A 104,133-nucleotide genomic window follows, 5' to 3' on the forward strand; every position below is an offset into this window, starting at 1 on the left:
TTGACGGTGGGCCCCTAGGATTAGAGACGGGGGTGAGATCTCACCCCTTTCACCCCCCCTGGCTGCGCCACTGTTTGTTACTCCAATGCCCAAATGACATTCACAAGTCAGAGTAGCATTTCGATCGTAATATGAATGTGACAATAGCCGTTTTCACGACGGGCTATCCGGCGAGTGCACCTAATTTGACCACATCTGCACCTAATCTCTTTTACAGCAAATATCTTTATTTTATGAATTCATTTCGGTGTTTTAATCGATAATGCACTCTGATAATATAACAAAGCAGACATATAAGCAATTAGTGCAACCCTAGCTGATAGCTACTAAGAGACACACTGAACCTAATTTGACCAAATCTGCACCTAATCTGCACCAGATGTGCACCAAATGTGTGCCAGATGGCCGTCGTGAAAACGGCTGTGACCTTACTCGATATTTTAAGCATCCGACCTTGACACTGCAGCCCGACATGACATGACTTCCCCCTTTGGTTACCATATTTCCCTATTGAGGAACTATGACAGCTGAGCCCGTCACGGTCACAATGTGTGTGTGTGACACATCATCACGCGTGTGTCCGTAGTCTGGTATATAATGAACGGGCGACGAGGAGGAAGCATCATTCCCACCTCATTCAGTCAACTGAACGTCCCATTCTACACTCAACATGAAGGTGGGCTCAGAGCAGAGAGCCATCAGTTTTAAACGCTTATACGAAGCACTTGTCAAAGATATACGTAGGTTATTTAATATTTTTCCTTCTTTTGAAAAGTAAATTGTAAATTTGCGATAAGAGAACAGTTTGAGAAGCACGTAGTCATGAGGTCTTCTTAAAATAATGGTCCTGTCCCTACCATCAACAATCAACATACGACATGGATGCAGCTCACTGCTTGAAGGTCACGAACGACACTGAATGGTATTTTGCCATTTAAGTGGCACACTCCCCGTGCCCGGTCACTGAGTCCCCCCGTTTTTAGGTGCTGCTGCTGGCCGCCGCGCTGTGTCTGGCTGCTGCCGATGACGACTTCTCCGCACCGCCCGTGAGGCGGCCCACGGCTCCAGTCGCCGTGCACGCGCCGACCTCGTCCTACACGGCGTACCCAACTGCGCGTCGACCGGCGGCCCGCTACGGCGTGCCCCAGAGGCCCCACTACGACGGGCCGAGCCACGCGCAGCGCGGCTACGCCTCCGAGTACCAGCAACCGCGCTTCTACCAGCCGAGGCCGTACTCGTTCGCGTACGGCGTCGACGACCGCTACGACTCTGGCACGGTGTTCTCGCGCAGTGAGGAGAGCGACGGCGTCACCACGCGCGGCCGCTACTCGGTCAACCTGCCCGACGGCTGTGTGCAGACGGTCACCTACTGGGCCGACCACACCGGCTACCACCCCACGGTCAAGTACGAGTGTGCCCAGAAGCGGCGGCCGGCGCCGGTCGACTATTACGGCTACGGAACGCCCGTGTACCGGGCGGCCGGCGTCCCGCAGACCCGCCAGAGTCTGAGCGACGACCGCGACGACTAATCAGAAACCAGACACAAATGTCATGTCATAGACGATTGTTCGACGATTTTATACTTCTTCATATTAGTTGTGATGTGACCCAACAGCAATATAACAACATTTAGGCACGAATTGGTGAGTGCAATTGAGTGTGCTGGCTGTGAGCTCGAGTGTATTTCTGTGCTATTTAATTAACCCGGCAGTTGCTGGGGTATTTCGCCACCCACCGTTTGCTGGGGGGGGGGGGGCGTTAAACGCCCCCAGCCGATAACTCGAGAACCAATAGGCGCAGCGAAACGCACGAGGCGGCAAACGATAGAACGCGACGAGACGCTTCAGATGAGTACTTTAAAGTTGAATTTTGAGGTCACAGGTCGGGTCAAGGTCAGGTCAAACACCTGAAATCGGGCTTTCAGTAGCATGGACTTCAGCACTTCGCAATGGGCGCCTCTCGTCATAAACTCTGTCAAAACGGTGCACAATCCATCATATAAGGCCTACAAGAGTGTCAGCTCCATGTAGGGGTCAGTCAAGCATAGGTCAGGGTCAAGGTCAGGTCAACCGGGCAGGCACATATCCCCGAAAATCAAAACTGACATTCGCATCATGTGACACATGTTTTATGGGTAATTTGGGGCGTAGAACACGATGGTGGCATTCATTTTATCATATGTGTACTTGTTTGGCTTAAAAAGTTCAATTTAAGAAAAACATGTATCATGGTCGTGAAGAAGTCACGAGAAAGTGCCAAGATTCAGTTCAAGATTTTGGAAAATGCGGAACGATAATCAATAATCGAAGATAGCCATTTGATAGTTCATGGTATTGGCAGTCTAATGGCGTTTACGGCATGTCTGTATGTCTATTCTGTGATTTTATATGATTTTTTGAACATATGCCGTTTTTGGTCGAAAACTCAGAAATCATGACGTCACTAAAACCTCGATATCTCAAAAATTTTCCGACCGATTTTTTTGAAACTTTGTCACAATAAACTTTAATCAATTCCCTACAGGTACCCAAAATTTGGCGCGCCTGCGGCGCGCCGTTTTTATGCTATGGCCCGGCGAAAAAAGTGGGGGCGTTTAACGCCCCCCCCCCAGCAACTCGCGGGTTAAGAATGTTTCAAACATGTGCGTGTGCGTGTGCATGCTGGATCGTTGACATCTAAAGATTGGTAATGGTATGCGGAGATGCAATTGTACGTTCAAATTACCACCATCGCGCAAATAAAATAAAGCAGCCATCGGGTTGAAAAAATGATGTTCCTTCGACTTACATAAATGCACCTCAACTCGACCATTGATATAAAGACTCGACCCTATAAATGATCAAATTTGAAAAACATGGCTAAGCAAATGATAGACACCCCAGTAAACATGCCGACGTCGGGGTGACGTCGGCAGCTCGGCATCGGCATGCCGACGTCGGCCCGACGTCGGTCCAACCTCGGCACGACGTCGGCTGGATATCGGATATGCCCGCATGTACCGACGTCCAGCCGAGGTACAGCCGACGTCGGGCCGACGTCGGACCGAGATCAATTGCTGAGGTCCAGCCGACGTCGGGCCGACGTCGGGGCGACGTCGGACCGACATCGGCCGCTGTTTTGACCGTTAAAATAATATAAAATACATGTTTCATGTTTCTTAACCCTCGCATGTGTAGGGGGGGGGGGTCGGATGGACCCCCCCCCATGGTTTTTCGCGAATAACTCGCGTAAAAAGCGGCCGATCGCGACGAAACTTTCAGTACCCTCACATTGATCAATTTTACACCTACCCTGAAAATTTCATGACCCTGACCCAAATGACCTTTGACCTGTGACCTCTTTTCCGAGACCATGTTTGGCCGGAATCGCGATTCTGCGTATATCGGCTCGCATTAGCCGCGCGTTTGCAAGCTTTTCGTGGTTTCAAGCGTTCAAACATGTGATTTGATGTTGCTTCCATGCATTAGGGTGGGTTTCAAGGTCACCTGAAGGTCAGGTCAGGTCATTGACCTTTGGTGACCTCGGGTGACCTCGGTTCACTTTTTCGAGCTGTACATGTTTCTAGGCTAGTTTTTGGAGCTGAATTCGAATTTAGCAACCATTTGAACATTTACGAAGTAGTTTTGGTGCCTTCGTAACATGTTACGAAGCTGTCGGAGGCGGTTGACACGTACTACGAATATCCGTCACGACGCCTACTGGTTGACCTGACATGACCTGACCTGACCTGGTCTAAATGCTTAAAGACATCACCTGTGATCAAAACTAACACGATATTCGTGATCAGCACCCCGAAAAACCCCTTAGCAGCCACCCTTTACGACTTTCTAACAGGTCCCGATTTTCCCGACTTTGGGTCATTGAACTGACCTGGAAGGTCAACCAATGACCTAGGACCTTAAAATTGGATATCATCGGCTTCCTCTCGTCACGGGCAACACGCTCGTTTTTTCCGCGAAGCTCTAGCTCGATCAGGGGCCAAACGGCAAGGGGGGGGTCCAACCGACCCCCCCCCCCTACACATTAGAAGCTGGCAAACGCCGCACACATGCGAGGGTTAAAGAGCTTCTGTATTCAAAATATCCTCAGGAAACTCAAATCTTTCTCCACGCCGCAACCCCCTGATCCGGACTTGACGGGAAACTTTATCCCATTTGGGATTGCCCGTAAGCCGAGCTCGCCCGTAGCCGGGTGCGGTGAGTGCTTGGGGGCTGCTCGGCCCAAGCTCGGCCTATCCTTTGGTCAGGCTCAGCCCCGGCAACTCACCAGGGCCGGGCCCAGTTCATATAGAAAGGCCAGTCGGCAAGTGTCACTTTGCCAAAGTGCCACTTATCAAAGGGACAATTTGGGAAACGTTGGTGCAGGTGTGTAAGAGTGGCTATATGAATCCATTGTGGGGTCGCCCTTTCCAATAAGTGTCACGTAACAGCAATGGGACTCTATATGAACTGGACCCAGGGTGCTCGCCTCGCCAAGAAGACCAATGTCCATCCTATCATCCTTCCGGCTCTGAAATGGTCTTGTCAGACCGAAAGGGCATAACCCAACAAAACAAACATAATTATATGGCTGCGTGGTGTAGTGGTTAGCGCACTAACCTCGCGTTCAAATGACACGGGGTTCGATTCCCATCGCCGGCTGATGCTTTTGGCGTGTTGTCCCAGTAAACGTGCCGACGTCGGCGACTGGGGGGCTCGAATCCCGCCGCCGGTTGATATTTTTGGCGCGTTGTCCCAATAAACATGCCGACGTCGGCCCCGTCGGTCCAACGACAAACGATCTCGTCAACCTCGGCAAACGACCTCGGCCCGATGTCGGCTGGACTTCGGCTGGACGTCGGAACATGCGGGCATATCCGACGTCCAGCCGATGTCGGGCCGAGGTTGAACCGACGTTGGGCCGACGTCGGCATGTTTACTGGGACACCATGAGGCAGGCATTCAGTAGACTGTGGTAGCGCCCACGTAACGTAAGCTCTTGAACTTGAAGGCGGAAATTGAACAGTAATATCTTTCGTGTAACCAAAACCGCCCACAAATCGCTTATCGCTGTCACCTATCAGTTTCACAGCCCTGAGCGTTCGCACAGTCCGCCTATCATTTTCGTGCGTCATTTGACCGGCTGTCTGGAAATGGAGCACGCGTGGACGATGATCTGCTAGACCGGTTCGGTGACGCCGGCAGCGATCAGACGCACAGCGACATTGAAGTTTTACCGCCCCAAAGCCGGTTATCCACTTCCCGACACATAAAACTCAGCTTTTTAATACGGAAATGAGGAACGAGGTAGGTATGTACGGTGAGTATGCAGGAGCATTCCTATTATCTATTGACTGATGTACTGAAAAGATCGCTAATTAAAGATGCTTTCGTTAATCTATTTTATCCATATTCGCGGTATTCCTCATCCAGGTTAAAAGGGAATTAAAATGGCTGGGGTCGGTCCTGGGGCAACAGGCTGGGGTTGAGATTAAAGCCGATTGCTCAGCTGGGGCTGATGTGGCTGGAGCTGGAGCTAGCGGCCTAGGGCTGACGCTAGCAATGGAGCTGGATCTAGAAAAGAAACAACGGGGCTGGAGCTGGAGCTATGGCTGAAGCTGGCGTTGGAGCTGGACCTAGAGATGACACCATAAGTTCGGTCAACCTAGGTATGTTCATCTCGATTTAAGGAGACATTTAAAAATTCAAAGTTCATTCAATAAAGCCACAGAAGTGCGGGTCCAGCTGGCTTGATCCGTGTCATGTCGTACTTATGAAGAACGTTGCCATAGGCGTGTCAGCTAAATCTCATTGGCTAGGTCAATTATAACAGGTCACTCACAAAACACTGTTCCAATTTTATCATAAATTTGCCTCAGGGAATGCATAAACATCCGAGCCCCGCCAAAGATCGAAATGTCAACACGTCAAGTCTTCATTAGCTAAGCCACTCATCAGAAATCGTGTGGTATCATCACAAAACAAACCGGTACATAATGATGATGTGGGACCTAATAAGCCAAACAAACATTCACGAAACATCAGAAATGTAACACAGGTATGGCATCAAGATATACATACAAAATGCGAAAATCTTCCAAACCCGCTTACCATGTGCAGGCGGTCTATTTGAAATGTTCTGTTGTGGTCCAAATGAAACGTGGCTGCTTCTACAGAACAGAACAAGAATGGTTCAACCCACCAATGACGAATGGCGGGGCAAAGCCAAATCACCCTTCCAATAGCAGAGCCAGCAGTTAGGATGAGAAGCTAGCCATAAGTTAGATGATGTTCTTGATACCACCGATACCACAGCCTGTCCGGGACACACTGCCAACCACTGCCACAGGACAGCCTCTCCTCCACGAAGCGGCCGCGTCTCACGGGTGCAGCAGTCGCGGTTGGATGAGCTCCGACCAGCAGCGCTCCTCGATACCCGACTCCTCCTCGAGATCCACCACCTCGTCATCATCGGGAGAAGTTATCTCAAACCGTCCCCGCCGCCGGCCGCGGGGCCGGTATTCTGTAACAGGGTAACACGGTCAGTGACGAGTGACTAGAGATCCTCGGACAAAGGAAGCTACGCAAATGTTCGTACGTTTAAGTACGTAAGCCAGTAAGTACATAAAGACAAAGGTAAAGTACCTAAGGACAAAGGTACATATCGCTAAAAAAAACTGACCTGACCTAACCTAGCCCAACCTAACCTGAACCGCCTCAACCAAAAGCTAGCCCACGTCCTAACCTAGTCGTCTGTCCTATACTTTTGTATCTACGTATTTTATGCCCTACAAACATTTGCGACACGTGCTAATTTGTCCGCGACCCGTGACGACAGGCGACACAGTTAACAGAGCAATCACAGCCGGCGATAATGTCCACTGTCCAGTGCAGCCACTTCGAGACAAACCGGATAAAGGAGAGAGAGACGATGAAAGCATGTAGCGAATGTGTTCGGTGACGTTGGTGCAGATTTCGATTTCCCGAAGTCCATTCTTATCGCTGTGCTTGACGCACGTTGCGACTATATAAATTAGACAACCACGGATGAAGAACATATTTCTGCGGAAAGCTTATCCTCGGTGATATTGTTAATTATGCTAGGGTCTAATGGGTCATCAGAATACGTCAATAGAAAGTAGAAATGGAAAGGCGCCGTGAAAATCTACAGAAAAAAAAACATTGCACGAATATGCTGTTTCACGTAACCAAGTGGACCAAATGTGAGTAAGTTTGACGAGATAAATGCGATCAGCACGACACCTGAGCACCTCTGACCCATCCAAAGACAGGCGTCATTATAGCACTTCTACTACCAGCGGAAGCCCCAGGGCCGCTAGTTGAAGACCCGCTAGCCCTGTATATTGTATAACGCTGTTTCCCGTGTCTCACCAAGCAGCTGCAGCGTCACGCGGCCTCCGTCGCCCGTCTCCATCACCGTGGCCTCGCGGTACTCGCTGACGAACGGCGAGTAGTCAGCCGCCATATCCCAGCACTGCGGCCGCACGGGGGTTGGTCAGAACCACGTCATAGCATGTGACGGTGTGATGGACAGGACAGGAGGGTAAACGTCATATACCTACTCCTTGTCAGACAGGCAAACTCTTGGCGAAGCGCTGCAGAGCATCCATCAAAATTATTTCAACTGGGTGACCGACGTCTAAAAACGGTGTGGGAACAGGAACAGATTAGTGACATCTCGTGTTGGAATTACCTAGAATTAGCTTCTGAATAATGACAAAAAGTATGAAGATTGTAATTCGCATAAGTAAACAATAGAGTGGTGATTGTACTGCCCTAAAAAAAATCCAGGACACATTATTGGATAGTGCGATTCTAATTTTGGATGACATGATTGAAAATTGAAAATTGATTGAAAAAAGGGTTTATAAAAAGCTCCAATAAATTCACCTTATAACACGTGATAGACTCACCTTGAAGGCGATCAGGTCACCCTTGTGGGCGACCTCCTTCATCAGCGGGAACTGCGCGTAGAACCGTTCATCCTTGACGCCATCTGCCGGGGCGCGGTTCTCCTTGCCGCCACCAGGTGGCAGGCCGCGCGCTCGCTGTTTCTCCAGACGGCGATTCTGACCCACGGCGTTGACCACGTTGCAGTTGGTGATGCTATCCACCGAGGCATTTCCGCGCTGCACATTGGATGCGTCTGGAAGCTCCTCCACAGAATCTCCCTCATCTTCAGAATCCTTCGCATCGTCAGCGTCTTCCTCCGAGTCATCAGAGTATACAGATACCTCTTCGGACTCTCCAGAATCGTCAGCACGAGGAGACAGCTGCTCCAGGGGTGGTCCCGGCAGGATCACGGACACGTTGCGGTACACGTCTCCTGACGGCGAACCAGTGGCATCCGTGGTGTCATCCTCTACATCACCGTCGCTGTCCGGTGCTGCAGCTGCACCATCCTCACGACGTCCGCTTCCTCCACGATCATCCCGATCACACTTCTTCTTTCCCTGCCCACCAGACTCTTTGGAGTTTTTGCTGCTGGGTACCGATCTCAGGCTTATATTCGCGTCTGGCTTCTTGCGTTGCACAACGTCGCCCGTCTCCTTACGCGACGTCCGACTCTCATGTTTCGTCACTTCTCTGTACGGAGTCCGGCCGGGAAGTGGTCGGTCCTGCCTCACCACGACCAGGGGACGTCGTTCGGTACTGGTAGCCAAGTGGCGCAGGTCACGGCCAGCGCTGCCTTCGGCCGGCCGGCCGCGGCCGTCCAGTACCACTGTAGTGTGGGAAGGAGGAGCAGGGGAAGATGTAGCAGCCGGCGTGGCTCGACCTACGGATGACACTGGAGCTAGGGATGGGGCTGAAGCTGGAGCTGAAGATATGATTGGCGTTACATCGGCAGCTGCAGGGTTAGCGGAAGTGGAAACAGGAGTCCCGCCAACCAGCGCGGAAGAACACTTTTCTTTGGAGGCAGGAGTCTGCGGATCAGCCGGGGATGGTTCAGTGCTCGCTCTTTGGTCACGCGGAGCACCACAGATACGGCTAGCATCCGATGATACATGGACATCTGAGCCACTGCCCCCACGACTAGACTGTGCAGCGCATCCATCTTCACTGTTCGACGTTGTCTTCGTATCAGGAAGGGCTGTTCTACCAGCAGCTGCTGCTTCACGACTTGCTATCAAATAACTGGGCTGCAGCAGTCTATCCGAGCCTGCAGGTGATGCGCTGGATCGAAAAAAGCCACCTCTACGCACATCAGATGTTCCTCTCGGCATGGTTGTCGTCTCAGTCGGCTTTCCTAGCACTTCCGAGCGTCGAGGCGGGTCAACGCAGCGGCGTGGCCTCATGAAGGCTCGCGGAAGAAGACCGGCGCCAAGCGAACCACCCCTGCGGCTGCCGCCTCCGCCAAGCGCCGGTTGCCCTGCCCGAGCAGCATATGAGCTTGAGGGAGTGTCCCTCGCCAAGTTCGAAGGTTCTCGCATTTGCGTATCCTCAGCCTTTTCAGCTGGCTGAGTGGATCCCGACTTGGTGACAGCCTCACTGGTGGTGGACTTAGCTTGTGTTTCTAGTCGGCTGTCGGACGCAGAAGATGGCGCAGGATCGGACTCTCTGCGAGGCGCTTCACTCGTGGTCTCCACCACTTCTGGTGGTCTTGCAGAATCAGACACTGGCTTTGAGACATTGTCAGAGCGATCGTCTGGTTGCGAACTGTCGAGGTTCATCGGTCTGTCCGCAGGTTGGAGAGACTCGCAACGTGCCGCAGGGTCGTCTCCATCCGTCCGTAGCTCCTGATTACGACCCTGAGACCAGGCCCACTGTCCGTTGCCCTGCGTCGTCACTGCTGTGGCACGCCACTCTCTTCCAGCAGACTCTGTCCCCGCCTGAGGTGAAGGCTCAGCGCCGTATGGCACCGGGTTCCCATCATCATCGAACACCACCCGCCGGTTCTTCGGTCTCGTCTGCCAACCAATGGACACTGAGGCAGCGCGCTTGTAGCGGTCGATTTCACCGCGAGGAAGGCCATGTCTCTGAGCGTAGTCGGCTCCACGGGACTGCAGCTGCGGCTGAGGTGGCGGAGGAGGAAGTTCAGGGGGTGCTTCAGGGGTTCGGCGCTTCCGACCACGACGACGTCGGGTCCGCGTCCTTTTCTTCTTTTCTGTCGATGCCCCTTCGCTGGTGTTAGTAGTGGTGGTGTTGGTATCAGCGACTGGCTTCTTGACAGGTGTTGACTTGTTTGGAGTGTCTTCCTCTGAGGCTGAAGACGCCCCCGAAGAATCACGGCTAGAAGATCGCGCCCGCTTCACGCCACCTACTGGTGCGCGCGAGTTCTTGCGACAAACGGTTTCCACGCTTGACCCAATTTTCGAGTCCTCACATTCGTTACCATTCTCTGATGATAAAGTACCACCCTTGACTGTGGTTACTGCTTCTTGTTCTTCCGGGGATGTTCGCACGTCCCACTCTGATGCATTAGGACGCTCAGTATCCACTGACGCACCAGCTGCAGGGGATACTGTCTTTTCATCAGCACCTGCTTTGACTTCAGCCTGACTTCTAGCACCTTTTCGGCAGACTACGATTATCTTTGGTCTCATTTTTGCCACATTCGGGCCCGGACCAACCCGGGCGCTGCTGACTTCACTCACCCGTCCAGATTGCTCTGACGACCGTTCGGCGTTCCTTGATGGTAGAGGTACAATGTGTGTAGGCAAAGGTACTCTAGCAGGTTTGTCATGTGTCTCTTTTTCTTCATTCTCAGGATCAATGAACTGCTCATAATCCACCTCATCAACGACCACTACCTTTCCTTCCCTTAACATGACTTTCCGTATCTTAGGCTTCGTCCCTGCAGTTCCTTTCACACCGGCGCCACCAAATTTAGCAGTCTCATCATCCGTCTCCTCGACACCCTTAGTTGATCTGCGAGTAAGTCTCTCCACTTCCCTAGACCCCTTCACGCCATGCCTCTCCCCCGTTGGTTCCCGCACAGCCCGCGGCTCCGCTGTCGCCGACCTGTTCACCTTTGAACCACTTGGCGCTTCTGTGCGCATTTCAGAAGTTTTGACCGAGGCCTCCAGCTGTTTGACCGGCTTCAGCATCGCCTCTGGCAAATCTGATGTCGATTTGGACATCGCTGGTTTCGTTGCAGCAGCAGCGCCTACACCACTGGGAGTGGCAGTGGTGCTGGCAGACGTGGCGCTGGTGCCAGGAGTGGTGCTAGTGCCGTCAGGAGTGGTACCCACGCCCGCTGAGGTGGAGGTAGACAGCAGATCATTGGCGGCGTCGTACCTACGCCGCAGTTCCCGGCTGACCTCGGTCAGCGTCAGGTGTTCAGAGTCCAGGTTGTGCTTTTTCGCCGCACACGGTGGAGGTGGCGTGGCCTGATCGACCATCTTCTGCGACAGGCGCACCACCTGTCGGGAAGAGGGGTAATCAATAGAGAAATATCAAGACAGCCACGGACAAGAAACGTAGGAGCAATCAGTGTTGGGAAGTGAAAAACTACTCTATTGCGTAATAAAGCACATTAAGAATATCTGCACGACAGAGACCAAAAACGAATGTCATATCGGCAAAAAAAAAACTTGTATTTAGCTTTGCTTGATATGTATTCGATTAGCCCGCGCCCCGGTGGGCCTCTCAGCAAACTTCGCCATGGCGGGGGGGGGGGAGCAAACCAGGTTATTTGGCCACACCAGGTCATCTGGGAAAGTAAGAAAGCTCGAGAGACGCAGCGGGAAAAAACAACAGATAGCTCGCTATTAGATCTTTAAAAATCACTCGGGTCATTTTTTCGATCATCTCATCGCTGAGGTCACTGAAGGCCACCAAAGGTAAAATTATCACTATTTCTCCAGACTGATATTTTTCACAAAACGGCGCATAAGTCGGGAACCAATAGAGCTACAGCACCGCAGAATAGCGCATTCGATAGCTCTTTCAAAGCTCTTTCTGAATGCTATTCTCAGATTTGATCCAGGGTCAACGGTTTAGCCTTCAGAGGGCAAAAACGCAAAATTTGACTTTTTTGCGGAGCACATTTGTTTTGCAATTAGTTTTCACACCAAGCTTGTATTACGTTCATTTTACCGGCATCGCGTTTCCCTCGCCAAGACGCTTCGAATGAATTGTACGTTAGCCTGAAAAGCCAACTTTTAAATTTGACCTCAGGTCAAGGTTCCGGAAAAGGTCATGTTGCATATCAGTCGATTTGCACTCAGTTGAGCTGAACGCATCTAATGTATTTTTATCGCTCTAGCGTGTTTCTAACTAAAGTTATTGACAAAAACTGTTTGAGACGTTGCATGACTTAAGATGAACTCAAGGGCATAAAGGGGTTCACGGGTGACGTTTTCGGATTCCGTGTGTCATGTTTACCTGTATCCCGATCTTTGAGTGTTTCCGTCTAAAAGGAGAGCAGCTAAATTTCCTCCAACTGACTTATATTGGAGAGATCGGAAATTAACCTGAACTTAGGTCACCGAACTCATAATTTCGAGGCATGCAAATTGTTTGCACTGATTCACTCCTGCATTAGCTGAGTTTCAAACTTGTAGGGTATAAACTGTAGACGTGTAGCTATGACTAAATCAATGTTCATTATTCCCTATCCAGCCTAATCAAACCCTACCAACATGAATGCACTGATGACCTACCTCTTTCCGTGACGTCAGCTGGCTCGCCAGGTCGCGCACGTCATCCTCGTCAGTACTCTCGTCAGTGCTTCCCGACTCAGCAGCCATCATCTCCGCCACCTGGCAGCACATCAGAGGTATCAACACACTCGGAAATGGCTAACGTGGAGCACGAGAAGCATTATCTCCAAACCATCAGAGTTGTTGACCGTAGCCATAGCTCGTAGCCATGATCCACTCAGTGGAATCTCCACTGTCTCAGTACCTACCTTGACGAGTCGGTCCCGCTCCAGCCGCTCAGAGTCTTCGGGGCCCCCTCCGTTCTGGAGACGGCGCAGCACGTGGGCCACCGACTCCACCAGGGTTACCGGACTGGCCGTCAGAGGCGCCACGATCGAGCGGACCGCGCTCGCGGACGGGGTGAGGGCGCTGGTGGCCGGCCCGGGCCGCACCCGGACACTGGAAACAGGCCGTCAGGTAGTCAGAGGACGGCGTACCTTGCGGTCATACAAAATAGGGAGATGCTGGATGCAATACAGGATCAAATGAATGTAGTAGCATGATAAAATCAATAAGAACCTCACGCCATAGGTATGAGGTGAGTTAGTTATAGGAGAAATTTCGGGCCTTGGTAACAACTGGATTTCCATTACGTCATGGGTGATGATGTCACACCACGGGTGACGTTTCACTGCTGCTGCTGCTGTCCACGGAGGGCAGCGTTTGTGAGTGGAAAACAGTTGCAAAATTGTAAATGAAGGCAGTATTGGCGCTTATGCTACATATGAAATTTATAACAACATATTGATATTAGTGAATGTTTATTTTTGTTACTTTTCATAAACCCTCCAGTTTCCAGGGTCTGCATGCAAAAGTTCTGTTATTTTAGAGTCTAGCTATTGTACTAAGGGATTTATTTTGGCAATTTAGTCATGTGTTAGGTTATAAGGCTGCAGAAACTTTTAGTTGATGTTGATAAATGGTATCCACTATCCAGTTGCAGCTATAATTGTGTCATATTTTGTATCATTTTCTGAACATGTTAACACCTACCTATATGAATTCAAATATTGTGATTGTAGAAAAGCAGTTACCCTCACATTGCAGCGGGGATTAGAACAATTAACCACACTTGTTATACAAAAAGCCTGTTTGCCATCATTTTTGGGAATTCAAATTGGGTATTGGTAAGGTAGACGTAGCACAAGCTGCCCTATGCACGAGAATGGGTCTTTCTAACCAAACCTTACCTAACCTGACCCACAACCTATAGCCTTAAACCTAAAATTTACAACCTACGACCTAGTCCTACGGTAAGGCATATCACGACAGCTTGTGCTACGTCTGCTACCATGACCCAACTTTGTTCCAACTCATACCAACTTGGGATGACAGTCACTGCAGATGTGTGCTGACCATGCAGGTCTTTGTTACAATTGCAATTCTATTGTGTTACAGGTTCGGCGTTCTACAGCTGCGACCCGCCATGGCTGGGCCACCGCGGCGGCATCACCTTCAGGGTGGACCTGCCCGTGGCCACCCGCCGGTCGGACCCGCCTGCAGTCCGCAGGGAAGCTGCCCTGCGAGCCATTGCAGAGCTCCCGCACCCGGACGTCACTATCTGGTCGGACGGCTCGGCTCGCGGCGGGACGGAACAGGGCGGCGCAGGCGCGCTGATCCAGTTCCACCACCTCAACAGAGAAGAGACCGTGCGCGCTCCTGCAGGGGCGGTCTGCTCCAGCCTAAGAGCAGAACTGACCGCCATGCGCGAGGCGTTCGCGGCTGTGGCCGGCCTGGAGGACGGGGAGTTGGCATCGACCAAGTCGGTCCGCCTCCTCACCGACTCGAGGTCTGGGCTCCAACTACTCGGCCGCGGCCCAGCTCACCAGACCATGGCCCTGGCCGCCGAGGTCTGGAGGCTGCTGAGCACCCTCGCCGAGAACGGCACCGAGACGGTGCTCCAGTGGGTGCCAGGCCATGCCGGGCTGGACGGCAACGAAACCACCGACCGCCTGGCTGGCGAGGCCACGGCGGGCGACCAAGACAGCGCACCGATCGACCTGTAGTGTGCGCGGGCCGCCGTCACGCGCCATGTCCGGGAGCTGTCGCGACAGAGGGCAACCGCTGCCCACCCGCACCCGGACCCCACGCCTGGCCACGACTCCCTGGCGCGCTGGGGGTCGGTGACGCTGTCCCAGCTGAGGACCGGCACATCACCGCTGACCCGTGACACGCTCCACAAGATTGGCCTGGCAGCCGACGACGAATGCCCCGCGTGCGGGGAGCCCGACAGCGCGGCGCACCTGCTGACCGATTGTCCGGCCTATGAGGCGGCCCGCCGCCGCCGCTGGGGTGTCGACCCTCGCCTGGTCGACGTGACGTCCTCGGCGACCCGGCGACGAAGGTCGTCACCTTCATCGAGGATGTTGGGCGGACCGAGCCGCCGCTCGACCCGCCTGCGCCGCCGCCCCCCTGAGCGGGTTGGCGGTGGGATGCAGAAGAAGAAGAAGAAGCAACTGCCAGCGCGCCACGGCGGCGAAGCAGAGTTCCGTCGCTGGACCGCCCGCGCAATGGCCAGCACAGACAAGCGACAACCGAATCACAGCACCTACAATTATGTTATTGTTATGGTATTGTTACAATTAACCCTGCTCTTTCGAGCGTGGATGCACGCTGAAATTGTCGGCCGCATAATTCCATGCAGCTTCCACCCTTCTGCAATACAAAGCTTGAATACAAAGTAGTCTTGCAATAGGTTTAGAACTTATGTGCAGATTGTCGATGCTGGTTGACTTGATGATTGGAATTGTGTTTATCTGTTTCATCTGTTTTGACTTAAATATATGGCCATGGACTATGGCCTACCTTGGGAAGTGTCTCTGATTTCAACAAAACATTTTTTCATCAGGGTACGCTGCAGGGTACATAGTACATACGTAGTGAAAATTTTGAGCATGTATGGGTGCGCATGTGGAGATGTAGACTGCGAATGAGACGGACTACGACGGTTTTTGAACCAATTAAATCTGATTGACAACATAATGTAGGACTAAAAACTGACTGTCAGACGAATATTCACAGAATATTCACTTCACCCGGTACAACGAAAAGGAAAAGTCAGGGAATTGAGGCAGGGTACATCTCGAAGATCAAATTGCAGGTGCCGATTGGTTATGGATCATTGCAGCTCAAGGTACTGCCTTGTGCTGCTTTATTGTTAACTGAAATTCCTTCCACCTTGTATTGAGAGAAGTCATTATGGAAGATTTTAAAAAGGTTCTTGAAAAATGTTTTATACTTTGAATTTATATTTCTGCAGAATTATACACCCGTATCATTCTTTACATGTCAATATTTGTATATTATCTAGTTTATAAGAAAATAAAGGCCTCAAGTTTCTAGGAAATATCTGATCTTGCTCTCTGGGACACCGCAGATCCCTAAAAAGTTAGGAGCCGTCTTCATTATTTAATGTATAAAGCCAAATAAATTATCACTGCTCAAAAAAGGAAGAAATGACAAATGAAAAAAGTTTTCCTACAGCGTTGCAATCCAGATTTTCAGATAGTGATGGGCGTACTAGAAGGCAAGTAAAAGGTATTGTAAAAGTACTTCACAAGGTAAAAGTAAGGAACAAGAATATCCTAATACTGTTTCAGAATTTGGTGACAAACATTTTTTATGTGTTTTAAATACCCGAACAAATCGATTCCAAAATCAGTCTTGATGATATTATATGGTTTTTGTATGGTGTTGGTGGTACTTGAATGACCAAAGTCAGTACATGTCCATCACCTTTCGATATTTCCGTGGTGCTCGCTCCCATTTCATAGCTGCTCACGGTGTTTTCTGCTGACGTCATATGGTGCTGCTCCACTAGCGCCACCATACGGCGTCAGCTGGCGAATTATCCAGTTAATACCAGAGCCCGAAATTTCAGCCAATTATGCTCCCATTTATTGCAGAAGAAAAGTACTTGAAATGGTAGCATAGGAAACAATTGTACTTTGTGAATGGTGCCCTTTCCCCAGCCTGAGGCTCAAACAAAGTGATAGCAAAAACATAATTAAATACCTATTGATTTAACAATTATCTTAATTCACTTTAAGTCATATATACTCAACCAATTCAAGCTTGTCAGTTGTCATGTGTAACATTATAGTAGTTGAGTAAATGCACAAAATTGAAAAAACAGCTCTATCCATTAAAGTTAATAAATCAAAGAAGCACCAACAATGGAAGTATTTTTTTTTCTGAAAAGATGCACCATTTAAAAGTACATTCAAATGGTATCCATGCTCATATAAGTTGTTAGGTGACCACACCAATGATTTTCATTTGAAGGTTAAGAACAATGAATGTGGCTGAAATTATCTCTTGATGACTGCAAACTATTTGAGTGGCAAACTATTAGAATTACCATAAGCACTAAATTAAATAGCCAATGATTACCGAAAATGAAAACATGGCATGCCACTCCCTTGGATTGCTAAAGTAAGCATCAAATTGACATTATGCCAAGATCATGAGGCATGATTCCTCCATAGAAATATTACCCAAGATCCAAAGACCCTCCCACCTTCAAAAAAGTTAATGAATTGGCATGAAAGTGATGTCGCTCGGTTCAGAAAGAGCAAAAACGAATATCTACCAAATTTCATCGAAAAATATTCACCGGTTTTCAAGATATTAGACTTTTACTTTTGTTTACTTTTTGGGATCTGTGCTGTTCCTAGCGACTTTATTTGAAAGTGCGGCATTTGTTGCGCGCAAAGCAGCATATACCATCGCGTGCTACAAAACGTTTTAGTCAAACATTTAACGGACGTTCGAAAGCCTGATGACGTCATCAGATTCCCGTAATGGTTAAGAGATAGGGACCACGCTGGTCCCACCCTGCAAGTAAAGGGAAGAAATTTCTTGAACACCATAAAGCTGCGGGGGTTGCGACCAGGATAAATGGTGGTTTGTGAGCCTGGCCGCAAACTTGGCTATCTCAACTCAAAACTAATGTTAAGGTGGGAGGGTCCCTTTAAGCAAAAGTATCATATTTACTAATATATATATATATATATATATATATATATATATATATATATATATATATATATATATATATATATATATATATATATATATATATATATATATATATATATATATATATATATATATATATATGATAGGAACTAAGGGAGCCCTTACAGCTTTGAAACAAATCAACGGCATCACGTTTGGTAACAACCTCAGTGGGTAGGTGAAAAGTTCAGAACAAGAACAATTAAGAGGTAGAAGAGTCAAAGATACATTGACATGTTTCTTAAAACAAAACACTTGAAGGAAAACTCTGGGTGATTACCTTATAATATCATTTTCTTTCAGAACTAATGTGCTTTCTCCGGGTGGCAGAAAGAAGCCATCAATCTCAAGAAAAATATCGTCATGACTCGAGCACTTTTCCTTGTAAAATAGGTACCAAATTCTCTGCATGACATTTCTCACAAATTTCTGTCGTATTACATTGATGAAAAAGTAGCATTTCTTCCTGTGATCATCATATTCTTCCAAGATCAGCCTCACACGAAAACCGCGTCTGCTATAAAAAGCTGCCGCCATTTCACAGTGCCTGGCATTAACTGTCTCCACAAACTACAAATCTTCAATTATTAGGTTGTATTCTTTGACAGAAGTAAGTGCACAAATGTTAAATTCTTCATAAACTCATCCAAAAATCTTATGTCTCGCGGCGTCCAATCAAAAATTGTGTCCTGCGCTTGAACGCCGACAGTGCGCCGTTTCCGCACACGCGGATTTCTGTTCAGACAGCAGCATTTGCTTTATCACGCATGTTTCCAAGGTAACCTCAAACCAGTTCATGTCTGTGAAATTCGTTCTGCTTACAGATTCAAATTTACCACCAAAATCAAAATATTCTAATAATTAAAAATACCTATGAAAGCAATCAGCAAAGCGTGAATCGTAGGAGATTTAGGTACCATATAAGGTATTTATTTCCAAACCCTGTCGACAGGAGGAAAACACACCAGTATGAACGAACGAACTAGGTAAATGATCAAAATGCCCGCATAAATAACAGTAGCTAGCGCTACATACGTAGCGCTAGGTACAGGGAATATCGTCTTTCGATTGGCGACTTATCTAGGCATCTATACCTAGATACAGGCTCCATCAAACACTGATAGGCTAGTAGAGCGGGTTAAGCTGTCTTACTATGTACATACCAGTATAAACGTTCATTGACAGTATAAAGACATGGTAGGTACTTGCCCCGCTATCAGCGTGAATATTCTCGATTCCACCAGGCACCATCGCTCAGATCAATACCCATCTCCCGTCCAATAGGTGCGCGATGAGTGCATAGCACGATGAGTCCCCTGAACAGGTACCCTGCCGCCATGGTAAGGAACCCCTGCAGGACCAGCCACATGCGGCAGCGTGTCTGGAGGTCGTGCAAACACCACACGAGGCCTGGTATACACGACCCTCGGCCGAGTATACACCACCCTCGGGCGAGAGTACACCACCCTCGGGCGAGAGTACACCACCCTCGGCCGAGTGTAGGTGACGCGTCGCTGCGTGCGGCTCCGACTGGTGCCCAGACCAGGAGTGATCTCCGACTCTTCGGCAGGGGAGGCGCGTACTACTGTCGGGAGCACGTGAAGCATCTCGGAGGGGAAGCGCATGATGCCGGGGACGACCTCCGAGTGGCCTGGCTGAGGAGGAAGGACGGCTGGCGGCGGCAGGTTGGCACGCACTGGGTGGTGTGTCTGTTTCGTCAGCACGGAGAGTACCGACTCCGAGCCGCGCTGGTCTTCAGACTGAGCCGGAGCGGCAGGTCTCTCCGGAGGCTGCTGACCTCTGCCTGCTGCGGGCTGACGCTGGCTGAAGAGCTGACCTCCGGAAGAGCCGCTTCTTCGCTCCTGCTGCTGCGATGACAGGGCGGTTTGCGTTTCTCTGGGTGGCCCCGATCGGCTGGCTGCATCGTGCGAAGCATGAGTCTGCGGAGGAAGATTAGCCACGGGCATTGGGTCCAGCCCTTCACCGTGGAACTTCTCTGCCGCGTAAAACTGCAGCAGAAAATCGATAACCTCGTACGTGTCATACTGGTCTCCGACGAAGCAGTACGGACACAGTTTCCTGTCGGGGAACTGGCGTTTGGGGTGCAGCGGGTCTTCCGTGACGTCTCCGGCGATACGGCCGTTCACTCTGTTGTGGGCACGCCACAGCCACAGGAGTGAGTCTTCCGTCGAAGAGACGTTGAACAGACCGTCTTCGGCGGCCATCTGCTGGAAATGCTGTAAAAGAAATGAACAGGGTCAGAGGGAGAATCAAGACTTAAGGCAAGAAGACAAGAAAGATTTCAGGACACAGTCGCTCTTCAAACGCGATAGGCGATGGGAGACAGCTATTCGGTCCCTATCCACAGCAACTCACCCTAGAGCAGTGCCTGCAGCTGAAGAAGTGTTTGACGTATCCGTGGACAGCGGGCAGCACTGTAGCATTCCTGCCCTCCGGAACATTGCGCAGCTCCTGCACAGTCAGCGAGTGGAATAGCGTCCAGAGGCCGCAGCTGTAGCCGCGATAGTTGGGCCGCGAGCCGCGACACGCCTGGTACGGCTGCAGCTCCGGCAGGCCGGGCCACCACGGCGAGGAGGACTTGAGGAGCCTCTCCAGCGCCTCCCCGGAGATCCGCTCCGGACCGGTGATGGAGCCGAGCACCTGCTGAAGCGAGCTCATCAGGTGACTCCGGCCCGGGAACAGGTCCAGCAGCATGCGCAAGAACCCTCGGAGCGCCTCCAGAGCCTCTCCTTCGATCACGTTGTGGCTAATGACCTCCTGCTTCAGCGCCACGACGATCGCGTTCTCCATGTCGACCATGAACACCTTGTCTGCCGGAGCGCGAGTTGGCGCAGGCGTCGGCGCCGGAGCAGCCGTCGAAGCGACAGTGGTCGAAGGGATATCCATGAGGCCGATGTTCCGACGGATCACAGCGCTGAACAGGGCCCTGGGGTCCTGGCCAGGTTTGGCGGTCACCAGCTCCTGGGAGCCGTCCGGACGCATGAGCACCAGCGCAGGTAGCGAGCTCGGTTTTTGGGTGAGGTCGGCCGGTAGGTGCGCGGTCCGAGAGACGCGCACAAGGTGCTGCTGCGAGCTGAGGTCCAACTGAACGGAGCGGCCCATCGAGCGACCGACCTCCTCCAGAATCAGAGCCTGCAGGGGCTCCGGGTTCCGCAGAAGCTGTCGCGCCGAGCCTCTGAGGGAACGAAGTCTCGGTCAGTGATTCGAAGATCAGTTAAGGCTAACTGGTGATGGCTGGGTTGCCTAAACATGTAAGAAAAAAAAACTATGCGGAACTTCATCATTCCATCGCAATAAATTAGACTGAGACCAACACGTAGGTAAAGTACCTACACACTGAACGAAATCTACAAAGTGAAGCATAAGCTCGTCTTTTTTCACAAAGCTATGAATATCGAGCAGCTCTGATTCCAGTACCTACACTAAGGACACACAGAAGGTGCAGACGGCGATGCCGCCTCAACACTTCTCGAAGCGCCACTCACCTGTGTTCGGTCAGGGTCGGCCAGCCCTCGGGCTGCTGCCGGCTCTGGATGGTGGTGACGAACTCGATCAGGACCCCCACCATCCGATCTGGATCGTGCTGGATCCCGGAGAGGCCGGGCATGCCGCGCCGCACCCGCGGCCCGAACAGCCGCACCTGTGGCACCCCGTGGATGCCGAACGTGCGGCAGATGGCGCTGTTGCGGCGACGCGCGCAGTTGATGGCGCCCACTTTGATCACGGTGCCCCAGTCTGGAAAATGGGACACGGTTAACCCGCGCCCTGGTGGGGTCTGTTTATAACGCGACCTGGTGGGGGGGGGAGGGCTATTTTTTGCCCCCCCTCGTATCTCCGAAACTACTGGACGGATCCGCAAAATTCAAACGGCGTTCGAAAGGCCTGTCAAATTTGTCGAGGAAATCCAAATTTCATTGACCTCGGGGTCACCGATGACGTCACAGGTCAGGTCAAAGATGAAATGTTTCACCGTTCACGGGTCTTCTAGGGAATGCGCTATAACACCGAGGAAAACGCATTTTGTCGAGAATCAGCCATAGGGCGTCAGTTGCCTAGTAGATATGTGGCTATTAGAGGTCACTGACAATACCAGGTCACGTCACAGGTCAGGTCACCAAGGGTCACAGGTCAGGTCACATGAGCCCAACTTTACTAAGGTTGTGTGATGCATGTTTTATGGCCAATTTTTCATTTCCAACTCAATGGTGTTGGTTATAAGACTACCAGGTCACTTTCTGGTGAAGTTCAGGTCAAGGTCAGGTCAAGGTCAGGCCAAAAAAGGTCAAATTTTAAAGTTGATAGTTTTGCATAAAATGGGTATTGATTCGATGCAGCTCGTCACGGGGAGTCTAATGGTGGTCTTTGTTTTGCGCTACGGGGTCTAGAATTGCTAAAAATTGAGTTTGAAAATTTGACGTCATCAATTTTGAACAGTTTTTTCGCTATAACTTCGCCAAAAAAAGAGGTACCAATCTCAAATTTGGTATGTACCTAGATAGAAGGCGTTAGGGACTATCACGTATGTTCCGGTTTTTTCGAAATTCAAAAAACTTTTTGGATTTTTTGGCTATTATATTTAAAAAATGTATTTTTTGATTTTTTGGAGTCAAATTCCAAAACATTCAAAAATCCGAGATAGCAGTTTTGTAGCCCTGTCAATTCTACAGCTTTTAAGACCTTATCATTTTTCTGTATTTGCAAAGCTATAGGCCTGACAGCTCTTCCCGCGAAACCCTTTTTTGGGTCGAAAACGGCAGAACATGACGTCACTCTGACGTCATTTCCGGCCAACCTATCATAGCCTTTGGAAAAATGTTTGGTCACCATGTGTAAAATTGATGTCCGGGAGGGTACTGAAAGTTTGGTGACGATCGGCGCAGCGGTTCTGGAGATATATCGAAAAGTCTGGAGGGGGGGGGGCAAAAAATAGCCCCCCCCCCCACCAGGTCGCGGGTTAAGAACCCAGACGATAGGGATCTCGGGTTCAGAGAACGATGGGGCAGCCTACTTGTACTTACTTGCATGGTTCTCAAAATGAAGGTCGAATGCTGAGATTTCAGTAAACGATTGTTAATAAGACTAGTCATGAAATACTTAAATTGCAAACTTAAATATTCACGTTTTCTGTTCGCGCATTTCTCGAATTCTCGAAACAGTGCTCGAATGTGTACATGGAATCAGTCCCGGACGATCGGACATTCGCCCACCTTTGGCCCGGCGTGCCACCTCGGACCAGATGGGTGCAAACCGCTGACAGTGACCGCACCAGTCCATATAGAACTCCATCGCCCAGGCGTGTGGCTTGTCCAGCAGCGCGCCATAGAACGTCACGTTGTCCAAGTGGACCACGTGGGGGTCCCCCTGGTAGAGGTCGACCCTCGCGGTGCTGATGCCACCTCCCTGGGTGAGGACTGGTGCCGCCAGGGCTGCCAGTCCGGCCAGCGTCAGTAGGGGGACGCTGAGCATGGTGAGACACCTGTGGAAAGAGATGGAGATGTTTGAGAGAGAGAGAGAGAGAGAGAGAGAGAGAGAGAGAGAGAGAGAGAGAGAGAGAGAGAGAGAGAGAGAGAGAGAGAGAGAGAGAGAGGGGAGAGAGAGAGAGAGAGAGAGAGAGAGAGAGAGAGAGAGAGAGAGAGAGAGAGAGAGAGAGAGAGAGACCCGAAGACCCGACCGTCGCCGTCTAGCCGTTAGGCTTTAAGCACAACTGTCGAATAACGATAGTATTGGCAAAGTAGCCCGAATTATGACCCTGCGAGAAGTAATAGGGATATGAAATATAGGTAAAATCTTTACCTGCAAGAACTTATTGACAACGTTGATAGCGAAGCTTTCTGTGGTGCTGAGTCGTTTAAAGGAAAAGGGCCACCTTTAACATGGGGATTGAAACTGAGATAGCCCGTGTCCGAAAACCTAACTGTCTACCTCCTTACGGCCGATTTCGGCCTCCATTCATAGTTATCGGCAATTTTAAAAGAAAATACGCTAGGAATGCGTCCTTATCCCAGGAATGCGTTCTTATCCGACAATACAGCCACCCGCGGCGAGGCTTTGGTTTTTTACCAATCAGCTCCAACCAGCTCAGCTTTAACCCGCGCCCCACTGGGGGGGGGGGCTATTTATAGCCCCCCTCCCGTTTTTCTGCAATAACTTCCAAACCGCTTGACGAATCGACGCCAAACTTTCAGTACCTTCGGCTGCATCAATTTGACACCTTGTGTCAAAATTTGAACTTCGTAGCTACTATAGGTCGGCCGGAAATGGCGTCAGAGTGACGTCATGTTCGTCCGATTTCGACGCAAAACATTGAACCACGGCAATCGCTCCCAAGAGCTCAGTTTTTAAGCTAGATCCAATTTCTTTGCATGAAAGAACTCAGAATTGACCGCGCTATCAAACTGCTATCTCGGATTTTCAAAATTTTGAAAATTTCGAAAATTTTATATAATAATATTCAAAATTTATTTTTTTATATTTTTTTCAAAAAGTTTTTGACTTTTCGAAAAAACCGGAATATATGTGACAGAACGCATGATTATGACTAATTCTAGCAAGTTTTAGCTAAATATCTTCAAAAATGGCCAAGTTATACGCATTATTGCAAAAAATTCACAATTATTAATTTTTCAAATTAATTTTTCAGTACGTATTTGGCATCGTACACCAATATAAATGGCATCATCGTGTTTCTGAGCTCAAACTGCATCCAATAGACACCTTTTTTGTTGAAAAATTTCAACTTCAAAATTTGACCTTTTTTGACCTGAAAGTGACCTGACCTAAGCTAATTTCGACTCAAAATGACCTTGAATGACACAGACGACATCAAATTCGAAATCTATGGCGTAAATGGACCATAAAACATGTGTCACGTGACCGACCCATGATATAATATTTTCGTGACCTGTGATGACCTGACCCTGACCTGAAAATCAAAGTACAAGTTTGGTACCCTCAAGGTATCTAGAGCATCTGTTCACGAGTGTGGAAACCAAAAATGAGCCTGATCTGACTTGTAAGACGGCGGCCAGAGCCCAAAATGTGAACAAGCCAAAGTGCTAATAATTTTTACTTTGACCTGACCTGTGACGTCATCGGTGACCTCGATGTCAATGAAATTAGGTTTCGCTCGACAGTTTTTCCGGGGCTATCAGACGCCGTTTGAATTTTGACGATCGGCCCAGTAGTTTCAGAGTTAGGAGGGGGGGCTATGAATAGCCCCCCCCCCCCCCCCAGTGCGTATTTACAAATTGCAACCGAGCTCCGCCGTGGGGTAAGGCGGGCAGGGGTTTTCGCACTACGGCTGCGGTTGAACTACCGTCTGTGGTAGAAACTTCAGGACGATGGCGCGTTTCATACGAAATCTGGCGCAATGTTTGTTTGCTTCTGAGTCATTGCTGTGAATTGTGGATTATTTGAGTTTCTTTATACAAACATAAAATAGTATTATGAAACATTGTGTGGAAACTGCAAATACTGATATGATCAATTACTTAGTTTGGGAATTGATACACATTTTGTAGAGATTTGTCTGGCAAATGGTGTAACAAACCCTCAAGCCTATCATGATCTGAAGCTGTTGTAACAAATCAAAATTGCTTTGATGTTACATAGTACCTTGTTGGAAAGACTGGAGCATGGTTCAAGATGATGTGTAAAAATTCAAGATTTGTGTGAAAGCTTGTGACTGAAGAACGAAAACGGTTCTATATGATGGCTCAATCAAACATAGAAATGGACGACAAAAGTAGAGTTTCAAAATTCCTGATTCCAGCATGTGAGAATAACTTAAGAAATTCATAGTTCTTGTAGTATTGCATTCTTCTGATGTACAGTTATAGGTTTTGTTAGGGTATTTGAAATTCATTGTGTCAGTTGAGATATAGATGGATTGAGGACAAATTGTAGAATCATTGCATGGTAGCTAGGTACTTGTTCAGTAAAAAGGTATGTGATGAATGCCATGAGAAGGTTTTTTATGATTTAATATATGGTCGTTGTACCTACAAAAATGCAAGCTTAGCAACTAGTTTCTGAATCAAATCGAAAGTATTTGCCATGAATGTAAATATGTACATGCAAGGTATGTCAATAAATTTGTGTGATGTTGACCAGAGAGCTTTATCATCTAGGCATTCATGTCGCTTCTTGCATTAGGTGTTAAGCATAGTAATTACGGATTAACTTTGTGCCAATATGTTGAGTAATAATAGACAAATATATATATATATATATATATATATATATATATATATATATATATATATATATATATATATATATATATATATATATATATATATATATATATATATATTGAGACCACCCAATCTATATATCAAATATAAATATATATATTGAGACCACCCAATCAATATATAATGAGTCCACCCAATGTGCTGTGTAACCCGTCTCAATATATATATTTGTGCCAATATCTTCAATGCACAATGTATGTAGCATGTCTACAACCCTCATTGATCCTGCTATAGCTATAGGCATTTGGCACCAGCAAGACCAAGGGCATGAACTTCACAGTTGCTCAATTCCTTTTGTCATGTACCACCAGTCACTTTTTTACTTAAGGTGCACATAGCAGTGCACACAACAATGTGGAGAGGGCCTACACAAAAACAACATGATTAGTGTGCACTATGCACAGCATTGTACCCTGATTATTTGAATATTTTGATCACTCAACAGTCAACAGTCAGGAGATAATTATTGAATATCACATTTATTATACATCACTCGTCAAACAAGAGCATGATGACACACATTTTGACAAGCAATCATGGTAGTGTTCCAATAAGTTTGACAGTCATCTCCCTGGGCGTCATTTTTCCAGGAAGGTACCTCTGCAGGTGTTGTGGTAGGCTAGGTTGAATTGGGTTAAGTTAGGCGAAGTAAGGTGGTTAGGACCCGGTCAGACCGTAGGGCCTGGTCAGGTTGATTTTAATCTTTCATTCTAATTTGACATATATACCTATTACCTATGTATGTTTTTGCTCCAGCCTGAATTTCATTAGGTAATGAGTTAATTTTGCTTTGTTTTTATCTGTCTTGTTTTGTGTTTTTGTCCCTTATATTTTGCCCCATAGGCAAGGGCTTTTCCAGGGAAGGTACGGTGGAGCATGATTGGAGGCGCTCAACCAGACGGCATATTAGGAGGGCATGGTTTCTGAACGCGCACTGATGCCTGATTCAAGCCAAGCTGTTTTCATGCGGGGCGGCGCGCTACTTAAAAGTCCCTAAAAGAACGGGAAGTGATGCCGATAGAACCTTCAATCATTCTGGGCTAACGCCTATGACTTGGAAAAAGTCGCGATCCCAATTCAATCGAAAACCTGGGCTCTTGTTCAGCAGGAGGTGTATGAAGAGCCACCCGCCATAAGCACTGCTCAACCGCAGGCACAGGTTTAGACGGCGTTGGTCCGCATCAAAGCCAGTGTGCTGGAGAATCCATTGGCTGAAATGCTCCAGAACATTCGCCAGTCGCCACTGTGTTTTTATGAAAGGTGGCTTCAAGCTCAGTTAAAAAAGTACCAGATTGTTTTACTTTTACAGCGGGAAGAAAGGTGTCCGGATAATTTCGTTACACCCCCTGTAATGTTCAAATGGTTGCTTAATTCGAAATCAGCTCCTAAAACTAGCCTAGAAACATGTAAAACTCGAAAAAGTGAACCGAGGTCATCAGAGGTCATTGAGCTGACCTGACCTTGACACCCACCCTAATGCATGGGACCAGCATCATATCACATGTTTCAACGCTTAAAACCACGTGAAGACTGCAACCGCGCGGCTAGTGCGAGCCGACATACGCCGAATCGCGATTCGGGCCAAACATGGTCTCGAGAAATAGGTCACAGCCAGGTCAAAGGTCATTTGGGTCAGGGTCATGAAATTTTCAGGGTAGGTGTAAAATTGATAAAATCGGGGGTATTGAAAGTTTCGTCGCGATCGGACGGTTTTTACGCGAGTTACTCACGAAAAACCGATAAAGCGCACCCAAAAGGCAGAAATATGCACATGCGATATCCTATACTGCGAAAAAAGGTGCATCATTTTTTAACGTAGCCGACAAATTGTAATTACCCTAGGCTCAGGCAGATGTATGGTAGAAAATCCCCCAAGTGAAATACACTACGGCGGAAATAAAATACCCTACGGCGGAGCTCGGTTGCAATTTGTAAATACGCCCCCCCAGTAGGGCGTGTTATACACAGACCCCAGTGGGGCGCGGGTTAACCAATCAGCTTATCTGACACAATCCGACGAGTCTGTCTTCTGAACGCTGATTGGCTTGAGTGTGACGTCATCGCTATGCCATCATACAGTAGGTGCCGTAGAGAGTATCAACATAGTACCAATATGTTAAATAGTTTTGAATACTTTTTCGCGAATTGTGCACTTCTGGCACCAGTTTTAAAAAGAAAATGAAAAATAATAATGTCAAAATGAAAAACAATGATATCTTCATATTTCACGAAGGTGGCCCTTTTCCTTTAAATTTTTTGCTTGTTTTGTTCAAAGATGATGGATTTGTGCGTCTAGGATGGCCGAATCGGGTCAGGTCAGATCGGGTCAGGTCAGCGTCAGCATTTGTTCGCTGCATAGAGATGTAACTATAACATCCTATTTCTCGGAAGTCAGCGGTGCTGCTGTGATGTCATCATTTAGATGACGTATCTGGTTTGATGGAACGCACACGGCCGGAGCAGACAGGGCGGTGACGTGTCTCTGTATTCACAGAATGTACATACTGTGACACGGCTTCTGCGCATGGCTCCGCTATGCCTCCCCTCCCACCATTACGAAGAAAGACCTCTCTACCTCCTCCCCGAACCCAGAAGCTAGCATAATATTGAACGATAGGGACCAGCCGTGCCAGTGTCTTGCCGTCACTGGCACTAATTCAGTTTTTAGAGCAATGTCCGGTAAGCTCTCCTCATAAATCGCAATGTAACGGAGACGTAAGGAAGGGAAAAGGAGAGACCAGCTACTGTAACTCGAGATGGGCGTTTTTCGTTGCAGGACCCAAGCGTCTGCCGTCTTTGGACATAAATAGAGCACACAATACGGTTTGACTGTTGAATACGGTTTGACTCCGATTTTGGCATTAGAGAAGCTACAGTTATATGCTTTTATTAATTCCTGTATTGTTGCCTGTCTTGAAGCACCACTATACAATTCATCATCGATGAACGACCGATTTAGAGGCACACAGCTTTTGTTTATGCGGGGTATTCAGTTTTTTAAAACAGAAGAACATTATTAAACCAACAGTGTTTTTATGTATTGAACACAAACCTTGGGTTCCTACAAGCACCAGTTGACCGTAAGAACGTTAAACCGTTAGCCCGACCGACCATTTATACCTATATGGGCCGTTTCATGCTCAAAATGCTGCATTTTTTTAACGAACTTCCACATTTTATAGTTCCTTACATGGCCGTGTTGATCTAAAGCATGCGGACCAGTCAATGAATAAGTGCAAGCAAGGCGATATTTCAGAATTTGCTTTTGTTCGATAGATAATGGTCTAGACAGTAAGCGTAAAAAACAGCCATAACTTGAAGCTGCATTTTTACTGGCTTGTGGGAGACGTGTTTACTGAGAAAACATCTGTCAGAATACGCTGTTGCTATGCGATATGATACAAAAAGTGCAAAAAGTTTGAACTTCTGTCCCTGGGCATGATTTGCCGACCTTTGTAAATACCACTCTAAGAGCATGCATATTGCATAACAAAAGTTCAAATAACAAACGGTTAGCAACACAGCGATTTCGGTTATCGAAGAAGCGTCTATGCTATTATCCTATTTTCAACCGCCTCTCATCCCGAAATACGCTGGATCACAAGTGTTATGTAACGATATGTAACAATTAGCTCTGATACTGACAAACGAACCGTCGCAGCCTGACTACAGAGAATTGGATATTTAGCAGTCGGACTTATGATGAACACCAGACCCTAGTGCCGTATACGGGGAGTGGAAACGGGAACCGAATGTTTGGGGTGTGTGCCGCAGTGCCAGACACGATGTCCGGCAAATGCAATACGATGCTCTCCGTGCATTTTAAAACCCTGTTTAGGTGTTTATGCATGCGTCAAGTAGTTTTAAACATGCCTGCACTGAAAACACTTTGGAAGAACGTTTAGAACGTACAGTGGTATTTAGACCCCTGTGGGGTAAAATGTTATGCCACCGTTTTTCAGAACCCCCATGGCTCTTCACGTAGACGGCTTTGCATTCTCATCAAAAGAATCCACACGATTCTTCCAAAGACTCTTATGAGGTTTAGGGTTTATAATAAGAGCGTTCTTAGCACCTAGATAAGAACCCCAAAGGATCTGTGAAGAAGTCCCTGAGGTTTATAGGGAAACCACCCTGTGTTCTGAATATCGGTTGTAGAACCCTTTCAGTTCTATTGCAATACCGCAAAATCCCCGTTCATTCGTCTATTGAACCTCCCATGCATGGCTATCGACCTGCGCCGTCACATCTGCTGCGCAAACACAGTACTTGATACACCTTAAAATGTATTACCTTCCTCTTTACTCTGAGCAATCAGCCTGCAAGTCTCCAGTCAGGAACAACCAGCCCGCAACCAGCCCATGCGATCAGCCCGCAACCAGCCCGCATTCAGCCCATGCGATCAGCCCGCAATCAGCCTGCAGGAACGCTTTCCATTCGGCCGTGTCACTTGCCTTACCCATCCAAGCCAAAGAACTCCAGAGTCCAGAGCCAAATATGAACACATTTTTAGCTTTAGCAAGTGGATGTTTTCCCAAACACAGTATGTATAGCGCTATCGCCCATGTCAGCAGCCGGGTGGCGATATCGCATTCTCCCAAATCACATACAGTTTCTCCTTCCACCACCAGCTTCAAGCCAGCGTTTTCGACGATGTCGACGTCTCCGCGCGCCAGGACGCTCTCCTCAGACTCCAGGGCCTCAATTAGAGCGGAGATGGCCTCGTCCCCTGGAATGAAGAGTCGGGCGGATGCGTTATTCAACAGACAGGAAGTAAAGAAACTTAGATTGACTTCAGAAACCATGAGCCTACTCCGAAAATAAAATAATGCACTTGACATATAAAGTGCAGCTAGATAAAATATTGCACTAATCAGCAAGAACATATGTTTATCAAAATCAGCCAAATTTATGCCTAAATCAATTGACCCCAAAATGGCAAGGTGATTCTATTCCTGAATTATCTTCATTTGGAAGATTTGTCTAAATACCACATGCATAATTTAAGCTATGGGGCATTTATACAACATATAAATACTTACTGCATTGATTGGTCTTGCATATGAATTGTCTTCATCCAATGCATTCATCCATGCATTTGAAGAGCGTTGTGATATTGCTTATTATTGTCAATCACAAGTAATATAGATAATACACAACACTTGACAAGCCAAAAATTAACCTTATTTCAGTTCTTCAATATTCGATTACTTGCCATTCACCCAATCTTGCACCAGCCGCTCGTCACTGCACAAAGCGTGATCCAACGCGATCGAAAAATGGCGATCGCTTCCGGTGGACGCTAGAACGTGGTACACTCGGGGGCAGATTGATGTTCCACAACTCTTTATCCACCGGGTTCCTATGGCTCAGCATTGGCAGCAGCCGCCTGGTACCGGTAGACTGTGCCGCTTCACTTACTTGTCAAGCGGCACAGCCTACCCACCTGTATGACACCGGTCTGGGTCGGTGGCTGGAAGGCGATAAGGGCCGCCTGTGACGTCAGCGCAGCGGTGAGGGCCGAGCCCGGAGGCATGGCTCGGGTCGGCGCGGCGCGGCGGCTGGCGAGGACTGGGGAGTGAGGTGGGGTGGGAGCACGGACATCGCGTGGCTGAGCGAGTGTAGTTAACTTTCGCATCTCAAGGCGCCAATTATTCTACCTAACAATTGTGCTAGAGCAGTTGTTAAAATGTCCTATCCCCAAGACAGCGTCTATCGTCATACTTGCAATGCACATTACGACACACTTAAGCGTGGCAATGGGACAGCCGATAGAACTTATGTCACTCGTGCATCGAGGTGCGGAGCTATATTTTGTATAACATATTAGTATTAAGGCCTTGATCGAGCAGATTGGTGTCTATTGTTTCGCACGGCAATCGTCCAGAGACGTGGGAACTGGGGGTTATGAGTAGTGCCGCAGCCAACGCTCCAATTTAAAGCGATTATTACTGTTGCTCTAATATGTGGTCGCAACCTCCAATAGCAAACCGTTCCAACTAGGAGCCAAAAAGTCGGCCACTCAGGGGGGTTCGAACCGGGCTTCTCCCACCGGCCAATTCACGACACGAGCGTTCATTCACTGAGCTACCGAGAATGGTCCTCGTCCGCACAAAACAAAATGACATTCACCCGCTGACCGCCAATGACAGTATTGTGACCTTTGATCGCGTTTGACCGCGGCGGGTGGTCGCTGGTTTCGGCAGCTCAGTGGATACACGCTAGCGTCGTGGGGTGACCGGTTGGAGAAACCCGGTTCGAACCGTCCCAGGTGCGCAACTTATTTGTTCCTAGATGGAACGGTTTGCTATTGGTGGCTGCGACCACACATTAGAGGAACATACGAGTTGCTTTGGGACGCCGCGCTATCCAAAAACCCCAGTTCCCACGTCTCTGGACGATTGCTGTGCGAAATAATAGACACCAATGAGCTCAATCAAGGCCTTAATGCTTTAGCACAATTGTTAGGTAGAATAAATAATTGGCGCCTTGAGACGCGAAAGTTAACTACACTCGCCCAGCCGCGCGATGGTCCGTGCTCCCACCCCACCTCACTCCCCAGCCCTCGCCAGCCGCCGCGCCGCGCCGACCCGAGCCATGCCTCCGGGCTCGGCCCTCACCGCTGCGCTGACGTCACAGGCGGTCCACATCGCCTTACAGCCACGACCCAGACCGGTGGCATACGGTGTGGGTAGGCTGTGCCGCTTGACAAGTAAGTGAAGCGGCACAGTCTACCGGTACCAGGCGGCTGCTGCCAATGCTGAGCCATAGGGACCCGGTGGATAAAGAGTTGTGGAACATCAATCTGCCCCCGAGTGTACCGCGGGCGTGGTCTTGATGAAAGCCATTACACTGATTAAACCACAACCCCTTCACTGAAAAAAACTTACACCTAGAGAGTTATTTTTGGAGTTTTTCCACTCCAGTTTGGCGAATAATCACGCACCAATGGCATATAATGATTATGTTTTGTAGCGTATTCTTACTCTCTGCATTGCATTAAGGGCGTTTTTGAAAGTTATTCTTAAACCTGGTACTATAATAATCTTTTTTGTGTTTTAGCAAGTGGTAATTTTATCTTCTAATTTTATCACGTGTCCTTTTTATTCTTTCGGGTTGTAAATTTATATCAGTCTCAAAGAGGCATGGGGTAATTTTAGCTTATTTCACAGTGATAAACAAGGTCATTGGAATATATTTGTGCTGAACTCCCATTAGATGGTAATAAAATTGACAGCTAGAGTACTTTTATCAAAACTGCATAAAAATAAACCGCTGTGGAGTAATTAGGGTAATTTTTATACTCCATTACGGCTGATAAATTGACGCGACAGAATAAAACTATTCTCATGTAGGTGTAAAAATTACTTCCTTCGTGATAAAACTATCATGTCCGGACAATAGTTTTATAACCATAGAGTAATATTATGTGGTAGCATTACTAACATTATTCTTCGGGAGTATTCGGGAGCGTATTTCAAGCAATACTGTATCACTTTCTTGATAATCCTATTCCGTTGTGACATAACTAATCTAAAAGTGATTAATCTATTCGTCCAGCACAGTATTATTCCAAGAATAATATTTTCGGAACGTCTCTTCAGTTCGCGACCATTCGCGACCGCCATTGTGCTCAAGTCGTCAGAACCAAGGCCTTCTGTCAGAGAACCGAGCAAGCGTCCCAGTCCTCGAAGGTAAGCTGAAATTACTGTATACTTTGTGTTTTGTTAGTATGACTTTCCAGTAATCCGTAGTATGACCATACAATCCAAGAAATGCGTTGACGTAGATTTGCGGACGAAGATTTCCGCGATGATGAAATTCTGGAAGACAAATTGTCAAAACAAATTGACAAATTGTTGTTACAAACAAACAAAACAAATTGTTAAAACGGTCATATCCGGACATCTACTTTTTGTTGTTTCTATCCTCCCAATATCACGATAGAAGAAAACACGTTAAATGAACGTATTTATATCTTGTTCAGTGTTCACTGCCTGATAAGCTGTCCATGAAATTAAAAAAAAACGGTTCTTTTCTTTCTCAAAGGTGACTCTGCGGAAGAACAGCTTCCGACAGAAACTTCGGAACAGATTCAAGAACTGTCGAAAGCCACTGAGCATTGAGCAACGCCGTCATCGACACGGAAAGACGAGCCAGGGGCATCGTTGTGAAAAAGCGTGCGGCAGCTGAAGAGGGGATGCCGGGGATGTTTCCCAAAACGAAGAAGTCGAAGCTAGACATCTGCACCGAAACCGCCAAGTTCAGTGCCAAGCTAAAGCACGCCGATGTCACTCACAAGACATCAGTTCTCAAAGATTCCTTCGAGGTTCGTCGGATATGCCTCACGAGCAACCGAAACCGGAAGACTGGCGAGGAGATGAAGGAGATATTCCCAGATATGTACAACGAAGCTGCCGTAAGTGTTGCTTTATTCGGTATTTAAAAGTCTTGTCTAATGTTATGTGTGATTGAACTCGAGATTCCTTTACTAACAGGGTAGTTCAGTAGAAAATTTGATCGCTACGGTGACGTCACAGTGGCTATGCGTAAGCGTGGTGTAGTTAAAATGTCACATTTGACATCTGTGCCTTTTAAGGGTGGATTATCGAGAAACGGGGCTTCAAACATTCATGTAAACGTGTTTTTTTATAAACTTCTCAATTATAAGCTCGCCAGTTGACCCAGATGATCACCATCTTCCTATGTATTATGAATGCGTGGGAACTTTTTCCCGCCAGCGCGGCAGCGTGATGTACCTAACGGTAAAGGAATTTTGAAACTTGTTAACGGGGGATGGTTGAACTGAACTAACTATATAATTAGTGGCACCATTTTATATCCGCGCTATCAGGGAACAACATTGGATAGGAAAACATCTGGAAAATTTGTATAATTTTTAACCCACTCCCTCTGGTTTTTCTACCGCCTGCTGGGAAGTCACCCCCCCCCCCTCCCATCTAACTTGGCGGGTCCTAAGCAACGTAACCGTAACGAAACGCTCAAGGCGGAGTTGGGAATCTTGTCACAAACCATGACGAAAGCATTCCAGTCATTTTTATCAGGTAAAAGATCACCAGAGGTTGACACTTGACGTGGCGCGCTTTCAAACTTTTTGTGAGCTGGAGTAACTTACCTGACCTGACCTTCCACAATGATATAATGTTCACTTGATGTTGCTTGATGTTAATTCCATTCATTAATGTGATTTTGCGGTGTTTCCAGGTGTGGACTGACTTGGGAATGATCATGGGGCTCGAGGAGGACGTGAAGGAGCATGTCCTGCACAAAATCAGACATACCGCGAAGAAGTATGCCCAGACGATGATAAACGTGGAGCCGGCCGACAAAGACGGTGAGTTTTGAACGGGCACAAGCACACCTTTTCGGATGAGGTGTTCCGCTAGCAACAATCGTGCCGGGGGGGGGGGGAGGATACTCTTCTTCTATATAACTGGGCTCGAGCCGATCATCGTAGACAATATATTCCTGGCCAGGGCTGGAATAATGTTTAGATCTGACTGATTTTTTTTTTAGCGAATGTAAAGCTAGGCCCGAGGTATTTTCGATAAATACGAGGTCAGGCCAAAACATTAGCCAAGACCAAGTGTAGGAAGGTATTTCCCACGCATGCTTCTTCCTGCACGATGGAGAAATGACGTTTCAAAATCCCAATGGCGTAATACATTAATAGCAGAGGGCAGGACAACTGTTTATTTTCTTGATGATTTTTTTTTGTTTGCTTAAAGGAAGACTGCCACCTTTTTTACACAAAACGGTTTTCACTAGACCTAACCCACCTATGACCTACCCTGAAGTCTGTTTCCCGAAATTCGGCCTAGTTTTCAAGATATCCGCAATTGGACTTCAGATTAAAGCCATCACAAATGTGTGGAATATGGGAATGTATCATTACCATGTTAAAATCCCATCTCCCACACTTTTTGTGATGGCATCAATGTGAAGTTCGAATGCGGATATCTCGAAAACTAGGACGAATTTCGGGAAACGGACTTCAGGGTAGGTCATAGGTGGGTCAGGTCTACTGAAACCCGTTTTAAACCGAAAACCGTAAAAGGTGGCACTTTAACGACGGGCGGGACAGCATGTTGTACCTCACCTTTGGACAGCCAATCGTCGTTGGTTTTGCTATTAGTCAAAAAGTGTTGTTTAACTCTAGTGATATTGAAAAGTCATGGTTGTCTGATGTCTCCATTCAGGTTGTCTCCATTCATGGTTGTCTTCATTGTCTCCAAATATACCATAGTTACATGCAGTTTGATACCTACTTGTACTCCATACTTAACCATGACAGCGGAACATCGGGTACTAATTTCTTATTTCACTGAAATATTTTAACGACGTATAATTATTTTGTAATTATGCACCACGTTTAGTTGTGCATAATTAGTGTATTAATAGTGTAATATGTAATAGTGTAATAGTGTAATAATAGTTAATGTGCATAAGAGTGTATCGTACTACGCAAACGTACTACGCATCGTACTACGATTTTGAGAGTGAAAAGAAATCAGCAAGAAGCGAAAAATCATCTCCAGATACTGTAGATGGCATAGCCAGCTACTGTACGAACGCGGTTCCTTGTTTCTCTCCTAGGTTTCCTTTACTTTTATTTGTACGATATGCATTGATGCCAACTGACTGCAATATTCTTTTTCACGGCAGACGACGAGCTGCTAGCTCTACTTGCCTATGGTTGTGGAACAACCATTGGCACCTTGGCGGATCCGAGAAACGGGGTTCGTCAGGCAGGTGAGGAACTATCGGTGGACGGTGTGGTGGTCTGCCAACTGCCGGCCACCAGGTTGGAGACCGTGGCCCTAATGACGGCCGCCCACGCTGTCTTCTACACAAAGTTCACGGGGCCCTGCAGGGCCCTGTTCGAGATTCTTTACCAGAGTGTGGGATTCGATGTAAACCTATCTGGCTTATCACAGAAGGTGTGGGAGGTTACCCAGGTAGTGTAGAACCAGCATCGGAGATGCCCACTTCGAATGACTGGCGACCTGTGGCTCACCTGTGGTTCAAGTGACTCGTGACTTGTGGCTCACCTGTGGCTCAAGTGACTCGCAACGTGTGGCTCACACTACTGGAGCCTATGTATTATGACTAATTCAGCTGCGGCGGTCTCAGTACGCCAATGAGTCTCAGCTTACGTCTTTCATAGCTCAGATCACGCTCGTTTTATATGCCATCCGTGGCGGTGGTTCTGTGCGCAGATGTTATTCGTTAGCCTCAGTGTTAACCATACACGCTCGTTTTATCTGCCATCCGTGGCGGTGGTTCTGTGCGCAGATGTTATTCGTTAGCCTCAGTGTTAACCATAACGCCCTTGTGAGTTGTGACCTTGAACGTCCTTCCAGTGATTTCGCATTGCGGCCGGCAGAGACGAAGTTTTGCCTCCCAGTTGAGACGCCGCTTCTCAACTAGGAAGCAAAATTACGTCCCTGTCGGCCGCAATGCGCCATCACTGGAAGTGCGTCCAAATTAAGATGTACCTGCTGATGCTCAGGTACCATTCGTTAATCAATTGTTGGTGTTTCAATACATTGTTTAAATGCATTCCTTATTTTACACTTGGTCATAATATTATCACATCACCCCGCATTATCAGGGGTGGTACTTTTACGCCGGGGCTTGATTTTACCGGGGAGTTACTCCGGGGTAAAATTATCGAGAAAAGGAGTGCTTTTTGGCATGGCAATATTATTCCCCGAATGGGAGTAATTTTAGTATTAAGTTAATAAAATTATCATCTGGGTGTAATTTTATCCAAAGATAGCATACTTTTATCCTCCGTCATAAAATTACTCCCTAGCGCGAATAATATAAGCGTTCGGATACTAAATATATTCTATATGCTAGTTTCATTCCCCAAAACTCCCCATTTTAGGCGCTTATGCCAGGTCATAAAATTATTCGATTGCAGGAGTGTTTTTTGGCATTCTAAAATAAGAAAATGGGGAGTAAGTTTTTTTCAGTGTTCTTCTTAAACCCGATGCTAGTTCGTGCAAAACCTCCAAAGGGTTTATCTTTCGCGCGCTTGGTGTGACGTAATATCACGTGACTAGGGAGAACGAAGAAGAACCGGTGTTGGTCGAGTTGAAGCCCCCTGGGGCCACTAAGACTGCACGCGAAGAAGCAGCACGTGTCTTCGGTCTATGTGAAACACTGTGTGTGTTCTTCATGAACCAGACGTTCTGCTTCGCCTCTAAGTCAGTTTACCCTAATACCCAAAAAACCTAAGTGTGGAATATTTTAAGATGCTTTTGCATAACGTTCTTTCAACTTGTTTTCAGTGTGCCATACGTCGCAGTAATTGCAGTTGTAGGCCTTCAATTAAATGCCTGATCATTCCAAATGCTGCTGAATGATACCAACGGATCACATTTCATTTCATTGGACATCAGTATTTTATCAAACCTCAGAAGTGAAGTTCTTAGCATCACAGAGCGTATTTAGAATTTCATCAGATTCAGCATTACCGAGTGCAGGTTATGCAATGATGTTTATGAAGGAAGTGCAGTGTGCCAGATAGAGGCAGCTATCCACATTCCATTGCACAATCAATGATGAGTGGACCACTCATATATGTCAGATGGTGATAAGCGGTCTTGAACCGCCTGCGAACGGTGCGCAGCGTGTGCAGAATTTCCCAATTCCCCCAGTTGCAAAATAAAATTATCGAAACCATTAACACTAAACCTAGCTAGAGAAGAACAGCAAGCTAAAGTAAAGTAATGTCGACGGCACTACATGCAATAATACCCATGCCGAAAAGGAAAATTGGTTATCTCAGTTGTTGTTTTACCCAGTTTTTTTTTGCGATGTTTTCCACTTATACCTAGATAAGTGACTTACAATGTCCGTCAAATATCTTCTTCTGTTTAGCCCTTGTATGTAACGATGTGTAATGTTTTATAGCTACCTATACCTAATATTTCATTCGGCAGCTTTGATCGGCAGCTTCTGTTGGCGGCCAACAGCTTATCATCGGTGACTTGAAAATCATGGATCACAGGTGGAATCCCCGTTGAAAAGCCGGGGCTGGAGTCTTCAGAGCCGTTGCAATTTGCCCGGAGCCAGTGCATTGGGCGGAGGAATCAGACCCGGAGTCAGAACCATTTAAACTTATAACTGCCTCGCATCTTTGCTACCGACTTAGATTATATTGAGTACCGTGAGCATTTTGAGTGCGGCGATGCCATAGAAAGGCCTGAGCATCGCACGCAGTTCGCTAATGCTCAGTTGGATACATTATCACTGATAACTGATAAGTGATATCCTCTAAAATTCAAGCGGGAAAGAATAACAGATCTCACCTGCGAAATAAAGTTTAGCTATACCCAAATCTTCCGGACGAGCGTATCAGGCACTTCTTTGCTCCACCTCACGGTGAACTCCGGCGCAGAGTAACCGTGCACTGCAGTGCAGAGTGCCCGTGTACTGCAGTGCAGCCGTTTACTGCAGCACAGAGCAGCAACCGCCGGCCGTCCCAGCAGCAGCGCGCCGCTGCCACCAGTCTGCAGGTCCGCCCTGTCCCGACTGACTGCCCTCGGCGCCTCCGGCTGGACACCCAGCTGGACGGGCGGTAGTGTATGCAGATCTGACCGTCTGCCGCGGCCTCACTGCACGTCCCCTCGCCGACGTATGGCTCTCCTCATAGCACCGGCATGCCCCGTTAGTTAGCTACCGGTTTGGTTTATCAGCCATCATGCGGTCAGTACGTCGGACTGATTTGGCGTTGCCATAGCTGGCTGATGACTTCGCGCACCGTTTTTAGGGATGGCTGGAACCGCCTCTGGTCACGCTACTGGGTTCGTACTGTTTATTTACAATATACCCCAGTCTTCAGCGGAGCTCTGGTGTCCTTTTGGGTGGATGAGACGTAAGAGACGTTTGGAGTGCCGTTCCAGAGGGCCATCAAACCCGAACGACCGCGTCCCGCTCGACAGTCTGACCTTGAAAACGTCCCAAATAATAACGAGAGGAAAGGAACACCACTGGATGCCTACGTGTGTGAAGGGAACACTCGTACAGTCAATACTCAAGCATCGTATCACACTTACCCACGCATGAAACTGACATATTGTATACATATGATGATGCATCTCCTTTCTACTGTTAAGGCTGAAACAGACTCTTTCCGCGTTCAGGAAATCGCATGCGAGAGCCTATTCAAATACATTGTAATTCTTCTCGCATCAATCGCTTGCGGGAGGTGCGTGCGATTGATGCGAGCGTGCTTCCATGTATTTGAATAGGCTCTCGCATGCGATTTCCTTACTGCGGAAAGAGTCTGTTTCAGGCTTTACCCAACCAAGGATGAGCGCGGCTAGTCGCTGCCCGCCCCGCGGCAGAACCACAGGTGAATGACCCTACCCTGAGATGAACGGGAGTGCGACTGGCGGCGCCGGTGGCCCGGACAGTCTCCGCGGGGCCGGCCGGCGTGTGGCACCATGAGTAGACTGTGTGACCTGACCTGCGGGTCGCCCTGTTACCTCCGGTGGCCTGTGGTGCGCATTGTGGTGCTATCAGTCGTAGGTGTCTTTATGTTTTCCCTGCTGACGAGAGTTCGGTCCAATGAACGGTGAGTTGACGGATCAATGCGATGGTGGGTTGCAGCAAGGTTTGAAAAGCTTGGAATTTCTGCTAGGTCGTGCATTATTGTGCATATTCTGTTCTCACACTGAGCAGCCTTCACGATGAGTGATCATATGTGTTTTAGATCGGGGTTCACCGTTAAATTATGTTTTATGTTTTAGATCTTTGGGAGGGAACGTTTGACTAGATGGTTTAGAATGTGGAGTTATTTTATTTGGATAATGATGTTTTGGATAATGAAGTTATTTAGTTCGGCTATTTGTCTTAGATAATAAAGTTATTTAGCTCTGCTATATCGACACCCTTTTTTAAACCCCACATTTGTTCTCCCGTGAATTTCAGACAAGTTGTTTAGAAAGCTTCAAAAAAGGTACAGTCACTCGATTTTTCTCAAGTTTGTCTGTCTTGGCAGATCAAGCAATGCCAGAGCAAGCTTACGAACACACAAATTTGATCAGGATCGGACGATTGGACACTTCTAAAAAGAGATCTTTCTTGCTTCCCGGAAATTCACCGGAGAACAGATGTGGGGTTTAAAAAAAGGTGTCGATATGTTTTAGGCAGGGCAGTTAAAGGGACCCTCCCACCTTCAAAAAAGTTGATGAATTGGCACGAACGTGATGTCGCTCGGTTCAGAAAGAGCAAAAACGAATATCTACCAAATTTCATCGAAAAATATTTACCGGTTTTCAAGATATTAGACTTACTTTTGTTTACTTTTTGGGATCTCCGCTGTTCCTAGCGACTTTATTTGAAAGTGCGGCATTTGTTGCGCGCAAAGCAGCATATACCACCGCGTGCTACAAAACGTTTTAGTCAAACATTTAACGGACGTTCGAAAGCCTGATGACGTCATCAGATTCCCGTAATGGTTAAGAGATAGGGACCACGCTGGTCCCACCCTGCAAGTAAAGGGAAGAAATTTCTTGAACACCATAAAGCTGCGGGGGTTGCGACCAGGATAAATGGTGGTTTCTGAGCCTGGCCGCAAACTTGGCTATCTCAACTCAAAACTAATGTTAAGGTGGGAGGGTCCCTTTAATAAGTTCGGCTACGTGTTATATATCGAGAATGACGGTTCGACTATTTTTCTTTATATCGGAAGTGACCGATCGGCTAAATGTTTATGATTGCTGAGTGACCGTTTGGCTATAGGCAGGCGCGGATACAAGGGGGGGGGCCATGGGGGCCATGGCCCCCCCCCCCTTGGCCGATTTTTTCAAAAATAAAATAAAAAGTTAAAAAGTTAAAAAGCTGAAAAGGGGGCCTCCTGAAAATAAAGTAGCCGAAATCCGATGAGTTTTTTTTTTTTAACCTACCCACTTAGTTATTTCTTAGAAGACTAGCTGAGAAGACTTCTTTGTTAGAAGATTGGTAAAGCTTTTCATAACTTGGAGGTCTCTTATACTCACAGAGATGACCACTTTTACAGGGCCTCCTAACCTGCACAGAGGGCCTCCAAGCCTGCACAGATGTTGAGATGTTGCCTGAACAGCTAGATAAGCTCAATAGACGCAGTTTTTTTTGGGGGGGGGGGCCCAACAAGTGGGAAGATGGGGCCTCCAACAGGTGGGATTATGGGGGGGGGGCCTCCTGGTTTCTAATGGCCCCTCCCTTGGAGATTTTCTGGATCCGCCCCTGGCTATAGGTACATACCTATGTCTGTTATTGGAGGTGATTATTCAGATATGTTTTAGAGCAGGCTCTCTGTCAGTAGTCGGTCAGTTTCTTACATGCTTGATGTTTTAGAGCTATGTTTAGAGCAAATTTAACATCAATCTGGCTGTGCTCAAATATTTCAGAACGCCGTGTGAGTGACCGTCCGTCTCCATGTTTCAGAACTCCCAGGCCAGTACCGTTGTCAGCGCCGCTGGGAGCAGAGACACTGGTCGGTGCCGTGAACTCTGTGGAGGCGATGAAGGCGCTCTACAATTACCTGGAGCACCCGCAGCATTGCTGCCGCGATCTGCGACCTTTCGGCGGAACCCCAGGTCACAGCGACGGCTCAAAGATGGTGTGTATGGACGCGGAGGTCGCACCGCCGCCCGGCTCCTGTCTCGCGTACTCCTTCGGTGTGGCCAACGATTGGAGTTTTGACCGAGCTATGTATGAGAACGGGTGCGAGGTGCATTCGTTTGACCCCAGTGTGAACCACACCGAGGGTCGCACGCCATTCGGGCCCGTCTTCCACCGCCAGGGTTTGTCGGGGGACGAGAACACCACCCGTGAGGATGGCTGGATCGTGATGACTCTGGGCGACACAATGGATAGCCTGGGTCACGGGGACCGCACGCTTCACTACCTCAAAGTGGACGTGGAGGGTGCTGAGTGGACCTGGCTGGACGCAGAGCACGAGGAGGTACTGAACCGCGTCCGTCAGCTGGCCATGGAGGTTCATTTCCTCGAGCTGCAGCTGTTTGAGACTGAGGAAGATCTGTTTGAGGTCCTGGATGCGTACATTACGTCGTTCGAGCTGTTGCGCAGCCTGGGTTTCTGTCTGGTGAGTGTTAGTGAAAACCCCATCAACCCAGGCCGTCGTGTGATGCCCAGATGGGGGGAAGAGAAGGCGACGCTCTTTGAAGTGCTGTGGGTAAAACGGTGATTTTGTCAGGGTATATTAATTAGTAGGTATGCTATTAATAACCTTATGCTCATATTAGTAATTATATTCAAAAAGAAAAGTAAAAATTAATATATTTCGACTTGCGCCTTCATCAGAATATGAGATCAATTTGTCGACACACGAAATAAAACTAAGACGATTCACTGAGTACAAACGTGCATAAATAAACGGTGGCCTTCAATTCAAGATTAGGGTTACACATTTAGTAGGTCGAAATTCTATCATCATCATAGGTGTACATAAATAAACACAACATGACAGTCAATAAAACTGAACACGTATAATACATATTTAACACTTTGTAATACATATTTATAGAATGATATATAGTACATACAAGTGAATATGATACATAACAGTGAATATGATACATAAAGAATGTCATATAATATACATACATGAGACAATACATCATACATATAATGCATAAATACAATACCAGGTATGTTAAGTACAATACGAAATACATATATGGTACATAGAACAGGATACATATTTACATCGTATACCAAAGTATTTAAGTATGGTTCGTCGCAGAGGAGCCATGTGTATATGCTGGTGGTCTGAGGAGGGGCCAGGATGACGTGTGTGTGTTTAGAGAGGGTTTTTGGTTCCGAATTTCAATAGATTCTGATATCTTAAGGTCCGCTACGTCTTTGCACACTCGCTCGATGGAAATTTTGAATGACCGTGCAGTTATGTTGCTGGATGGGTGCTGCTGTGCCACATGGTCGCCGAGAGGTGTGTTGCGAGTTTTGTTTTTGGCGTTTCTGATGTGTTCGTTAAAACGATCCCGGACACGTCGCTTGGACTCTCCTACGTAAACTGCTGGATTGTCGGTGCACATGTTACACTCAATTTTGTATACAGCGTTCTTTGTGTGACAACGACCCTCAAGTCCCGCTTCGCAGGTGGAACAGCGCCTTTGACCAGCCGGACAGGGAGGGCTCTGTAGAGCTGATTTGGTTAAGTACTGGGTCAGTGTCTTTCCACTGGCCCAAGCAACACGGGCCTGTAAGCCTGAGGACTTGAACACCCCCTCTACCCGGCGGGCCAAAGTGTCATCAATGTAAGGCAGTGATACGTATGTAGTGTCATGCTTGTTTTTGATGTCTCTGTTCGCTTTCCTAGCTGATGTCCTAGTGTTGTGGCCTGTGGTGTCGCTAATGACTCTGTGTCTGGTTCTCTGTATGAGTCGATGTGGGTATCCATTGTGCTTGAACAAAGTTTCGATTATGTGCATGCCGCGGTTCTGTGCTTCTCTGTTTGACCCTAACCGTTTGGCTCTGAGGAGTTGCGAGTAGAGCACCGAGCGCTTGCACTGAATGGGATGTGCTGAGTTGAAGTGGATGATTATGGGTGCTGCCATGGGCTTAATATAAAGCTCTGTGCTGTACGTGCCATCGTTCTGGACAGTGATGAGTGTGTCTAGGAATGGTATTTGTTGAGTAGGAGTCTGGTCTGATCTCTCGATGGTAGGGTGAATAGGTCAAAAACGCCCCCAGTAAGCGCGAAACCTTCTGACACTCAACCCAACCCAGATTACTCAAACCTTTGGGCACCATCATGTAGCTCATTCTTTTTACTACGCTTTGAGACCAAGAAAAGACACTTGCGTGTGGTATTTAACCCCCCAAAAAGGTTTCCGCATACCCTTACAAAAGGGCGTTTTGCCCCACACCCTGGGTAATACGCCCACACCCATGTGCAAAGCGCCCCCACCCCATCCATCAACAGAGAAAATGATGAACATGGCAGAACTTGACGTCATTCTGACGTCATTTGTGGTCAACCTATCATAGCCTTTGGAATAAAATGTTGTTGCAATGTGTAAAATGGATGCCCGAAGGAGTCCTGAAAGTTTGGTGACGATATCTGCAGTCGTTTAACCCGCGCCCCACTGGGGGGGGGCTATTTATAGCCCCCCCTCCCGTTTTTCTGCAATAACTTCCAAACCGCTTGACGTATCGACGCCAAACTTTCAGTACCTTCGGCTGCATCAATTTGACACCTTTTGTCAAAATTTGAACTTCGTAGCTACCATAGGTCGGCCGGAAATGACGTCAGAGTGACGTCATGTTCGGCCGATTTTGACGCAAAACATTGAACCACGGCAATCGCTCCCAAGGGCTCAGTTTTTAAGCTAGATCCAATTTCTTTGCATGAGAGGACTCAGAATCGACTGCGCTATCAAACTGCTATCTCGAATTTTCGAAATTTTGAAAATTTCGAAAATTCTATATAATAAAACTCAAAATTTACATTTTTACATTTTTTTCAAAAAGTTTTTGACTTTTCGAAAAAACCGGAATATATGTGATAGAACGCGTTATTATGAATAACTCTAGCAAGTTTTAGCTAAATATCTTCAAAAATAGCCAAGTTATACGCATTATTGCAAAAAAATTCACAATTATTAATTTTTCAAATCAATTATTCACCACGTATTTGACATCGTACGCCAATATAAATAGCACCATCGTGTTCCTGAGCTCAAACTGCATCCAATAGACACCTTTTCGGTTGAAAAATTATAACTTCAAAATTTGACCTTTTTTGACCTGAAAGTGACCTGACCTAAGCTAAATTCGACTCAAAATGACCTCGGATGACACAGACGACATCAAATTCGAAGTCTTTGGCCTAAATGGACCATAAAACATGTGTCACGTGACCGACACATGATATAATATTTTCGTGACCTGTGATGACCTGATCTTGACCTGAAAATCAAAGTACAAGTTTGGTACCCTCAGGGTATCTAGAGCATCTGTTCACGAGTGTGTGAACCAAAAATGAGCCTGATCTGACTTGTAAGACGGCGGCCAGAGCCCAAAACGTGAACAAGCCAAAATGCTAATAATTTTTACTTTGACCTGACCTGTGACGTCATCGGTGACCTCGAGGTCAATGAAATTAGGTTTCGCTCGACAGTTTTTCCGGGGCTATCAGACGCCGTTTGAATTTTGACGATCGGCCCAGTAGTTTCGGAGTTAGGAGGGGGGGCTATGAATAGCCCCCCCCCCAGTAGGGCGTGTTATACGCAGACCCCAGTGGGGCGCGGGTTAACCCTATTAGTGGCAGGCTCCTGGTATACCCCTATTAGTGGCAGGGGGGGGGCTGTTTACGACCCCCCCTTGATATCTCGAGATCTAACGGGCCGATTTTCAAAATTCAAACGGCATTCGATTTCGCTCAACGTGATCTACATTTCTAAAAAATAAAAATTAAAATATGTCAACAGGGGGGGGGGTAGAGGGGGGTAAAAACGGGCAAATTGCAGATACATTTTTGACTGTTTATCACGGCCAGGTTTCTGAACCAATCCTAACGCAACTTTTGCCGATCGATAGAGAATGAACCAGGAATTCACATGGATCCTAAAAATATGCATTTTCAAAAATCATAGGCGGATACAGATCATTGAGATTGGGGGTACACAAAAAGTATAGTAAATAAGGTTTTTGTTGGTACTGTTTCTAAAAAGGGTGGTAATGGTCTTGTTATGTTACAATTTTCTTATGAGAGAACGACTACAATTGTATTGGTCATGCATAGGCGGTGTCAGGGCACCTATGTTGGGAGGTAAAACATAACCCCCCTTTTTGGACGCCTGGATCCGCCTATTATAGCAAAAACGTGTCAAAAGAGAATGCACAATAACTGTATATGTTATCACATGTATACCTTTCATTCACTGTTCGTAAAACTGGTGCAGCATCGTGATCTTCGCCCAAATGACTCGCTTCACGAATAGGACCCCCAATTCCCAGTGCTCTGGAGCCGCCCCTGGTAAAGTTATGAACTTGAAATTTTCAGGGAATAAGCCCAATTTAGTTTTAGGAAAAGTCAGAAAATTTCAGCATCGTAGCTTCAGCGGTTTCGGAGATATTCCCGAAAAACCTGAGGGGTGGATAAAAACAACCCCCCCCCCTGCCACTAATAGGGGTCGTTTAAGATGTATCAGCAAAAAAGGACAGGGAGAGGCCTTTTCGGCCCCGACCTACAGGGCGCTACCCTGCACTCTCACCACCGTGCAAAACGCCCCCCTTTCAGAAAACTGGGGGCGTCTTGCCCCATGCATCGAGTAGGCGTCTTTCCCCATCCACTCCATTTCCGGTCAACAAAATATTGACAAAAAACGCGCCACTAACGCCACAGCATAATAAATTCAACAAAATGACAATAAAACGCAGTTTTGAGTGATGTGCACAATAGCAAGTTTTGTGATATAAAAAGGGAATCAAAAGCTTAGGAATCTTCTGTAAAAACAACAAAAACAACACCCAAAACCAACATCAGCACCTACCCACGCTGCTCCTCAAGACGCAGAACCGGAAATAGAGAACTACGTAAACAAGCAGCTGACTGTTCTGAAAGACAGGATAAAACACCTATCCGCCGATAAGATCTACGATTTTTTTAGGGGAGGCGTTTAACCCAGGGGTGCGTTTTCCCCACAGTTACCCTAAACTTTAGCGCTGGGTGAAAGTTGTTGAGAAAATGAAAGTACTCATCAAGTTTTTCTGGTCCGTGTGTCCAGACCCCCAGCACATCATCGATATAGCGCATGTATATTACAGGCTGGTACTGCGCGGCGGGTGCGGTCAAAAGCAGTGACTCAATGGCGTCCATGAATACAATAGCCAGGGGTGGGGCTACCCTTGATCCCATCGCCACACCCACGGTCTGTTTAAAGTACTTCTCCCCGAATCGAACATAGTTGTTGTTTAGGCAATGGGATAGAAGTGTCTCTATATCTTGAAGACTAAGTCCAAATGTATTTATCTGATCTTTGTGTCTTTCAATGAGTTTGATGGTGGCCTGAATGGCTTCATCAGTGGGGATATTCCCATACAGATTTGCCACATCCACGGAAAATACTATTGCTCCTGCTGGGAGTTTGTTAGGGAATTGTGTTTTTAGTCGCTTTAGGTAGTCCTGTGTATCCGTGAGGTGCGCAGGAACAAACATTAACAGCTGAGTGATAATCCTTTCGAGTAGCCATGTCAGCTTGTCAAGTGGGTCCCCACAGGCAGAAACTATGGGCCGGAGCGGCGCATCTGGCTTATGCGTCTTAGGGAGACCGTATAGCTCAGCAGTACGAGTTCCGGATGGGACGACACTTTTCAGAACCTTTTCGGGGACCTTCCCTGTTAAAGTACTCTTCACTAGCCTTTTGGTTTCAGCTTCTAGCTTAGGGGTGGGGTTCTTGTCGATCGCTTCATACCCTGCTGTAATGGTTTGGGCTTTTTCCATATAGTCACTCTTTGACATCACTACTAGGCCTTTGCATTTGTCTGATCGTTTAATTACAAGGTCCGGGTCTTTGCCTAGCTCTCGAAGTCTACTTAGGTCACATTTCTGATGGTTGGGCTGCTGTTGAGTTTTGTGGTTTTTATATATAGTCATCACTTTGTTTTTTACAACTTTCAGTGTGTGTTCAATATTGCCATCAGCAGTGGGAGCCGCTTTAGTGTCAGTATCACTGAATCGTGGAATTGATGATGCCATGATGAAGCCATTCAGGCCACCATCAAACTCATTGAAAGACACAAAGATCAGATAAATACATTTGGACTTAGTCTTCAAGATATAGAGACACTTCTATCCCATTGCCTAAACAACAACTATGTTCGATTCGGGGAGAAGTACTTTAAACAGACCGTGGGTGTGGCGATGGGATCAAGGGTAGCCCCACCCCTGGCTATTGTATTCATGGACGCCATTGAGTCACTGCTTTTGACCGCACCCGCCGCGCAGTACCAGCCTGTAATATACATGCGCTATATCGATGATGTGCTGGGGGTCTGGACACACGGACCAGAAAAACTTGATGAGTACTTTCATTTTCTCAACAACTTTCACCCAGCGCTAAAGTTTACCATCGAGAGATCAGACCAGACTCCTACTCAACAAATACCATTCCTAGACACACTCATCACTGTCCAGAACGATGGCACGTACAGCACAGAGCTTTATATTAAGCCCATGGCAGCACCCATAATCATCCACTTCAACTCAGCACATCCCATTCAGTGCAAGCGCTCGGTGCTCTACTCGCAACTCCTCAGAGCCAAACGGTTAGGGTCAAACAGAGAAGCACAGAACCGCGGCATGCACATAATCGAAACTTTGTTCAAGCACAATGGATACCCACATCGACTCATACAGAGAACCAGACACAGAGTCATTAGCGACACCACAGGCCACAACACTAGGACATCAGCTAGGAAAGCGAACAGAGACATCAAAAACAAGCATGACACTACATACGTATCACTGCCTTACATTGATGACACTTTGGCCCGCCGGGTAGAGGGGGTGTTCAAGTCCTCAGGCTTACAGGCCCGTGTTGCTTGGGCCAGTGGAAAGACACTGACCCAGTACTTAACCAAATCAGCTCTACAGAGCCCTCCCTGTCCGGCTGGTCAAAGGCGCTGTTCCACCTGCGAAGCGGGACTTGAGGGTCGTTGTCACACAAAGAACGCTGTATACAAAATTGAGTGTAACATGTGCACCGACAATCCAGCAGTTTACGTAGGAGAGTCCAAGCGACGTGTCCGGGATCGTTTTAACGAACACATCAGAAACGCCAAAAACAAAACTCGCAACACACCTCTCGGCGACCATGTGGCACAGCAGCACCCATCCAGCAACATAACTGCACGGTCATTCAATATTTCCATCGAGCGAGTGTGCAAAGACGTAGCGGACCTTAAGATATCAGAATCTATTGAAATTCGGAACCAAAAACCCTCTCTAAACACACACACGTCATCCTGGCCCCTCCTCAGACCACCAGCATATACACATGGCTCCTCTGCGACGAACCATACTTAAATACTTTGGTATACGATGTAAATATGTATCCTGTTCTATGTACCATATATGTATTTCGTATTGTACTTAACATACCTGGTATTGTATTTATGCATTATATGTATGATGTATTGTCTCATGTATGTATATTATATGACATTCTTTATGTATCATATTCACTGTTATGTATCATATTCACTTGTATGTACTATATATCATTCTATAAATATGTATTACAAAGTGTTAAATATGTATTATACGTGTTCAGTTTTATTGACTGTCATGTTGTGTTTATTTATGTACACCTATGATGATGATAGAATTTCGACCTACTAAATGTGTAACCCTAATCTTGAATTGAAGGCCACCGTTTATTTATGCACGTTTGTACTCAGTGAATCGTCTTAGTTTTATTTCGTGTGTCGACAAATTGATCTCATATTCTGATGAAGGCGCAAGTCGAAATATATTAATTTGTACTTTTCTTTTTGAATATAATTACTAATATGAGCATAAGGTTATTAATAGCATACCTAATAATTACATTCATAATGCTCAAAAGTGCCATTGCAAGATTACAATTATATTAATTAGATATGAACGGGGCAAGAGGCTGCGTTTAAACGGTTTTTCGGAATACCATGCTCCGAAATGGCAAGGGGATTATTGTAGTCTACTCACCATGAGCTAAGTCTTCTAAATAATGCGGACGCCTGTAAGGTGATCACACTCAGGTACATTGAACGTTAAATTGTGTCATGCCATGCATAGTTGCCTTATGTCTTGTTGAGTGCTCTCTCAGTCATGGTGTGAAGCTGCCACATGATATTTTTTCATCAGTAAAAGACGGCGTTATGAAATTCAAAGTGTTATTTTTTCGTATGTGTGACTGTGCGAAGTGTGCATTATAATAAATAAGACATAAGTGCCACTTTGACTTCATTCGTTTTATTCTATCGGTCTGTTGAAGTGGTAAATGTGTAATAAAAAACGTCCAATTTTCACCATGTGCGTTTCAGCGCCAGCACCCGTCTCTAATAGATCTGCAGCCTATAGCAATTGCATGTTAAGCTACATACATTTTTTTCGACTTATCCTACCAACAGACAGTAACCGGCGACTTTCAATGCTGGACATTTTAGCCATTTCACTTTACCTATAACCTATAACTGCCTTCAAGTCAGTGCTCTGCACTGCACAAGCGGTGTGTGACGAGGCCTCAGCTATCAAGGCCCCCTCCCCCCAGCTATTCGACCCCCCCCCCCCCCGAGCATCGCGAACCATCCCGACGGGCGGCTCGCTTTTTTCAGGAAGCCCAGGAACGTGTTCTGTCGGATTACATACCGTCACGGCCGAGAGCTAGGCAGGAATGGTGTTTACCGCCGCGGACCCAGCGATGTATCGAAAGGAATTCATCAATCATAAAACAGACGTGAGTCGAGTCAAATGCATTGCCAATGCCGAATGTCGTAGATAGTCAGATATACAGAAACAAAGCACAAAACGATACCGAACAGATCGCACCGTTTGGCGTTCTTCGAGTACCTATAGGAAAAAAAACTTTTTACTTCGTCACTTAGAAGTCATTGACTTTACAACTCAGGTGGACCGCTGTAGCTCTTAATGATGCACTTGTGAATGAAATACGTTTAGCAAATCCTCGCAAACAAACGTCTGTATATCTGTATATATTGTATCACTAGGCAAGTATGTCATCAAATGCAAATGCAGCCAAGGCGGCGCCTGACGCGCAGCTTATGGACCGGTACCATAACGTGCCGGGTACGACTGTACCCGCCGTACCCACGCTCACTCACTGTACCACAATGCACCAGCACAATACCAACGGTTATATCACAGCTGACAAGACAGACACGGGGACCTATCGCTGGGGGGAGAAGGAGAGAGAGGGGAAGGGTACCGGTCTGGAAGACTCAGGGTGTCTGACCGGAGGCGGGAAGGGGAAAGAAAAAGGGTGTAACAAACAAAATTATCGTTGGGAATGTAGATAAAATGTGTCTATAATCTTTGCAAAATGTGGCGGTGGAGTAGGGTGACGTGTGTTTCGGTGTAAACCTGGGAAGTGAGGAGGAAAATGGTATGGTACATTTGATTCAAAATAAATGATAATTTGTTGCATATAGCCGGCTGAACGGCTAACGTAACATATGAACAAATGCAGTCACTCCAGTTTTCAATCTAGCACGGCTAACTCGGTGAGCCTGAACATGATCAGCAGTCGATGCGAAAAAAAAAACAGGCTGGTAAAATAGCATGAAACAATGACACTTCAAGACCATCAAGTGCTTGTAGCTGTTCGCACTTGCGCTCAACCACAAAACAAAAGCAGAGTTTAGACGAAGTTCACGCATGCTAGAAGTCACAAATCGAAATTCAATCATATAACATGATATGTCACCTGAACAACAATACTTGAGTAGGTATAAAATAAAAAACTGGGGTTTTAGCTCCAATCGATAGAGCAAAATAGGGAAAACAGAACGGTAAAAAGCACGGGAATGAAAACGCTAATTGCACACATGATCCTCGCACGCCAGCCAATAAGCAACTTTGTACTTGCCGAGCGTTGATAAAAGAAACATTTCGGAACGTTTCTTCAAAACGACCAAATAAAAATACTGGATACAAACAAATTGAAACAGGCAAGAGTGGTATGTACAGCAGAATACCGTGATTGACAACGGCGTCTAGAGCACGAGATTCGGGCAACAGCTTCCAGCTGCTGAGTCGGACAGCTTTTGCACGATTGCTATCAAATTCTATCACCTCCACGCGACTGTGCTCAAGGGTATGTACAAAGTAACTCGAGTCTCATATGGAGCTTGCATTCGTCGGTGCGACTGTACGCAGGACAAAATGGCGGCACAACACCATGGCTTCACTCTAGTACCTACTGCCTGCCACAGCTACCACTGTCAGCCCATCTAGTGTGCGTCTTGGCACTTCAAGTTGTCCAACTGGCCGCTAGGCGGTGCGTGTGTCGCCGCCGATCGCTCCGGCTTGCTGGCCGCGCTTGCTGAGATCAAGAAGAGCAACACTCACTCACGGGTAGTCTACCACATCGGTTGTCCGCACTGAACTGTTTATCAGCTGAGCCGGGAGGCGGGACTCACGGGTCTCTGCTGAGACTGTGGCACCATCGACTAAAGCACATCTCCTCAGCTCTAAACAGCTCCTCTGTAACACAAACCGGCGCTCGTAGCGTCCCACTATTCAAACGCACCGCTCTGTCGGCCATAGTCCGCTGAGAGGGCGTGCTGCCACCTATCGGTGCGACACTGCTGCCACCTATTGCCGCGATGCTGCTGCCACCTACAGGTAAACCCTGCGGACGCTGCGTGTGGTCGCGTAGCCGTCGCTGAGGGGCGGATCGTGGCGTACGGCGCCGTCCCGTCTGTACGACGGCTCGTCGAGCATTTCTGAAACAATACATAGTCAACGTCAGCCTCCTCTAAGAAACAAAACATCAAGAACACAAAATGGACGATTGTTACTGCACAAGCTGCAATTGACATCCGCTGGTAGTTCATCTTTTGCAAGATAACTTCTTTCAGCTCAAGTTTTTATCGATGTAACCCGCTAGCCCGAGTAATTAGCAGTGAGTAGCCAGCAGCTCTCTCCGATCCTTACGAATCGGACACCATGCTGTTCATGTTTTCCCTCTGATCGTGTCACCTAACTGTAGTATTAACCTCGACTTAAACAGGAAGTCGGCTCTGACCCTCCACCGAGCGACCGAACTACCGAACAGTCAGCTGTTCTCATAACTCAGTCAGCTGTTTTCTCTCTGGCCCAGATAGTATCCAACCACTCTATCCGACCATTCAGGGACCCGTGCCGACCCGGAGGCGGCGGCGGACCATCGATTTTCGACCCTCTGCTGGCGAGCGGCCTCAGAGGCGCCCGGCGGCCAGCCGTCTATCTTTAGAGGTGCCAGAGAGGATGAGGGTGGGGGTGGGGTGGAAGGGGAGGGGAGGGGAGAAGGCGCCACTAGATCCGGGCTTTGGTCGGAACAATAGTCGGTCTTTTGCAACCGAAAGTCAGGAGATTCTCAGAACCTAATGCTATCGAACAAATCCACTGATTTCTCTCTCCATGCATCCTTTCGACTCATTCATTTGGACATCCGCAAAACGAGCTTGATTTTCTCTCAAAACCTTCCGTTATCCCCAATCCACTCTGATAAGTGATAACCCATCCCCATAAATGCCGATTAATTATTGTTCGATCCCATTGAACTTTCCACTGAATATCCAAGCTACTGAGTCCGTACCTAGGACGTTTTGTCCAGCGCGAGGGCCATTGGGTCCGCATAATTTGTCAAAGCTAGACCATTGGGTACGTACCGAGTTCACTTTCGATCCTATTGAGAGCTTGGGTCCGTGCCCGAGACCCGACTCGTACTGAGAACCTACCGGAAACTCTAATAAGTCCGGCTTTCTCAAAGGACAAAGTCAGGTCACCGAGTCTGTGAGTCAATGAGTTAAGCTCCCTGAGATGCCAAGTCTATCCCACCATAAGCTACTGAGTTCATACCTGATTCAACGATCGAATTCCCTTAGTAGGTAAGCGGCTGAACACATACACTGAGGCATCCATCGGTAACTTGGTGAGGTCATACTTGAATCACTTGATAAGTAGGCGACTTCGTACACTAGCCCCAAGTCCATTGCCTTAGTGATTCTCAGGGCTCATACCCGAATCACCGTGAGTTGAGAGTGTGTACCTGAGTGATCGTCAAGGCGCAGGGGCCGACTCCGTAGCTGCCGATGGGTGCCCGTGCTGTACGGGTCCTCTCTCAGTGGTACCAGCTGGCCACCGTACTGGGCTGTGGATGACACGGCACCAGTGTGAATATTTAGTGCGGAGTATGGGGTGTGGTGCACGCACTGGTAAAGACAAGACAGATTGGTGCTGGATGTGGCGATAAAGCTACCTGAAGACCCCCTCTCATAGACAACAGAGGTGGTTCCATATACAATTAGACAATATACACTACAAAAGTATACCCATTGACATTTACTTAGCGTTGTCAGGATTCAAAAACAAAATGCGACAAAACAAGATCATCAAGTAAGACATAAGTAAAGTAAACACGACAGGAACGTTAATCGCACTAATGGGCTGTAGTCTGTACAGTGTTCAGTACAAACTCCGAGCTATTTTACAACAGCCCATGTTGGGGCCAGTGGAGTGGACAGTGAACTAAGTTTCACTTTACTTCAAGACCGAGGGATGCCAGCACACCATGCCAATAGGTCAAAGACGGCGGAGTACCTCAGACGGAGTTACTGTAAGACGGAGGGGTGTGTACCCGGTACCGTACCTGCGCACGCGGGCGTGTACCGCAGCGGCTCGAGCGTCCCGTCCGTCTGATTCTTTTTCAGAGTCCCTCCCGCCATACTATTGGTGGGTATGAGCACGGGTTCGGAATAGGTGACCTCCTCCGCCAGCAGAGTCGGGTCCGGCGCCAGCCTGGCACGGAGAGAGAAAACGCGGGGTCAGATCGAATGCGATAAGAAGATGCAGGGTTAGTAGCAGTCGTACCAGCCGAGATCTGGCGTAATGTATTGCACACTACGAATAGAAATGCGGATTATATTGCCGTTATCTGTCCCTCCAACCACTGTCTGTAGGTTTCGTCTAATCCTCCCATCCCCCTCCACGTTCCTGCCTACTTGTTTCCTTTCAGCTCTTTTCTTCTTCACTCACTCACTCACTCACTCACTCACTCACTCACTCACTCACTCACTCACTCACTCACGCACTCACTCACTCACTTACTCACTCACTCACTCACTCACGCCTCTCTCTCTCTCTCTCTCTCTCTCTCTCTCTCTCTCTCTCTCTCTCTCTCTCTCTCTCTCTCTCTCTCTCTCTCTCTCTCTCTCTCTCTTTCTCTCACTCTCACCTGGTGTTGACGTTCTGCCTCTGATCGAAGTACGTATAATCGGTGTCGGCATACGGCATATTCGCGTCATCCTTTCGACATCGGCGCGCACAACAGTGGCCGGCTGCGAACCCGAGTAAAAGGGCGACGATTGCTGTGATGGCCACCGCCACTGCCAGCGTTTCGGCAGTGAAAAGGTCGTCAGCGGCCACCGGGCCCGAAACGCTCGGCCTGCCATCTGGGGGCAGAAGAGGGAACTTAGATGAGGGGAGGGGGTTTTGGCTATGACAGGCGTCCGCTTGTGGTGCTGGCTGTTTCCCGCTTTATAGCTACGGGCCAGGTTGGCAATATAATTTCTTTGAAGCAGAAGCTGGTATGTCTCCGTCATTTTTTTTGATGGCAGAGGACCATCTTTTAATTTGAACATTATTCAAATAACATTATTCAAAATACGAAAAACAATCGTGGTGCTTCATGATACTGACGACACTAACAAGCCATAACACCGTCAGAGCTTTATTCATTGTCATACGAGACCACCGTTCCATGCTTCTATCCTCAGGATACGGAAATCCTTCTCCTCCACGCCGCAACCCCCCTCCGGCCTGGACAGGCAACTTTATCTCATGCGGGCTGCTCCCTTGGAGCGGCACCGCTTCGAGGGAGCGCACCCCGTAGCCGGGTGCAGTGAGTGCCTTGGGGCTGGGTGGCCTGTCCTCTGGACGGGCTCAGCCCCGGCGACTCACTAGGGTGCCTGCCCAGACCAATGTCTTCCCCTACATCCTATCATCCTCCCGGCTCTGAAATGGTCTCATTGGACCGAAAGGGCCTAACCCAACAAAACAAAACAAAACAAAACAAAACAAAACAAAACAAAACAAAACAAAACAAAACAAAACAAAACAAAACAAAACAAAACAAAACAAAACAAAACATACGAGACGGCAACGAACGTCTGGATAAGCAATCGCTGCTAAACAATTTTTGTATCCCAGTCCCTTGTCTCCCGACATGGCTCTGCATGTCTCCTCGGTGCTCCGCTCCACCTACCGTTTCCTGCGTCTCCCTTGTCTCCTGACATGGGTCTCTCGTGTCTCCTGGGTCCCCGCTCAGACTGGAAGGAGAGGGGCTGATCGGCTCCAAACGCCGGCCCGCTGCTGTCCAGGCTGTCCATGTTCCGGCCGTACTGGCCAGCTTTGGTCACACCTGAGAAAAACGAAAGAATAGTTAGACTATGGTGGACACGGCTGGAAGACGTCTATTTCGTCAGTAGCACCAGATCGGTCAGACTACGGATGAGTGAGCTCAGGTTAACTAGGTCTGTGTGGTTTTCTTAAACACACGACAGAGCCAGATAGGAGCCATTTCACCGTCCACAATATCCAAGCAAAGACTCCAAGCAGAAACATTCACCTTGTCGGAAAAGCTTCCTTCGTTCCCGACAGCCATCTCTCAACTCGCTACACTCAACGAGCAATCAAAATGCAAATGCGCCAATAGCGGTTGCAGCCTACGAATTTTCTACCCGGTCGTTTATTCAGGAGTTTTTATGGCATCTCATTTACGATATCAAGAAGAACTATCGTTTAAGCTCCTGTTGTTGTCAATCGTAATGGCCCTTCCCAAAATAAAACAGGTTTGTATGCTAATGAGGATCATTTCCGGCGCTGAAATTGCCAAGTGGTGGCCTGCACCATCTTTCGAATGAGAGGGGCTTAGCGCGGAGGTACCGCATTTTCAACCGTGGTATTTTTATTTTATGGAATTCAAAGATATGAAAAGAGAGCGACAACGTTTGACAGCAGGTTCGGTGTGTAACAAACACAGCAAATATATATGGCTGATGGTACCGATAGAAAAGAAACTGCCTCGGCCTTCGTCTGCGTGTGGAACTCAGCTTTTGCGGAAATGACGAGCTCAAAGTGCAGCAGTTCTAGGGAATGATGGCAGGCGGCTGAAAACGCGCTTTGATTTCAGTGCGGAAAACGCCACCACTCAAAATGTTTCGTTTCAGCGCGATGCTGCATACTGCATTTTGTTGCATGGAAACTCATTATCACCATCCGCTTCTTACCTTCGGGACAGTGACGGGACACTCCTTCTCGGACATTTTGCACCAGCTCGGAAGCGGAGAGTCGCTCAAAGTCGACGGGCACACATCGCTTCCTCCTCAGGTGCCAGGCGCAGTAGGGGTCCTGTAGGGCCACACACTCCCTGTGGGGGATAGGGGTAGGTAGTTGGTCAGGTGTCAGGTGCAGCAGGGGTCCTGCAGGGCCACACACTCCCTGTGGAGGATAGGGAAGGGGTCAGAGAGGAGTGCGAGCGGTACGTTAGCATGACAGGCACGGTATACATGGATATCAGAAGAACGAGAAAGTCGTAGTACGAAGTCAGTCAGCCGCGAGACATAACTATTCGTCGGGAGCAGTGGAGACATCAGTCAGAAGTATTAACAGTAGTTTGACGTAAAGGAGACAGATTTTGAGGAGCCAGACGAAGAAAAATCAAGCCTGGAGGACTCAGACGCATGAAAGTCAGACTCACTGGAGGGAACGTACCGTAAGTCAAAATCACGTGATCTATGTGTCACATGAAGGAGTTTGGCATACGACTTTTGAGGCAGCGTTAGAAACAATAGTCGAGGCACTAAATGAAACAATTAATTAAATAATTGGTGCTTTGTTAGGAATCTTCGCAATAAACCATGATGGGTAACAAAACGAGCCAGCGTCAGGTATAACTACATAGCTACCGCCCGGTGACGAGGCAATACATGTCAGGGCTTTCGAGAGTTTTCATTCGGAAATAAATTATGTACCCCATTATTTCTATTCAATGAAAGTCGTAAACTACAAATGGACAAAAGAAACTGCAATTTACGGGATAACAGTTAGAGCACTTCACGGATAGGCTTTTTAGGATCCGGCCCGGCCCATATCCGGCAAGTCATATCCAGATCCGCCCATTATCCGCCTTTCTTTGAATATCAGAATCCGGCCCACCCATGGCCCGTATTGCAGCCAAACTTCCAAAAAATATCCGTAATAATCCGTTTCACCAATAACTGGTTTCACCCAAAACTGGACTAACAAATTCAATCTAAGTGACCAGACAGCCATACAAGTCTTGTGACAAGTGAGTGTCATAAAATGATGCCTATTACTTTAATCAAACCTCTGCTGCCGCTTAACACATTAGGCTAATTTTTAACTTCAATGTTGAATGTTAAAATTTTGATCCGTTTTGATCCTGGTTCAACCTTCAGTTCCCAAATCCGGCCCGCCCATATCCGTTCTTTTTTAACAAATTTAGAATCCAATCCTATCCGGTCCGCGGATTTATCCGTGGATAACGGATTTATCCGGCCCATGAAGTGCTCTAATAACAGTATCAAACATGAGAAGAGAAGATTGAAGTTAGCACTCGGGATATTACAACTCAAGAGCTACGAAAAAATGTAACGAGAAGATATCGTATTATTTTGATTGAAACGTTCGTGTGGCTGAAACAGATACTTCGAAATGCGCTGGATACCATTCAAACATATTTTTCGACGATTCGTTATCTTCCTTACTTCTTGGCATCTTTCTTAGTTCATGGCATCCATAAAGTTAAACGTAAAAGTGCCGCACAACTGCCAAAGCTTGTTTTACCTTTGTATTTTTTCTTATGCAAGCAATGGGTGTTGCAGGCAATTATCACACGTTTTGACGCTTTCACAAGATAGTTAAAAGAAAAAACCATTGGAGATGTAAAACGAAGTGTTACTTAGCGAACTCGGGGAGTATTTCTTCACCAAGCCTTACCCGCAGACGGTGATTTTAGTGGAGTAGCAGCGCTGGACGGGCAGACTGATGATCTGAGAGTCGGACGAGGCCACTAGACGCGTCTCCGTGGTCCGGCTGATGTGCAGGCTGTGGCAGGGGGGGGGGGGGGAGGGGGAGGTCAGGTCAGTCGGAGGAGGCCACCAGATGCGTCTCTGTCGTCCGGCTGATGTGCAGGCTAAGGGAGAGAGGGGGTGTCAGTCTGAGGTCAACATACCGATGTGGGGGGGGGGGGGGGGGGGCTTTCAACATACCGATACAACATACCGAGTCAAGGGAAACACATCGATGTGACGACTGGGATAGGGGGCAGTGAACAATGGTTCTTCCAGCGTAAATATTTCAAGGATAAGTTATCTTGCCACGGAGGTGTAGGACAAATAATCTCCTTTACGACGTTTTTTACACTAGGCAAATAATGCTATTCGAACGCTGCTTTATTCAGCCGTCTTCATTCAGCCTGAGTTAAAATAACCTGTTCTTCGCAACGGTAGAACGCAGGTTCGCGGCCAAGCAAAGTTTCAGATTGTTTTGAAGAGCTAATTGAAGCGCGGCACGCAATGGACTTGGTTCAACTTAATCAACAACTGACCAAGGACAGTGCGTGAGCGCACAATTTCTGTCCAAACTTTCCGCAGTTATTTTTTACCCGGTAGGGAATTGACGTTTTAGAGGCAGGAAATGACACACGCGCGGCTAATTTTGCCAGAACACAGTTTGGAGAAATTACCATCACATTTATAATAGCAAGTAAAATAAAAAGAAAATATATAGCGACCAAATATTGTACCTCATCGCCATGTTTTGATTGGTGGCGAAGGGCACAAACGCCTTAGGCCAATGCCTCAGGCATTGATCAACTTCCAAAGGATGTATGAAAGGCCATAAATCAGACTACATAACCGCTTACCCTTTGACTGCATCATGCGTTGAGAATGCCTGGATCTCTTCAATAACCACCGGGGCCAGCGTCTTGTGGTGTGCATTGAACACCTTGATGATACGTCCGTTGTCTGCAGAAAAAGGGAGAAAAATCCGTCTTAGATTTTTATCGACTGTTGACAATTGTCAAACCATAGGTGGTGTGTAGATGTATGCTGCAAGAGTGTATGCAGAGCACATTTCTCTGGATGCAAACATATCTTGCTAAGACATAGTTACAAACATATGCACAAAATGACCAGGCGTATATCGATTCAATTCTTTAACGTGTTCAGGATAAATGCACATTGCACACAGAAATACTTGTGAGCATAACCCACCTGAAAAACACTGATATTGCTATTTTAAACTTATAATTGCAGTTCTGGCTCACCTGTTCCGACAAACAGCACGTCCACAAACTTGGGACTCTTGTCGGTTCCATCACCCACCAGACGTACCCGCGGGTCGACCGTGATGGCAGAGAAACGGTAGCTGAAATGAAACAGAGCGGACAGTCAGCTGTGTCAGGGGACAGCAGTGAACTCAGTCAGAGATTACAGCGGATGGTATTGAGAACCGAACAGTCATATACGGCTTCTTGGACGCAGGACGGTACAACCTATGCGGTTTTTTTCTGACGGTACATACCAGACCCAGGCAAGATACGGTGCACATGATGATGACTATCAACATAAGCTCATGATGAATTGCTCCATTATCAGAAAGGAAACTGAACTGGTGATGAAGAACTACAGATTTTTAAATTTCGTCGATACATCAACGGAGACGATTGCTAACTCATACAAAACACTTCCCAAAATGGCACAATGAACAGGACTAAGAAGTATCAGGACAAAGGTGATGGCACGAATCGACCTCCTTTCGTCCCCCTCCTCCGATCACTGACCCTGCTCCACTTCCGGTCCCCGACCGGAAGTGACCGGAAGTGACCGGAAGTGACCGGAAGTGGGGCCGTGGACGCAGCCAGACGGCGGTTCCGGCTGCATTTTCACAGACACTCACAGGCAGGCACCCGAGTGGGGACTGATGAATGAGGAAACGCACATATACTACTGTACAAACAATGTAGACTCCTAAATGTGACGAAACTCTACACAAATTATGAATGTTTGTTAGCTTGTTTATTGGGGATTTGTTTATTGGGGCGCCGAAAGCAATGGTCATTTTGTGTCCATAGCTTTATACCGGAAAGGAAGTATATAAAATAATAAATTATACGACAACTCGTGGATTAAAAATAGAACTCATAAATGGAGTCTCGGGCAGCAGATAGTCAAGATAAGCTCAGGCGCCTATAAACAAATGACCGTCATGAGCCATTCAAACTTGCCACCGTGTAGCAATCGCCACCCGTCTCCCTGGAGGTCTGACTCCACCTCCCTGGGAGGGAGGGGGGAGGTCTCAGCGGACGCGGTCAATAGGCAATCAGCACGGGGCCAGGCCGGGGGCTGAGGCGACGCAAAAACCCGCTCACGTTCACCACAATGCCAGAGGCGGGCCGAAACAAGCGCCAGATAGCGGCTATTGGACGAGAATACCACGAAAAAAGGCTAGACGGAGAGGGTGGAGGGAAGGGGAGGGGTGGGAGGGATGGAAATGGGAAGATGGAAAAGAGGAGGGCGAAGAAAAAAGAGTAAAGGGAGGCTGAAGGGAAGAAAACGGATAGAAGAATGAAGATTGAACGGGGAAGAGAGAGAGAGAGAGAGAGAGAGAGAGAGAGAGAGAGAGAGAGAGAGAGAGAGAGAGAGAGAGAGAGAGAGAGAGAGAGAGAGAGAGAGAGAGAGAGAGAGAGAGAGAGAGAGAGAGAGAGAGAGAGAGAGAGAGAGAGAGAGAGAGAGAGAGAGAGAGAGAGAGAGAGAGAGAGAGAGAGAGAGAGAGAGAGAGAGAGAGAGAGAGAGAGAGAGAGAGAGAGAGAGAGAGAGAGAGAGACAAAAGAAAGACTGGATAACTGAATAAACTGATGCCATGACGACGGTATCATTTCTAGTTTCGACACCGTTCCATTTTATCTTGGCCAAAATTTATCGCCACTAGCATACAGGAAATGTTGACATCTATCATAGAGAACCCCCAAAGAAACACGAGAAACCGGGCCATGGCATGCATCACGTCTATTGGTTAGGCAATGCCCATCGTCTTTAAACTCCATCCTGTACCCGTTTTGGTTTCGGACGTCGCTCCTTCCAACCATACCCCTCGCTACTGCTACCCCCCAAGCCCAGCTTCCCTGCGCCAAGCTTTGAAAAGCACATCCCTGACGGAGCTCCGGCTTGGAAAACGATTTTCTTACGTCACTGGCGCCTGCAGCGTACATGAAGCGGCCAGCAACTGGCCATTTCGGGCGTGATTAACAGGCCAGATTATGGCGCTGAGTTAGCGAGCTCATTCGCCGAGCGAAAATGGGGTTTCGCTCCCTAAATCAATGCCCACGCTGGCTGTATAGGCCGTTTGTCTCCATTGCAGAGAACTGGGCAAGCCGTCTTCATGGGGGCATTGCACGAAAACGTCCGCATATGATTATACATCTGTGTAAAGCCCGGCACACCATGCTCGATTGCCGTGACATTTCTTCGCTTCATAACGCTAGGGCTCTTTTTATTCACCGTTAAATGCATGTCAATAAGTGTCAAGAAATATATGGAAAACAGTTCCAATGGTGAATCATTACAGGGGAAATCAACATACTATAATACGAAAACATTGGATATGTTGGGTGCCGAAAACTGTCAAACCCACGTAAATGTCATTGTCTAAAAATTCAACCCTGTTTGTCGTTCGTACCTGAGGCTGGTCCTGGTGAGGATCGGTCCCCCGAACAGCGCCGCCACAGCCTCGTCCATCAGCGGGTGTCCTTTGATGAAGTTCAGCGTGGCATCCGGCAGCGTCTTGCTGCTGTTGGAGCACTGACCCGGGCGCAGCGGTGGCACCTAGCGGACGGAACGCCAACTAGTCAGACGGGTCGAACGGCTGAGGGCTCGGCCGGGGTGGGGTGCGAAGGCAGTGGCAATGAAGGCTGGAAATGGGACATGACGAATGGGTAGTACATCTTTAAAGGCGGTTAAATAATGTGCTTAAACGCCGACGAATAAGTAGCTCCAACACAGCTGACCTGAAGCGAAAATTGCGCATTTCTGGTGTGCAGAGAGAGAGAGAGAAAAAAATGCGGCACTAATTATTTCACAGATAAGAAAAACTATTCCAATTCATGACATAAAGCCCCATCAAATACACATACGCTTCCCTATTCCCATCATCCAACGCACATATCCAACGAGCTGCATGCTTAAAGTAAGATCTTTACGTTGCATCTAGTTTCGGGTCACGATGGCATCACATAATAAAGCGCTTCGCTAACAGCTCAACAACCCCCGTTAACTATCGAGAACAAAAAGCCTTGCGGGCTCCGCCACGCAAGACTAACCAAACGAATCGAACTAGCCTGAAGTTCATTGGCCTATGTAAAAACGACAGCAAACTTTGGCCTAAAAAGCCCTACGGACACGAGCCCTCTTAAAAGTCTCGCACTCCGGGCTCTCTAAAGCCACTAGGCGGGCTCTGGCGCGAGCTGCTCTAAAAGCGCCGGAGCCGTTTCGCGGAGGGCGGTCGCTCGGAAGGCTGACTCCGCGGGCACTCCCACTGCAGAGGTCTGGTGACCCGTAGACGACGCGCCATTCAGGCCGTTCCAGCGAGCACGGTCGGGGGTTTAATCACGCCATTCTTCATTTCCTAGCCATTGCGAGTTCCAGCTCATTGACCCAACGGAACATAGCGGAAAGGCGGCGACGCCCAGAGCAGAGAAAACGACGGGAATTTGACAGAAAACACGACATAACAATCCAACTCTATCATAAAAGTACCATTGAGAATACAATGTGATTACCTCGTTAAAGCACATTTTCCAAATAAAAGGATCACAATGCTTTAAATTGCCAAAAGAACTATAACTAACAACGGGACACGGCATTCCATCTAACATAAACGTATGATGACAAATGACAGTGATAGCATAATTTCGCTTTTGAAAATTCGTGACGGAAGTGAGAGAGTAAAACAAATGAAATGTAAGCAATGTGGCACAAACTTTGCGCTCGAAATTAGGAACCTCAACTCGCAATTACTCATTCCTATTCACGATATCCATTATCTAAGCGTAAAATTGGTGCAGTATTACGACGGGTAGTGGGAGCCTGTACACTATTCAGTTCGACTTCATTACAAATGCGTTTCGCCTTGCTCTATCGGCTATCCTCTCAAGGACTGTAACTTGTAAGCCAAATTACTCTGACTGGTACAGTATTAGGGACTAGTCTTTGAGCCATAAAGTAGGTACTAGATTGCAAGCACTCAAAATAACCTGACATGCCTTACATGTAAGCAACAAATATCTCTCCATATAAACGCAAGAGAAACTAGACTGCAGGAAATTGGACGCAGCTCAGAATTATGCCATCTTTTCAGCGTCTCCTTTTTCAGCCGTCTTTTTTCTCACATCTGTCGGTCGGCGCGCTGACTTGGGACATCTGACTGTCCCGGGCGGCAATCCTCATCGATCCGACTCCCCGCGGACGGAAACGAAGGGACGGAGAGAGAAAGGGAGACCGACGGACAGAGGGAGAGAGGAGAGAGGAGAGAGCGCCAGACGGCGTGCGATCGCCAAAAACACCGCCGATCCCCGGATCAGGGGCTCCGATCCCGGCGACAAATTGCTGCCATTTGACGCGCAGCGCCAAAATCGGCGCGCCGCTCCGCGATAGGCGAAAGCGGCGCGTCGTCCCCCTCTGAGTCGATCTTGATCAGCTGCGGCTGCGGGATACCGGCCCTAACGATTCGGCGATATATGGCGGCAAGGGGTGGAACCAGGAGCAGCGGCTCAGCACAGGGGTTCGTTCTGAGGGGACGGGATGCAAAAGAGAAGAGGGGAAGGGTATGCAGACGCGGTGAGTCAAGTGGAAAGACACAACTGGTGTGGAGACGGCGGCACGTGCTAATCTAACTGACTTCACGCATCCATTGCGGGGACGCCAGCGGATAGGATTCCGCTAGGAAAGTGCAGCATGGGAGTGCATGGAAAGTGCATGGAGACTGAAAGACCTCCCTATGCTAGTTGGGACAAAAGTCAACGGATTAAGAAATATGTCACACCCAAGCCCAAGTCTACACCTATAGACAGTATCATGTATTGGCCCAACGCCACCAACAGCTCACCACAGATGCCTCGCCTACCTTGTTCTGCGGCACTGGCAGCCAGTTGGAGTTGAGGTCGGCTCGCTCTTTGAACTGCCCAGAGAACGCATCCAGCACTCTCTGTAGCCGGAACGCGCAGACGGCAGAGCCGCCGATGGCGTTCGGCGGAGTGCTAAACACGCCGTAGATGAGGCGGTTGTCCTTGACGCCGCCGTAGCTGCCCTCCACGACGTCCGACGTGGCCTCTGAAATGGAAGACGCAGAGGTAATGTCAATGTCGTAGGTCGTCGACTGGAGAGCCATGACACCACAGTTCAACAGACAAGCCTGCAAATGCGTGCGACATGGGAGTTTCCGTAGCGAACTTACCCGGACAACGTCGAGAAATAAGACGTGCTTTAAGTTTGATCATACATAAACCTTATACCTAACCATTTCAGAAGGCGATGTTGTTATAACACACTTGGTGCCGATATACCCTAACTCGAGTCAGAAGCTTATCCCACCGTAGCGTAAGATCCCTGCCACCCATTGGAATACAAAACGCGTCTCTGAAGCCATTTTAAAGCTTACTGAGAAAACAGACACCACGACCGACAGTGGTGCTGCTAATGCACGCTCACATGTCGCTGGAGAAAGACAAACTCACAGATAGTGCATACAAATGTGGTGTTTAGTCTACCAGATAATATAAAACTACAGAGAATGGTGCCTTGAAGGCTTGACTGCCAGAGAAAGACGATTATGAATGCCAGAGACAATTCGAGTTAGGCATAAGACGCTTGGCTTGTTAACGTGCAACCATATGTAACATATGCGTTTCTCCGGGTTTGGTGCCCTTCACCTGCGACCCATCTCCGGAGCAATTTCAGTGGTCCCCAGTTCAGGCCAATCCAGTCCTCTTACTGGTTTGATGACCTCTGCGTGTAACCCGCCCTGGGTCAATCCCAGTGGTCTCCAATTCAGCGCAGTCCAGTGACTGCAGGTTTGATGACCTCTGCGTATAACTCCCCAAAAGTCGATCCCAGTGGTCCCCAATTCAGCGCAGCTTTGATATTTGCGGCCCTCTGTGTATACCCCGTCCTGGGTCGATCACAGTGGCCTCCAATTCAGCGTGGTTCAGTGACTGCAGGTTTGAGGACTTCTGCGTATACCCTGCCCCGGGTCGATCTCAGTGGTCCCCAATCCAGCACAGCCCATTGCTCCGAATGCCACGCTGGCCGGACAGTGGGCTCTCAGTAAACATGGGCCGCGAACAGAGCAAATATGCCCAGCGGTCGGTGGTCGATAAGACCGGCCGAGTCACCGACCGAGTCATGAGTACAGACAGACTCCGGTAGGAGTCATAAACCGGTCGGGGAAAGAGAAGCATTGGACAGAGTCAAACAGAACTCCGGCGTCATTCAAACACTGCTCCGATTGGGGTCGTGCAGTCCGACCGACTTTAAAAGTTCTTAGATCTTCAGCTTACCCCAGAAAACCTCAAACACGCGCCTCTTTGAACCTCCAATTATCCTAATCTTACTAAATGATCTTCCATTCTCGTATACTCACGGATTTCGTCAAAGTAGAAGGGAAAGTCGCCACTGACAGAGCAGTTGAGCCTCGTCTTCACGAACGATGTCCACGTGAGCTTGAACCGGCGTGGGCCACCCATGTCGTTCTTACACACGCGGGCTACACGTGAGTATACTCTCTGAAACCGAAGGTGATGCGTCAGTATGGGCACTAAACAGCTCAACGACACAGCACAAAGACTCACATCACAAAATGCGCGGCAGCACCACACCTTTACCTCTCAGTTGGCTGAGCGGTTAGTGCTCAAGCAGTTAGTGTCACCCAAATTACAATACGATGGGATGCGATGCAACGGAGTGGAAGATACCTACCGGAGAGGGACTCCAACCACCCCCCTCCCCCAACAGCCGCCGGTTCAGTCGCACAGTTAGCACAGGGACCGTGTAATGTGTACCGCTACACAGGCCCGCCGCTAATACCCGATTTCGGGCCGGGCTAATTTCATTAGCGAATGGGCGCCAGTCAGCAAGATCCAGTAATTGGACACAGGCCCGCCACGCACTGCCTGCGGCGCCACGGAAGGGCGCACAGGCGCACGCGGGGAGGAGCGCAGGCCACAGCCGCCAGAGCCCCGACTGCGGGGCATATCCTGCAGGGGTTCAGTGACTGAGTATATCCGGCAGACTGCCTGCTGATGATTTGCGGACAGTAGATGATTTGACCGGCAGACTATCTTGCAGTACTTCAGTCTTCGGAGCCTTAGGATAAATGGAGTAACTATGTATTCAGAGACCCAACATTCAGGGATTCCTCAGAAACATGCTACAAAGATCCAATATCGGGACCCAATCTTCAAGGACTTATTCTACTGGGACTAAATATATTTGGACTGTGGGTGGTCGTAGAAAACGACCCATATCATTATACCAACAATATCTCGGACAGGCTTCCCGGGTGAACAAGAACACGCGATCGTTCGTATATCGTGAATGTAATAAATGTCGGAAAACGTGGTGACAATGTCACACAGTGCAAACCGTGCCTGAAATGTGGACCCATTACTAACGGCTCGTTTAATTTTGGGTCCGACCATGAGCATCGACCAGCTCCAACTCAACTCAATTCCACCCAAAAATCGGGCATGACTTCATGCAGGGATTCTGGATACATCAGAATCCGAGAATACTTTGATCAGTGACTGAAACTACTTCCACGTACTTATCAGCTCTAAAATGTTAATAAAAATAATCATATTGTAATGAATGGACCATCTTCAGAAGAGTGCTTTCGGTGAAAAAAAAAATAGCAAACGTCACAGGGATATGACACAGGTAGACACAACAAAATAAACTATCGCTAGAGATAAAACAAACTGACAACTGACAACTACGAGTAAAATGGGCATTTTCCTAGCATTTCTTCCTCATGTGACCAAACAAGCCCCAGGCATAGTTGACGTTTTGTACACGTCATTCGACTCCGAAGCAGACCAACAAGAGGCAATCAAGAACTCACTGCCAGCGCCACGCAAAACAAACATAAAGCGCAGATGACGGACCCCAGGGAACATATCGGAGGACCCCCTCCCCCCTCCCTCTTCAGACCCTCCCCGTGTCAGAGGCAGCTGGCGCGTCGTCATATGAGCACGTCAATGCCGAGCACGCGCCGTCCCAGTCAGCTTAATGTCAGTACGACAAATGACGTCACTGGGTATTTTATCGCGTGAAATAAAACACCCAGCGCTGCTATGAACGCGACACGCATTGCAAATGGCCACTGGCACCTCGTTGGTAGGGGTAGACGGTGCTGGAAATATTGGAACGAATATTCCAGCAGACGAGCCTATTACTGGGAATACGTGGTGTTTCAACTTTCGTTTGAGGGAAGGATGTTAATACGGACGCTAACAAGTGCTCCGTCAGGGCGGAGCCGGCAGGGTGATTCATTTGCATCGTTTCTCCCCCGTAGTCGTTAGTGAGCGATTGAGACAGTGTGTGCTGAGCGGAAAACGTGTCAGTTTAGCACTTTATCTTGCCACAATTCGAGCTAGTTTATGCACATCGCATCTAACAGACAAATCGTACGGCTCAAGTTTGACAAAGTTGCAGGAATGGCAGATTCCCTTCCATAATTGCATGGTTCGATTTACTTCTTTAGTTGCGCGGTGGCCAGTTCTTCACACACTTGAACACTGGGTACAATATGGCCCACCACACATCCACATTATGGCACAACCCCATCCACAATTGTACGGTTTGGCCCCATCGTACGATATGACCTCACCTCCCATAATTGTACGGTTTGACACCATTGTACGATATGACCTCACCTCCCATAATTGTACGGTTTGACGGTCTCACCTTTCCACAGTTGATGTACTCCACGGCAGTCTCGCGGAAAAAGAAGTAGACGTGTTCGCCGAGCGCAAACGAGCTCACAAAGTCAGGATCTGAAACAGAAGCGAAACCAGTTCGCGTGAGAATTGTGTTTTAAAAGGTTGAAATCGACTAAGGGTGCTGTGCCTCGGTGTATTCGTATGGTGTAGCGCTGGAAGAATGGTTGCTGTCATTGGCAGACAAGTGGGCGTGCAGATGGTATTTTAACCGGACGGTACCTGAAGTACGTTACAGTGTTTGAAAGTGCAATTGAAGATGGATGAGTGGAGTTCAGAGTATTTAGTTGGTTCAGCGAGGAAGCTATTGCTGTTCATTTGGATGCTTCGTCGATGTTTAAGTCGGTAAATGGCTAAATACTTTGGTCGAAGGATGGAAATGCTCAGTTGGATCGCTGAGCAATATACGATGCTGGAGCAAAACAGCAACCATAGAGCAACATTTGATTGCAGACACAACGCTCCCCTTTTCCACCAGCGTGCTTTTATACCTATGGTGGAGTTGAAACATAATAGTTAGCCATCAGCTGTCTGGCTTCGCCCTAACCGTTTAGGCCCCAGCTTAACCCGGCACCGCCTGGGCTATTTCCGTACCCACGACAGCCTGGGGGGGGGGGGGTCGGATCCGACCCCCCTGTTATCTCGAGAACCAATGGTCGTATCGAGCCCCGCGAGGCGGCGTTCGAAAGGTCTCTACGAGACCTTCCCAAAGCACTCTTAAGATTTTAAGATTGAGGTCAACTTTCGGGTCAAGGTCAGGTCAAAGGTCAAATTCAGGGGTTTTGCATGATTAGGCTTACGGACATCGGAATCGATAGCTGCTGCTCGAAACTCACCAAAAATGACCTCAAAGGCCTAGTGAAGGTACCATGTGTGTATAGGGGTCATACTAAGTACGGGTCAAGGTCAGGTCAGGTCACGAAAGGTCACGGTTTTCAATTTCTGCTACATGGGCGTGCGACACATGTTTTATGGCTTATTTTTCACGCCGAATCCGATGGTAATGGTTATATGTGACCCCAATTCACTGTGCTGGTGAAAAGTGTGCATTGAAAGCATAAAAAATCGTTTATACTATACGAGGGCTGAGAAAAAAGGTCAATTTTTCAACTTTTTATTTTTGACATCAAAATGCACTTTTCTAGACGAGCTTTGTCCCAGGAATCTAGTGGTGCCATTTGTTTTCACATGCGATGTTCAGAAGTACCTCTAATTCACGAAAATGCTTATGACGTCACCATGCCCTATACATGTTGGAGTTATTTTTTACAATTTGGGGGTCAAAAATCAAGATAGAAAGTTGAAATTTGGGGCATCAAATGTTCTAATAGAGCTCTACAACATATACTCCGGTTTTTTGGAAATTCCCAAAATTTTGGATTTTATTAGCTGTTTTCCAAAAAATAAAGTTTTTTGAATTTTTAGGGGTGCAAAACGCATTTTAAGGAAAATCCGAGATAGCCATTTTAAAGAACTCGTTGAGCTGCGTCTTTTGATGTCCTTAATTTGCATTTTGCTTTAAACCCTGATTTTTGGCGATTTTTTAAACATTTACCACTTTTTGACTAAAAACGCCATGTAGTTACATCACTAAAATCGATATATCTCAATTTTTTTGGAAATTTTTTCTTAAAAATTGCACAGGAGACATCAAATTGATGGGGGAGAAGGTATGCCAAGTTTCAAGTAGATAGCGAAAGTGGTTCATGAGTTATTCAAGAAAAACGGAGGGGGGTCGGATCCGACCCCCCCCCCCCCCAGGCGGTCGCGGGTTAAGTTATTCCTCAACTTATTCCGCACAACTGGTTTTTCTGCTGGCTACGGAAGTGATGACACGAATTTAGCGCCCAAATGGAGTGGAAATGGGACTGAAATTGGCAGAAATAGCGCCCATCTGTCAGGAAAGACACACTGTTTGATAGGACAATTCGTGAGACGCCAATGCAGTTTAGAGATGACGGAATGTTTCAGGGCAGATAAAACCTGCTTGAGGAGAACAACAGCTGAAATGGCTGTTATAAGATATACAAAGAGACACTCAAGATGGATGCGGCAACAAGAAACGGACAACGGTACAATGGCACATTGAGAGACAAACAGCAATTATAAACGAGAGAAAGACAATCGAATGTCCATCTAACAAACAAAATAATTCTATGGAAAGCGAACATATGCTCTTGTTTCGAACATCAAACAGCCATTGAGGCACCTCCACATCCGCCTATTTGACATTTCTATCAAATATCTTTATGCGAAAAAAACGGATCATCAGACAAATGTTAGTGGAACGACTAATAAAATGATGCTCTACCAACAAATAGTTTTGCGAGACATCGCCAAAAACTGTACCTACACCGAAATAGGACCGCGGAGAAGCTGCTGCGAGTGGCGGCAGCCGTCTAGCAAGTAACAGCTGGTGCCGCCCATCGCCAGTGTCCCGCGCTAACTGCCGGCTCGCGCCAAAATTGTCGCCATGATCGGCGCATCTGACCATTGGCAGCACGCCTAACGGTCGGAATTTTCGCAATAAAACGCCAGCCAGCGGCCGGCGACAGAACAGATTCGACATGAGGCGCTAAAACGACGGCGAGTCACAATGGAAAGCGAGGCTGCCCGGGAAAAGCTCCGTGGAGTGGACCTCCGGTAGAGCTACGTGCAGAATACGGATATAGTCGCTTATGCGAATAACACCCCTAGTTTCTTTTGGGGGGGAAGAGAAGGAGGGTAAATTTAGATGAGGTCGACTGCCGCTCACGTAAAAGACGGCTGATGCTTTCTGCAGCCGAAAATTTCAAATTATTTATGGCGTTATGTACGAGTTGGATATCGAAGAGAGAGAGAGAGCGAGAGAGAGAGAGAGAGAGAGAGAGAGAGAGAGAGAGAGAGAGAGAGAGAGAGAGAGAGAGAGAGAGAGAGAGAGAGAGAGAGAGAGAGAGAGAGAGAGAGAGAGATCAAATAGAAAAGTGATAAAGAGAGCGAAAAAGAGGAAGAGGGGAAAAGGAAAAGCAGAAAGAGGAAAAGCGGAAAGAGGAAGAGCAGAAATGCCAGCGCCTGCCAAACCGGGATCCCTCCCACTTCCCCTCGACCGTTCGATTCTGGGGCCGGCGCGCCGCGCCGAAATGACCTCAGCTGGCAGACAGGAGCCGGCCGAACGGCCCCGCCGCCAGCTACAAAAAGAAATATGCTGTGTCGACCTGGTTTGTTGCCAATCTTGCTGGTCCTATTCCGTACATAACTGAGTTTCGCTTTGAAATTCCGGTCGGGATCCTGGCTGCCTTTCTGCGCGAGACGCGAGGGCGTGCCTTTCAGTGACGTTGACGGCAGGCCAGTCCTCTCTTTTAAAATGAGTTATCCAAATGCATTTGAAACGCAGCACCAGCTAACAGAGAGTGAATATAAGCCTAATTGCGTTTCTTTATTAATATATTGCAGGTAGTCTTCTGGGGAACTACCATATTAAGTACACAATTGATTCATGCTTCAACAAATGAAAGCCATTTACCGTTCAAAAGGTCTTGAGCTAACTGTGCCGCTCAATACTTGGCATTAGGTTTAAACATTATTATTCTACTTCAGTCGCAACATGCTCATCCTCTGGTGACTGGAATGTCCATGAAATCCACTAGCCGATCGAACGTCCATCTGATTTTCCGACATTTCTGTCAAATAAGGAAAAGGCGAGGCATGTGTGATGCCCAAAAGCAGACTGCTTCAATATGGCTTCGTGGGGGACGAAGTGTCAGACTCAGCACCATATGTTACACGACAAAAGCGACAAAATAAAATTGAGCTTGGAGCAATATTAGACGGGGCTGCAAATCGGCCAGACACGGAGGGCGTGAAATAAACATGTGCTGAGAGCTTGCGGATGATTGTAAAAAAACTAAAAACTAAACTTGCGGACGACTGACGAGAAGCATTGAACTGAGAGAAAAATTAACATCACATCAAGCTAGAGTTTAAATACATAGACAGCAGGATATTGAACCAGTAATAGCAACCAAGTATCGATTTCTTGGGCCTAATATTCACAAAACCACGACTCTGACTGAGCCCTGCATCCCATCCACAGTCGTTGGAACTTCATCAATCCGCAATCCCTCCCCTCCCTTCCTCCCCGCTTCCAGCATCGCGCGCGTACGGCTCCCAGAGCGAAGAGCCGCGGTATAACGACGTCGTTATGTGTGAGCTGTCACCACCAGCAGATGAGCCGTCAAATGACAGCAGATGACACGTCGGATGACAGCAGATGACACGTCGGATGAAGGCCGCAGACGCCATCAACTGAGGCTGAATAACGCGCCAAATGACAGCCAGCAAATTGCAAAGCAGAGGAGATGGTTATGGTGAATGTAAAGCAGAATTTTACCACAGTGGAAAACGAAATATAATTTGCGGGTATGAAAAACTTGCTGTAAATTATAGCTGATTTTAAATGAGGAGAATGAAAGTAAAAGAAACTTTAATGATACTTTGAAGGCTTAATAAATGTGTCATTAAGGAATAACTCAATATTTCATTTATATTTTACCAAGAAGTAAGAACTATAAGTCCTGCTCCATCCTATCTCATTGATATCTTGTCCCAGTTCCGCTTCACCCCATCCCAACCCAACCCTTTCCGTCTCGTGGCAAGTTCACCCTGTCCTGTCCTGTCCATTCCATGCCGCCCCGTCCCCATCCGTCCTAACTCCTAACCCCGTTTTGATTGTCATTCCATCCTATCCAGTCCTACCCTATCCCATCCTACTCCATCCTGTTCCATCTCATCCCATCCTACCCCATCCTATCCCCTGTCCCATCTCACCGTCCAGTGAAAGGGTGTCCCATTTGTCTGTCCTCAGCCGGTCCCGTAGGATGAGCGGGTCCTGGCCGGAGAAGTCCGCCGCAGTTCCCGAGTAGAGGTGACCATCTGAAAAAGATCAGCGCGGGTCAGATTTGGAAGCAGGCAGTGTCAGTGAAATGAGAGGAGAGCAGAGAGAGGGTCTTTTAGCGGAGTGAGAGAGAGAGAGAGATAGAGAGAGAGAGAGAGAGAGAGAGAGAGAGAGAGAGTCAGGGAGAGGGAATGTAAGAATAGCGGTTAAATATGACTGCTATGTAATTATGTCGTGTTAAATAATCTAACATTTAATTGCATCAGCAGTGCTATTTTTATTTCATTTCACTTTCAGGGCCCGATTTCACCAAGTGAATATATTCCATTACGGCGGCGTACATATTCACTTTTGGCATATTATGACATATTCAGTTTCACCAAACTCCGTACAGGGATACTTATTCAAGACAAAGACAAAGTATGACTGCATAAGTCCGTCGTTTTTTGGCATACTATTACATTTGAGGTACCTCTGGTACGCCGATCTGCTTTTTCAACAGCTGTTTGCCGAGTTTGCTGGCATTGAAAGTATGCTACTTTTTGTGGCATACTTTGAGAAACAGCTTGGCATACATCAATTTTTTTTAATGATAATGTTACAAATTTAATGACTTCGTCGATGCAACGTATGATAAAAACATGCCACAGGCTACGCAAAAAGTTTTTGATGTCATAATGGTTATTTCTTGCTGGATATATAGGGTATCGTGTGTCAGGGCTTATATTGAAATTAAACCCCAGAACAGCTATTTTTATAAGGCTTATCTCATCGTGGCATCACTGCGATTAAAATCACCCCATCATGCAGAAACACAATAGGGAATTCCTTTTTTCATTCGCATTCCATTTCCCGATTACATTGAGTTTTCCACTTAAAAAACGACAGTTCACATTGTATTTTGATAACACAAAAGGCCAAAAGCGTTTCAAATCTTTCTCACCGTGATTATTACACCGTGCTCTTTATACAGCGTTTTACCGAAGAGGAAGTAAATAACTGGCCAGGGCGAGAGGAAGGACTGAAGTCCAGTCCAGCAACGCCTTGATTGACATGCCCAGCATGTTGCATCACAAGTCACAACGGATTCGTTTACATTCGTTTTCATCGCCCACTTTTGCTATTTCTTTGCAGTACCCATATGCTGTCCAATGTCCATATTTGTTTTTGTGTTGTGGCCAAATGATTCAATTTATCACCGGCTTCCCGCTTCCGTTCAGGTTCAGTCTGCCGAATGATTCCGAAATATTCTCCATATTTGAAGTCGTCGGTAGACCCTTCGATTATTTAAAAAGTTGATTCAAGTAATATTTCAGATAACTTGTCGGCTAGTCGGCCGTGCTCCTTGCTATCGTCAGTGATCGGTAGTTAGATATAAGATAGGTGCCTCAAGTAATTCCATTTCTTGTTCGACTTTATTTATATTTGCTTTGAACCACTCCAGAATTGCGTAGAAGATGTGAACAAATATTGAAGCAATATCTAATGAGAAGTAACTTGGAAGAAAAAATTAATATCAATGCAAAATCCAATAAAACCCACTCACAAGTAACGTCAACTGTGCTGCGCGGCTTGCTGCCGATTGTTTACATTTTTTGCTTTGGAATGTCATGCTCCCAGCAAAAATCAAGAGCATTATTAGCAATATTTGTTTAGGTACTTCCTCTTGTATGATCAGCAAATTTAATTCTTATTAGTGTAGCTAGAAATTTTTTTCCATAATATTGTATATCTGAGCATTTAAGCTCGTCGACTTTAAATACGGAAAAATATAGTGACTGCATGTCCCCGACAAGAAAAGATATATGCATGCGCGCCGGTGGCTCTCAAAGTACGTAAAGCGGGCGTATTGAATATATTCCTGTGGCGAAACCGAATAGTATTATCGTCGTACTTTGTCGGTGTACTTTTCCAAAGTACACCAAGAATATATTCACTTGGTGAAATCGGGCCCAGGTGGGGCCAATTAACTCCGGGTTAAATATTCTATCAAATGGTGTAAAATGACTGCAGGCTACGAAAGCATAAACTATTCAAAAACTGTACATTCCTAGCCATTAAGTTTACAGCTATCAGCAAGCCAAATATCCCAGAATATAAAAAAGACCAAGAGCTGAATGATACAGGACATCACCACCAAACGATCCTCAGAACAGCGGCACCATCGAAACCCGTAGACAGCTCAACCGTCCTCTCAGCCGCACCTCCCGACCCTGATCGGTCTGCCACACCCATCATCCAATTAGCGTCTGAGACCGTCACATCGACACGAGCCGGACTGGTTGAACCCAGCGGGCATGTCGTCACGTGACCCCACCGACCGCTACAGAACTCAGATGCAGTGGGAACGCTGGCAAACCGGACGTATTGGTGCTATGTGGTGGATAGCCGCGCAGCAGAAGACGGTGGGATGGAGTACCGGGTGGTAGGGGTGTTGGACAATGGAAACATGCGGTGACAGCAAAAGTCTTAATTGCATCGCACTGGCGCTCCCCAATTTCATCAACGCTTATTTCATTTCTTGTCGGTTAAAGTAAATGGTATGCTAAAGGCATGGCGGCACTAGTTATCGTTTAGATAACATCTAAGTTTAAATGGAATTTGGGCAGTAGCTACCCGACAGTTGCATGAATTTATTACCGCCTTTCTGGGTGCTTCATTTCAGTAAAAGGGATCTTACGAACGTGAAAAGGCATGTAAAATAAGAAACATTAATGTTTATTTCTGCGTTGGTAAGCGCGTTTCATTTACATATCATTAGCTTTGCCTAAACGCAACGTCTCTGCCGCGCAGAGAAGACTGCATTGGCATTCGTCAGACGCCTGCCGCGCCGATGATACTGCACCGGCATACACCAAACGCCTACCGCGTACAGGATACTGTGCCGCCATACACCAAACGCCTGCCGCGCGGCTGATACTGCGCCGCCGCACACCAAGCGCCTGTCGCGTAGAGGATACTGCGCCGGCACACACCAAAGGCCTGTCGCGCAAAGGATACTGCGCCGGGATGCGCCAAGCGCCTGTCGCGCGGCTGATACTGCGCCGCCATACACCAAGCGCCTGCCGCGAGTAGAATACTGCGCCGGGATGCACCAAGCGCTCCGCGCATACATAGAGATCACCGTTTCGGTTCGCCGCTCGGGGCCATTTCTGGGAGCTCGCCTGTCCGCCGGCTGCCACAATGAGTGTCGTCCAAGGCAGATCAATGCTATTGTCCAGCGGTCAGAGGGAGCACCGGGCGCTCGCCAATCTCGGGAAATCCAATGTCTCGGACAATGCTGCGAGAAAGGAAGACGGCCGGATGGCACGAGGCCTACGGCTCACATCTGTTAGGTCGGTATGGATTCATTTGTGCCAGCCGGTGAGTGATGAAACTCGGGCGGAAATCGGTTATTTCATTTCTCTGAATCGGTGCGCATCATGTTGGTTGCTAAGGTATCGTTAAATATTTCACTAAGCCCCCGAAATAGGACGCCACGGCGCTGACAAGTCGAACTAACAGCCTTCAAGTAATAGCAAATGTAGAAAAGCTAAAAGCTAACATATCGCACAGCTGAAGCAATGTAAAATATTCGACCATGATAACTTCGAATAAATGGGATTCATCCGATGCCAGCTTTCTACAGCCGACGGCGCTCTCATTAAAAAGGCTGCGCCGAGCCCAGAATTCGGTCGGCAGCGCTCGTCGTCACGAGATACTGATGATAAAGCATGACCATTGCCCATGCATGCCTTAGCAGTCAGTTTCCATATTTCAGCCGCTCTCTCTCGAATTCTGACAGCGTCGCAGCGTCCCAGCGCAGCGCGGCGTTCAGCCCGGAGCAGCTATTCCCACACGTGGCCCCCTGCGGTGTCTCGGCGGACCCGGCGCCCGAGGGATCAATGCCTAGGGAGAAGGGCGCCCGGCGGGGGGAGGGGGGCCTCCGCCGCCGGCGCTCCGAACCCGGCGCAGCGCCCGCAGTTCGGCGGGCCGGCCGGACCCATCGGTCAACGGTGGTCAATGGAGGGAGCTCAGCGGTCATAGAGGCGACGACAGCAGATGATAGATAATGTGGAAATACGTTATGTTGCAGCACTTCCCGTATGTAAGGCATAATTATAGCGCTATGTATAGCATACGGCCATCCATATTGATAACGGTAAGGGCAATGATCATGACGGACCAAGAGCCAAATTGAAAATATGATGATTAGAGAAAACTGTTCAACCATTGCCTCAAAAGTAACGGAGACGTTTGGAGACACATGTGATACAATCAGTTAAAAGTAACCAGGCCTAAAAAGGCATGCGCAACAGACAGCAAAAAGACTACAAACGAAACTTTGCAAGTCAACGTCTCTGCATGTGACACGTTGTCAAAAATGACAACGTGTCACATGAACTCCCATTGCACGACAATCTTCATCAGCTTTTCAGTTGTCTCCAATGCAGAGCTCACACGATCTTGTGCCGATAGTTTCCTAGACCTATGTGCCGTCGATGTCCGGATGCCTCTTCCCTCCCACCGTGTCCCAAAGCGGCGTTGCCCCACGATGATGCCCCGGGCGATTGCCCTCGGCGGCGTTAGTGGCAAGCCGAACGATCAATGTCTGACCAAACAAAGACGCGCCGTCCGACGCGGGTCTGACCCGTGTGAGCACCTCCGCTGCCGCCACCGCCGCTACCGCCGCCCCTAGGAGTTCTACTCTCTGCAGCGCCCCTAGCATTAATATGTATGGCCAGCTTGGAAGGACTTATGCAAAGCAGCCGTGGCGTCGTCGAAATTAAAAACGCCATCGTGATGAGGCTGGTGGATTCTCGCCCCAGGTAGTGCCGCGTTGGGGGCGATGCTGTACGCAGAGGGGATGATTTTATGACAAAGACGTTAAGGAAGTTGTTGGTAAAGCCTGCAGTAAGTAGGCAGTTTGTTGCGTGTTAGCACCTACGACAACATTTACGTCTTGAAGGGTAGGATAGTTAGCTGGAATTCAGTGCGACGAAAGTTAGTTGGAATAGCAATGAAGAGCGTCCATTCCTTGAAACACTCTCCAAATGAAGCAGCTGAATGTTGGGCCCTGTCAGCACTGCGAATGATGCAACACTCAGTTCCGCTGTCGAAATGGAGTCTACGGGCTCGCTTCAATGCGCTGCCAAATTTCAGCTTCCCAGCCTCACTTCAGGGTGTTGCATAAATCCGACTGGCTAGGCTTGCATGCAAGAAATGTTTCAGAACACTGGAATGCCCGTGTAAGGCCAGAATTTGGACGGCCTAGGTGTCATTTGAATGCTTCCGACCTGAACACATGTATTGTATTGTACTTGAATGTATTGTATGGGTCCGGCCAGTGTCTGGGAGCCCAGAGCATCTCAGGGAGTCCCTACGTTGTGTACGACGACATCCGCACGCTCTGTGCTTAGCCTGGGGGTGCTACATCACTGGGACCACTAGCGACCCAGCGGGCGGTCCGGAAGAGCCTCCCGTCCACACGATGCACCACGCGGGCCACACTTCCGGCCTTCCGCACCCCCCCCCGCAGTGGGCCGAGTGAGGAGGGGGGGGGGGGGGTGGCACACTGCGCCGACAACAGTCCAAATATACGACCAGCCGGCCCGCCCAGTGGCAATAAGTCTCCAAAACGGCCACCGCCCGGACGCTTCTGTTGTGGATTTTCTACCGCCGTCCGCGCCGCCCGCGCCGCCGCCCTCGTCGTCGTCGTATTGGACGCGGCGAGCCTCGTTGTCGAGGGAGACTATTGAAGAGGCGATAAGCAGTAATATTTCAGAGGGCGCGCTTCACTGGAGCACGCGATCAGTGCCGTCGGCCTCCGCCAGCTGGAAACGCTGATAGACGGCGGGCTAATGAAGGCGTCTCGGCGCAGGCGTCGGCGCCGGCGTGCCGACGAACTGAAGCGACGCGACGCAGCCGCCCACCGGCGCCCCGGTGCCACACGTGGCGCTCTCGCTTCGAAAACTCGCGAGGCGTGGCGATGAATACTCCAAGTGCGGCGCTTTTGTGAACGTGATAAGGGTGGCAAAATCTCTGCCTGGGGAATGTTAATAAAGCGGGGAGAGAGGGTCCCGCCGGCGACAGCCGGCTGTCCCCGCTTCTGATTCCTCCCTCCGCACCCCTCCCCGGCGGCTCCCCTTCCCCCGCCGCGGGAATGTCGTGACTCATCGACTTTTTAAACGTCCGAGTCCGCTTCCAAATTAGCGTTACGATCCAGTAAATTTCGCTAGTGTAATACAAACACTGGGTGTTGGCTGGCGCGACGGCGAGCTAGGCTATAAAACATGGGCGCTGCGCCCAACCACCATAGCTGGCGTGAAGATTGGGTCCGATCCCTCCCTTCCCCGCGATGGAAAGACCCGCACACAGCGAGGCAGTCACGCAACGCAGAGGGGAAAGCAGAAGACACTGGAGTGTGCCTTTACGCTACCCAGCCAGCCAAACAGAAAGACATCACAAGGAGGGAGATTAATTTGTTAGCTTGAAAGCACGCTTGGCTTAGTTCTACCCCCTTCAAAATTGGATTATGACAGAAAATATGACAAAGGCATAGAACTGCGCTACCAAGATCGCAGCTCAGGGAAGAAGAGGTAATGGTAACAGAGTATGTGAGGAATCGGCGATATAAAGACGGACATAAGCTCGAGAAAACTCTAGCAAGGGACGTTAATTCGATTCAAGCATGTCAGAACATACTTGCTACGGACAACAATTTTAATTGATGAGAAACTTGCTGAGCCGTACAAATTTTGCCGTTAATTTTGTTTATATTCAATAAAAAAAAACATTACGAACTAGCTCGAATAATCAGAACGTGAAATTTTCGTGCCATTTTGATTATTTGCCAAACGTTATCGTGTCACAGGCTAATGCTAAATAAAATGGTTGCCTTGCACTCTGTTCCACGCTATTTACTTTTGAATGGTTAAAAAAATGAGTTTGTTTTCACCTACCCGCATACGTGCTGGTGCTGTTGTGGGTTGGCGAGTATGGACATTTGCCGATCCCTCGCTCCTCACGAGCTGCCTCCAGTTCGTACCCCGCCTCCTGTCAACAAAAGAACGACATAGGTCAGATGAGGTCAACACAGGTCAACACGAGGTCATCATATCGCGCTCCTCTCGAGCAGTCTCCAGGTCATACCTGGCCTCCGTCAGTAGAGAACGACATAGGTCAGCAGAGATGAACAGAGGTCAGCGCAGGTCAGAAAAAAATCACCATTCTGCGCTCTTTCAGTTCTTTTTCAGTTTTAGCCGGTCTAATTTTCATGGAAGACAGCAAAGGCAACTAGAGGAAAACATTAGCCGACAGAGGTCAGCAGAGGTCACTAAAGGTTAGCAAAGGTCATCAGGACCAACAACAGTCAGAATGATCCAGAGAAGTTAGTGCTGACTGCTGGGTGCAGCATAGGTCAGAAATGGCTAACCGAGGACAACGGGAGTCAAATGTGGTAGGCCAAAATCACATTAGTCAGCGCGTGTTAGCTACGGGCGGTAGACGTATGGAGCTAAAGGAAACCACCATCATAAATTATCTCATTGATAAACAAAGATAGGTGGTGATGGAGCAACTATACTTCTTTACCATCAGTAATGCGACTATGATGCCAAGTCAGTGGAACCCGTCAGACAGCTGGACTTTCTGATCTACCCTACTTATTTTTAGCTGATGGGGCGTGTCCCCAATCCCAGTTCAGAATTCCATCAGCCCCGCTTAGCCGGAGACGTCCGATTCCAAACCGTCTGAAGGCTCCACAGTTTTCCGAAAAGAAGATCACAGAATCCATTAGGGCACCGACTTCGATTAAAGAAGCCTGTCAAGCGAAGTTAATCCCAAAATGGTCTATTGTACGAGTTATCATTGTTATTATACATATTATAGATATTCGAATATTATATAACTGCAGATATTCGAAACGAAAACAAAGCAGGAACACATACTTTCAAAACATAAAGAAAGGAAGGTGTCACAAGCCGATTTTCTGTAACTTATCCCTCGCCGGACCTATTGGTTTTCTACATACGCGCCGGCCGAGGGGGGGGGGGCGGGTAAGACCCCCCCCTCGCCGTTTCGCCCCTGGTGGAGCTAGCGCGTCGCGGAAAAAACGAGCGTGTGCGCCGTTACGAGACGCAGAGATTGGTACCCGATTTTAAGGTCCTAGGTCAACCGGTGACCTCTGAGGTCAGGTCAAGTGCCCCAAGGTACGGTTCGGTTTTTGGTGAATAACTTCGCAAAAAACGGCCGCAGAGCGCCGATTTTGGCAGCATCGTGTTCGCCTTGCTCAGGCGCGTCGAATGATGTACTTTTTGTCCGGGTCAGGTCAACTTGGGGTGTTGACCTCAGGTCAAGGTCAGGTCAGCACCCCCAGGTCACGAAGCTGGTCGAAAGAGGTCATGTCGCATATCATTCGATTCGGCAGGTCTTCCTGAGTCCATTGGTGGCTTTCCCGACTCGCTAGCTCAATTTGATCAAGAGTTATTGACGAAAAACTAATATGACCTTGATGACGTCATAAATGACGTCACGCAAGGTCAACATTGCAAAAGTGACGCATCTAACCTTGCAAGGAGTGCATAAAATCACGATTCTGTGTGCTTGAGATAGTTGGAGATCGTTCCCGGCGCCAGAATAGCAGTTTGAATTTTTCCCCATTGACTTATAATGGTGAGGTCACGAAAATGACCTGACCTCATATGACCTTTAGGAAAAATCCGAGATATACAAGTTGTGGGACTCATAATGGATACTAGATCCTGCAAGTTTCATTTCCCTGTGACATCTCCTCTGGCAGTGAGGGCGTTGCGAAGTTGCGACATCTGAAGACCGTGCAGAGGTTCACTTATGACGTCATAGGTCAGTGACCTGACCTGACCCAAAAATGCGGTTGGTGTCAAAAGATGCGGCTTGGATCAAAGGTCAGGTATGCCAAGTTTCAGCTCTCTATCGCCAGCGTGTTCGGAGCTATCGCGAAAAAACCCTATGGGGGGGCGGCACCCGCCCCCCCCCCTCGGCCGGCGAGGGTTATACATTTTCTGTAACTTATGTATATATAGAACAAAAAAAAAACACAAAAAAACACAGAAGCCGAGAATTTTGACCGTTATATAAATATCAGCTATGTTTCGGGACACACTCTAACCAAGGAGACTCAAAACTGAGCAAAACAAAGTGCATAATAGCAGATTCCGTTTGTATTCCCCAAAGAAAAAATAACCCTGAAGGCGACAATAACGATCATCCATATCTTAAACATGCAATATAAGGAAGTCAAGCATCTAGCAAGAAAAACATTCTCTCGACAAAGAAGCAATAAAAACGACAGATGAGCGGGCCGAAAGGACCGCTATTGTCCTCCAAAGAAATAGTCCCAGTGGAAATGTCCAACGCCACCGGAACAAACAGAATTGTCCGAGGCGACAGTGGGCTTCTTAAAATCATCGGATGTAGTTTTGAGTGCTCCGATGTTTTTAATTGATTCTGCGTTGTGCTAACGATTTACATTGTAAGATTTGCATGGATACATTCTTAAAGGTGCGAGGAATAAGTTGGTATTAAAAGGTTACGGAAATAATTTGTTACCTGAACGTAATTTCATCCATAAAATCATGTAAAAATGTAACTTTTCGCAATTTTTAAGAATCGAGCCAACCTCAAGATTTCTGAAAGTGCGCTTGAATTTTCGTTGGGTTTCACGTGAGGTCCTTTTACCCAAGCATCCACAAAAATGATTGACCCACAAAGCTACCGAGTTCGGATCGGTTTATTCAGCATGCGATGCAAACGTTCACCCCAAGAGAAGGCCCAAAGTTCCTCGAACGATGAACTGGCCTTGGGCCTCGCACTGGTTCTAACTCTCCTTATTATAGGAGGGGTGGAGCCTAATCCCGGACCGAAGAGAACAGTCAATGTATCGACCCAAAGCGAAGAAGTCATCTGCCTCACACGAAATGAATTAAAGCTGATGGTAGCCGAAGCTGTAGAAGTTGCTCTGCAAAAGAAAGCAACTGAATTTGGAGAAGCACTCGCCTCTGATCTACATGACGCGCTCCGGGCTGTAGATGACGAACTGGGCAGGTATGCCACAAGAATCAAGAATCTTGAGGCATGGAAAAATGATAATGAAACAGATTGGAAAATGCAAACAAATGGATGTCAAGTACAAGACCAAGCCACATCGGAAGTAACTAAAATCGGGTACATACCAGCACTGCAAACACAACAGAGGAAAAATAACGTGACACAAAATGAGACGGGCAAAGAGGTAACCGGTACCCTGCAAGACAAGGTGAAAGGACAGCAGCAAACAGTTGGAGATATACAAGAAAAAGAAGCCAAAGATATCCATTCGAAAAGATATGAAGAAAAGGGCTGGACAAGGGTAACTCGCAAAAGGAAGCAAAACAAATGGAGGAAATATGGGGGCATTCTCATTGGTGGACAAAATGTGACCAGAATTAAAGCCGCAGCCATGGATGAATTTCACTTCGATCGAAATGTGTCATTCGTCAACACCACCTCGGATAACTTCAAATACTCGTTAAGTAATATAACGGGTAGATCAAAAGCCGAAAACATCGAAGTAGTTATTCACCTAGGTGCCGATGACGCCCTAATACATGACGCAGATGGCATTCTGAAGAAATTGACGGACTTGGTGAAATATGCAACCCAAATTGGTAACGTGGAAACTGTCTCGGTTTGCTCTTTGGAAGAAAGGAGAGATGCTGGACCTGTCGTCTACCAGATCATTAATAAAGTGAACTCTCAACTGGCTCAATTCTGCACCTCAACAGGATCTACGTTCATTGATCTCAGACCCCGACTTGAAGAAACGAAACATGCGGGGATCAACAGAACAGGTATTCTGTACACCTTCGAAGGGGCACGCAACGCAGCGCAACATATCCTCGGACAGGTGCCAGGTTTTTTAGATTGAATGAGTCATTTTGTTCTGACGGCGATCTATCGAAGAACAACTCCGTTCAATCTCTCTATAGAAGTTGGCCGAATTTTCTAACAACCAATGCTAACGGTCTTTGTGCGAACACAAAACAATCAGAACTTTCAATTTTATTGAACACATACAATATTGATGTGTGCTTGATCACAGAAACTCACCTGGATGTAAAGGTATCTGATTGTCAAATATTTCAAGAAGGATATCAGTTAATACGCAAAGATAGAAACCTACGAGCTGTGAATAGAAGTAAAGGTGGCGGTATAGTACTGTACTTGAGAGAAGGCGTCCGTTACACCGTGCCCAATTTTGAAGTGCCTGAGGAACTGGAGATATGCTGGTGCGTTTTGAGACCGTCACAGGCAGAAAGCATTATCGTAGCTGGTCTCTACATTCCGCCTGACACAAGTGCACCAAGACGTCTTGCCATAACAGATCATGTCATTGAAAAGATTGATCATTTGCGATCACGCAGGCCCAAAGCAAAAACTGTTCTTTTGGGAGATTTCAATAGTGTGTTCGATGTCCATTCACTAGCACAGCAATTGAACCTAAAGCAAATCGTTACGGAACCTACCAGAGGTGCGTCAATTCTTGACATGATTTTAACTGATTGTGAAGCAGAGAGCACGCCTACCATTATTCCAGCCATTGGTACATCGGACCATGAAACGGTTGTCTGGATCGGTAGCGCACAAAACAAGAAATTTCACCAATATCGCACCGCAAGACCGATGAGAGCCTCGAACATCAGACAGTTTGGCCAATGGATATGTGAACAAGACTGGAATGACATTACCAGCTTTACTGATGTAGATCAAGCAGCCGAGGTGCTTGAAAATAAACTGAAAATTGCCTACGAAACATTCTTCCCGCAGATTACGTATAAATGCAGAAGAAATGATCCTCCGTGGATGACGAAGAGGATTAAAGAACTATTGATCCTACGTAACAGGGCACACAGCCGCCAGCAAACCAATCGCCTCAAACAGCTACGTGAGAAAGTACGATCTGAGATTTGTTCTGCGAAGACCCAATGGTACAGAAAGCGGATGGGTCAAGTCTCATCGGGCAAAAAGGCATCATGGTACAGAGAAGTGTCCAAATTAACTAATCGGCAGCCGAAGTCATGGGACTTCAAAACCACAGATGAAGCAACTTGTGATTCCGCAGCTGAGCTAATAAATAGACACTTTGCCCAAGTCTGTACGACCTATGAGGGACTGCAAGTGGACAAACTCCCGTGTTACTTACCGGCGAATGACATTCCTTTCGATATCCAGCCATGGCAAGTGGCACTGCATCTTTCACGGATCAGAGAAAATATGGCTGTCTCCACTGGTCAATTACCTGCAAGGTTGATTAAGGAATTCTCAATAGAATTAGCAACTCCATTAGCGTATATATTCAACTGCTCGTTAAAAAGCTCCCAGGTGCCCTCGGTTTGGAAACGGGCTACAATCACACCGGTACCCAAGAAAGACAAGCCGCGCTCGCCAGGAGATTTGCGTCCCATCAGCCTCACACCCACATTTATGAAGGTTTTTGAAAGATTTATGGTACCGCTCATTCTCCACGACATAAGTCCAAAGATCGACATCCGTCAGTACGGCAACGTAAAGGGAGCATCGACTGCCCACTACCTGGTCAGACTACTGCACAACCTATTCACGCAGCTGGACAAGTCGGACAAAATATTTTCCATGATTATGTATGATTTCAGAAAAGGTTTTGATCTAATAGATCACACTACAGTCATACAGAAGCTCCTGAACATGGGACTCCGATCTGCCTACGCACATTGGCTCTGCTCCTTCCTTCAGGACCGACACCAACGAGTGAAGATGCCGGATGGCAGCATTAGCACGTGGAGCCCCATAACCTGTGGGGCGCCACAAGGGACCCTAGTGGGACCAGTAGCCTTCCTGGCTATGATAAACGATGCCGCCGTCCAAGACGAAAGGAGGCTTAAATATGTAGATGATTTAACAGTCTTCCAAGCATGCTCTGTGAATCAATTTAATGAAGAATGCACCCTACAGCAAGTAACGGATAAATTGTCGGAATGGGCCAACACGAACAAGATGGTGCTGAATACAGAAAAATGTCAGATTCTTCACTTCTACACAGCCAAAAAGCCTATTATCTTACCGGATATAGACCTTAATGGCAGCAGTATACCAACAACTGACCACGCAAGATTACTTGGGATCACGATATCCGGTGACATGTCCTGGCAGAAACATGTTGATGACATTGTGTCCAAGGGATCCCGAGCCCTCTACATGCTGCATGTAATGAAGAGGTTTCGGCCGCCACAAGAGCAGTTGGTTAAGGTATATACCACATACATAAGGCCACTGCTCGAGTACTGCGCCCCTGTATTCCACGCCGGACTAACTGTTCAACAGGCTCAGAAAATAGAAAAGGTACAAAAACGGGCCGTCAAAATAATCGCCGGATACGATGAAAGCTGCCAGGACATCTTACAACGCCTTAACCTGGAAACACTCGCTAATAGAAGACAGACTTTATGTTTAAGACTCGGTAAACAGATGCTCAAGTCGATAGCACATCAAGACTTATTCCCGAAATCGAGAGGCTCGATATCCGGCAGAGAAACGAGAAGTTCTAACACTCTTGAAACGTTTTGCTGTGGTACTCGCCTGAGGAGGTCATGCATTCCACATATGACCTCGCTCATTAACCTGGATATCATGTCGTCCAGATAGAATATGGCCTGTACGCTACTGTTATCGTAATTGCGCCAATGTAGTTGCATTTGTTTATTTGCAGTGCCTCAAAACTGCTGTACTGTTATCACATGCGCTATATGGGCAAATGCTCGCAGCCATGAACTAAATACACCGTATCTCTCTCTCTCTCTCTCTCTCTCTCTCTCACGAGACGGGGTCCAGGACAAAACCAGGCCAGCCCGCGCCGATAAAAAAGACGCCTCGTCCCGCGGGGCGAAATAGCTGGTCCATCTAGCGTGCGAGCGAATAATTTCCCAGGGGTGACAGCGGCGGCGGCTGAGGATCGGGGCGGGGACGTCCACGGAGATTATCGAACCCGACAGGGCAGCCTCGGGGACTCGCTCGGACAAGGGTCCAGGGGGTTTACCTCCTCTGGACAGGAGTCTAGGGACTCTTGCAGGTCATCATAAAAATGATGAACCTATTCAGACATCGGGTGGTATGAGTCATTGGATAAGGCAATATTTCACACTCTGAATGAGATATGAGAAAAGTTCCTGTCGCGGGATTGCGTTAGGAATTCAACCACCTATTGGTTAAGCTGCACAATAAAGTAACATGCAATTCCGCGGCCCCTTTGTTGGTATAACCCGCTCTTACAAACCTACATGAACAGAGGAACAGACCTCCAAGGACTGATGGACGAGGACGGGGCGAGCGGCGGCCTGGCAACTCTCACCACCCAACCACCCAACACTCTCCGACCGCTCCCTTTGTCTGGCCCGCAGAGTGCCGTCCGCACGGGAGACGTTCTCACGCCGAGAATATATGTAGTCCCGGCTGGCCTGGACAGCACTTTGGACAGATCGTAATGGTGATAAATTATCGGGCAGGGTTTTATGTCCTGGTCCGGTGCAGCCGTCTCTGTCGGAGGAAAGAGACGTGTGACCGAAGACGGATGTGGAGGGATTACTCGTCCCGTCCTGGTCTGGTCGTCTCAATGTGTCCCGAGGTTACACAAAGACGGACCATTTTGAGCTGGCAAAAAAGCAGACACATAACTGAATGAGGCATCGACAGTTCACGTAAAAGTCAGCACCTAGCAACGCCAGGGAATGATATCTGGTGTCCATTTGCCTACTCCTATCGCTGGAACGACATAATTTCGACTTGTTTGACCACAAACAAACAGCATCGGTCCGTCTGGATCTGAATTAGAGCACAGTAACACCCAAAAGCACTCAGAACTTGTACCACCATTTCTAATTAGCTCTGACTCGGCAGGAGCTCAGGGCGACAGCCCCATGACCCCCGGACGCGGATTTCTCTGTCCGAAACGCTACCGGGGGGCCGTCACAGCTAAGCTGGTCATCAGACGAGTTGTTACCACTTAAGCTCCCCGTCCAACAATTGGAAGATAACACTGAAGACGCCCGACGTTTCAGTTTGGCTGCGGCTGTCTAGAAACCAGGTCAGGTCTGGTCATCAGAACTTCAATATACCAGCAGTACTTCATGAGAGGATCACAAGGAGAGCTGGGTGGGCAGTTAGAATTTGACGCCGAGAGAACATAAAGGAACTGAAACACCTGACTACACTAAAAAAGACTTGGATATCGCTCTTAGCACAACTATTTTTAAGTCCAGACTTCAGAAAACTTTAGGAAACTTTGTGCCATGTAGGTCGAAGGCTTACTGTGCAAATATGCTGCCAGTACAGGCACTAGAAAACGTGGAAAACTAAGGGCGGCATTCAGCGGTAAAGTTCCCAAAAGCACATGATCTTCGTTTCACTACAAACAACCATCAGTGTATAAGACTGCTAATAACAGAAGTAACTACCCAAGCACCACGAAACCAGGTCCGGCTTCATGGAACATTCCAGAATATAAAGACATGAGTTATCACAATCGCCGTGCCATACGCTATAAGTTCATGCATACTAATGGGTCTCTACAAATTTTAGCGCCGCCTACCCACGCTCCACAACCGTCCAGCAATAAAGCTATAGCCCAAACCCTGTCATTTCGCGTCCCAGCATCGATATTACCAACGTTAACATGGCGCCTGAGGCACTAACCCTTCCCCACCGCGCCGGCCGCCCCGTTTGGTAAAGTATGTAGCTATGCAGGCAGGCAGGCAAAGCCCACATGCTACAAATCAATGTGATGAATGGTGGCACGGCACACGTTCGTTCGAGGCATTTGTGCTACCGTTCTACGAAAATGGCAAGCCATAGTCGGCGCGGCTCATAACAATGACGCATTGGAGCTCATAGCTTCTGCCGTTAGGGGCGAGGGTCAGGAAAGGGCAGCAGGGTATGTGCCATCAGGGCTTGCAACGGATCCACAATAAAGCGAACTAGGCAGTCGTCCACATAACAGCGACGAGTGGTATGCCAATTACACTGGAACAGTACAATAATAGCCGCGATGTCAGACATTAAAGGATTCCAGACATACGTGTGTACATAATCGTTACAATGGGGATACGCAATCTAATTAATAAAGCGCAAAACCTCTTAAATATTCAGCTATAGAAAAAATCAATATATTGCATGTATAAGCTACTGTTAGCAACGGTGGCTGATTCAAATGTCTCACAAATGCAAAACTTAGGTGATGAATGAACACTAGCCAATTTACAACTGCTATTAAAACAATGAAAAAACAAGTGTTATTACATAATAAACATTTCGGCAATTCCACACTGTGATAACTAACCGACAAGAATGTCATCAAGGAAGAATTCCAGATCTGCATAGCCTCAGTCTAGCACATCAGAGTCTCAATTCAGTCCCCGAAAATGGCGCGAATCGTTCAATGGCGCGAGTCCATTTGGACAAGGCCCTCGCCGTCATAATCCCAGAATAAATGGCCAATTAATTCTGCCGGCCCCATTTAGAGTCGCCGCGATCTGGCAAGCCAGCAGCTCCGCCAGCTGCAGCAGCTTGGAGACTATCACAAATAGCGAAGAACACTGTCACATGTAGCATTGAAGACTGTCACATGCAGCAGAAGAGACTGTTGCTAACAGTAGCTTATACATGCAATATATTGTTTTTTTTCTTCTATAGCTGAATTTTAAAGAGGTTTTGCTCATTTATTAATTAGATTGCTTGTCCCCATTAGACTGTCACATGTAGCAGTGAAGACTGCACTGTAAAAAAAGTTTACAAACTACCGTGTTAATTGCTCAACAAAAAGATAGTATTAAGACACACAAAAGCTGAAGATAGCAATGAGGTTAGTAAACGGTTTGTATGTAAGCACATTTATTTGTGGTAAACAAACATATAAGTTACAAAACTAAGCCAAGGTGTGTCAACTAGTGGTGTGTCAGCAAGCACTATGCGTGTTTTATACACTATATGCCACACTTACGCAAAACGTGTTTTCGAACAAACTATACATAGCAGGGGACACTAACATACGACCTTTTGTACAACATGTACCTTTGTGCTAAAACACACTTGAAGTTATTTGACAACTGCGGTGCAACTGCGTCACGTCCGCCATGTTTTTTCGGCGCGCGTCCTTTGGCTTGTGCGGCTTGTGCTGTGTCCGCGTCGTGCGGGTCTCTGATGGTGAGTAAGGTGTTGCCAGATATAAATTTGATGTAATTATGCTTCTGTGTTGTATGCCTTGAATTTTGTCAATCGATTTATCTTTATTCGGTGCTAGTGATAACCGTGATGATGCAATGAATGTTGTGTGAATGAGGGACAGCATTATGACCACCAACTGTATCTTAGCAAAATATAGGTTAAAATATAGGAATTCTATAGGTTATTACTGAGGTTACTAGGTTGCTGTAGATTATACTTTGATACAGCCCCCTAATTATTTAATTGCACATGAATAAGGTGGCCCAGTAAGACAAACCCGACAACTATGTCTAAGGACAACTCTAGTAAGATCTGTCTAACGCATTTCAGGTGGCCTTGCAGTCATAGGATAACCTTTATTGGGCAAAAGCTGCCCATTTTTGTTCACCTAAAAATATTTTTTATTTAAAATTTCTTTACGTTCTTTCCTGTTCAGTGAAAGTTGAAATGGGCATCATTTTCTGAAATTTATTGGTAGGGTCCCAAATGATAATTTTTGCAACATTGAAGCATGGGAGTTGCAACTTGCCACATTCTCAAAATGAATGATGAGAGTCAATTTAATTCAGGAAACAGGTTAACTCCCCTGGTTCCGCCAGTGTATAGCTGGAATGGAACTTGCATATAAAGGCAATCATTTAAGTATTCGGTTCCAAGGTACAGGGGTGGCAGAAGGTGAAGCACAACAGGGGAATGTGCCACACAAAATTGTGGCTGGGGCACCTGGGTCGAAATTTCCAATAGTACCTTACCTTTCCGCTGTGGCTAGATTAGTTATATCTATTGATTAATGTTAACCAATGGTGTTAACTTCAATAACCACCTAAAATAGCCAGAAAATTTACACCTAAACCAAATTATGAACACTGATGGGTATAGGCACATAGCTCGGACAAAATATAACCAAACCTAACCTAACCAGACCTAACCTAACCTTACCTAACCTAACCTAAACTAACAAAACCTAACCTAAACTTACCAAAAATACACCTACAACCTACATTGGCAACCGAAAGCTACTTGTGCCGTTATTGAAAGTAGACTAAATTAACTAATAACAGGAAAATCAGCATTTAATTAGCTTTTTGATGTTTGCAAATAACTAACAATGATATTTCACATCGAAAAACACCTATACTATACCTACATTTTTACTAATGTTGGAACAGGTACCGTTGGAACTTTTCACTGACACCCGACATTTAAAGAAGAGCATATGGAATGGAAGATGAGTTACCGCATTATTGCAGATAAAATTGTTAACATTGATTTTCTTCTATGGGGGTTTCAATTCTTGGGGATGCTTTTCTATGCGAGAATTAGATATTTACTTTGCCCTTACATCCTGAGGTGCCTTCCGCGGTCCGCCAGTGGCCCGGGAACGTTTGAAAAGTTGAGGGGGCAGGTTAAAAAGTTGAGGGGGCAAAAGTTAAAACTCAAAAGTTCTATATTTCTTTCTTTCCATGCAACGCCATAAGGCTAATGTTGAATTTTCCCGAAAGTTGGAGGGGCGCTGCCCCTCCAGTCCAAAAGTGGGAGGGGCAAATGCACCTGCTGTCCCTCCTCTTCCCAGGCCTATGCCTTCTGCTGCTGCAGCTTAGACATGTAGTTTAACTACCCACTGACTAAGAATGCAGTTCACATTGCCTTACTTTAATGGATCACAAGGTGAAACTCTTGATTATCACTTGTCTAGATATTAAGTAATCCAGATACTTTTGATATCGATCAATAGAGCAGCTCACACTTAGTGTGTGCTGTAAAATCTGACATGGGAGATGTGTTAGGCAAGGGAAAAGCAAATATTTTAGGCCCACCCCACTTCAGTTGGGAAAACAGTAATATGTTCCTTTTTTTTTTAAAGCTTCTAGCAGGCTTTCGTAGCCGCCGTTTCTAGTCGGAATGTAAATTGGCGGAAATGGCCAAGATAGGCCAAGGTGAAGGAGTTTATGCCCTGGTTTATGGCGGGCAGCATTTTTGGAAATCTAGAATAAAAATTACGATTTTTTATTTGAAACAAATAATGTGAGTTACATTGTAGGTTTTTGGGCAAGTCACTGTAGTATGAATCAACAAATTATCTTCCAAAAATAGCAAGAATGCAAAGCTCTCCGGGTTACCTTGGCCGTTTTTCCGCCTATTATATTTGGGCTATCTCGGCATTTTCGACACTACCGCGGGTAACTACTGGCCGCATGACCGGAGATAGGCCTGTTTATCTTTAAGAATCAGTAAAAAAGGAGATTTGTTTGTACAGTGGCTTGCAAAATTAATTTTTGATAAGTAAATCCCTGGCCTAAGACCTATCCCTTTTCGCAACTAGCGAGTAGACCGCATCATCAAACATCCGTAGGTTGTAGTTTAGATATAGTTAGGTTAGGTAAGGTCCTGTTAAGTCTGGTTTAAATATGTTTATTATTCCCATTTTACTGTTTAAACGACATTTAATAGTATATTTCATAGTTTTACTGATATTTCCTTTTTGGTCTTATGACGTCATTATTGCCCACACATTGCATATGTAGTATTTTTCTTTTGTGAGTCATTTCATCCTTGATTAGGCGCGCATTGTTGGCATGACCCCGTTACGAGAAGATTTCAATTTTTGTCGATTTTTATAGATTTTAGGTGAGTTAGTTATCAAAGTGTTTAATTTTTGATGTTCTGTGAATAATTGAAAGCCATCAAAGTGTGATCTAATGCACTGAAAGCCATAGGTGTGGGAACAGGGGGGGGGGGGGGGGACGGCCGGGCCATCACCATGGCCCACCCACCTTTCAGCTACGTTACAATCAGATCGGATACTCAGCTCGACTTGCCCCCCCCCCCCCCCCCCACACACACTTCTCAAAACGTTCCTACACCTATGCTAAAAGCCATTTTTGGAGGGTGGTGTTATTTTCCAAAATTTGACAAGGCCTTTTCCGTCCCGATTTATGGAAGTTTCATCCCTATTTTTGGAAAATGCCCTTCTATTTTTGGAAGAGCATACTAAAAAAATGGAAGCTTCCAAAAATGAAACAGATGGCCACTGCCACTGTTTACCCAACTGATTTCCAGTCTGCAAAACATGGCAGGGAGCTCGACAAGATTTTCAGGGCAGACAAAGTCCTGCCCCGAATCAGAATGCTGAGTCCAGGGGTAGCCCAATTCCTGCCCCTAATGATGCAAATAATGTAATGATATAATGATGTAGGAAGCAGTGAGAAGCTGAGAAAATCACTTCCGTCAATTTTTTAAACTTCTGCACCAGATTTTCCTGCTTCTGCCCCAGTATTCCGGAAACCTGCCCCTATTTCTGCCCCGACCTGCGGTGTCTGCCCAGACAAGATCTCGTCGAAGAATGCCACATTTTGCAGACTGGACCAGGACTGATTTAGTGTGGTGATCACCCAGCTATATCACTATTGTTAGCAGGATGATTGGTGTACCTACCTATGTATGGATGGATGTATGGATCAACTTCATGATTTGCCAGCTGATTTGGTTATCAGTATTGTGATCAGCCAGCTGACAGCCTTTTCAAAAAGTTGTTCAGCCAGCTGACTGCATAATCATTTTCATGATAAACCATAGGGCTGTTCGGGTGCTGCAAAATATTTTGCGCGACTGTGACATCACACTTGTATGATGTCACTGCCCATCCCGTCGAGCAAAATCTTTCGCAGAACGCACCGAACACCTCAACATATTTTGCGCGAGACAATCGTGCCGCTCCATTCCAGCAAGCAGCGACGTAATAACTAATGAAAAACTTCACCAACCCATTTCCAATTTATGCACCGACAAAATAACACCAAACACTGCATAAATTCACTATAGTTAACACTGCACACTTCGCCACTGTACGTTGTCTGCGCCAAGTCTGCACCACTTTTGCCTCCTGCATCCTGAAATTTTAGGATGCGCGAAGCTGAAAGATTTTGCAGATGCCGATGTCACACATGTGACGTCATACGGTGGTGGGCGGAGCATAAGGCCTGAAAGGTCCCTACTGCGCATGCATGCTGCAAAATTTTACAATAGGATGTGCGGGCCGAACAGCCCTCATCATGGAGGGCATCTTTTCCTTATCATGTTTTTGATTGTGTTTGGGATCTGGCTACAGGTGACATAACCTTTGTGAAATTTTGTGATTTTCCAAAAGTGCTGCAAAATAGGCGTAAAATGATCACATTTGTGATTAATCACATTTGTGATTTCCTCCCCGTAGTTTGCCCAACTGAATCATAAGTCATAACAGGCTTTCCTCTTTTCAGGCAACTGTAGAAGTGGTTCTGCGTTGTACAGTTCCATTATGTCTGTTTTCTTCTAGCTCAATTGCTTTGTTTTGTCAGCATATCAATAACCACTTCAAGGATAAATCTGAGAACTGCAACTTTTTTCTCTGTCCGCGTTGTACACAAGGGTTCACAACTGGACGTTACTGGCTGAGACATTATGAAAGAACCCATGCTGTCAAGCAAAGTACGTCACAGTCGCACAAAGAGAAAGGAAGGCAAAGTCTGGAGGAGTCACCTTCAATCAGTACTCATTGTCAGGAAGAAGCTGAGGTTGAGACTGAGGCCTGGTGCTTGGATGATCAGGGTGAGAAAGGCTCTACAGCAAAAACTGAAGACAGTAGCCGGGAGAAAATAGCACGTTTCTTGCTTCGATTGCAATGTGAGCATGGGATGTCACGGGCTGCAACATCTTTCGTGGCTAGTGAGATAGGAGAAATCGTCGACACCGCTCTTAAGGAGCAGAATGAGAGCAGAGCATCAAAGTCGTCTTCAGTTAAGCAGGCTTGTGAAGAGTTTGCAAGCGAGTATAAATTGAGCAAATTCTGCCATGAGGAGCTCTGCTACATTGCACCTACGACTCAGATCCTTACCACAGGGGGTGGTGAATTCCAATCCAGCTATCAGTATGTGGATGTCAAGAAACAGCTGACAAGTCTCTTGGAAAATGGCAGGCTGGAAAACTGCAAACGGGACAGATTGGTCAAGCTTGTGCTCTACTTTGATGAATTTGGTGTGTGTAACCCTCTGCGGAAGAAAGCATCTGATTATAGTCTGGGTGGTTGCTATTTTGCGGTCGATGAGGGCTTGTCAATGTCGGTGCTGAGTGACATTCATCTCCTCCTACTATGTCCTACAAAACTCATCAAGCTTCATGGTTTGAACACAGTCATGAAGCCTGTGACAGATTCCCTGTGTGACCTCTTGAACAATGGCCTGGATACTTGTGGCACTCATTTTGATATCAAAGTGGAGTTTGTGTGTGGTGACAACCTGGGAGTGCATAAGATGGCGGGCTTCCAGGAATCATTTTCGTCAGGGCAGCGACCATGCCGAACATGCCACGCCACAAATGAGGACTTTGGTACAAAGCTCACAGAGCAAGAGCTGACCCTTCGTACTGAGGAGGAGTACCAAGAAGAGCTGAACATGTGTGAGAATGGAGACAATGAGGAATCTCGAAAAGCATTTGGTATCAACTCAAATGTGTGTTTGATGAGCTGAAAGACTTTAAGGTCACAGAGATGTTTCCACCAGATATCGCGCACGATCTGTTTGAAAGTGGCGTAGTCAATCATTCCTTGGCTCTGGTGCTATCATACCTGATTTTTCAAATCAAACTCTTCACATTCGCCTCAGTTCAAAAGGCTATGAAATCCTTCTCATATGCGAGAGTCGACAAAGCGAACACTCCTCCCATGCTTCAAGCAAAGGGGCGCAAAGTGCTCGTCAAAGGCACTTTCAGTCAGTGCTGGACTTTCCTCCGAGTTCTCCCTTTCATGATCGGTCCACTGGTCCCACCAGATCAAAAGGCGTGGCTTCTTGTGACCGGTTTGCTTTCTCTTGTACAACTCATTTGTGCTCCACGTATGGACGGTGAAATTCTTGCAAGAATGCAACCTTCAGTAGAGCAGTGGCTGCGTGAGTTCTGTGGAATGTTCCCGGACTTCAAAATCAAGCCGAAGTTCCACTACTTATTACATTACCGGCACTGGGCAGCACAAATTGGTTCCTTGAGGAAAGCTTGGACTATGCGTTTTGAAGCTAAACACCAGCAGTTCAAGATCTACGCATCTCGAGCACACAACACCAAGAACATTTGTAAAACCCTCGCAGTGCGACACCAAGAAGCGGTAGCTGCATGCGAAGGAAAGCAAAAGAAGATGATGGGGAAGAAATGCAAGCCATGCCTAGTTACAGGTGCATTCGGATGGGAGGTGGATGACCGAGCTACGTACACCAAGATGGCAGTGCTTGCGGGACAGAAGTACTGCGTCGATGATGTGCTGATCGTGAGAAACCCGGCTGCTTCAAGCTCAGAGAGCTGTGATCTTCTTCGCGTAGCATATTTTCAGTTTGATGCAGTAAACCATGTCAAAATCATCGGTGACGTCTTGAGGGCGCTTTCGTTTGATGAGCACTATATGGCATACCGTGTGACTAAGGGCGAGATGATGATGATCCCTTCTGCTTGGATTTTTGACCCCACTCCGCTGGCTACTTATTCAGTGCAGACCGCAAAATACGTGCCCCTCAGGTACCAGATACCAGGTCTCCGAATCACCTCTGAAAGGTGAGTAATCTGTGCATTTTGCTTCAATTTGAAGTATCAGATTTACTGCGAACTCGCGACTGCTTGTATTGAGCAGTATTGCAGCTATTTGCTTCGCTGTTATGGCTATTGTGAGTGCAAAACTTACACTCACTCGGGTCTTACACTGGCTCTGATATCTGACATGTAGCTAGCGGCCAGTTATGTGGCTTCCACGCGTCCATGGTGTGAAACTATTGCATGAACGCACGTGCACACACCGCCCCTATATCTCGGGAACGGATGAGGCGATGTGCTCAAATTTGCTACGAAGGTAGAGACTGATCCGACATGCAGCTTCGACAACACTGGGGGCGTCACTGCACGTGCTTACCCCACCTCCTTCGAGCCGGGTCTTGGCTTGAATAGATTCGAGGTTAATGCTGAATCTTTTTGAGGATGGAGATGCTAGTTCGGAGCATTGGTTACATATGATGATGAAGATGATTAGCCAGATGCTCATTATTCAGGATCAAAATTGATGAATAGTTGTATTACGTTTCACCCACGGGGCTTCTTCGGATACATATGACAAACATATGTATCCGAAGAAGCCCGTGGGTGAAACGTAATACAACTATTCTATCAATTTTGCTCCTAAATAATGAGCATCTGGCTAATCATCTTCATCATCATAATTGCTGAATCTCCAGTCGTTAACTTCTATCCGACATGACGCGTGTAAAATACTCTGCAAAACCTCTCTTTTGCTCGGTCGTGCCCGCTCAGAAGGCGTTATGGTATAAACGTCGTTTTCAGCGTTCTGGATGACATCAGAATCGGCATTGTCTCAGCTTTTCAAATAAGCTATGTCTGTCTTTTAGGATTGGGATACCCGATGTTATCCAACCACCCGTGAAGTGAGCTGTGCAACCACGTGTCTAATGTGTGCGTAAATAGTAACCATGTGCTGTTTCGCTTGCTGTTTCACCCACTCCATGGCTATCGATGTTTTAGGACATTGTAGTTAGTAATTAATGTAACCACTTGTCATATTTTTTTCAGCGGTCAAACGATGAAGGCGCTAGTAAACCATCGAAGTGCTGCGCGCGTCTTCGAATTCGAGTCTGTCCTGGACCTTGTTCAAAAGGTTCGAGCGTTCTTCGGTCTGCAGGTTAGTTTATTGTTTGTTTGTTTGTTGTTTGTTTGTTTGTTTGTTTGTTTTTTTGGAAGAGTGACGATAATTTAGTTAACGGTGGGACTCAATGTCTGTTTAAGTAAAGGCTGAAATAACTTTTTTTTTGCTCACAGACCTTAAAATATAGTACCTAATAGTATTTTGGTACTATTAAGGTTCGTGTGAGCAAAAAAAGCATATTATGGAAAGTAATACAGCGGTCCTTCGTAAAACAATACCATTCGGAAAATTTACTTAAGGACATTAAAAAAAATATTACACAATTTGTTTAAGGTAATGCAAAGCCATATACCTACGTAACCATAATAAGTTAAGCTGCTGAACGAGGCTCAGATTGAAAATAGGCTGATGTGTTGGGAAATAGTCTGTCTCAAATGCAACATCAACCTTTACAGCAGCTGTTGTCAGTAGTCAACAGGAAAGAGAAGAGTGCACCAAGGTCTATGATTATGCGTAAGATTGAGTTATGAAAATGTCGGATGTGTTGCCTATCATTTCCATCCCCCTCTACCCAACTTGGAGCGACTAATGTGTGTGTCTACTCCCGACCTGGCTACGAATGAGGTACATGTTTGTCCCCAGGGTGGCGATGGGATCTGGAGATCTATGACGACTGGTCCTCGGGTCCTGCTGAATGAGGAAGAGCGATAACTGTGCTCGGCCTCGCATCAGACCGTCATGCGTGGCGATATGGTTGGGTCTTGTGAAAGTAGGACATCGATCTCTGTTAAGTTAGGTTGTTTTTGAGAAATAAAATGTTGCTTATGCAGAATGCAGTTATAAAACTCTAAAAGAAAAAAAAAAACGCCCATAATCATTTGCAACTGAATTTGCTCAGTTGCGTTCGTAAGTATTGAACAAGCTGGCCTCTGAATGTTTGCGTAGTTTGGAAATTGTCCTGAAAAAAAAATATTATACTAATCTGGTATTGTATCAAACATCTTCTCTCATCCAATTTCAGCACTGGGCGACATCCACTTCGTCAGTGGTGGTTTCGCAGTGGATACACCGGAGCCTCAACGTCGCCGAACTCCGTCGATCAGGGGAAGACGCAGAGATCCGGCCGAAAAGTCGGGAAGCGACGCTCTGGCCGAATCTCAAAACCGCAGGAGTGTCTCGGTGAGTCTGTCGGCTGACTTTGTCTTTATGCGTTGGAATTAAACTTCATCGCTTGTTTAATCGGGTGTGTCGAGTTTCATCGTTATTTCTACATTTATTTTAATCGAATGAACCACAGGCCTCTATAAACTCAAGAGTTCATGAATGAATCTGTATGAAAGTTACGTAATTTATAATTGTTAGTAGATCGACAGTCTTCCTTTACCGCGGATCGCTGCGCCGAACCGTGCCACCCAATCCAGCTTGTCCACCAGTTTGGTTGCCTGTTGCCAAAATGCTCCTCAGACAGGTGACCACTGGCACTGACATCTATTCCGATCGCGAGGATAGACTATACTGCCCGCGGCAAGATTCGACTGTGGTGACTAGGCGCAGTAGTCGGCTCTGGTGCGGCGACCCACACAGTTATAATGCCATTTCGGTTCGTTTTCTTCGCGGAGGATACTATGGAAGTCCTGGATGCCATGGAAGTGATCCGGTTTGACGACGCCAGCTGAGACTGGACTCCTCGAAAAGCTTCGAGCAAAAAAGCCCGGCTAACCTCTGACCAGGACGGAGTGGAGCGAAGTGACGACAGTCATCGTGACGTTCGAGAAAGCTTGTAAAGGTATCATCCCGTAGCTAACTGTTGTGTTTTGTTTGTAGCGCGGGGTTTGAGGACATTGAAGTTAACATAAAATACTATTATCATGCATTTTTTGGTACATTTTTTATCGCCCTAGCCGTAACCCGCGCCGGGCCGTACTCCATTTGTAACACAGCGGGCCGCGGAGAGGGGGTTACACCCCCCGTCTAACTCGAATCATGAGCATCGTGAGACACGATAGGCGGCGTTCGAAAGAGCGTTTAAAAACCAGTAGGAAAAGTATTTTTGTCATGTTTTGGCAGACCAAAACTAGGTCACCAGAGGTCACCGAGGAAAAAATGTTCTTTTTTACTTTTGATAGTTTTTCTTCAATAACTTTGATCCAGAAAAGATAGAGGCATAATTCGCACGCCATTGTTCTCAGCTCGTCAAGGCGTTGAATGATATATATATGACCTCAAAAGGTCAAGTTGAAAGTTGACCTTAGGGCAAGGTTTCATCTCATTCGATGCGCATTGACAGACAAACAATAATCGTCGAACGGAGTTTATCTCAATTCAATCAAAAGTTATTGCACAAAAACCGCTTGTGACCTCAGGTGACCCGGATGACCCAGTGACACCTTCCTGCCTTCCACCTTTATGTCGGTTTTACGTTCGTGTCTGTGGTGTGCTTTCAGTTTTACATATTTCCTTTAAATGATTGTCTTATGTCTATGCCTTGCCCTGAAAACTCCTGTTCTAGCGTCTCAAGTCGTTAAGCTCCCATGCCCTTTTTTTTCCAAGCGTCCTGACCTTACTCATGCTCGGTACATGGAGCTGGCGACCGCGCCCTTTTCAATGGCGCGCGGCACTTTGGGTGCAGCCCAAACAGGCACTGGTAAGCACTTATTGCGTTGCTGTTTGATTCCATCAACTAATAGAAAATGACATCGGTCCAGGTCGGGACAGTTCGTGAACTTATCTAATCGAACTCAGCTGAATATACTGAACGGAAGCACTTAGTCACCATGTCCTGAATTGGAAATAGGTATTGAAACCTGAACCTAAAGTAAAGTCGATCTGATGAACTGAACTGAAAGCTTTGCGAACTGCTCCGGCCTGGATCGGCCATACTTGTATGTATATTCAGGGTGCGGAGTCGACCAAATTTTAGCGATCCGACTCCGACTACGACTGCGTCTTGAAAAAAATCGATCCGACTCCAACTCCGACTCCGACCCGCCTACTTTGACATACCTGCATGACCAATGTTTCTAAATATGGGCGGCTTCTTCGCACTGGTTTAAATGCGGAGCGAAGTACCATTTAGTTCAGTCTCCGTGAACATGCATGCATCATATACCGCGCAGGGATGTTGAACGCCCTTAACGTTACATTCCCCTGGGTTGTAATTTATGCCCTGCTTTTCCTGTCTCAGTCGCAGGTCAAAGCACAAAAATCAATGGCGCGTAAGGATGAGAAGCGACGAGACGGAGTGATGCCGAACTCCAAGCCGCATCAAAGAGGTTGTCACGCGGAAAAACATTCAAGGGATCGCGATATGAAGGATTCGAAGGCTACAAGGGTAAGCATGGGCATTGTGAAATGCAAGACAGGAGTATGATGTAGTACATGTGATGATAAGCGACTAGTGGTGAATAGTGCCCATCTGCAAGCTTGCATTGCATATATTAAAGGTAGTGTGCCACTTTGCTTGCCATATGAAGTTATTGCATGGGCGAACGAGAGCGGTCTTCTCTCCTCTCTCTCGCTCTCTCTCTCTCTCTCTCTCTCTCTCTCTCTTCTCTCTCTCTCTCTCGTCTCTCTCCTCTCTCTCCCTCCTCCCCCCTCCTCTCCCCGTGGCTCTAACATTTCGTATGAACATTTCGACAGAGTAACCTTCCGCCTAGCCGGAGGAAGACGTTCAGCATCTGAGAAGCCGTCTTGAAGCATCTACACGAGGCTAACCTGACGAGCGAAGGCAAAGCTGAGCGAGAGGCCCTGATCAACTCGACGTTGCAGACAGGCGCAGGCATGTGGACGCCCGCACCAGCATGCGCAAGCTTGGGAGCTGTATCCAATCTTGCGGAACCCAGACGAAGTAAGTACTAAGTATGCTTGGAAGTTGTAAAATGTCATTATATTCCACTCTCTAATTCCATAAAAGTCCCCTGTGTGTTGCATCGTTTCGGCTTTTATTCGTCGCCCACCATAGCTTTCTGACGTTTTCTCATCCATGGAGGATTCTATAAATGACTTAAATGTCCTCTAATTATTGTTGATACGGTGTTCCAGATCTGGTCGTGAGCTGGCCAAAAACTGGAGGGGGAGACGGAGTCGTCTAAGCTTGGTGGACTACAGGCGCCGCTGAGCGACTTTCTCACAGCCATCCAACTGATACAGAATGTCAAGGTAATATACGGTAAACCATTCACTGTCAACTATTGCCCCCCCCCCCCCCATTACGACCATGCAAGAGTGGAGGCCGAACTATCACTATGGGCGACGTGAGACCGTCTCTGCTCATTACTTCAAATCTAGTACCTAGCAGATGAATGAAAAATTAAATTCAAATACTATGACTTGTGTCGTGTGCTTTTTGTGCATTGTTATCTTGTTTTCAAAACGCTCTTAACTAGTTAGGTTTAAGCGTGCAATACTCGTGACGCCTGTTTCTTCGCTCGCTCTTTCATCGCCATGAGGGGCTCACGGCTGTTATTGATCGAATTACAGTGATGGGCAAAAGCAGCCAGCTAGTTCAGTATGCGTTTCAAAACGTGACACCTCTTGGGCTCGTTCGTTCATCGCCGAACAGG

At 47.2% G+C, this 104,133-nt stretch overlaps 5 protein-coding genes across 5 annotated transcripts; 2 read left to right on the top strand and 3 right to left on the bottom strand.

Annotated features, from left to right (window-relative positions):
* Window positions 1-5,824: 5,824 nt before the first annotated feature.
* LOC122380020 (streptococcal hemagglutinin-like) lies at window positions 5,825-18,377 on the bottom strand. Its single transcript, XM_043362751.1, has 6 exons — window positions 17,943-18,377; window positions 12,853-13,042; window positions 12,605-12,703; window positions 7,913-11,362; window positions 7,371-7,473; window positions 5,825-6,501 (listed from the first exon to the last, which is right to left on the bottom strand). Exons 1-6 carry the CDS (start codon window positions 18,197-18,199, stop codon window positions 6,359-6,361), a joined length of 4,242 nt encoding a protein of 1,413 aa, XP_043218686.1. The 5' UTR covers window positions 18,200-18,377; the 3' UTR covers window positions 5,825-6,358.
* Window positions 18,378-18,563: 186 nt separating this feature from the next.
* Window positions 18,564-39,591, bottom strand: LOC122380021 (sulfhydryl oxidase 1-like). The gene is made up of 5 exons (XM_043362753.1): window positions 39,282-39,591; window positions 22,891-23,159; window positions 21,169-21,418; window positions 20,039-20,858; window positions 18,564-19,899 (listed from the first exon to the last, which is right to left on the bottom strand). Exons 2-5 carry the CDS (start codon window positions 23,147-23,149, stop codon window positions 18,922-18,924), a joined length of 2,307 nt encoding a protein of 768 aa, XP_043218688.1. The 5' UTR covers window positions 23,150-23,159; window positions 39,282-39,591; the 3' UTR covers window positions 18,564-18,921.
* A 774-nt stretch (window positions 39,592-40,365) lies between these two features.
* LOC122380022 (methyltransferase-like protein 24) lies at window positions 40,366-43,838 on the top strand. Its single transcript, XM_043362754.1, has 2 exons — window positions 40,366-40,549; window positions 42,403-43,838. The coding sequence occupies exons 1-2, from the start codon at window positions 40,419-40,421 to the stop codon at window positions 43,163-43,165; spliced, it is 894 nt and encodes a 297-aa protein (XP_043218689.1). The 5' UTR covers window positions 40,366-40,418; the 3' UTR covers window positions 43,166-43,838.
* Window positions 43,839-51,683: 7,845 nt separating this feature from the next.
* LOC122380031 (semaphorin-1A-like) lies at window positions 51,684-81,813 on the bottom strand. The gene is made up of 16 exons (XM_043362765.1): window positions 81,787-81,813; window positions 81,597-81,690; window positions 74,589-74,693; window positions 69,751-69,839; window positions 67,427-67,568; window positions 65,912-66,117; window positions 63,470-63,615; window positions 61,059-61,159; window positions 60,654-60,756; window positions 59,726-59,833; window positions 57,994-58,133; window positions 56,970-57,125; window positions 55,941-56,157; window positions 55,356-55,504; window positions 54,756-54,857; window positions 51,684-53,448 (listed from the first exon to the last, which is right to left on the bottom strand). The coding sequence occupies exons 1-16, from the start codon at window positions 81,811-81,813 to the stop codon at window positions 53,342-53,344; spliced, it is 1,992 nt and encodes a 663-aa protein (XP_043218700.1). The 3' UTR covers window positions 51,684-53,341.
* Window positions 81,814-94,879: 13,066 nt separating this feature from the next.
* LOC122380024 lies at window positions 94,880-97,406 on the top strand. The gene is made up of 2 exons (XM_043362757.1): window positions 94,880-96,010; window positions 96,444-97,406. Exons 1-2 carry the CDS (start codon window positions 95,903-95,905, stop codon window positions 97,404-97,406), a joined length of 1,071 nt encoding a protein of 356 aa, XP_043218692.1. The 5' UTR covers window positions 94,880-95,902.
* The last annotated feature ends 6,727 nt before the right edge of the window (window positions 97,407-104,133 follow it).

This window comes from Amphibalanus amphitrite, unplaced genomic scaffold (genome assembly GCF_019059575.1).
Source record: "Amphibalanus amphitrite isolate SeventyFive unplaced genomic scaffold, NRLGWU_Aamphi_draft 000090F_arrow, whole genome shotgun sequence".
NCBI classification, from domain to species: domain Eukaryota; kingdom Metazoa; phylum Arthropoda; class Thecostraca; order Balanomorpha; family Balanidae; genus Amphibalanus; species Amphibalanus amphitrite.

Bases quoted from the DNA above. Each gene is read 5' to 3' on its own strand.
- LOC122380024 (XM_043362757.1), top strand. From the start codon at position 95,903: ATGCATGCTGCAAAATTTTACAATAGGATGTGCGGGCCGAACAGCCCT. The intron at 96,011-96,443 runs GTGACATAACCT...ACTCATTGTCAG, and splicing joins TGTTTGGGATCTGGCTACAG to GAAGAAGCTGAGGTTGAGAC.
- LOC122380021 (XM_043362753.1), bottom strand. From the start codon at position 23,149: ATGCTCAGCGTCCCCCTACTGACGCTGGCCGGACTGGCAGCCCTGGCG. The intron at 21,419-22,890 runs GTGGGCGAATGT...CCCATTTTCCAG, and splicing joins GGTGGCACGCCGGGCCAAAG to ACTGGGGCACCGTGATCAAA. The intron at 20,859-21,168 runs GTGAGTGGCGCT...TCGTTCCCTCAG, and splicing joins CCGACCCTGACCGAACACAG to AGGCTCGGCGCGACAGCTTC.
- LOC122380020 (XM_043362751.1), bottom strand. From the start codon at position 18,199: ATGGCGGCAGCTTTTTATAGCAGACGCGGTTTTCGTGTGAGGCTGATC. The intron at 11,363-12,604 runs GTAGGTCATCAG...TCTTCCCGACAG, and splicing joins AGCTGACGTCACGGAAAGAG to GTGGTGCGCCTGTCGCAGAA. The intron at 7,474-7,912 runs GTGAGTCTATCA...GTGCGGCCGCAG, and splicing joins GTGACCTGATCGCCTTCAAG to TGCTGGGATATGGCGGCTGA.
- LOC122380022 (XM_043362754.1), top strand. From the start codon at position 40,419: ATGAGTAGACTGTGTGACCTGACCTGCGGGTCGCCCTGTTACCTCCGG. The intron at 40,550-42,402 runs GTGAGTTGACGG...TCCATGTTTCAG, and splicing joins AGAGTTCGGTCCAATGAACG to AACTCCCAGGCCAGTACCGT.
- LOC122380031 (XM_043362765.1), bottom strand. From the start codon at position 81,813: ATGTCGTTCTCTACTGACGGAGGCCAG. The intron at 61,160-63,469 runs GTACGAACGACA...GTTTCATTTCAG, and splicing joins CTCACCAGGACCAGCCTCAG to CTACCGTTTCTCTGCCATCA. The intron at 55,505-55,940 runs GTGAGAGTGAGA...TCTCCGTGCCAG, and splicing joins AGGCAGAACGTCAACACCAG to GCTGGCGCCGGACCCGACTC.